At 41.3% G+C, this 144179-nt stretch overlaps 1 long non-coding RNA gene across 1 annotated transcript; it reads right to left on the bottom strand.

Moving 5' to 3' along the window:
• Positions 1 to 62927: 62927 nt before the first annotated feature.
• LOC115832414 lies at positions 62928 to 117636 on the bottom strand. Its single transcript, XR_004027908.1, has 4 exons — positions 117338 to 117636; positions 104589 to 104696; positions 77413 to 77622; positions 62928 to 63955 (listed from the first exon to the last, which is right to left on the bottom strand). It is a non-coding gene; the product is annotated as an uncharacterized LOC115832414 (long non-coding RNA).
• Positions 117637 to 144179: the final 26543 nt, after the last annotated feature.

Here is a 144179-nt window from a genome sequence, read left to right as displayed (position 1 = left end):
TAACAGCTTTTAATGTCCTAATCACTCTTAGGTCTTTTTCTGACCTCCACCTTGTGGGCTTTATCAAGCTTATTAGGGCCTTTGGAAATGTCTTTTTCTCCCCCTTCAACTTAAAACCTCAAGATTAGCCTCCAGATCTTCTGCTTTTTGAAATTCCGTTCAATACAGAAAATATTTAGAGAATACCATGCCAGACTCTTATTAAGATACAGATCTTGTCACAAGAGCAATCATGTTCTAACTGAGAATGGGCAAAATCTCTGAAACCATGAGCTAGATTAGAAGAATAAGCAAAGCATTGCAGGAAAACAGATGAGGCATTTATTTTATTAAGAGAGGGTTCTTAGTGAGTTGTGATCCCAGTTGCATGAGACATCATTTTAGATAGCATTTAATGTTAGCTTTGTGTCATATTGCCACTTCCCTTACTGCACGCATTTTCCAGAAACCTAGAATGCTCCCTTTAGGTTGTAAAATTAACAGAATGAAGATAATACAGCCAGACTGTGGACTACTTGAAGGCAGTTACTGTGCCTTACTCCTTGTCCTATTCCTGGACTAAATTCAGAGCTTCAAGGTATCAGACAAGGGAATGAAGAAGTGAGGATGGAATGCTTCCTATGATCATAAATGACCCTTAATATTTGCAGTATATTTTCCAAGTTTCAGAATCTTATCACATACTCTAGCATGTTTTATTCTTGTACATATTCTGTGAATAAGAAAGTGAGGTATCATTTTTATAATCAAATTCAACAGTCAAGAAGTCTGATATTTACTGGGGCTTTCACCAGCCTAAGTGCAGAGACCTGGAAGAGGCCAGGTTGGGACTTGATCTCTGATCTGCCTGGCTTTTGATTCTACACAGATTCCCCTATATCACCCGAGGAATTAGAGCTGAGTACTATTATTACTATAACTGAATATTTTTCATGGATTATTAATCTTTTTTCCTGAGTTGCAATTCATGGATTATTAGTCTTTTTACTATTTGTGATAATTAGCATATGGTAAAAGCAAAAGAAAGTTCAGACAAAATGAGTTCACTTGATTCTAATGTTTGATTTAAGAATTTATGTTTGGTAGGTGATGATGGTTCATTTTGTTGGACTTTTCAGAGCCAATAGGCATGGCTGATCATATTAACACCCTCCCCTCCTGACTTCCTGCTTATCACAGGCTACTGTCATACTCATTTGTCACTGTGGTTTCTGCACTTCAGGATTCTTCTCTGAGTCCTTCTCTTTTTTATCTAAAAGGTGGTTCTGCTCAGGTCTTGATCTTCAGCCCCTTCTCTATGCCCTTTCCCTATTCCATTTCATCCAACTCTCTTGGCTTATTTACACTGATAAGCCCATGGAGTCTCAATTTTTATCTCCAGTATGAACTTTAGTCTGTCATATCCAAATGCTTACTTGGAATCTCACAGACCTTCTTATTTCATTCAATAAGTATGCACTCGTTACTTACTACATATTTGGTACTCTTCCAGGCATTGAGAATACAGCAAGGAAAAGACTTAAGGTAACCTATCCATCCATAACTTATTAAAGTGGAACTTCATTCTTCATCTGTGAAACCTGTTCTCTGGTTTGTCTTAACTTAATAAATGAAGCGCCATTCATCCAGTGTTCTAGATGAAAGCCTGGGAGTTGCCACAATTCTTTCATTTCCTTGACTTCTCAAATCCAGTCCATCAACAAGTTCTGTCAGTCCTAATCTCAACATTACTCTCAAGTTCTTCCCCTTCTCTCCATGTCTGTTGCAACCACAACTAGTCCACAAAGATCACCATTGTCTCTTATCCAGATGACTGCAATTGTCTCCTGACTTCCTGTCTTGGTGCTTCTGTCGCTTTTGCACACCATAGGAAGAGTGACCTTGAAGTATATCACTGGACCACACCATTCCCTGATGAAAACCACTGATGCCTTTTCTTCTTATTTGGGAAACAATTCAAACTGTTAGCATGGCCTACCCATATGTCTTCTGGGCAATCTGACTGCTGGGTGCATCTCCAAACTCATCTAACATAATTCCTTCATCATCTACCACCTCCCAGTCACATTAGTCTGCATACTGGTCCTTGAATACACCAAAGCTCTTTCACATTTCAGAGTCTTCCCATACACCATTCCCTCTGCCTGGAATATCCTTTTTTCTTCTGTTTGTTGCTTGGTTCTTTTTCAACCTTTGAGCTGAGCTTAATGATCTCCTCAGAGAGGGCTTCTTTGATTGTTCTTTTTCTTCTGTTCCAATACTTTATTCTTTATAGAATTTAGCACAACTCATGATCATTTTACTGATATTTGTGGTTTAGATTTTTAAAAATATCTTTTTCTACTCAAATATAAGCCCATTACAGGTAGACTTTGTGTTATCTTGTTCACCGGTTTTATGCCTAGTGATTAATCCAATGCCTGATATGTAGCAGGCCCACAATAAACACTTCTTGATTGAATAAATGATTATTTTGCCACATGAAAGACTAACAACTGATACTTTTGCTTAAATTTCATGAAATATTTTAAGGCAACTTATTAATTTTTTTGAGGAAAACATAAATAATAACTGGGCTCAGTGATATTTTTAATAGTCATGAAATAATCACAGAAAAGTCTTCATCTAAGGATACAGTCAATAAGTGTTAATATTGTCTCTCTTCCAGACCAGGGTGTCACATGAAGAGATGTTTAGGGAGCTACTTTATATGGTTTCTGAGATTGCATATAATGACATTTATCATTTACCCATCAGATGTGATTTAATCTTAGTCAGTGATCCTTTGTCAGTCCCTCCTCTGTGCAAAATTCCACTGGCAAAAGTTGGGTATATGAGTCTTGGAGGAGCATCCAACCTGAAGAAAGGGACCACGACGATTTCAGACCTAACTCAAGGGAGACGATGAGAATGTGGCTGTCTTTTGTACAGATATGGAAACATATATATGTTTTGAAAACACAGAAAAAAGAGATTGAGTTTTCCCCTAGGAAAAGAGGGATGGTAGTGGCATTTTTGTTGTGTCATGGGGATGAAATAATATCAGGATGAGAAAAGGGGAGGAGGGAAACCAAAAGAAGCCGGCCGCACTGGCATCCACGTCACAGATTGAGAAGCGTGTTCCGAATCTTTTCCAACTCCATAATCCTGTGAGCCAATAGTACAGGGATTTCTAATGTTTTGTGATTTTTGTTGTTGTCTGTTTACTTGCTTTTACCAAGGGAATTAAAAATCAGAGTATCAGTGAGTTTTCCTAAGGACACTTGACTCCTAGCAGTGAGAGGTCTTCAATCACGGCTTGTGGATCTAGGCTTCTGAACCTGGCTTTGTGCTAGCCTGTCCCATGCAGATGTTGAATGAAACGGGTGGCCTCAGATCCCCCTTCACTTTTCTACTCCCTCCCACCAGTCCGAGAAACACCCTGTGATGATTCATTTCCTCACAGAAGATGGGTCCCAAATAGCCAATAGTGTCACCTGTCAACAAATTTCCCAAACTTTAAGGTGCAAGGTTTTAACTTTTTAAACATTCTCAAAATCAGGGAAAATGTCTACAACTCCCACATGCTGGGCCTGCTCGGATTACAGAATGTAGTGTGGACTCTGCAGTAACTGGTTATTTCACAAAGCCATGGGCTTCTGGTCACCTTCCCTTCCGGAGTGCTGTGTACGCTGCCAGAATCCTTTCTCTGGAATGGAATCATTTAAGGCTGTTGAAGGCTTCTCTCTCCTAACTGGCTGGTAACCAAATGTTGGCAAGATGACAGCCGTCTAATGCAGTGCCCAGGGTCTCAGAGAGGAGAGGTGGGAGCAAGGATAACATCTAAGGCTGCTCATTATTGCAAGCACCTAGTATTGAAGGAGGCCATCACTTGGATCTGCAACTAATACTTTTTGTTGCAACATATTGTGCTGGCGCTAGGAGGAGGCTGGCACTAGGCGAGACAGCATAACGATAAGGTGGATGCCAAGCGCTTCTGTGAAGATGAGACAGATCCCTGTTTCATAGCACTGTCTTAATAAAAGAACCTCAAGAGCCCGCCCCTCCTCAATATACACATTCTGTTCCATGTATTATTCTAATCCTCACTGAAACCACCCAACCACCTCGTACATATGTACACACACCCACTTCCCACTAAACTTCCTGATGGCAAGAGCAAGGACTAGGGAGGGCAAGGGCATTCAGGGCCTGCTAATATAAATGTAACTATCTAATAGATCAATTCCAGAAAGATAACGGGGCACAGGCTTTGAGAGGCTGAGAAGAATTAAATTTCCTTGTCTAACAGAAGATCTGGCACTTTCTTTCTCTTGTCTGCTAAAAAAGTCTGGGCATTAGCACCCCAGGTTCTCAGAGAATTCGCCAGCAGAGAGACATCAGGTGGACACTGGAGAAGGTCAGACCTGTGACCAGTGAGTTATGGGCACCCAAGAGATGGCTGGGATTTGACTTTACATCACTGCCTCCTCTGCTAGTGTGACTGCATCCTTCCATCATCAAAACTCTCATTTAACCTTGGCCTTGAATTCAGGTCAGCTACATGCAATGGTGTGTGTTAGTGGTGCTCTGCGGAAGTAGATCCCTGCAGTGGTGCTGAGGAAAGACTAATGTACATGATTCTGAGGCAAGCTGGGAGATGGAGAAACCAGCAAGATCAAAAATAAAGAGGAAGAAGAGGCCATGAGAGCCTGGGCATCCAATGCTCTTGACTCAGAAAACCATAAAAGTCTTGGAGAAGATTCCAGTGCTCCACAGAGCTCTGGGGTCCCAAGGTTGAGATGTAGGCTGAAGGGAGGGGGCTGAGGAAGCTGTGCAATCCATGTGCAAGAAACTGGACACAACGCCCAGCCCAGCTCATTAGGGCTACACACTCCACAAAGGCCTTGGGAGCCAAGCAGGGGGCAGGTGCTTGTGGTATACCCTGGGCCGCCCTCAAGCTTCCAAGGCTCCCAGGAGGCCAGTGCTGGCCACCTCCCAGCCTCTCTCTAGCCCATCAGTACCCCAACCATCCAATGTCTTCTGCTTGGTCTCCTGCCTCATTTACTTAACGCTTCAAGCCGAATTGGTTTTCCTGGGCTCTGAACCCAGGCAACCAACAGAGCAGAGCATTAGCTTTCATGTTAATGGCAAATGGGGGAAGAAGTATCCAGAGGAAGATCTGAATAGTTTCTATGAACTTAGGAAGATAACCAAACCTAACAAAAGACTGAGCTCTGTGCATTCTACAACGCAATCACGCATTCATTCATTTATCCCAACTCACTCACCTCTTCAGCCTCACCCCCCTCTCATACACCTGCTCCCTTACTGAGCATTGCAGGCCAGCCTGACATCTCAATGGAGTTGTTTTTCTGGGACTCTTTCCTCTTTCACCCCAACCCCTATTTGTTCCTTTCCTCCTCTCCTTTCCCTCCCAATGGCAGTTTTTTTTTTAATTTCAGAAGAAAACTTACAAAAATTGTTGAAACATTCACTACAAAGCAAAACCTTATTTTTTTTAACATTCAGCAGAGAGCTCCTCGTCCCCCACCCCCCAAAAAAACGGCAGCCATGTCAAAGACACTGCCTCCCCCTTTGACATTCATGCAGTGCTCAGAGTCAGCTGGGGTCTCTGCTCTGACAAATTTGCATCTCTTTGAATGTGACGCTTGAAAAAAGCCGGAGCCGCTAGATTAAATTTTTTTTTCCATCGAGAAAATGAGAAAAGCCTCTATCTCTCGGCAGAGTCTACTGGGAAGATCTTTATTCTGATTCTTGTTAGAATTGTTTATCACCCTGACAGGCCAGACTCGGACGAGATAAAGGCTCCGCTGCATCACGGGGCCTGACAGTGGTAGGACATGCAGAAAAATGAAAGAAGCTGGAGAAAATATTATTAATAGATGCCGACTTGCTTTGCCTGCACGGCACGTCAGGGAAGGGAGAGGGGAGCCATGGCTTGATTGCAGGCCTATGAAGTTCTGTCCAAAAAAGAAGCTATTTTTCATTAAGTGATAGAAGGGCCTTTTTCATGTTCTTTCCTGAGGAGCTGATAACTTATGCAGTTTATTCTAACCCTGCTGATTTCTGTCAGGGGAAGAAAACTCCTGAAAGATGGCTTCGACGTGTCCTTTTCAGGGAAAGAAGGCTGGTTTGACAGACACACAAGCAGACTGGAGGCCTGGCCTGGATAGGCTCAAGGTCCCCAGATTCTGGTCGGGTGTGTGTTGTTGTGTCTAGGATAGATGGGAAAGGGGAAAGAAAGACTAAGCCAAGAGCCCCTCAGCCTCAAGGGGGGCTCTCTGCCTTATGAATGTAAGGCTTCCTCAAGTGGGTCTGTGTGTATGACTCCCTTCCTAGAAATACACCCTTGGTGCTTCCATACGTGGATGCCTTCCCAGCCACACCGCAGTTTACTGCTGTATCAGTCTACTTGGAATGCCAAAGCAAAATACCACACACTGGATGGCTGCAACAAGAGAAATGTATATTCTCGCAATTATGGAGGCTGAAGGTCCAAGATCAAGATTCTGGTAGGGTTGGTTTCTCCGGAGGCCTCACTCCTTGGCTTACAAATGGCTTTCTCCTTGCTGTGTCCTCACGGTCCCTTCCTCTGTGCATGCACACCCTTCTCTTCTCTTTCTTTTCTTATAAGGACACCAGTCCAATTGGGTTACAGCTTCAGCCTCATGACCACATTTAACTTTACTTGCCTTCTTACAGTTCATTTCTCCAAATAAAGTTACACTCTGTGCAACTAGGGCTTAGGACTTCAAAGTATTAATTTTGGGGAGACACAAATGAGTCCATAAGAACAATGCAGCAATTTCTTCCATCTTTGTTTTTCTGGATTCAGGCAGCAGAATCAGAGAGTGGGACCTGATGTCAAGGCAGTCCTGCAGTGTCCCTAAGGAAAAGCTTATTCTTAGGATTGGAAGCTATGCAGATTTGTTTCAGTCAGCTGGCCCCTGGCACCAAGGAGAAGGCCCTTGTGAGGAAGGTGGGGAAGGTGGCCTCTGACAATACTTTTTCCCTAATGGGACAGCTGTAGTGGGAGAAGAGCCATGGCATGCCTCAGCGCTTGGACTGGTAGCTGAGTGACCCAAGGCAAGTTGCTTAACCCTCTGTGCATTGGTTTCCTCTCCTGTAGAGGTGGTAGCATTTCTATTGATGCCCAAACTGAATGGGGACTGAATGAGATGAGGGGTACAGGATAGCTCCTCATCTAAGCTGAAGGGTCATGTAGATTATAAAGGATAATTACAATTGCTGAGGGGTGGGCACATGGTGGGTGTTTCCACCTGGCAGGCTGCGCTGCCGTGGGTAACCCAGTGAGTTTGGGCATGTAAACTTTGTCCAACTATGGGCTCAGCCATGAATCTGTAAGGGATTTATCTCCAGAGTTTTGTGGGAACTGGTGAATTTTCTCTGTAATCTGAGTCCTGATACTGAATCTCCTTCCCCAACCCAGAAGCCAGAAGGCTGGCCGAGGGCTCTGTGACAACTCAGTTGGACACCCACCAACACCAGGGGTAGTCATCCATTTCACACTGCTATAACGAACTGGCCAAGACTGTGTAATTTATAAAGGAAAGAGGTTTAATTGACCCACAGTTCATCATGGCTTGGGAGGCCTTAGGAAACTTACAATCATAGTGGAAGGTGAAGGGGAAGCAAGGCAGCAGGAAGGAGAATGATCACAGGATGAACAACCAAACACTTATAAAACCATCAGATCTCATGAGAACTCACTCAATATCAGGAGAACAGCATGGCGGAAACTGCCCCCATGATTCAGTTACCTCCACCTGGTCTCTCCCTTAACACATGGAGATTATGGAGATTATAATTCAAGATAAAATTTTGGTGGGGACACAAAGCCTAACCACGTTACCAGGAAATGGCAAAATTCACTCAATTTATCAGTTTGGGGTCTGTGGGAAAAACCTCAGCGAAACTGGAGGTGAGCAATGTGGTTCAGGCATTTCCATTTCAGTGGGATTCATGGAGCATCTGGGATGACCAAAGACCTTATGCATAAGGGACTAGACTTATGTAGACACAGGTGACACATTTGCCTTTTCTGTGTCATTTACTACTTTAGAACATGACTTAACTTTTTCAAGCTTCAGCGTCCTTGTTGCACAAATGGGTAATACTGGAGAGAGCTGTATTAATAAAGTGTATACATTGCTTGGCATGACCCCTGAAGTATAATAAGTGCTCAGTTTGCAGTTGTCATGATGCTGTTGTTGTTGTTGACGATGATGATGATAGTATTTGATGACGATGGTGATGGTGATGACAGCAATGATGGTGATGATGACAATGATGATAATGATGATGATGGCAGTGATGATGGTGATGGTGATGATGACCATGATGATGAAGAAGATGATGATGAGAATGATGATGATGATGACAATGATGATGATAGTGACATGAGGATGTTGACAATAATGATGATAACAATGATGGTGGTGATGATGACAATGATGATGATAATGACTGATGATGATAATGATAACAATGATGATGATGAGGATGGTGATGGTGAGGATGGACACAGTTATTTGCCTGATAACTAACACATGCACAACACTGAAGATTTGCTGGACAGTACCCTGGATCTTTCTGTGTTTTGTGTCATTTAATGCTCAACCTTAATGAGTAGGCATCCTTCTTATCCCCACTTTAACAATGAAAACCTTGATGTTCAAGAAAGGTCAATGAATTGTCCTGGGTCATACAACCAGTAAGAGACTCTGCAATTGGCTGGGATGGTGCTGGGCCTTGGTTGGAGAGTTGGGGAGGGTCTTTCATTTTACCACATGAAAGACAGGAAATTACCAAACATCCATGATGGGAGTAAAATCCCAGTAGAGTATCTTCACTTTATAATCTAGGGGGTAACTGGAATTATTGGCCAATTGTGTACAAAGTCACCTAGTAAGTCATGTAGACTGGGGGAAATTATTTCAGCCTTCGTAGACCCTAGTGACTAATAAAATGAGCAACATTCAAAAACGAACTAAAAGGTCCCAACTATTTTTTGTCGTGGATTGACTAAATAGTTCCTGCAAGGATTAACCTTTCACAGAAATCTTTTGCTCATCCTTCAGCAAACAGATTCAAAGTCACTTCCTCAATGAAGCCTTCCTTAAGTTCTCCAACATAGGATACTGCCTATCTTCTACCGTAATGAAAATCATGTAACATATTTGCAAGTTTTCTGGCAGAAAATTATCACAGCACAATGGAATCATTTAAGGACTGGTGTGTCTTCCCTCCTTGACTCTCCCAGCGGAATGATGGAGGAGGCCCTGCAGGACCCAGGACTTTGCCTGACACCAAGATGGTATTCAGTGAACATCTGTAAGCAGAACCATGGAAATTAAACAGCCTATGAATCATAAATATATTGAATATGAATCTTAAATCTGTAACGAGAAAAAAGTCATGATGTTAAGAGAGAGCAAAAGTTTAATTTTGAAATACTCAATTTAGAAATAATAATGAAATTGAGTTATATTTTATTTTATTCAACACAATAATAGCTCAGGCCAAGTACCAGGGTGGTGGGAGGGTTTGGGGTGTGGTGCAGAGATATCTGGGGTGTGAGTTCTGCCCTGAGGGAGCTTCCCTCTAGCGACAAAGCGGCCTCTGAGAGTTACTTTTTCCGTTGTCACTGAGCAACCTGAAGGAAGGGGTGAATCTTGGAAATAGGAGAGAAGACACGGGACTGAGCCTTTGGGCCACAGAAGTGGACATTTAAAGATTGGAGACCACAGCTGTATTTATTTACTCTCACATTTATTTGCTGAATTATTTACTTATCTTCTCCAAGCCTCAGTTTCTGCATCTCTATGTTGGGCCTAATACTGGCATTACCCTTGTAGGATTTCCCTTGACGTTAATAGATACTTCTAAGGATAATATACACACAATCTTTGCACAGGGGCTGGTACTGAATGAACATGCATTTGTTCACTGCCTGGAACAGTATTTGACATAAATAAATATTTATTGAATGAATGAGTAAACGTTGACTACTGTTATTGTTGCAATTGTTGTCCGTCATGGGTCCCAAGGTGATTTTATAATATAGTTTAATAAATATTATGGTATAAACAAGCATAAGACCATCCATGGAGAAAAAAAATAGAGCACTGAAATCACCTAAAGAGGAAATAAACGACTTCTGGAAAAGAAGATACTTGAACTAGGGGTTAAACCATGAATAGCAAAAAACCAGAAGTTGGAGTGCGGAAGGCTGAGAGGAGGGTGAGTGTGCTCCAGGCAGAGATGACAGCACAGAAAAAGGCACAGGGCTGGGACACAGCAGAGTATGTTTAGCAAACTACAAGTGTTGCTGGATCTTAAATGCAGGATGTGGGAAGCAGCTGTAAGAGCAAGGAGAGAGGGTGGCAGTCACGACTTATTGTAGGCCATGCTAGGGTTAGACTTAACCCTAAACAGGATGGGGATCCATGGCAGGAGTTTGAGCAGAGTAGTAACATGGCTGGACTTATGTCTTAAGTCACCATCAATGTTCTCTTTTTTCTTTTGTTACCAACATTCTGTCTGGCATTTGCAGAAAATGCCATTCCTCCAGTAGATCTGATCTGGTGGGTCTGTCCTTGAGAGTAGCTAGACCTTCTCTAGCCAAGGTGTGGGTCTTAGCTAGAGCTAAGCCAGTCAGGTTTGTCCATGGATTTTGCATCTTAACTACAGTGATGCCTTTATAAAGAAAATGGCAGGAGGTGGTTCATCCTGGCAGAAGTGCTTGGAGACAGTCTGTGAGTTCCTGCTGCCCAGATCCCCAAGAGGGCCCAGGAATTTCCATCAAAGCTACAGTATCCCAGGTGCCTGCTGTCACATAGACCTGCTAGACTTACTGACAGTATTGCTGAGATCTGCTGTCAGCCTCAGTCTCCCATCCTGCCTTCTAACCTTATGCTAGTGCTTCTAATTGGCAGAGCAGGGCTAAAGTCAAGTGACTAGAGACTGAGAAATGTAGTTTATAGGTTCAACCCCCTCTAACAAAGAAGAGAATATAGAAAGAAAAACACGAAGCTGAGAGCCAGGATGCAAATCTATGGCACACTATTTTTTATGACCCTCCTTCCCACAGAGGTATTTTAATGCAGGTTTGCACTAGAGGACCTGTAATGTTAATCATATACAAAGGCAGATGAGGCCAAAGTCAATGAGGGCCGGAATGGAACGATCAAAACTGGTCAGGCAATTATCACTACAATGTAAATCCCCAGAGTGCAATGATTCTCTTTCTTATTCATTCCTCTAACCTGACTCCTGATCTCCTAAAATAAATGTTCAATCAATATTTGTTGACTGTCTGACTGACTAATGGGAAACTTTTGTCCAATGATAGTTATAACTGAAAGTTGAAAAATCTTCTCACTGGCAGTTTCATATGTGATCCAAAGACCTTTGCAAACTGCAAATGTTCTTCAATGGGTGGTCACAATGTTCTGTAGGGGACCCCAAGTCTCATAAACCATGTGCTGTGTGGATCCCATAAGCATTCATTAAGACTAGTTAAACTACTGAAACAAAAACATCCCAAGATATTTAAAGGCTCACCTATAATAATAATATCCAAGATAGTTATATATGGTCATCAGGCAGTTGTCTCCATGTTATGATGCAGGAACCCAATAACGTTCTATTTTACGGCTCTGAACTCCCCTAATGTCTTGCTTTCCTCAACTGCATTGAACTATGAGAAGGGGAACAAGAGTATGAAGTAGACCCACTGCTTCTTAGAAGACTTGGCACAAGTGACACTTATCACCTGGGTCCAACCCATTGGCAAGAAGTAGCCCTGTGGCCAAGGAGACTTAAAAACATGGAAAGGCTAGGCTGGGCACGGTGGCTCACGCTTGTAATCCCAGCACTTTGGGAGGCCAAGTCGGGCGGATCACGAGGTCAGGAGATCGAGACCATGGTGAAACCCCGTCTCTACTAAAAATACAAAAAATTAGCCAGGCGTGGTGGCGGGCGCCTGTAGTCCCAGCTACTCGGAGAGGCTGAGGCAGGAGAATGGCGTGAACCCGGGAGGCGGAGCTTGCAGTGAGCCGAGATTGTGCCACTGCACTCCAGCCTGGGTGACAGAGTGAGACTCCGTCTCAAAAAAAAAAAAAAAAAAAAAACATGGAAAGGCTGTGTGCAGTATATGCAGAGGAAGAAAAGGAAGCTGACTTCTGGGGAAGACCTGTCTCTGCCCCCACAGTGTGCATGTGCATATGTATGCATGTCTCTGTGTGGTATAAATTTTTTTCAACATAGATTTAATTCAATATTGCAAAAAGGGCAAATACAGTTTAAAAATTACTTTGATGATAATTATTTAATTTACTTAAGTTTCACAAGATCTCATGGTTGCTGCTGCTTTAGTCTTTTTCTCTATTTATTTGTTTATTCCTGGAAGGGGAAGGAAAATACATATTTGAGGATTTACTGTGTTCCTAAATTTTGCTTAGTAAGCCATACATATCATTTCATTGACTCTTCATAATAACTTTGTGAGTTAGATTCTGTCACTCATCTTTCATAGATAAAAACATTGAGGCTTACAAAAGTTAAGTAACTTTCCTCAAGCCCCAGAGCTGGGAAATTGCAAGCACATAATTTGGACTGAAGTTTGCCCCCTATTCACTGGGGCCACCTGCCTGCCAATGGGAGTAGGAAAGGCATTCACCATCAGAAGACCACAAAGAGCTCTGAGGAACAAGTACACAGGGAGGTATTCCCACACATGGGTGGCACTGGTTTTCATATTAAATACTTAGGAACATCTCCACTCTCACAAAGAAATGTCTTCATTCGCAGTTTCATAAAATACGGTATTTCTAGTTTATCTTTTATGTTTTCTACCATAGATAGTGACACAGCAGACAAAGGAAAATTGTATTCTATTATAAGAAAACAAAAGAGTAAACAAGGCCCCACTGAAGGGAGATGACAGGTGTTTAGGGTCATGCCTGATGGGGAGTGAGTGCCCGTGAGGTGTGAAGGATTCTGCCCCTGACAGCTCCAGCCACTGTGGCTACAAGCAGAAATGGAGCCCATTGTTGCCTCATTTTCCAGCTTTTCAAGAGAAGCTGAGGCTGTAGATGTAAAATTCCCATTTTAAATATTAGATCAAATGAAAAAATAATAAGGTTGAACAAGTCACAGTCACAGGCTAAATTCAGCACCAGGGACAGCAGGGGTGTGACCTCTGCTTTACCTGATACTCTTAGACTGCAGGTCCACAAGGCAGGAATTACTCACCCATCACCCCAGGCTCTCCTCTTTGTGTTACCGACAAAGCTGCAGCACTGCCAAGGACATGGGTCTCTCAAGCTCCTGTTTGGCACATTGCAGGAAGTAAGGGGCATGTCTAACCACCATGCTCAGCCAAGCCAAAGAACAAAGGCAGTGACACTCTCTCTGGACCTTGGGGAAAAACACAGCCCTCCCAGGCAGAAGATGCAAGCATTCCTGTTGCAGTGCAATTAGGAGCAGCAAAGAAACTCAGACATGTGCCCCTTCTGTGTTGGCAACTGATATGACAGAATTACATGAGGTGCAAAATACAGGCTTCATGTGTGTGTGTGCGTGCGTGTGTGTGCGTGTGCACACTCGGTGCTATATGCTGCAGCCCAAGTTTCAGAGTGATTTTTAACTTGAAGCTGATGAGATGGGATATTGTGTCTTTTTAAAAAATGTAACCGACAACAAACTTTGCTTGGTGTAAATTTAGCAAGGACGCAAGTGTGCCAAGGTGCAGTATGTTATTGTTGAACTACTGTTTTGACAAAATCGTATGTATGTGTGGTTGTGTCTGCGAGTATAAAGGAGGCAAGCAAAAAGAAAAAAATGATATGCACTTTTTAGGGAAGTGAATGCAATAACAGAGAGACAAGAAATTTAGATTAGAAAGCTGTTAAGGTTCACTGTTGTCACAGGTCTTCTTGGAAGCTGTTTGTCTGTAAAGGGGCACCCAAATACTCAGTTAATTCTTAAAACATTTTTTCTAGCAAATGTCTCTGGAGCTTACCCTGTGCTAGGCACAGTAGTAGCCCGGGCCACTCCAAGATGCATAGGACATATTTCTGCTGCTGCATGGTCCACTGGGGACAATTATATAGATCTGCACAGAACTGCCCCAGAATTCCATGTCACCAGAGTGGACAATATTTTATTACTATAATTAGTGCAAAGCTGCTGGTAGTGACTGGCATGTAGCAGCATCCCCAATAAATTAATAGGCACAGGGTAAAGTGTTTTGCACTAGTATTTCTTATTCTCATAACAATATCAGATTAGATCATATTATAAAGGAGGCAAAACAGAGGAAGGCAATACTGCAGAGTGATTAATAGATCAAGGCCTGGTTCAGCCTCTTACTAGTTGAATGACCTTGGTCACTTTACTTAATTGTATTGTTCCCTACTGTGCTTGTCTATGATTTATGGATTATAATAATGCTATTATATTAGTTAGTTTTGGTGCATAACCAACCATCACAAAATCCAGCAGTTTAGACCACAGCCACTTATTATCATGCATGCATCTGTGATTCAGCTGGGGCATGTCTGATCTAGGCTGGACTCTGCTGAGGGTTCTGATTTCAGGGGCAGCAGCTGCGGGTCTTATTCTCACTGCAGGTCTCTGAATCGGGTCGGTGGCTCTGCTCCGCGTGTTCTGCGTTTTTGTTGGGCAAGTGGGCTTGCTAAGGCATATTCTACTCATGGCAATGGCAGAAATGCAAGAGAGCAGGCTCCATCTCAAAAGTGTTTTTGAAGTCTCTGATGACATTACAATAGTGGTGGCCCATTGGTCAAACCGAGTCATATAACCAAGCTTACAGTCATTTAGTGGAGAAGTAGACTCTGCTTCCTAGACACAAAGTGGGGGAAAGAATATATATTTCTGAGCAATAATATAATCTACTAAGCTGTCTTTCCCCCAGAGTTGTTTTGAGAATTGTATCTAAAGAATGATACAACATGCTTAATAAAAGGTTAGGACACAGTGAGGGATCAATGAAGCAAGATAATTTGTTATTAGTAAGAATTCTCTTTACATGATGGATGATCCAATTGAGGCAGACGTTAGGTAACTTGTCTGGGATTACACAGTGTCAAGTGAAGAACCATGATTTGAAATCATATTGTCCAAAGCCCATTCATTTTGATAGAAACCTATGGACTGTTGGGCACTGGAGGATAGATTCTAAAGACCCAATAAAGGCAGGGTATGCATTCTAAATATACAAGTTGGCCCTATTTAGGAAGGCAGATTTACTGTCTTGAGAGTTAAGAGAGCAAACCTAGGTGAGCAAAGACCAACGCTAAGTCCTGGGAGCTACAGCAGGAAAATAAATCACTATGACAACTATGCATTGAGATACCTGTGTACCAAGCCCAGGGTAAGGAGACCAGGGGCCTGGGCCCTCAGGTGAGAGCTAATGATTGTTCCTTTGCTGTGTCTGCTTAAAGGCTCTACAGCCTGACCCCACACACTGGCCCTGGGGAGCGTGTGCCGGCGGCTGGAGCTCTCCCTTCTCTTTTCAGCCAGTCAGTGAGAAGAAAGAGATTTCCTCTAGAACCCTTCATTTGCTAACATTTATTTTCCTCCTCTGATCTTTCTTTTCCTCCCCTGAGGACCTTGAGTTTATAAGTATTAATTTTTTTAGAACTCTCTGAAAGTACTACATTAAATGCAGAAAAGTCTGACGGGTTCCCTGGGCACTTGGTGCTAATTTCTAGCATGCCCCTTGTATATTGGCTTAAATGACTTGCTTATATGTTGCAGTCTACTTCCTGCCCTCTCTTCACTCTGTGCCCTCAATCCCTAGATGGCAAACCCATTGTAACATTGTACCCAGCACATGCCTTAACCAGGTCACTCATTCAAAAATGGGTGAGTGAATGAATGATGGATGAAAAACTATGATAAATAAATAAATTTATTTATTTATTTACAGTTTTAAATCAGTATGCTGGACAGGGTCACTCAACCAATTATACATAAATGGATATATGGGTGAATGAAGGAGTAGATGGGTCAATGGATGGGTGCCAGAAGGTGAGGGGGAACATAAAAGAGTAGGTGACCCTGAAGCCCCAATTACAATTAGTCTTTGTCAACAACTGTATTCTTCTGTTCTTACACTACTAATAAAGATATATCTGAGACTGGGTAATTTATAAAGGAAAAAGGTTTAATGGACTCATAGTTCTACATGGCTGGGAAGGACTCACAGTCATGGAAGAAGGCAAAGGAGAAGCAAAGTCATGTCTTATGTGGTGGAGGCAAGAGGGCAAGTGCAGGGGAACTTCCCTTTATAAAATCATCAGATCTCGTGAGACTTATTTACTATCATGAGAACAGCATGGAAGAAACCTGCCCCCATGATTCTATTGCCTCCAACCAGGTCTCTCCCATGACACTTGGGAATTATGGGAGTTAAAATTTGAGATTCAGGTGGGGACACAGCCAAACCATATCAACTATCAAGCACATCTTGGTCAAAAAGATCTAGTTAATTACATTTATTGCATCAACTTTAACTCAGAACCTGCGGGAGGGAGGGGTCTTGCACTTGTGTCAGTAGGGCTGTCTTGGTAGTACAGTTTTGAAGGAGATTATAAAATTTGAGACAAACTCCTGGCCTCTGATAGACACTTGGGTAAATTACTAGTATAGCAGGGCAGAGAATTCAAGCATGGTATCTGAACTCATTCAGCTACAGCCTCTTGTTTATCTGTCAGGAAAGCAAATGGAACCTGTGATCTGTGTATTTAGGGGTGTTCTTGAGGGAGATGTTATTGAGGGGGCGGGGCATAAATTGCCATGCAATCCTAATAGAACCTTTCAGACCACTCTGCACTTCTGAGTTGACAGTGACCTCCTATGGCAGGGCAGGGCATGGCACTGACACACAGGGAACCCTGGATGGTGACTCCTGGGAGGCACTCAACATGAACTTACCCACTCTCTAGATTGGCTGCCACCTGAATGATCTCTTTCTCCTCTTACGTCCAGTGGAACTCTTGCTTGTAGCTCTCTCTTGATTCTAAGCTGCCTTGGACTCTCACTGACCTTAGACTGTCGTTGAACTTGTTGTAGGCTACAGACAACTGGAGGGTAATCTCTGTGTTAACTCATTTGCAGCTGACCAGAAGGTGATATTTCAGCTGACTGTGGGGATAATGGCTCAGCTTCTGGTGAGGCCTCAAGAAGCTTTTAGTAATGGCAGAAGGTGAAGGGGGAGACTGCGCATCATATGGTGAGACAGGAAGCAGTAGAAAGGGGAACGGGAGGTTCCAGACTTTTACACAACCAGACTTCACATGAACTGAGTAAGAAGTCACTCATCGCCAAGGAGATGGCACCAAGTCATTCATGAAGGATCTGCTCCTATGACCCAAACACCTCCCACCAGGCTCCACCTCTAACATTGGGGATTATAATTCAACATGAAATTTAGAGGAGAAAGCATCCAAACTATATCATTCAAACCCTGGCACCACCCCAAATCTCATGTTCTTCTCATACTGCAAAATACAATCAAAATCTTCTCACATTGCAAAACACCCTCCCAACAGTCCCACGACGTTTTAATTCATTCCAGTGTCTAGCCCAAAGTCCTGATTCTCATCTGAGACTCATCTTGTTCCACTATGAGCCTATAAAATCAAAACAAGTTATTTACTCCCAAGATAAAATGGTAGTACAAGTATTGGGTAAAAATTCCTGTTGAAAAATGTAGAAATTGGCCAAAAGAAAGAAATAACAAGCCCCACACAAGTCCTAAGCCCAGCAAGGCAGTCATTGAATCTTAAAGCTACAAAGTATTCTCCTTTGATTCTATGTCTGGCATGCAGGGAACATGCATGCAAGGGAAACTCTGCCTCTGTGGCTTTTCAGGTTGCAGCCCCTCTGGCTTCTCTTACGGGTTGGAGTTGAGTGCCTGTAGCTTTTTCAGGCAGAAGATTCAAGCTTTCAGTGAATCTAACATTCTGGGGTCTGGAGGGCAGCAGTCCCCTTCTTACAACTCTGCTCCTGCAACAGACTTCCGTCTGGGCACCTACAGGCTTACCACAGCATGGAAACCAACAGAGCTTATGGCTTGTGCCCTCCAGAATGGTGGCCCAAGCTGTACCTGGAGCCCTTTGAGCTGAGGCTATAGCTGAAGTACGTGACATGCAGGAACAAGTATTCTGAGGTTAAGCAGGGCAGCAGGTCTGGCCCCTGAAACTATTATTTCCTCCTAGGCTTCTAGGTCTGTGATAGGAGGTGCCACCTAGAAGATCTCTGAAATGCCTTTGAGACCTTTTCTCATTGTCTTGATATTAGCATTGGCTCTCTTTTAGTTATGTGAATCTCTTTAGCAAGTGGTTGTTTCACCACCTACTTGCATTTTTTCTCTACCACAAGGCTGGGCTGCAAACTTTCCAAACTTTTACACTCTGCTTCCCTTTTAAATATAAGTTCCAATTTCAAGTCATTTCTCTGTTTCTGTATCTAACTGCCGGCTGTTAGAAGCAGCTAGTTTACATCTTGAAGGCTTTGCTGCTTAGAAATTTCTTCTCCCAGATACCCTGTTATCATTCTTAAGTTCAAACTTTCACAGACCCTGAGACCATGGATACAATTCAGCCAAGCTCTTTGCTATGGTGAAACACGGGTGACTTGTACTCCAATTCCCAATAATTTTCTCATTTTCATTTGAAAGCCCGTCAACCTGGCCTTCACTGTCGGTATCTCTATCAGCATTTTGGTCATAACCACTTAACAAGTCTCTAAGAAGTTCTGAATGTCCTCTCATCTTCTTTTGAGCCCCTCAAACTCTTCCAAACTCTGTCCATTACTCAGTTTCAAAGCTGCTATTATATCTTCAGGTATCTTTATAGCAATACCCCCTCCTCAGTACCAATTTTCTGTGTTAGGCCACTCTTGCATTGCTATAAAAAATACCTGACTGGGTGATTTATAAAGAATAGAGGTTTAATTGGCTCACTTTTCTACAGGCTGTACAAGCATGGCACCAACATCTGCTCAGCTTCTGGTGAGAGTCTTAGGAAGCTTACAATCATGGCAGAAGCAAAAGGGGACAACTGCATATCAAATGGTAAGAGAGCGAGCAAGAGAGAGGAGTAGGGGAGGTTCCTGACTTCTAAACATCAAAATCTCACATGAACCAACTGAACCAGAACACATTTATCACCAAGGGGATGGTGCTAAACCATTCATGAAGGATTTGCTCCCATGAACAAATTACCTCCCACCAGACCCCACTTCCAACATTAGGAATCACACTTCAATATACGATTTGGAGGGGAAAACATTCAAACTATATCACCAGCCTTTCCTCTTAAGGTCACCTACTAACACCATTTGCATGTTCTCAATAGACCGAAGTGAGGATCTAATTGCTTTAAACTACCTGGAATTGCTAGAGAGTGACATCTTTAATTTAAGTAAGGCTGACTTTATAGATGGTTTGGAAGGGTGGCCCTAACAACAGAGTGGGGGTAGAAACAGATGGGAGGGATAGAGTGCAGATTGAGGGTGATGGCAGTGATCACAGGTGGGATGATGAGGAGCTGGGTGAAAGCCGTCATAGAAGGCTGCATCAGTGCTTATGCATGGGCAGGAATTGGATAGGACTTACTGACCAGTTGGATCTAGGAAGAGTGGGAAGGAGGAAGGGAAAGTTTAGCAGATGATGACATTACTATTCACCACCCCTCCTACCCAGGCTTGTGTAGGAAGGAGAATAACATCTACATCCATAGGAAATATGAGTCTTCTCTCAATTTCACTAACTCAATGTTTTTGAGTTTTCCAATATTAGACTGTCCTAAGTCAGCCTGTATTTCTCCTTCTAAGTCTTCTAAAGAAAGAGCCAAATGTTTCCTAATCTTTATATGTTTAATTATCTCATATTCACTTAGAAGCTCTTGATTATCTGTGATAGATAGTAAAATGGAAATACGTGAAATTGTAGCTGAAACTGGAGAACTCTTGGAGGAGTGATTTATTAAGAATACAGGCTATGTTTTAAACTTAGGGTACACAAGTAGTAGAAAAATGTCTTTCATTAATGTTTTACATTGTTTTTTATAATTGTCATCTCTATATCATATAAAAAGGTTTATGGATTCCCACATAATAGTAATTATATGTTAGTACTTCTTTGGTAATGTAGTTAAATTTGTCTGAATTTACTGGGAATCCTTAGTGTTTGGGAATTGAAGCAAGCTGGCTTTGGTTGTCAGCTTTGTCTCTTTCTAAGTGGGTGACATGTGCCAGCTGCTTAAGCTTTCACAGTTTTAGTTTTCTCATCTATAAAATGAGAATAATATAATCAGCTACCCCTCTGGGCCACTGTGAACATTGAATGAGGTCATGGATATAAATACATATCCTAGGGCCTGATACATGGGACGTAATGAAGGTGCCTAGTTGTAGAAGTTCCCAAACAAGGATCTTTTGTGCATAGTTTTCTTATAACTAAATAAAAATAGAAATGACAAGTTTTGTGTATATGGATTTGAGGACCTCATTGTAAAGATTTATTTCTCACTCATTTTTGGGCGTTAAATCTATCACCAGTTGAGAAACCTGGCCATAATATTTTTTGTTAACATTAATCTTACACCATCAATTAAAAAATAAAGACAGATCTGTCTATATTCTGAAGACAGACTATGGATATATGAAGCCGGAATCACCGAACCTTGCCTCTAATGCAAAATTCAATTTTGATTTGGATTTTAAAGGTCTGCAATTATCCAGTCAATATTATAAGCATATTCAAAGTTTGGTTTTCATCTCCTCTGGAGGCACACTTTCCAGGCCCACGCTATCTACTTACTTACAGGAATACAAGTAACATAAATTCCCCACGCCAGAATGAAATCACTGTCCTGTGTGTTTCCGTCATCCAAACAGCTTTTTTTTTTCTCTGTTCAGAGATAGACACAACCTAAGCTTCTCCATTTTTCAGCATCTCCACCATGAATTTTGTTATAAAAAACAGAGTTTACATTTAGAAATGGCCAAAACTTCCCACTTGTATGTAAGCCCAGAGGAAGACAACTTTAGAAAAATATTTAATAATACACATATTTGAAGGGAAAAATCCAGCTGAAAATCTTTGTTAAGCCCTGCAATATTTATTAATATTTAAATTCTTAGGTTGCATGGCACTGTTTTACCCCTAAGTCACACAGCTATGGGTACTCAGCATTAATCTTCCTTTCTCACAGATGTTTTCTTTCTGAAACAGTACTTCGCAGGGATAAATGGGGCACTCATTTTGCCTTTCATTCATTTTTATTGTCTTATGAGTGTGAAAGATAACATGGAGCATGTTCTGTGGGCCAGGCACTGTGCTAAGTAATTTACATTAATTACTGTAGTTAGTTCTGTAATCTGACAACATCCCTGGGATGTAGGAACTATTATTACCTGTTTGAGAGGAGGAAACTGAAGTTCAGAAAAGTGAAGAAATGTCTTGAGAGGTACTCAAGTGAGAAGCAGAGCTATGTCGTGGTTGTAGTCACGTGCAGATAATGGAAGCCATTTTAAAATCCAGATTAAATTTGAATTTTGCATTAGAGACAAAGTTAGACAGTGACTCAGTTCTTCTGGTTACAAACAAACTAACCATGGCAGTGACTGGCTGTGAAAGACCAACAACTGACAGGGGCATAGATAAGAAGAAGGCAGGGTAAATAGAAAAGGAGGTCTGTGGCAAATAGATTGTAAGGTAGGCTCCATCATTCCCACTGCTTGATGTTCACATTCTTCAGTTATTTCCTCCCCTGGAGTGTGGATGGGAGGAGATCCACACTTAAAGGGAGTCATTTGGTTAGAAGCCAGTCATAGAATTTGACCTGCTTTTAACCAAAAGAAAACAACAATGGGGGTGGGGTGTCAATTCTGTGGTTATATTATAAGACCATGGTATCTGTTTTGCTGAGAGACACTCCCGCCCTTGCTGGCTTTGAAGAAGCAAGTTGCCATGTTGCAAGCTGCCTTGCAGAGGAGGCCACATGGCAATGAGCTGGGGGCAGCCTCCAGCAAATATCCAATAAGAAACTGAGGCCCATAGTCTGACAATCTTCAAGGAACTGAATGCCATCAACAACCATGTGAGCTTGCAAGCAGATCTTTCTCTACTCAAGCCCCAGATGAGACCACAGCTCTGCAGACCCTTGTGAGACCCTAAAGCAGCTAAGCTATGCTTGGGCTTCTGACCTACAGAAACTGAGATAATAAATATGTTGTTTTAGGCTGGTAAACATGTGGCAATTTGTTATGGAGTGATAAATAACTAATACAAGATCTTTCAAAAGCACATCATTGAATGTATACCTCATTGGATATCACAATGATCTTATGAGGAGGGTTGTAGACTTGGAGTGAAATTGCTTTCATCAAAGTCGCCAAAGTCCACTGGACACACTTCAGTAGTCAGCGAATGTCCTCTGGGAGCATTTTGTGCCATTTAACAACCTTCTGTTGGAATACCTTCTCCCTTCTCTTCCATGACACTCATCACTGGTTTTATTACTACTTCTCTGACTATTCCTCATCATCTTTGGGGACATGCTTCCTCTGCCAATCTCTGGCATATGTGCAGTCCCTGAGGATGTGCCACAAGCTCTGCTTCTCTTTCCTCAGATGCGCTCAAGGCATTCAGTGCAACATGAATGCTGATCAGCCTCAGATCCACGTCTGTGCCTTGAGCTCTCCCCTGAGCTCCTGACTCAAAGGACCAACTGGGCTTCTTGTTTTGGATGTCCTTGGGAAAGCTCAAACTCAATCTTACTCTTCGATTCACTACCACAAAGAGTGATGCCTGCAGCCACCATTTCTCAACCCTCTGACCAGCCACATAAGTCAGAATGTGGCAGATGCCCTTGACATTCCTTCTTCTTGAAACACTAATTGACTAATCCTGTTAGTGTTTATCTCTGAAATAATTATCAAGCCCACACTCCTCCCCTATTCCAGCCCATGATGACTGCCACTATCTCAATTAGGTTTACATTCATTCCAAGGGAATATTAAAACATTTTTCTAGACAATTTTCCCATCTTGTCCTCCTTAGTCACTCCACACATTGCTGCTAAAATGACAAAATAACAGAAAGATAGAAAAATTCTACACGAGCCCCTGAAGCCTCTCTGCTTCTCTCATGTTAGGACCGTTGACCATGAAACTAATGTGAAACTGAGGGTGTTCAAGTTTATAGCTGTTCACTTGTGGAGCTCTTTCCAGCATGTCTTTCTCATTTAAAATAAATATTTACTTTTGTATTCAATTGCATGTTCATGATTCTGTGTCATTTTTCTTAAAAAGTGAAGCCACACATGCTGCTTACAATCTTTCTTTGGTTCTGGGTTACGTCTGAGAGGAAGGCCAAGCCCCTTGGTGGGACCTGGTCCTTGCTTGGCTTATCAATCTCATCTTCACTCTCTGCCTCACATCTTATCCCTGAAAATGTAGAATAATTTGCACTTTTCACCACATATCATGCTATTTAATGTCTCTGCACTTTGCTCATGTGGTTCCTTTATTCTGCAACCCCCTCCCAAACCTCATCACCTACTACCAGTGCACATCCAGCCACAGCTTCTATTGAGTAACTTCCCCTCTTTCTACAAGACTCCACTCTGGAGTCCAAGGAGACTTCTTGGATGCTCTTTCTCTTCCCCAACAGATCTCTGCCTTTTTCTTTGTGCTTTTACAGCACCTTGAGCTTTTCTTTATCATGATATTGATTGACTAAGTGTCCTCAGTGCCTGACAGAGGGGAGACCCGCAGTGAAAGTTGGTAGAGCTGTTACCAAATTACAGTTCTGAAACTTGAACAAGTTACTGGACCTCTTCAAATATCAGTCTTTTTCTTTGTAAATAGAAAGAGTTGTTACATTATCTTGATGACGGTAGCAAGGTTTCAATTAGATTATGTAAAATAAAAATGTTTGGCAAATATCAAGCGTTGTAGTTGATACAAGTAGAACTGCCGATATTAAGGTGTTTTCAGAACCGCAGAAGTGGTCTGCTCACATAAAGCTGAACATTTAAATAAAAATCAGACTCCAGAAACCAGATAGAAAAATATGGTAAAAATTGTAGGGCAGTTAAAATCATAGGTATTAAGGCTAGATGGCCTAGGTGTAAATTCTGGATCTGCCGTTTACTAGATTTTATAAATTTAAGTAAATATTCTCTCTGTGCCTCAGTTTTATCATCTGTAATTGAAGATAATGATAGGGTTGCTCTGGTGATTTAATGTATTGTGCATTTTTACCTCTTAGAGTAGTGCTTGGCCCTTAGAATAAACCTTCAAACTTGAACCACCTTTATTGTTATTATGATTAACAGAATTTGAGAGAAAGAGCCCTTCTGATGTCACAATAAAATCAAGCTGGATTTTAGCATAGATATCTAAGCTGCATAATCCCATTGCCAATAAAAATTTTGATCATACTTTTGTACTCATAGATAAAAATGATAGAGTATAGAAGGCACTAAGATATCACTAGCAGGTTCAGTCCCAAGAATGGGGATGCACAGGGTGCTACCCAAAGCAGAATGCTGATTTTCTTATTTTTAAATATTTGAACACTTGATATATATACATATATGCACACACACATATACATACGCAAATTTAACAGTAAGATTAAAATCCAAACAAAGCAAACTTGGATGAAATTTTAGCACATGGATTAGTGAAAAGAAAGTAAAGAACAGAAGTGCTGAGGCAAAGATTTTTAGACATAAATAGAATTAGTGTCTCCTTACGTTAAAGCTCTTTTGGATTTTACAATTTCAGGAAGTTCATTGATAGGAACATATTATGGAGAGCTGTATGTAAGAGGTACCCCATTATCTACTTTAGTGAGTGGATGAAAAAAGACTGGCAAGATGAACAGGGCGGAGCCAGTTTCCACTTCTAGTTGCCTGGGGAGGAAATATATACTGGTACAAACAAAAATGCTGCTAGGTTGTTTAGCAAACTGACTACAATGTCAAGACTATCAAGATGCTGAAACTTAAGTGAAAGTGGGAACTCAGAGAGAGCAAAGAACACCAGAGCCTCATTTTGTCTTGAGTGCTCTTTCCAACCCACAAGGTAAGTTCTCAAGGCCCGTAGGATCCCAGCACACTAGAGGCCAAGGCCAAGGCTTTCAGTAAGTCCACATGTGCATAGAGCAAGCTGGGATCCAAAACATCCTCAGCGTCAGAATGAACTAGACACAAGACACAAGTGTGCTTTTCTAGGGACTTCCATAAAAATTGCCTGTCTTAAACCCTGATGGAAATTGGGAGTAAAACTAAAAAATCTCATGGAATATAATTTAAAATGGCTCCAGGCTGGTTATATACTCAGGCACCTGGCAATAGAAAACACACATCCTTTTTGGAGGAAACCATTTTTAACAGCAACTTGAAGGAACACCTACAGATAACATTTTCTTTAAAGATAAACTCATAATTTTAAAATATTACAAAATGCAAACAGACAAAACACAATTAATAAGACTTGGCAAAAACAGTAAAGAGAAGAATCAAAAGCAAAAAATAGATATTGAAATTATCTGACCCAGAGAATAAGTATTTTTTGCAAATTAATCTGTAGTGACAAAACAAAACAAAACAGATTAATGATTGCCTGGAAAAGCAGATTCAGGAGGGGACAGGAGGGAAAGCTTAAATGAGAAAACTTCAGCATTTGATAGATATGTCCTCTCTTGATTGTCATGATGGTTTTGTGAGTGTTAGCATATATTAAAACATCAAATCATACCCTTTAAATATGTGTAATTTATTGTATATTAGTTATAACTCAATAAAGTTGGTTAAAATAAATATTTTAATGTGTTTTAAATTAAAAAAACATTATTTACAATATAATAATAAAAAACTTAATTTTAATGCTTTAGTTATATAGGAAATTAACTATAATTTTAATCACAAACATGAAAGATTTCTATCAACACTAAAAAAGAGAAAACATGGGAAAGTATGAGATAAAATTAAAGAATGGTAAAAATGAGTGATCAGTTGTATTAGGAAAAGAACCAAGTAGAAAAATAAGACATTTAAAAATAATAATAGTTAGAATTAAAGATTCAATGGCTGTTTAACAGTTGATAAGGCACAGGCAATTAAAAGTTTAATGAACTAGAAAATAGATTAGAAGAAATAGTTCTAAATGTATCTTAGAAAGACAAAAAGGATGTAAGAGTGGTCAGTAAATATTAAACACAGAGTAAGAAGGTCTAACATGTCTCATCAGTGTTCCAAAAGAACACTGTGAGAGAATGTGCAGAGGTGATATTTAGGAGATGAAGGCTGAAATTTCCCCACAACTGATACAAGACATGCATATGCAAATTCAGCAAGGAAAATAAATCCCAAACAGTTTGAATTAAATAAATCCATAGTTAGACATGTCATAGTTAAAGGTGCAACACCAAAGACAAAGAGAAAACCTTAAAAGCAGCAGGAAGGGAAAAAAAGAGAGTTTACCTTTGACATTTGAAGGCAAGTTTTATTATTAGGAACAACAATAAAAGCTAGAAAACAGCAAATAATATATATACCACAATACTGGAAAAAAATAACAGTCAACTAAGAATTGTGTACATCAGTGACAATATATTTCAAGAATGATGGTGAAAGTAAGACAGTTTAGAAAACAAACACAGAGATTGTTTAACCACCAAAAAAACCTCTAAAAAAATTCTAAAAGTTATTATTTAGGCAAATAAGTCCAGAAGAAAGTCTTGAAATTCAAAGCAGGTAAAATAACCAAATGAAGTGGTATTATGTGAAGATTTCTAATCAACTATTGGCTTTATATATAAAAAAACTGAAGATTTGCAAAGATTAAAAATATATCAAAATACTCAATAACAATACACAAAAGTCAGGAAGAAATATCTTGAATTACTGTTTCAAACTCTTTGTATTATTTAGGAAAGAGGAAAAGATATCAATTAGCTCTAGTCTATGACAAATTAAATATGACTCAGCATTTTTGAAGGTTAATGAAAAGAAAACATTGTTTAAAACAATGTTTAAGCTAGGAGACAGAAAGGATAAAAGTGGCACAATTAATTAAAAAGTAGACAAGAATTAGACAAAGCACATTTAAAAATGCAGGTTACTAGAACCTACAAAATAAATTCATACAAAATAAATCCAAATATAGAAATGATTACAATAAATGTGTGTTATCAAATGCTTCAGTTAAAAGACATAAAATTTCAAACTCAGTAAAAAATAAAGCTCAGTACAAACTATATAAAAGAGAAACATCTGAAACACAGAGGTACAGATACCTTGGAAGCAAATGGATGGGAAAAAGATATAACATGCAATTCTAGTTAGAAGGAAGCAGGCATAGCTATATTTTTGATAATTATTGTTTTCCGAACATATATAGATCACGTAGAAAAACTGACCACATATCAAGAAAATCTACATTTTTGGACACTTAGAGACACAACTCTAAACAATTCATATATTAAACAAGTAATCATAATGAAAATTATAAATATTTAGTGCTGAACGATAAGAAAAATAAACCATTTAAAATGGATGTGATACAGCTAAAGCAATATTTAGAGAAAAAAAATCATGTCCTTGAAAGATTATTCTATAAAAGAAGAAAGGTTAAAAAATGATTAGCTTATTCTCCAACTTATGAGGTTAAAAAACAGCATAAACACAAGAAATTACACAAGTGGGAAATGGTTATTTTAAATAAGTAAAATTAATGAAATTAATAAAAAACATGGAACATAGAAAAGAAGGTACAAGGAAGACATAAAAGAGAAAGGAAATATAACTACCAAGTAGAAGATATGAAAATGATAACAAGATATTATGAACAACTTTATAATGATAAGTTTTACATATTAGGTAGAATGAAAACATACTTAGGAAAAATATAATGTACCCAACTGACTCAATAAGAATAAAACAAACTATAATAGCCCTACCACAAGTAAGAAAACTTTAAAAAATCTTTTTAAAAGACTTCCACAAAACATTCCAGTCCCAATGACCTCACTAGTAGGCTTTACCTGAGAATCAAGTAATAAATAACTTAATTTTACACAGATTTTACAGATTACAGAATAGAATACAGCTCAACAAATTTGGTGGCCAGAGTAAACTTGATATCCAAATCTCACAAGAACTTCATGATTACGGGACAATTTTCCTGTGCATATAGATGCAAAAATCTTTAAAAACTATTAGCATACAGAAAGCCCTGTATAAAAAGGATCATCCATCATGCACAAATTGGATCACTTATAGAAATAAATGTTTGGCTTAACATTGGGAAAATGATAAATATTTTATACCCTATTCATATAATATAGGAAAATTATATGATCATCTCAGTAGTTGGCAGAAAAAAACACTTGAAAACGCTTGATGACAATTGTATGTACTTAGGAGAAAAATCTCTTAATAAACCAGGAAGAGATGAAAACTCAATCACAAAGCCTTTAATACACCTTATCCTTATGGCTAATACATGGACACATTCTCTGGAGGTCAGAGACAAGAGTACCTATGCTATTACCAGTGCAGTCATCATGGTATCAGCAGTCCTATCTCAGACAGTCCAATTGAGAAAGAAAAGTTACAAGGTTTCAAAAGGAAGTAACACCTCTAGCATCTTTTGTGAATAAAATGATTGCCTATATAGAAATTCTAAACGAAACTAGAGATAAATCATTTGGATTAGGAGAGTTTAAGTTTTCTAGACCTAAAATCAATCTACAAAAATTGATCATCATTGTATATACAAACAATGAACAGATAGATAATGTAATTTAAATAAATAAATAATTGGTAATAACATCAAAAATGTAAGAAACTTAGAAATATATCTAACAAAACATCTTCAAGGCTCTTATAAAGAAAATAAGAAAAGAAAAACAGCTTCGAGAATTTAAAGACCTATAGAAATTGAGATATCATGGATGTATGGATTGGAAGAGTCAGTGTCATACATACGGCAATTCTCTCCAAATTGATTTATAGATTCATTGTAATTCAAATATTACCCCAACAGGCTTTGTGAGCATGTGGGTATGTGTGTGGAAACTGATCAGTTTATGGGCTTGCAAATGACAGAAAAATAGAGATTCTTCTGAATGAGAAGAATAAGGTTGGTTGTCTGACTTTGACAGATATGAATATTTATTTGAATGATAGTAATTAAGACAGTTTTATATTGTTCCTGGGCTAGGAAAATTGATTGAGTCACAAATTGTGTGTGTGTGTCTGTGTGTGTGTTTAATGTATGAGCAGATGTGGCTTTATAGATCAGTGGCAAAATAATGGATTTTTAAATACATGATACAGAATAATTTGTTATTCATATAAAAAAATAGAGTTCTACCTCACAGTATATACAAAAATGAATTTCAGATTAAAAAGACTTACATGTGAAAAACAAAATGGTAAAGGAATAAAATATAATATAGTGTAATATATTAATGAATTTCTGTGAACAAAGATTTCTTAAGGCATGAAAAGCAAAATCCATTTTAAATGACTGATGCATTCAAAAGACAGCAAAATAAAGGAAAACATAGACTAAAAGATGGAAAAAGTATTCGTAATATATATATAACTGAAGTTATGTATATTTGTTAGTATACAAGATAAATAAAGGACTCCTATAAACCTATCAGAGAATTTCAAGTGACCTAATAGAAAAATGGGCAAAAGACTTGAACAGGAACTTCACAAAACAGGGAACTCAAATGGCCAGTGACAGAAGAAGAGGTGTGTGATCCCACTGACAAACAGGAAAATGCAAATTAAATCCATGATGAGTTACTATATTACACTCACCAGATGGCCAAAATTATATCTAACAGTAAGAACTTTTGGCAGTAATAGAGAGCAAGTGAGACTGTGACATTTCTCAAGAGAGTGTAAATTGGTGCAATCACTTTGGATAACAATATGCCATTATCTAATAACACTGAAAATGCACAGATCTTTTGTCTCAGCATTTCCTTGCTTAGGTGTACACCCCTAGAGAATCTCCTCTACATGTACATCTGGAGACAGGGAGAAGAATGAGCCCAGAGAAGTTTGCTGTAGTAAAACACTGGAAACAGCCCAAATGTACACCTGTAATAGAATATCTAGGTACATTCTGACATAGTCACGCAAAAGAATATTGTTCAGCTGTGAAAATAAATGAAGCACAGGTACATATAACAACACAGGTAAATCTCAGAAACATAATATGGAGCCCCAAATCCAAAACAAACAAGCAACAACAATAACTGCAAAATAGCGCTCATTGTCAAGAGAATTCGTTCAGTATGATTCTATTTATATAAGGTTTAGAAACATGTAACACTGAAAGCAATAATATTTAGGAATACAAACAAAAGGAGAAGCTATAAAGAAAATGAGGGTGTGGGAAACACGGGGAGGGAAGGAGGCAGGATGGGGGAGGGAGGAGCATAAGTTTCTAATTCTTAAATTGGGTTACACAGGTGTTTTCTTGTATTTTTCATTTTTGTGCCTTATATATATTTTAGAAGAATTTGTGTATGAATTCAATCATTTATAAAAAAGAATTTTATGTATATTTATAATATAGCTAAAAAGCAGACATATGTGTAGCTGATGATGGGAATTATTCCAATGTTGATGAATATGCTGCCAACGTGCGTAAGAGAGATCACTTGGATCTCAGGCATTTTGAAAGACTTCATGGAGAAATGAAGGTTTAAAGGAGGTCCAAGTTTTGTTGAGGTGAATTTCATCCATGGTGAGGATGAAATTCCAGCTTTGGCAAGGGAGCAAAAAGTGCAGCTTTTAAAGTAGGGAGGGTGGACTTTGAATACATTAGTACCTTAAAAATGGCATTTCAGAGTAATTGGAGTTTGGCCAGTCTAAGAAAAGGTAAGCATTAGATGGTACACCATGTCATGTAAGTCTCCCTGTGATACTGTGGTTAACAGTGACCTTGAGTTTGAGCCCTCTGCCAACTTTGTAGCTATTTGACCTTGGAGGAGTCATTTTATTACCTTGAGCCTCAGTGTCTTCTTCCACATGATGGAGATAAGAACTATGCATACCCCACAGTGTTGCTTTGAGGGTTAAATAAAGGAATGCATGTAACGTACCTGGAATAGACTGATCGACACGGAGTGTTGACCACTGCTTTCTGATGTGGTTGAGGTTCCTGCTAGGAATGACAGACAGAAATGACAAGAAGTGCCAGGATACACAGGTGTGAGGATCCAAGTGAGACAGGAGGGACATCTTGTTTTGGGAACCAGAGCCTCAGCGGGTTGGAGCACTGTGGCCCTGAAAAGGACGGGGGATGAGAAGAGGATGAGAAGGGTGAGTAGGAGTCAGATCGCGCATGGCTTTCTGTGCCACGCCAGAAATCTTGAACATGACTTGCAAATGATGAAGGCAATACCTGAAGGGTATTCGGCAGGGGAGTAGCACTCTCATGCGGGGGATGAGTATGATCTGAAATCTAAGCCGTGAGCCTTTGGGGCTGCATCCGCCCAAGTGACCATTTTATTGTTAGAAAGATCCTTCTGGCTGCCTCCTTGTGGAGAGTGGCTTGGAGGGGGCCAGATGGGGACTGATTGGACAGTCATGTGGAAGGCTGCCACTGCTATCCCTGCACAAGTTATGAGAAGGTCCTACACTAGGGTGGGGCCAGGAAGGAATATGAGCCACACAAAAGCAGCATCTCTGACAGGATTTCCCGGGGGTGGCTTAGTCTCAGAGCTTTTTTTTTTTTTTTTTTTTTAATGGCTCAAATTAAAGTATATAAGGATTTATTGAAGTTGTACCAAGGCATTGTTTGGTAGGATGGGTGTTAACATCAGTCTTTTTGTAGAACCAGAAATTAATACGTCATCTTTTTTTAAAATTTTTTTAAATTTTATTATTACTATACTTTAAGTTTTAGGGTACATGTGCACAATGTGCAGGTTTGTTACATATGTATACATGTGCCATGTTGTCTCAGAGCTTATTTTAAATGCCAAAAGGGAAATGGGAGCGGCATAGGGAGTGGGGTGGTGGGGAGGAGGGAGAGCTCAGATCTTATCTGGACTCTTGGGCTGTCATCGGAGCTGCTCAGAGCAGGTGCTTCAAAGCCTTTGGCGTTCCCCTGCATTCGGGCCCATGTCGGGTACACACACAAAGTGGGCATGCATTATTCAAGTGGCATCACATCCTCTGTGCAGCTCATCAGAGCTTGCTGCTTCGGGCCCTCCTTCCCCAAAAGCCCATTGTTAAGAATTATAAACAAACAGGATGGACGCCTGTACAGTCACTACACTAGTGCTGCCGGCGGGATCTGCAGTCATAACAGGAAATCGTGCACTTGCTGCAGAAAGTTTTTGTTCTAAGAGGCAGCATGAATGTCATTGACCTAAATTCCAGTGCCCTAGCCTATACCTGCAGAACTTCTCAGCAAAGAAATGCCAGTGAGAGGCAGATTAAAAGGGCCTCTAACTATTTTTTTCTTTTTGCTTTATGAGAATCCATTGCCATGAATATCTAGTGACCCTGAAACCTACTTCCAACTTCGCAATCAGCTCCCCAGATTTGGCTTAAAGATACAGATAAAAATGATGAGGAGGTATGGATAGAGCAGAAGGTGCTGGCTTTCTACTAGCGGAGGCTGATGTGATCTGGGCTGCAACCGAGAGTAGTGATAGTGGCACCCAGTCCCACCCCACAGGGACCTGCCCGACTACAGAGCTGAAAGGACAGTGCAGAGGACTTCAGTCTTTCAGATCAATTACTAGTTGTTCTAAAGGACTGTGGCAATGCAAATTAGGTCAGCATCATTTTCTCCTTTACAGATAAGCTCATCTAGATGCAGTAGCCAAATGACTTGCCCAAGATTTGGAGCTCAGAGAGTTTGCTCAGCTGGCCCCTTTTCCACTCACTCCAAGAATGCCTCATCTCAACATCTCACTCATTCGTTTATTAATTCACTGATTCACTAAGTATTTATAGAGTGCCTACTTCATTCAGGCATGGCGCTGGATGCTCAAGATGCAGCACTTAATACACTGTAATCCCTGTCTGTAAAATGGTCATAGTCAAGTAAGAGCAGATAAGTTAGCTACTAGATGGGACACAATGTAATAAGTGCTGCAATGGAGTTGTTAAGGGATTCCAGAGTAGACGCCCTTAGCCCAGGCTGGGGTATTCAGAAAAGTCTTCCTGGAAGAGGGGGCATGGATGTTGGTCCATAAAGGGAATAATCTGGATTTAGCAACAGGAAAAGGGAAGAAGGATGTTCTGCCAGAGGCATTTGTAATGTCAGCTGGATTGGAAATAGCAGAGCTCTGGCCAGCAATCATTAATTTCAGTTGGGTTAGGGGAAGTGCATACCACTGGGTGTGGCAAGAGCTATTAACAATGGTGGGTAACATGCTAAATGGATATAAGAGGTGTTGTAACCACTCCATCTTAAATAGTTAAATCGAAAGAGCAATTCTATAAAGTAGTCACTAGGAATCTCTTTTAAGATTTAGGAAACTGAGGCTTGTAGAGCTGAAGTGACTTGCAGGGTCACATGGCGAGGCAAGTGAGAAAAAGACTTTAAAATTTGGGCCCTAAAGTCTGGCCAGAGCCTCTTTTGGTGCAGAAGTTCTGATTCCTCTTCTTTTATCTCATCATCCAGAGAATAACCAACCTGGAATATGTGTAAGTTTCCGTCTGAGCACTGGTATCACTGCACTGGCCTCCTCCCTTTGCTCCTGGGAAGGGGTTGCCACTGGACAAAGCATGGGACGTTGGCACAGTGGATACTAACACTGCATCAGGAGTGAGAATTCTGAGCACACAGGTCCCTCTACAGCCCAGAGTCCCTATACTCATTTCCCTACCATAGCTATAGGGTCTCCCCAGAACTTGAAACTCCTAGGCTGTGCCACCCTCTTGTGATGAAGTGAGGAGAACGAATGTCATTGGCTTGTTTCCAAGAAGCACCTCACATACATGCAGAAGGAAAAAGTTGGCCAAAGTAAGGCCAAGGGGAGTCTCTGCTTTTCACCCTAGTACAGTGAGTCTTGGGGAAAAACTGGTCTTGCTGCAGCAGTGAGTTGGGCCCTTAGTGTGGTTTCACTGAGAAACAGGAGGTAGCAGGGCTCTGCTCATCTTCAACACCACTCTGTGTAGAGACACTGTTGAGGCCAAAGTTGAGGTCGAGGGCCCTGTGTTGGCCAATGCTGCGTAAGGGGTCGTGGTCACCACGGCAGGTTGCAGGGCTTCTCAGGTTTGACTTGGAGTTCTAGTCAAGCTAACACCAGCTGCGCGATTTCAGATGTGCTGATTGCCTCTCATTATCCCCCTCCTAGAGTTGAGAAGCGGGGCTGAGAGGGCAGGTAGGTGACTTGCCAAGGTCATGCAGTCAGCAGGAGGCACAGCTAAGTTCCAACCGTGGTACTGTGAGGATCATTCTGTGGATCTTGAAAAAAAAAAAAAAAACTCTCTGTGTCTCAGTTTCCTCACCTGTAATGAGAAAATTAAGTTATCTTCCTACTCAGAGAGTAGTGAGAACCGCCTGAGTGGAGAACATGGAGTTTTCCCAGGTTTCACCGACTCTGAACATCCTGTCCCCTGTGCCTGGAGTATTTGTTCCTCAGCCTTGCTTTCCACTTTCCCACCTCTCCTGCACCTAATTCATTCCTATCTATTCTTTATTTCATATTTCTATCTATTCTTGAACCCAGATTCAAACATCACTTTTGGAACAAAGCTATCTCTCATCTCCAACTGCCCACATTCAGAGCACATTCCTTTGTGATATTTGTTGGAGCTTGTGTTAGAATGCACACCTGTGTGCCTGTTTGATTACCATTAACCCAGCGAGGCTTTATGCCCCGTGAAGGCGGTCACCATGGCTAACATGTGCTCCCCATTACACTCTTGGGCCAAACGTATATAGAAAACTCTCAATAAATAGGGTACATCGCCAGTTGCACAGACAACCCTGACTTTTGGAAAGGCTGCAGAAATGCAACAGTAGCTGACTTGTTGAATGAATGCATGTTTACTTCTCTCTGTGACTGCCAGTCTCCCTGACTAGGGTTTACCAAATCCCTGGCAGTTTCACCTTATCTACTTGATGGTGTTGTCCCACATGCCTATTAAAATAAAATATTGCACTCCTAACAAAATGATTGTATTCCGCATAATGCACCAGTAATTAACCTTGCAAAGTTACTTTTCAAATCACTCATGAGTGTTCATCGCTAAGTGTGTGCAGTTACCCCCCCTTCTGTTTATATCTGCATAACTGTATGTGTTGGTTGTGCTATTTTAATTCTCCCTGTATATTTTGACTTTATTAATTGATTCCATCTGATTACATTAATCATGAGTAATTGAGATGTAAAATAGTTTTCAGCTGAAGTTTTTCAACAATCCTTACAGTAAAGAGAAGGGGACCAGTCTCTAATGGCCAATTGGTGCTAGAAGCATTCCTTGTTTACCTCCTGTTCAATGTAAGTGCGATTCATGGAATTCCAAATTTCTAATGCTTCATTGATTTACCAAAAACATTTTTTATTATAATGGACTGCAAGTGTGAAGCGAATGTTTAGGACTAGTTATTTGATCTCTAATTTTGAAAAATGTGAATGAGTAAATGTTTAAATACACAATAACACTTGGAAAGGCTGGTTGTGAAATAAAAGGCAAATGATGCACAAGCATAAAGAGAAAAAGCTTCTCTGTGCTATAGGAATCTTCCCTGTGGAGGTAACCAGCAACCAATCTTGTGTCTTCAGGCTTTTTCTTATGTTTTTGTCTCCACATGTATTTTATTTTTTTACATAATAGGAATTCAACTATCCATTTTGTATCACAACTAACTTTAACCAATAGACTTTGGAAAACTTTTCATGTGAGAGCTATGTTTTCTAAGCTGTCTGGTATTCTATATTATATGTATACTGTAATAAATTTAATGAAGTTTATTTAGCTTCATAGCAATTGTTGGCCTGTTCGCTGTTACACCTATACCCACAAATATGCCACAAAACAACTTTGCACATATATCATAATATATACGATAGAGTCCTAAAAGTAGAATTCCTAGGTACTTGGTCCTGCCTATAAAATGCACATTTTTATTTATTTTGCCCCACGAACAAATAGAAAGTTTGCTACAATTATTCAGTTTACTTGGGCCAGTAGTCCCTGAACACTCCACGGCAATGCTGTGAAAAATTCTCGCATGATGCTAGGGGAGGTGGTTCATGCCTGTAATTCCAGCACTTCGGGAGGCTGAGGTGGGTGGATTGCTTGAGGCCAGGAGTTAGAGACCAGTCTGGGCAACACGGAGAAACCCATCTCCACAAAAACTACGAAAATTAGTGGAGTATGGTTGTGCATGCCTGTAGTTCCAGCTAGTCAGGAGGCTGAGAAGGGAGGTTCACTTGAGCCCAGGAAGTGGAGGCTGCAGTGAGCTGAGATTGCACCACTGCACTCTAGCCTAGATGAGAGAGCAAGACACTGTCTCAAAAAAAGAAAAAATTCTTAGATGAGCCCCCCATGGTGATATATAATTTATTTACAAAGCCTGTTTTCACCTGCATGCCTCCATTGCTATAAACAAACCTTCTTTCTAAACTCTAGTTACCTCTGCTGGCCGTACACATCTTCTTCAAGGAAAAAAATTGACAATTTCCATTTCACTTTGTTCTGGGTTAAATTGGTAGGAATGCTAATTCCTATTCGTTTAGAGGGATTTTCCTTCTTTAAAAAAATTGTGAAAGTGAACAGAAGTCAATGTTTCTGCCACATTTTCATGGAAGAATTACCCTCTAGGCTGTGTAGTGCAGTAGTTATGATCAGGAATTTAGGAGTCCAATGGGCAGGGCCTCCCTTCCTTAGGAGACCCTAGATGAGCCACTCAGTCCTTGCGGCTCAGCTTTGCCATCTGTAAGGCTGTTGTTTTCTAGGGAGTACATTGGTCACATATGTTGAGCATGGAGGACAGCAAATATTGTGATTGTTGATATGTTTGTAGCTGAGAAGTAAAAGAGCTTGAAAGCTCAGTTACGGATTTAGACAGACCTGGAGTCAAAATTCCGTCTGGCAGCTTTTAAGGTAGATGATCGTAGGCACCTTAGTAATCTTCAGCTTCCTGGTCCGTAAGTAGACAATATAGCAGTACCTATCTTGCAAGGTAGTCATGAAGGCTGAAAAACAGGTGCTACATAGAGTGCCTGGCAGGTAAGCAGTCAGTGAATGGTAGCTGTTTTTATTCCTGTCATTGAAATATTTAGACAAAAAAGTCCTGTTACTCACTTAAGATGGGAAATCTTTCTTGAGGCTCAATGCTCAAATACATGAACACTCCACAAATGAAAATACATCTCGTTCTCCACCCTACAAAGGGCCAACTAGGCTGGGTTCTGAACGCTCATTATTTTCCAGGAGATTTTTATACAAAAATCTAGAGGATGTGTTTTCTATGGAAAAAGAAAGAACTTCCCATTCCTTCTAATTGATGGCAAAATTCCTTGAGAGAATAACAAAGCAGAAGATGGCACTGTGGAAGATGACCCTCTCACCTCTGGGGCTGGTGACTCAGATTGGCTTTGCCACCTCCACTACAAAGACCACAGCTTTGCTGAATTAAAAATAAAGACGTAAGCCGGTAAACCCAAAGTGAATGGAGCAGATTGTTTAACGTGACTTTCCCTTATCTGCACAACACATGCATAAGATAATGCCGTTGACATTTTTGTCAAGGAAATGAGATGCGGACCCTTAGCATCACTTTAGATGGAAGTCAGGAGGAGGAGGCATGGCAGTTGGTGTGCCAGAACCCAAGCATTTGATGATAAGACAGACACAGGGATGTCTCACATGCTCTCCATACCAAGTGGGTAATTGCACTCATGGCTCTCTTGTTTAACTACTTGGGAGACAGAATGATCCATCCGGCCCTGGAAAAAAATGAAACGGAGTCACACATAAGCCACCGAATGTTAGCAGTGCAAAGGAGCGTGAAGATTACCTTTGTGTGTGTGTGTGTGTGTGTTTGTGTATGTCTTTCCCATTATAGGTGGTAAAACTAAGGAAAGGGATTAACTCATGATCAAAGAAAGAGGTAGCATCAGGGCAAAAGGCTACTTCAAGTGTCGTCCAGTAAAGGAAGATGCTCCTATTGAAATATCAGGGTATATTTTGCCTAGGAACTCTCTCTTCTTCTGTAAGATGAGAATATATTTTACTTCTACTTATAAGTCCTCCCTATAGTTATTGTTGCATCTTTAGTTCCAAGTTGCTTGGTTTGAGCTGCAAGTGTGCTTCATTTAGGCAAATTCAAAGGGAGTCCTTCACACTGTTAATTTGCTGAAGCATCAAACTAACGGTACGGAGAGAAGAAGATTAAGTTCTAGTAGTTCCCAATCTTGGGCCACAGCATATTGAGTCTGGGGAGGAAAATAAAAATAAAAATAAATTCACACCCAGACACACATGGTGGAACTTGAAAATACTAAGGACTGAGACAATTTCAAAAGCAATCAGTGAGAAAAGTCAGATTACTTGCAAAGGATTGACAATTAGGTTGACAACAGACTTCTTGTCTTCAATCCCAATGTCTGAAAGGCAGCAGAATAATATCCTCAAAGCACTGAGTGAATATAAGTCTCAACCTAGTTCTATACCCAGTTAAATGCTGATTCAAGACTGAAGTAAGGCGTTTCAGGAGAAAAGGACATCTAAGACCGGTTATCACTCAGGGACTTCTGCTGAAAGAACTGTCAGAGGACATTCATGTGGAAGGACACTCAAACACAAGAAGGGGAGGAATGCAAAAATACAATGCTAGGCAAATAAACTGTCTGACCATACATAGAGATTTATAACAAACAGAGTAATTATCATAAGTATGCATTTGAATATGTTTAAAAACAAGAGAATACTAAAATATTAGACAACAATACTGTGAAAGAGAGAAGAGGGAATTAAATTCTCTGTAGTCCTTATAATATTCAAGAGAACAATCATGTTGACTAGACTTTGCTAAGTCAAATATGTATATTTTCCTTTTATTTTCAGTTGACACACAATCACTTTACATATTTACTGGATACAGAGTAATATTTTGATGCATGTGTACACTGTGTAATGCTCAATTCAGGGTAATTAGCATATTCACTACCTCAAACATTTATCATTTCTTTGTGTTGGGAACATTCAAAATCTTCTCTTCTAGCTTTTTAAATTATTATTAACTATATTTATCCTATAGTGCTATAGAACACTAGAAATTATTCCTCAAATCTAGCTATAATTTTGTATCCATTAACCAACATCTCCCTATCCTTTCCTCCCCACTACTCTTCCCATTCTCTGGTAATGAAAATTACACTTGCTACTTCTGTGAGCACAATATATTTAGCTTTCACATATGAGTGGGAACATGCTGTATTTACCTTTCTGTGCCTGACTTGTTTCACTTAACACAATGTCCTCCAGGCTCATCCACCTTGTAGCAAATGACAGGATGTCGTTCTATTTTTGTGGCTGAGTAGTATTCAGCTGTGTATACATACCATATTTTCTTTATCTGTTTATATGTTGATGGTCATTTAGGTTGACACCATGTCATGGCTATTGTTAATAGTGCTGTGATAAACATGGGAGGGCATGTGTTTCTTTGATATACTGATTTCATTTTCTTCAGATAAACACTTAGTAGTGGGATTGCTGGATCATATGGTAGTTCTATTGTTTGATTTTTGAGAAATCTCTATACTGTTTTCAATAATGGCTATACTGATTTACATTCCCATCAACAGTTTATGAGTTACGTTTTCTGTGCATCTTTGCCAGCATTTGTTAATTTTTGTCTTTTTGATAATAGCCATTCTAACTGGAGTGAGACGATATCTCATTATGGTTTTAATTTGCCTTTCCCTAATTAGTGATTGATGTTGAGCATTTTTTTTCACGTACACGTTGACCATTTGTATGCCTTTCTTTTTGAGAAATGTCTATTTAGATCCTTTGCCCATTTTAAAGATGTATTATTATTATTATTTTGCTGTCGAGTTGTTTTGTTCTTCGTATATTCTGGATATTAGCTTCTAGTCAGGTGAATAGTTTGCAAAATTTTCTCTCATTCTACAGGTTGTCTCTTGACTCTGTTAATATTTTTTTGTCTGTGCAGGAACATTTTAGTTCAATATAGTCTCATTTATCTGTTTTTGTTTTTGTTGCCTGTGCTTTTGAAGTCCTAACTATAAAATCTTTGTCCAGATCAATGTTGTGGAGCATTTCCTCTATGTTTTCTTATAGTAGTTTTACAGTTTGGGTCTTACATTTAAATATGTAATCCATTTTGAGTTACTTTTTGTATATGGTGAGAGACAGGGGTCTAGTTTTATTCTTCTGCATGTGGATATTCAGTTTCTTGAGCTATTTATTGAAAATTGTGTCCTTCCCTTTCCCCAATATACGCTCTTGGAGTCTTTGTCAAAACTTAATTGGGACCAGGCACAGTCACTCATGTCTGTAATCCTATCACTTTGGGAGTCCAAGAAAGGAGGAGCACTTAAGCTTCAGAGTTCAAGATGGGCTTGAGAAAGATAGTGAGACCTTGTCTCTCCAAAAAAGCAAAAAGCAGAAAAGAAAAAGAAAATTAGTCTGGTGTGTTGGAACATGCCCAAGGGCCTAGCCACTCAGGAACCTGTTGTGGGAGAATTGCTTGAGCCAAGAAGGTTGAGGCTGCAGTGAGCCATGTTCACACCACCTCACTCTAGCCTGGGTGACAGAGTGAGAGTGTGCCTCAAAAAACAAAATTAATTGGCTATGAATATGTAGATTTATTTCTGGTTTCTCTATTATGTCCCTTTAGTGCATGTGCCCGTTATCATATCAATACCATACTGTTTTGGTTATTATAGTTTTGTACTATATTTTGAAGTCAGTAGTATGCTGCCTCTAGCTTTGTTATTTTTGTCCAGTATTGCTTTGACTATTTGGAGTCTTTCTTGATTCCACATGTATTTTAGAATTTTTTAAAATATTTATTTGAAGAAGGCCGTGAGTATTTTATAGAAATTGCTTTGAAGCTGTAGATTGCTTTGGGCAGTATGGTCATTTTACCAACGTTAATTCTTCCAATCCATGAACAATTTTTGTGTCCTCTTCAATTTCTTTCATTGATGACTAATAATTTTCCTTGTAGAGATATTTCAACTCCTTGGTTCAATATATTTTAAAATATTTTATTATTTTTTGTTGCTATGGAAAGTGGAATTTCTATCTTTATTTCTTTTTCAGCATGTTTGTTGATGGTGTATAAAGACATCACTGATTTTTTATGTTGATTTTGTATTCTGCCACTTTATTGAATTTGTTTATCAGTCCTAAGAGTTTTCTTGTGAAGTCTTTAGATTTTCTATATGTAAGATTTCTTTCATATAAAAAGAGGGACAGTTTGACACCTTCTTTTCCAATTTGGATTTTTTTTTTAATGTTCTATTGCCAATTACTTAAGCTAGGATTTCGAGTAGTATGTTGAACAAGAACAGTAACAGTGGACATCCCTTTTTGTTTTAGTTTTTGGAGGAAAATATTTTAGCTTTTCTCCATTTAGTGTGATATTAGCTGTGGGTTTTTCATATCTCACTTTTATTGTGTTGGGGTATATTCCTTCTATAACTAAGGTATTGAGAGTTTTACTATGAAAGGGTGTCAAATTTTATCAAATGCTTTTTCTGTATCTGTTGAGATGATCATATGTTTTTTTCTTCATCCTGTTGGTGTGATGTATCATATTTATTGATTTGAGTATGTTGAACCCTCTTAGCATCTCTTAGATAAATTTCATTTGATTAAAGCGTATTATATTTTTGATGCGCTGTTAAATTTAGTTTGCTAGTGTTTTGTTGAGGATTTCTGCATCTCTGGGCATAAGGGGTATTTGCCTAGAATTTGTAGTATCCTTGTCTGGTTTTGGGATTAGGGTAAAGATGGCTTCTTAGAATGAATAAGGAAGAATGACCTCCTCTTTAACTTTTTTGAATAGTTTACAGATAATTGATGTTAATTCTTTAAAAGTTTAGTAGAATTCAGCAGTAAAGCCATCTGCTCCTGGGCTTTTCTTCATTGGGATACTTTTTATTACTGATTTAATCTTGTTATTCATTATTAGTCTTTTTAGGTTTTCTATTCATTCTTGGTTTAATCTTAGTATGTTATGTTTGCCCAGCAATTTATTCATTTTCTCTAGAATTTCCAATTAGTTGGCATATGGTTGTTTATAATTGTCTCTAATGATTATTTATATTTATGTGTTATCAGTTAAATGTCTCCTTTTTCCTTTCTGATTTTATTCATTTGGGTCTTCTCTATTTTTTTCTTAGTCAAGCTAAGCATTTATTTTATTTTTTCAGAAAACAACCTTTTGTTTTGTTGATTTTTTGTATTTTTTTCCTCCACTTCATTTAGTTCTGTTATCATCTTTACTATTTCTATCCCTCTACTGATTTAGGGTTTGGTTTGTTCTTGATTTTCTACTTCTTTGAAATGCATTGTTAGGTTGTTAATTTGGAATCTTTCTACTTTTTAGATGTAGGCATTTTTTTGCTATAAACTTCTTTAGTACTACTTTTGTTGTAGCCCATAGATTTTGATATGTGTGTGTCTATTTTCATTTGTTTCAAGATAAATTTTAATTCCTTCTTAATTTTTCAAAAAGCCATTGGTCATTCAAGAGCACATCATTTAATTTACATGTATTTGTATAGTTTTCAAAGTTTCTCTTGATATTGATTTCTAATTCTGTTCCATTGTGGTCTGAAAAGATACTTAATAAGATTTCAATTTTTTGAAAATTTGTTGAGACTTGTTTTGTGGCCCAACATATGGCTTATCCCTGAGAATGTTCCATATGCTCATGAGAAAAATGTGTATTTTGCAGCTGTTGGATAAAATTTTCTGTAAATATCCGATAGGTCCATTGAGCCCATAGTGCAGTTTAAATCTGACATCTATTTGTTTATTTTCTCTTTAGATGATATTTTCAATGCTGAAAGTAGGTTTTTGAAGTCCAAAACTATTATGTTGAGATATATCTCTTTAGCTCTAATAATATTTGGTTTATATATCTGAGTACTCTGGTGTTGGGTGCATATCTGTTTATAATTATTATATTCTCTTGCTGAATTGATCCCTTTATCATTTCATAATGACCTTCTTTGTCTCTTTTTATGTTTTTCTAATTTAAAGTCTATTTTGTTTGATGTAAGTTTAGCTACTTCTGCATTCTTTTGGTTTTTGTTTGCCTGGACTATCTTTTTTGATCCCCTCATTTTCAGTCTATAGTGTCTTTACAGATGAAGGTGAAATGAGTTTCTTGTAGGCAGCATACTGTTGATTCTTCTTGTTTGTTGTCGTTGTTGTTTGTTTTTGTTTTTTAATCCATTCCCCCAGCCTGTATCTTTTAATAAGATAATTTGAACCTTTTACGTTGAAGGCTGTTATTGATAGATGGGCACATACTTCTGTGATTTTATTTTTATTGTTTTATGATTGTGTTGTATACACTTTGCTCCATTCTTCCTCTCTTATTGTTTATCTTTGAGGTCTTGGTGGCCTTCTGTAGTGGTAATGTTTTATTCCTTTCTCATTTATGTTTTTGCTCTACCAGTGAGTTTTATACTTTGGTGTGTTTTCGTGATGGCAGATATTATTCTTTCATTCCTAGATTGAAGAATTCCTTAAGCATTTCTTGTAGGGTAGGTCTAGAGGTCATAAACTGCCTTAGTTTTTAATTGTCTGGGAAATACTTTCTTTCTTCTTTTTTTTTTTTTTTTTTTTTTGATGGAGTCTCTCTCTGTCACCCAGGCAGGAGTGCAGTGGTGCCATCTTGGCTCACTGAAAGCTCCACCTCCTGGATTCATGCCATTTTCCTGCCTCAGCCTCCTGAGTAGCTGGGACTACAGGCTCCTGCCACCATGCCTGGCTAATTTTTTGTATTTTTTAGTAGAGACAGGGTTTCACTGTGTTAGCCCAGATGGTCTTGATCTCCTGACCTCATGATCCACCCACCTCAGCCTCCCAATCTTCTTTATTTTTTAAGGATAGTTTTGCTGGGTATAATATTCTTGGCTGGTAGTTTTTTTTTCTTCTTCTCTCTCTTTTTTTTTCTTTCAGTACTTTGAATATATTATCCCATTCTTTCCAGGCCTGTACAGTTTCTGCTGGGAAATCAGCTTTTAGTCTAATGAGGACTCTCTTACATGTGACTTGACACTCTTGCTGGTTTTAGAATTCTCTCTTTGTCTTTGACTTTTGACAGTTTAATCAAAATGTGCCTTAGAGAGGACCAGTTTGAGTCGAATCTATTTGAGAATATTTAAGTTTCTTGTATTTGAATGTCTATATCTCTCCTACAATTTGGGAAGTTTTCAGCTATTATTTTATTAAATTTCTTTTCTGTGACTTTCCCCCTCTTTTCTCCTTCTTGAACTCCCAAAATGTAAATATTTTTCACTTACTCGTGTCACATATGTCACACGGGCTTTTTAAAAAATTCTTTTATTTTTTTTTTTTGTCTGACTGAATTATTTCAAAAGACCTGTCTTCTAGTGCAGAAATTCTTTCCTCTGCTTGATTTAATCAATTGTTAAATATTTTATTGTATTTTTTATTCATTGAATTATTCAGTTCTAAGATTTCTATTTTTTTAATTATCTCTATCTCTGTTTAATTTCTCATTCAGATCATGAATTGTTCTTTTTTTATTTCTTCATATTTTCTATCTTTGTTCTCTTGTATGTTGCTGAGTTTCCTTAAAAATAATTATTTTTATTTTTTTAGGCATTTTATATATTTTTTTCTTTAGGAGCTGTTACAGGAGAATTATTGTTTTCTTTTGGAGTTACTGTGTTTCTTTTTTTTTTTCATGTTTCTTGTGTCCCCACATTGATATCTTCATATGTGGTACAACAGTCACTTCTTCCAATTTTATAGAGTAATTTTCATAGGGAAAGACTTTTTCCTGTAGATGTATTGATAGCGTTGGTTGGGTAGCATCCTTTAACTTTGGTTCTTGGTGGGCACAGTAGTGTAGTCTCTTTATGCTTTCTTTGGATGAAAGAAAAGCAGCACTGTCTGCAAATTCCTCAGTGGCTTAGACTGTGGTTGTTTGTAAAGGTTGTGAGGTGGTTTTACTGGGGGCAGGGCAGGTCCTTAGGCCCCTAAGGAGCACACGTGGCCATGTAGTGGCCCCACCACTGGAGGAGACAAGTTTTCTGGCAGTAGCAGCAGTGGGTTCAGGGTAGGCCAATTCTCAAGCCCCTAAATGGTGTACACTGGTGCCAGTGGTGATGGTGGTGGGCTCTGAGTGGGCTAGTTCATGAGCCCCTATTTTGTGGGCCCCTGGGTGGTATATACAAGTGCCAGCAATGTGACATATGTCATTTACATACAATATAAAGGAAAACACAGATAAAAGAGGAGATAAAACAAAATAATAAAAACAATTAACTCAAAAGAAGGGAGATTCTAAAGTAAAAAAAATCAAAGAAAACATGAAAAATAGAAAAATAAAATTATTGAAATAAATTTAAATTTATTATTAGTCACAATTAATGTAAATAAGTGAAACTTCTAGTTATAAGGAAGATATTTACGTTGAAGTAAAAGCAAAATGGTTTCCAACTATGTTCTATTTGCAAGAGGTATACATAAAACAATGAAACAGAAACGTTGAGACTAAGGAGTTCTATTCATTTTATTTCATTTTTATTGAGACAGGTACTTGCTCTGTCACCCAGGCTGGAGTGTAGTGGTGTGATGGTGGCTCACTGCAACCTTGACTTCCTGGACTCATGCGAGGACTCCCACCTTAGCCTCCAAGTAGCCGGGACTATATGAGTGTACCACCACACTTAGCTGATTTTTTTTTTTGTATTGTTTTTGTAGAGACAGGGTTTTGCCATGTTGCCCAGGCTGTTCTTGAACTCCCAGGCTCAAGCAATTCACCCCCACTTGGCATCCCAAAGGGTTGAGATTACAGGTGTGAGCCACTGTGCCTGGCCTAAAGATGTTTTATAAAAGGACAGAAAAAGTAAACAGTTTAAGTAGAAAATCCCAAGAAATTTACAAAATAATCCTGGAAATAATAATTGAGTTCAACAAAATCATAGGATATAAGACAAATATAAAAAAATTAATTACATTTCTATATGCTAGCAATGAACATATGGGCACTAATATTTAAACATACAATACCACTTATAACGATTTCAAAGAATACAAGTACTTAAGTATAAAACAGACAAACATGTGCACAATGTATATAAATAAATGAATAAAAAGAATTCTTAAAAAATTGAAAAACATATCGTGTTTATAAATTGGAAGCATTAACATAGTAGAGATGTCAGCAATCCACAGATTGGTAGACAGGTTTAATGTGATTTTTATAAAAATCCCAGCAAGGGCCAGGCACAGTGGCTCACGCTTGTAATCCCAGCACTTTGGGAGGCCGAGGAGGGTGAATCACGAGGTCAGGAGATCGAGACCACGGTGAAACCCCGTCTCTACTAAAAATACAAAAATAATTAGCCAGGCGTGGTGGCGGGCGCCTGTAGTCCCAGCTACTCAGAGAGGCTGAGACAGGAGAATGGCGTGAACCCGGGAGGCGGAGCTTGCAGTGAGCCGAGATTGCGCCACTGCACTCCAGCCTGGGCGACAGAGCGAGACTCCGTCTCAAAAAAAAAAAAAAAAAAAAAAATCCCAGCAAGTTTTTTTTTGTACATATAGACCAGATTATTATAAAATTTGTATAAAAAAGCAGAAGGAATAGAAAAACTAAAACAATGTTTAAAAGGAAGAATAAAGTGGGGAGACCCTGTCTACCCAGTTTTAAGATGTTTTTATATAGCTACAGTAATCAAAACTGTGTGGTGTTGGAATAGAAATAGACACATAGATCAATGGAAAAGAATTGAGAACCCAGACACAGAACCACACACATATACCAAATGATTTTTGACAAAAATGCAAAAACACTTCAGTGGAGGAGGATAACCTTTTCAACAAATGGTGCCGGAGCAACTGGACATCCAGGGGAAAAAGAAAAAAAAAACTTAAATGACCTACATCTCACCCGTTACACAAAAACTAAATCTAAAAGAGATGAGGGACTTAAATGTAAAACCATAAATGTTTTAGAGAAAAACATAAGAGAATATTTTTAGTATCTAGAAATAGGCAAAGACTTGACATCAACACAATCCATCAAAGGAAAAATGGATAAGTTAGATTTCATCAAAATTAAAAGCTTTTGCGACATTAAAGCCACTGTCAACAAGATGAAAATACAAGCATCAGAATAAAAGAAAATATTTACAAGCCACATATCTGGTAAAGAACCATTATCCTGACTATATAAAGAATTCTCAAAACTCAATAATAAACAAACAAAAAGCTCAAACAATCCAATTGGAAAATGGTCAAAAAAATAACAAAACATTTTACTAAAGAGGATAGGATATAGCAAACAGGCACATGAAAAGATAGATGTTCAATGTCTTAGCCACGAGGGAAATGCAAATTAAAACCACAAGACATGACTACATATCTATCAGGATGGCTAAAATAAAAGATAGTGACAATATCAAATGCTGGTGAGAATACAGAGAAATCAGATCACTCATACATTGTTGGTGGGAATGGAAGATGGTATAGCAACCGTGGAAAGCAGTTTGTCAGTTTCTTAAAAATTAAATATGTAATTACCAGATGATCCAGCAATTGCAATATTTAGTGAGCAATTTATATCAGAGACATGAGCAATTTATACCACAGAAATGGAGACTTAAGTTTACACGAAAATCTGTACACAAATATAGCAGTTTTATTTATAGTAGCAAAAAAATTGAAATAGCCTAGATATCATTTTATGAGTAAATTGTTAAACTGCGATGCATCCATACGATGGAATACTACTCAGCAATAAAAGGGAACTAACTTGATTTATACAATGATCTGCATGGATTTCAAAAGAATTATGTTGAGTGAGAAGAGTCAATCTCAAAATGTTAGACAGCATTCCATTTATATGCCATTCTTGAAATATGAAAATTGTAGAAAGGGAGAAGAGAGCAGTGGTTACCATGGGTTTAGGACGGGTAAGGGCAGAGGGAGGTGGATGCGGCTATTAAAGGGTAACCAGGCCGGGCGCGGTGGCTCACGCTTGTAATCCCAGCACTTTGGGAGGCCGAGGCGGGCGGATCACGAGGTCAGGAGATCGAGACCACAGTGAAACCCTGTCTCTACTAAAAATACAAAAAAAAATTAGCCGGGCGTGGTGGCGGGCGCCTGTAGTCCCAGCTACTCAGAGAGGCTGAGGCAGGAGAATGGCGTGAACCCGGGAGGCGGAGCTTGCAGTGAGCCGAGATCGGGCCACTGCACTCCAGCCTGGGTGATAGAGCAAGACTCCGTCTCAAAAAAAAAATAAAAAATAAAAAATAAAGGGTAACCATTGGGAACCTCGTGTTAATGGAAGTGTTCAGTGTCTTGACTACACCACTGTCAATATCCTGGCTGTGATGTCACATGAGAATTATGCAAGATGTTAACATTGGGTAAAAACAGATCTCATCTGCAGATCAAAACGCCATAATATACATACACCTAAACAAGGGTACTTCTGTCTCAATTTTCTGTCAACCCTTAACTCTCCTTTTCCACACATGTCATTGGATCAAGCTTGCTACTTTTACTGCTTGAATCATCCTTAATAAATTTTGGTTTGATTAAAGCTTTTTGGTTTCAAAGTCTATTTTGTTGGATATTGATATTGTATTCCAGCTTTCTTTTGGATTGTACTTTTACTGTCTTTTTCAATTTTACTCTTTACAGTTTCTTACAACTTCCTGTGAATCTAGAATTATCTTAAAATAAAAAGTTAATTAAACAAACAAGCAAACAATTCTCATCTATAGTCTGTTTATAAGGGGGACACATACAAATGACACAGAAATGTTTAGGATAAAAAGTTTTTTTGAAAAAGACAGTAAAAGTACAATCCAAAAGAAAGCTGGAATACAATATCAATATCCGACAAAATAGACTTTGAAACCAAAAAGCTTTAATCAAACCAAAATTTATTAAGGATGATTCAAGCAGTAAAAGTAGCAAGTTTGATCCAATGACATGTGTGGAAAAGGAGAGTTAAGGGTTGACAGAAAATTGAGACAGAAGTACCCTTGTTTAGGTGTATGTATATTATGGCGTTTTGATCTGCAGATGAGAAAGTAAGGAAAAGCTCAACTGCCTTCTTCTTGCTTAATCATCACTTTCTCTGTGAGCTACTGAACTTATTTGTGGCTGTCCTGATGGTCAATTCCAGAGGCTTCTAAATGCCTACCTGTAGAACAGAGGTGGTTTGAGAGGTTGTTTTCACCAGTCTACAGTGAAATGAGAAAAATAAGAGATGCGGCATGATATTCATGATAATAACTTTCTTTGTTTCAAAGAAATGCTTTTGTCCCTGTGCCTTTAAAATGTCCTTTCTTGTGTAAAATTATGCTGCGGATGTTACTATGTTTATTATTGTTGTTGTTCTCATTTCCTTAATTGACAAGATTCAGAGTCTGCAATACTTAGAAAAATTGCAAATAGATGTTGACTCTTTTGTTCTTCTTGAATCACCTCAGTGCAAAGATGGGAGTCTAGTGTTAGGTGACTGGTGCACCTTGTACAAGCTCACATCACTCTTCATGGTCTTTGTAATGATCTTGAGGCTGGTGTTTTTATTCTCCCCATTTAACAGAAGAGTAAACTGAGTCCAGATAATTTTGTTAAGCACTGATGTTTTAGATTTTTATTTATCATTTGACTCTAAGTTCAGATCACTTTTTTTTTTTTTTTTTTTTTCAGAAAAATTACCCTCTCCTTCCATTACCCAAGTCATGTTTGAGTGGAGTTTCTCTATGGATTGATGCTCTCCCAATCTTTGGGTCAGAGGTCCCAGCTGATTCATAAAAGTACACCTAGTTTAGAAAAAGTGACAGTATTTATTTGGGGGAAAAAGTTTTGAGCTCTCTGCATTAGGATCCTGCCAATATGCCCTCTCAAATTATATGCTTCTTAAGAAAAGAAGTTTGCTTTCATAAAAATAGATTCTATGTGACATGTTATTCTTCATAATTGGACCAAAGATCACAAGGAGCGCACACTTACAAGATAATCTGAAAATGAACGGACAAATAATACAGTAATCACCAAATCCTTATTACTTGAAGCCTATCCACGCCGGGAGGCCCTTTCTCCCTTGATGATCAGGCCTGACCCCTATTAATTTTAATAGGAGTTAAATAGTCACATCAAGGGAAGTATCAGGGAGTGCATTTGCAGCAAACCAACCCCGGAGATTAAGACCTCCACTTTTGGCTTTCTGCTGAAAATGTGACACATTGCCTGATGCTTATCTGCTTTTAATTGTGTGTTGTGTGTGTATGTTTTTCTCCCTTCTTTTTGCAGAGGAGGCAATTTGCAAATTGTTGCTATCTGCCTGCCTATGAGGAAGAGACAAATTATATGAGAGACTGTGGCATTTGGCCTGTTTGATATCCTTTGCTGATAAATTGAAGTGTACCTTCATAATTAATACCCAATCTTTTCTGATAGGCTCTGTCACGCTAAACCTTGGAGGTATCTAACTGTAATGAAAAACCATCGTTGTGATCACCTTGCTCTTTTTTCCCTTTTTACCCCTTTTGTCAAAAATATGCACAGAGGTTTTGTTGGACAGAAAGATCTCTCGGTTTTATTAAGCAGCATCTTCAAAGATTCAGCAGAGACAGACTTGCTTCTGTGAGCTTTGTAACATGTAAGTGACATTTCCCTGCGTTTAAATATGGCTTTGTTAGGCAGTGCTTGCAATCAGAATGCAAAAAAAAAAAAAAAAAAAAAAAAAAAAAAGCCCCACTGTTAGAACCTGAAAGCAAAGAGAAATAGATCCTCCTTTAGTTTCACTTTTGAAATAGGAAGTCGAGGGAAAGTCAAAATCAGAGAAATCAAATTAGATTTAAAATTCCTGTGAACTCTCAGAATGCAAGATCAGGATAAACATTTCTTTCTGAACCAAACAAAGCAAAACACCATTTAATAAGATTTTATGATGGATAAGTGAGACTGCTCATTTGTGTACGACTTCACAACTAAGCAAAGTAATTAGAAAATTAGCTCATCAGCTCCCCAGCCTTCTGACTCAGATGGGGCAAGGATTTTAGAAATAAGGCCATTTTACAGATAAGGAAACTGAGGCACAGAAAGTAGGTATGACTTCTCAAGGCAGACGTGGGATCAGAATATAGGTCTTCTGATATCTGCTGCAGTTATTTTTCCACAAAGGGAGACTCCCCAACATTTTATGGTGATTTACATGTCAATATGTAGATATGAGGATTTTAGCCAAAACAGAGAAGAGATGAAGTCTGTGCCATCTCATTGGCTAGCCATCCCCTGTTGTCTTTCATTCTCTCTTTCCACAAAAACAGCCACACCACGGGCTTTTTGAGGATCATTCCTCTCACCTCATGCTCACTATTCTTGTTCCAGAGTCTTACTAGGAATTTTATTCCTGGCTCCAGATCACATTCACTAGCGCTTGCTATTACCAGCCAGTCATATTCCCCTGCCCATACACAGATGCCAGTGCGAATCCTAAAGGCCTGGAAGGGGCAGCATCTTGGAGAGACTTGGCAAGATACATGGCTGGAGACCTCAAGCTACCCTCCTAGACACAGATAATTATTTTGAAGTTTCTAATTTGCAAAATTTTTATGAGGAAACAAAAGTACATCAAACAAAACTAAATAAAAGACTGTATTTTTAAGGGCCTTTCATAAGTCGAATTGACTCCTGCAATTCTTGTGACTCCACAACATGAAGCCATCTACCCACCCATCCAAACCTTCAACCTGCATTGGTCAAATATTAATTGAATCCCTGCTTTATATAAAGATCCTGCCTGCAGTGGAGCTTACATTCCAGTAGGAGATGGAGGCAATGAGTAACAAACAAGTTTAAAGCAACAAGTAACAAACAAGTTGAAAGGTGTTTTAGAGAAATGTAAAACAGGGAGAAAAAGTGAGGAGAAGATCTACTACAGAAAATATGATCAGTGAAGATGTCTCTAAAGAGGTGACATTTTAGCAATGACCAAAGAGAACAAAGCATGTAAAAAAAAAAAACAAACAAAAGAAAGGTCATTCTATGAAGACGGAATGACAAGGTACTAGCATTTTAAAGGACATCACAGTGGCCCATTGGAAGACAGCATGACACCCAGTGAGGGAGTGTTGTCTGGGGACCTCTGAGCTCGAGCAAATGCATGCATAAATGGACACCCCCAGCTGCCACTGACCAGCCTCATCATTTTGGGCAAGTCCCTTGTCCCTGCAATTGCTTCCCAATCTTGAAAAATAAGAGGATAAATAAACTGAAAAAGATATTTTAGGGTTACATTGACTTAAAATCCTGATTCCATGTAAAGCTTGACCAGAGACTTCATCATCTTTCTTCTTTCTCATTACCACAATCCTATTTTCCACCCAGATTAGAAAGCTATCATGATTCCTCTTCGGACCCCAATCAGGAACTCCCATGGAAGTTCAAGAAAATCCAAGCATGAGAAATAGTGAGATCCATCATGCATTCTTGGTGAAGTATTCTTAGCACAGTTCTAAAGTCTTTCTTCAGAATGAAATCCAAAATTTGATCAACAATGGGGGAAAATGATAAAGTTACCCTTAATGTAGTAAGTGGACAGTAATTACTCTGAAGAAGACAATTAATGTGGGTAGATAACTCTGCCAGCAACTTCATATCCACATTCAGTTGAAGCGTCATCTTGGAAAGAAGATACTCACTTTTTAAGCCAGAAGACACGTGATTTCAGAGAGTATGCCTGTATTTCCCCACTGCCCTGATAAATACATGGAAGGCATAGACAGAAAGACAGAAATGCAATAATTGTTCCAGAATAAAAGAGCTTTGACTCCTTCCTTTGAAAATAAAAGCAAAATAAATTCATGAGTTGTTCATTAATACATTATTTTATCTGTTGTATCTATTATGTAAAAGATTGCTTTATTTTCTTTCAATGTTTTGGAGTTTCATTCTAAACCTGTCAGTTGCAAGAATGCTTAAAATTTGGAATACTTGTTAATAGTTGAGTGCATGATGATAAAAGCTCTACTGCTTTTAAAGACAAACCACAAATCTTAGGTTTATAAGAAAAAAGTTCAGGTCATAGCTTTCCATTTACTAGCTGTGTGACCTCAGGCAAGTTACTAGTTCTGTGTGAACTTTGATTGCATAGTCTGTACACAGGGAGCATCACATTCGTCCAACCTACTTCATGAATGAAAAACAAATATGAATGTATTTTCTCTGTCAATAGCAACACATTGACAATTATGAAGAAGGAGAAAGAAGAGAGGAGAAAGACAAGAAAAAGAGGAGCAGGAGAAGAAGCAGGGGAGAAATAACTTACGTTTTACTGATTTTAATCCCATTTAGAGCAGAGATCTAACTAGAAGGATTTGATTGCAATTGGCAGTTCTCAGACCAAAATTCTCTTTAGTAAGTCCAATACAACTTCCAGAGCTGCACATGTTCTTTGAATTTATTCCTTCTTTTTTTTTGTCTTCAGTGTTAAGGGATTAAATATTCCTCAGAAAGTAGCATATTATATTGATATTGGCCATCATTTGAGTTTTATGGAGTCTCCGCTGTCTATAGAATAAAGAACCGATTTCTCTAGAATTTTAGGGCTTTCATTATTTGTGTTAATTTGCCCAACATGATTTTGCTTTCTCTAAAACTCTTTAAAGATCTGGAATCTACCCCAATTTGCCTAAATGCAGAGGAGATGGTGAGAAGAATTAATGATTAGAGTGGACTCTAAAATTTTCCTACAGCCAGGGAGATAGGCAATTGATCCCAGGGTGACATAGAGATGAAGAGCAAGTTGGAAGGCAAATGTTGGAAGTATGAGTAAAGGTGTTCAGAGGCATGGATATTCTACAGAAGATTATTCTTGAGATCTTTTCCGCTACTGTAGTAGACAAGTATTGTGTTTTCCTAGGTAAAAAATACCCCTAAGATTCAGAGTATTGAAATGGTTTTATTAAGCTTATAACCAGTAGAAGTGGATCTAGAGTCCAGGTCTTCAGAAGCTGAAAGATGTACTTTGTTGACTATATGTAGCTAGTGGTTACATTGTGGAGAGTCTCAGAATCCAAGCTAAGGAGTATGGAATCTTGGCTATAGGGTAAAGAGTCCAGCGAAGAGTTTTGTGCTGGGCAGTGATTTGATGAATGTGAAAGCTTGGTTTAGAGGCAATAAAATGTTCACGGTAGGTCACTTTGGAAGTAGCCAGGATCTGATTCACAATAACAGCAATGAAAATAATCAGAAAGAGGCAGATGTAAGAAATATTTGAAAGAAGGTACATGCAAAGAAGTTATCAAAGGCAAAAGGGAAGCCTGGGAGATGTGAATGGCTTGGAATTACATGCAGAAGATGAAGAACCAGACCAAATGGGACATAGGAAAGACATAGGTCCCAAATGGGACCCAGACCAAAATGGGACCTTATGTACAAAGGCACACGCTTGTGAGTTGTGCATGGTGGACGAAGTTTGCATTGCACACAATTTGATTCCTCCTGGAGGTGACAATAGGTGGTTGCTAACCCTGGAATCAATATTGTTCTCTGAGACTTAAAATAATCAAATCCACACGTAATGGGTGGGTTAGCCCTCTGTGGGCTCCAACCTAGCAAACGATTTCTAACTGCACATTGAAGTGTGGGTACAGCTTAAATCCCAATCCGGGGGCTCAACAATAATGTCTGAGAATTAGAATCGGAATGAGGATATCATTTAAGAAGTGGATACCTTTGTTACGCTTATCAGGAGAAAACCCTTTGTGAGCAGCCAAGGCCACAAAAACTGGACATCCAGCCATCTAGACCTGACAGTGCCCAAAAAGTGTCCAAGCAAAATTAGTCCCTCACACAGAGTCTTTCTGGTGGTGATGCAGGTGTGGAGCTATCCTAGCCAGCTGTCAGAACCACGTCTCCACTTTCTGGGCCCTGATGCTGTGCTCACTAAGCAACTTTAAGCCTCACTGGCTTTCTTGGTGTATCTACCTAGAGTAAATATTTTCTTCCACATTAGTATTTTGAGCATTTTGTCAAACTGAGTCAAATAACATTTTGGAAGCTATACATCTGACTTTAATGAGCTTGGTTCCTGTCAGTCTAGACGTGAGACCATTCTGCCAACCTGATTGAGTTCCTGAATGTGCAAAGATGAACAGAAAGTTCTGGTTTGGACCATGGTGTATTTATGACTTGCTGTTTCTAGAAATATTCTTCTGTGATTATATGCTTCCCTTTCAGATGATAACACTCTGTGAACACTTGATTGATTAGTAATAGGTCACCTCTGTGTGAGTTCCTGGATGGACCCATCTAGGTCATGTATACTTACTTTATGTCTTTTACACAGGAGGCACTTGGTAGAGAATAAATGAATGAAAGTTTGTTCACCTTTAGCTTATAAAGGTTCTATTTTGATGCCATCTATTTTTCTTTTTGTGAAATATCTTCTCTAAATCTTTTCTCCCACCAAAATTAGTATTGGTAGAAGCGAGAGTTCTTATAAACATTTCACTGTGCTCAAACCACAAGGCCCTTTATTAATGACACTTCCAAGCTCTGTGATTGTGCTCAAATTGGCAAAGGGGAGTTCTGTGCTCACAGAATGTAATTCCAGAACCAATAAAAGTTGATTACATACATATGAAACTTACGGACTGGGGGTAGGAGTCTTGGATGACTTACAAAGCGGGTGTCATGTTTCATCTTCTGCATGGGGTTTTATGGGAGGCCCGCACGAAGCCACAAACATCTACATTGTCCCTTTCACTAAGCATCATGTAAACAGAATCATGTTCTCATTCAAAAATACATCTGCAAGATTATAGTTCAGAAAGAGGTCTAGGTTTTCTATCAATTTTAGCTCTAACTGTAGAGTCTTGCAAGAAACTCAGTAATTAATTAGGAGGTGCACAAGGTCATCTTTCACTATGAACAATTAAAATAAAGTAGACTGTTAGTTCACCAATTAGAGTTGTGGCAGCTGGAGGTACATGATCTTATGTAACGGATGAGATTTTTCTATTTAAAAATACATGCAAAAATAAAGCTATATCCCCCTCCCCAATTATAGCGTCTACTGATGTGTGTGATTGGGAAGACTTTGCTGTTTTTCACAGCTAAAGAAATGTCTGGATACTCATTGGTGTTCTCTGAAGCCTTGGTCATAGGATTACCCAAGACTTGTTTGAACCCGTGTTGAAACACAGCTACCTCAGGGTAGTGATGTGGCAGCTGTTTCCAGCCCCACAGCACAGCTGGTTTTGAGCAGGAAATGAAGGAGACCTTCTCCAGGGAAAACTACAGGGAATTTTTGGTGAACAGAATGCAATTACCCCAGCTGGAAATATGCCAGCTTATGATGGTACACACCCGACTGTTGCAAAGGCATCAGGGCTGTCTCCCACATGGACTGTGTTTTAAACAGAAGACAGAATGAACGTATAATTATGATCCACTTAATCACTATAAGGTAATTATGATGATGTTAATAACTATGATATTTTTCAATGAAGCTTCTTTAACTTTCCAGGATTAAGAGTGAAAAGTGGTGGACTCAACAATTGAAAACAATAGACTCAATAATAAACAAATGGTCTATCAGTCATAGCACCACCTTGATTTACTGCTTCAACATAATTGGCTGGTATGGATTCATTCTTGAGTAAATGCTGGTGACTGCTCTGCTGGTGAAAATTGAGCCTGCTCTTGTCAACATAGAAAGCAAGACTGGCCTGTAGCACCGCAAACTCTTTCTAGAAATTGCGTTTGTTTTAGAGTTTTACAAACTCTGTTTACAGACATTTCCTCTGTGCTCTCATGGCAGTTTGAAAAGTAATTTGAAAAGATGTGTGTTTTTATGATTCCCAGTTTGCAGATGAGAAAACCAAGCCTTAAAGAGATGAACTGACTTGTTTACAGTAATATACTGGTAAGGGTTAGAGTGATTACACTGCATTAGTCCTTCCCCTTCACTACTTTTCCAGAGAAAATTTGAATAATGCACATTCATTCTTCCCCTCTAGAAATGCTAATTTATGTTTCTCAACATATTTTTTAGTGCTGGATTTTAAAATTATGTAAGAAGTAGTTTTGAAGTTGAAGCCATCAAAAAGTTCAATCGTGACTAGTTGACTAGAAAATATATTTGATAATAAAAATTCAGTTCAAAAAAATGGATTACATAATCCATTTTGCTAAACATAGCCTGCAAGAATCTAACGAGAGTCAACTCTGAAATCAATCACTCGAGAAACTAAATTGTTAAAGTTCTTGTGAAGTAGTTTCCTGATAAATGGCATTCTTTGACAGAGCGTCTGGGTAAATATGGTGCACTCGTGATTGATCCTCAAGAATCTTGAGTTATTTTTAAAAGAATATTTCATTTTTATATTTATATTCGGTTGCCATGAATGACACACATGGATTCAAATTTCAGTTCCACCACTATTTGAATGACCTTGGATGTGGTCCTTCATTCTGGAGTGAGTCGTCAGAAGGTGGAATAAGATTGACATCATATGCATGGTTGTGGATGATTAAATGATATGTATGAAAATGCTCAGGATGACATCTGACACAAAGTATGTGCTCCGAAGCTTTAAAAAATCATTTCCAGAAGTTATTTATAGTTACCTACCTTCGATCAAAATAAAATACTAAAGGAATTTAGAGGACATACTTCTTAACAAATATATTAATTTTCATGATTGTCTCTTGATATTTAATTTGGATATTTAAATTGAAACGTTGAATGAACTCAACCACATTTAGAATTGCAGATACAAAAATCACAGAAACAGGAACATAGCAGAGAACTGTTTCAGATTATCAGAAGCCCAAGGCCCTTGAGTGCCATAAAAACTAGTATTTTTCTATTTGGTTGATTTTTGGCTATATTTATTTATTTACCTAATATTTGTTAAATGCCTATTAAATAACAGGCAATGTGCTAACTGATGAAAATGTAAAACTTCAAAAGAGAAATAAAGATAAAAAGTGTATTTTTTTTTAATCTCAAGAGAGTCACAGAATAGCTGCTAATCAGATGTGAAGACAAGTTATTTTCATATAGTAATTGTATTTATTTAGCAGTGATGGTAACTTAAGATCAAATTCACTTGGAGACTCCTTTATGGTTTCTCAATCATCTCTAGTGTTTGGAATTATCGCGAATCTTCGGTTATGAATCATTTGCTGTAAAGGGGAAAGATGGTACTCAGTGGTGAATCTGGTCTACTCAGATGTCATAGGTCTTCCTTCCTGCCTCCGTCTGGGGCCCTTTTATGTTGGCTAGCAGGATTCTGGTATATAAAACGGCAATGCTGAGATCACGCCACTGCACTCCAGCCTGGGCGACAGAGCGAGACTCTGTCTCAAAAAATTAAAAATAAAAAAACTAATAAAAAAAAGGGCAATGCTGTTTTCTAATATATAAATATTTTGATTCCAGGTCTCGTTTCACAAGATGTCTCTGAGAAACAAATGGGACATCTGGCATCAAGTCATCAATACCATGTGAGGCCAGAGTAGCAGATGCAAACGAACTTGTTCCCCATCTTTTATAAGACCCAACTTTTATTAATTCAATCAGAAACTTCCATTAATTTTTTTTTTTTTTTTTTTTTTTTTTTGAGATGGAGTCTTGCTCTGTAGCCCAGGCTGGAGTGCAATGACGTGATCTCGGCTCACTGCAACCTCCGCCTCCTGGGTTCAAGTGATTCTCCTGCCTCAGCCTCCCATATAGCTGGGACTACAGGAACATGCCACCATTCCTGGCTAATTTTTTTTGTATTTGTAGTAGAGACGAAGTTTCACCATGTTGGCCAGGCTAGTCTTGAACTCCTGACCTCAGGTGATCCACCTGCCTCGGCCCCCCAAAGTGTTAGGATTACAGGCATGAGCCACCGCTCCTGGCCAATTTTTTAAATTCATTATTATACTTTGCAATATAGACAGTGCTCTGTATTAAGACTAGAGGAAAAAAAAATCATCAGGGCACTGCCAATTCAGAGCTATCACCTCCAGCATCTTGTCTCTTTCTCATGGTAGCCAATAAAAAGAAATGAGAGGGAACAATAGAAAAGGAAAGGGAAGAGGAACAAGAGAATAACAATTGCAAATCTGGAAGGCTCCCTCACACCTACTAAAACATTTGTCTACAATTAGATATCACTATTTTTAGCATTCCTAGCCCAGTCCTCCCACCCAATTTAATTGGTCTGCATGTGTCAGTGAATTTCTACAGAAACGTGGTTCTGCCACCTTGCAAGACCTACCTTGATATGTAGTATCTAAATTTCTTCCTTTTCATTGTCCAACTTGTGACCTTTAGGAAAATTCACAATGTTCATTATCCATTTATTTTCAAACCAGTCTTATCTCATCCTTGAAACATTTTTGGGCACTGGAGAAATATAGTCTGGCTAAACTTTCAAAATGATTTTGTTTAATTTTCAGTTGATGACCTGCGCTGAGAAGAACACAGGGCAAGGAGTTAGCAGGGATGTAGGCTGTATCCTAAATGACTCTTGCTGTGTGATCCGAGGAAGTTACCAGACATTTTTAGTTTCCTTGTCCATAGAATGAGTGGATTGAACCCTAGATATCTTTCGGCAATTTATTCAGCAATTACAGACAACATTTTGACCTTGATGTCTCATAAAGTAAGTCATTATTGACCCAGTATAATTTTTGTATCATTTCTTCATTTTATGAGAGCATTTAAGGCTACAGAAATGATTGGCATTCACTCTTCCTTTCCAACTTATCGAATACTGGTGTCTCTAAGTATTTCCTTGAAGAGGGGAGCTGTCTTTTTTCTTTGTGACGTTTTTATACATGAAGTTAGTCTCCTCATCACAGTAAACTGAAGCAATATTAAAATAAGTAGCAGGAAGGCACAAACACATGCGTGTGAGTACACACACACACACACTCCGCTGGAAATTTGGCAGCTATGGAGTTAGGGAGATATGGTGGCGTATTTGGTGGGGGCATTTTTCCTATCTTTTTCTTCTTCAGTATCTTTGGGATCAAAATTTGGCATGTTACTGTGGCATTTCTATTAGGATGTGGTGAATTGGGGAAATAAAATATGAATTGAAAATAGGACTTAGGTAACACGATAATTTCCATAGCCTCTTTTGTGCCAGTAAGAGATTGTGTTTAGGTGTAAGTGGGCTCTTGGAAAAGACATCTAGCTTCTTTACATTTCACTACCCCTTTTTTCACTATCATCCTCTCTAGAAGCCCCAAGCGTGGAGAGTTTGGAGGCTGCCTTTAACATCAGGTGGCAAGCCACACCCCTGTGCCCTTGCACCCTTGCCGTGAGAGTGCACCATATTTTTCATTTCTTCAACTTGCATTGGCAATCTGTTTCAGCATAATTTACACATTTACACATTTTAGAGAGCAAGGCACAGTCATGCAACTTAATTCCAAAAAACATAAGCACTGAAGGCTGCCTCCGTACATTAGCTTTGCAAAGCATATGAATGCCTTTGCAGAAATCCAATCCAAGGCACACGGCTGTTTGGAATACGTGTCAGGAGGTACCTGCTGCTTGTCATTTTCCAACCAGTGTTCTCTGGAGTGTCCTTACTTGGTTGACTTTTCAACGCTGGTTTGGGGTCAGCAACTGGTTTATTAGCAGAGGTACCCTTGTACTTGCACAGAATAGAGCGCAAGTGTCACCTCTCCTCTCTCCAGCCCTGTGGCCGCATCCCTTAAGGGTGAACTTACCCCACTGGGACTTCATTTTTATTTCCATAGAAAGAAAAAAAAATAGTTCTTTAATAATTTGTGGTAAGGAATTAGTGAAAGAGCCTTAGCATAGTACGTCCTCAGTTGATACCAGTTTTCTTCTCTTCTTTTCACCAGTGGGACATGGTTCTCTGCTTTTTTTAAAAAAAGGGAAAAGGACAAATCATTAGTAGAAAAAGTGTGTCTTGCATCTCTCTGGAGGAAGGCTCCTCTGAAAGGCACTGTTTGTGACCCCCTGTAACAGTTGTCTTGGTATACAAGGTAATTGAGTTTCTCTCCTATTCAATTGGGCTGCTTCCTTAAAAATAGTGATTAAAACAGATTTACTGGAGGGCAGGATGACATTTATATGGACTGGAGGCATTTTCCTGTTCATTTTGTTTGGGGAGTAACCTTTCAGAAAGGGTAGATTTAATTTAGGGAACACTTCATTAAGCAAGAATTGATTACTAGAAGGAATATTCTTACAATAAAAAATGCCATCATCTCCGAAGACTGGCTCAGTTAAAAAAAAAAAAAAAATCTGACAGTTAAGGGAATTGAGGATTTGGGGAGGTAGAGCATGCTTCTTTAAGTTGGTGGATTTTTAATTTCTTTCCTTTTCTTTGCTGGGTTCTTTTTTCTTTTTTGGTTTTGAATAATCAGTGGTGTTAGAGTGTCTACTCACTATTGCTGGCAACTTCTGATGAAGAATACATGATTAGGGTCGTATAAATAGAGATACTTTTGGTGCTAATTCATATATTGAGTATATTCAAAGAGTAATTGATCTTTCCTTTTACCCTCAAAATCCACCCCTAGTTATTAGGGCTGTTTTGAGATCTTCTAGGGTTTGCTGTAGGTTGAGCCTTAGAGGGAAACTCGAATGTCTAGCGGGAAACTCTAATGTCTAGCAGAAAACTTCAAGGAATAGGATTGACTTTATTAACTTGGAAAGCACAATAGCCTGGGGGAATACAGATTTAGACAAACACAGCAATTATTGGCTGAATCTTCCCTTTTTGAACTTTGTACTGTTAGAGCACAAAGGTGCTTTTCAGTGACCTCTGGGTTTTCTATGGTAAGTTCATTTGCATGACAAGGTTCTTCCTATGTCTTTTCATTTTGTTGTTGAGTTTTTCTGCACCTTTTAACAGTCTTCGCTCTGCCTCTCTTGGTCGTTTAGTTGAGTGTTCTCTAGGGCTAAATCTCAAAAAGACTGTCTTAAACCAGGTTTTCAAACAATTTCAGCTTTCCTCCTTGAGATCGGCATGGCTGCCCAAATAACAATGGCACCATCCACCTTCTCCACTGGCATAGTACCAAGCCTGGCAAGATAAGTCACGGATATTCCACTCTCAAAGATGCCCATTCAATCGTGTTTAGAATCTAGTGTGAGCTGCCTGCAATCGTATGCAGTAAACTGATATTGTTGCTGTTTTAGTGAAGTGTTTTCTGGACTAGAAAGACTGCTATAGCAGCATGCAAAATGTAATAGGTTTTCGAACAAAATAATCTACTATGTATGATGAAACATTATGGCTTTTTAGCATTTATTGGTCAGAAAACATCCTGTGTATAAGCTTTTATATTTCTTTGTGAATTAAAAAATTTAAAAACTAAATGTATGCTCTGTGCATCTTTTAACAATTTGTTCCAGGCAATAGTTATCATTTTTTTCATTTTTCAAATTTGCAGAGATTTTAAAAGATCTTGGAGCAGGGGAGATACTGTGAAACAGGCACTTTTATATACTAGTTATGGGGGGAAAATGGTATAATTTGTATGGAAGGCAATTTGCCAATATGCCTTTGGGGACATTAAATATGTTGGTACCCTTTGACCCAGTAATTCTATTTCCAGGAATTCATTCTAAGCAAGTAATCCAACATAGGTAGCTCTTTTCCATAAATTGGCTTATTTAAACATTACCCGAAATTGTAAAGGAAAAAATATTGGAAATTACAAAATGCCCTTAAACAGGTGAATGATTAGGTAACATTTTGTGCATATGTATTAGGTTATGTTAATAAAGAAATTTTAAGGATATAAAGAAAATGCTTATTGATAAAGGTAAAGGCAAAATAGAGAAAGCAAAATTGTGTGAACAGTGTGAACTCAATTCCATAAAATGTATATGCATAGAATATTAAAAGAAATCATAGCAAAATATTTATTATTGGTTATCTCCTGGTCTTAAGGTTATACACCATTTTTTCTTTTCTTCTTACTTTTTTCTGTGTTATAAATATGTAAAATAACTAAAGACATCCTAAGTAGTAAAAATAATTTGACCTAAATTGTGTATGTGTGTGTCTGTGTGCATCAATGAAGAAAATTTTTTTTGTTTTTATTTATGTTTTCTTTAGGAAAATATGTCTAGTAAGAAAGATGAAACAAAGAAAGAGTTGGGATAAGTTCACATTTTTCAAACCAACTTGTGCTTCTAAAATAAAATTCTGCCTCTCCACACACTGGGTTCCTGGAAGCTGACCAAAATCTGCTCAGTAATATTAACTCCACTTAAAAAAAGGAAGAGAACATATTGAAGTGCATTCACTTATGGTCTGGGTGCTTGGAAGAAATCAGTTGGTGAGTACCAAAGTGATGACTGCATGTTTCTATTTGCATTTTGAAAATTGACAGATAATTGAAAGGAATCAGCATATGAAATTTCTCCAAGGAAGCCAGCTGAGAAGCCCGAGGAACCCTGCCTACGGAGGCCTCCTGGTGCCTAAAGTCTGGTTGCAGAATGTTCTAGAACTGTATACCTTTTTAGTTATTGTTGAATAGATTTTCTATCTGTGTGCTGGGGACTGGGAATAGCCCCATCTGGTTGTCCAGCCAGTGCAATAACAACACCCCATATTCAAAGCTTCCTTTCCATCATTTTCTTCAATTATGATTTCTGCAAAATCGCTGAGACCCTACACGAGAAATAATCAGAAACAGTAATCCATCTTGGTGCCATTTAAATATCCACAGAGATACTTTGTCAGAGAACAGTCTTGGCAGACATTCTTTTAAAATATATTTGTTAGTTTTTTAATTGGAAATGGCAGCAATGGCTTTACCTTAAGCAAATACTCAATATACATATTTTTAAATAATCATGAAGATCGAATAATATTTTAAAGGTTTCAGACATGCACAAAATATACATGCTGATAGATTTTTTAAAAGTGAAATCCATATAGAAGTGTAAAGAAACAGTGAATACTCCCCAATTAAAAAAATGCAATAAAGATATTTGTGGAGGGAGGGAGGAAGGTAGTGAGGGAGAGGGGAAAATTGGGTTAGGGAGCAGAAAGAGAGAGAGAATTACAAGAAACGCGAGTAACAAAAGCATGTACTTTTTGTTGTAGCTGTGTACGTTTGAAAATAAAATACCAATGTGAAAACATAAACCTGAATTTACCACTTCGCTCTCCCCCTGGGGTAGGGGTATAGGCACAGAGAAGCAAACAGGATTCATCTGAGAACATCGGTTGCATGTCTCTGTGCTTCACTGTTCAAGTCTCCCACAAAATGTATTTATTTAGCAAATGTCACCCAAAACAGCTTGGTAGCAGATGAGGTTTATTTAATGGCAGTAAAACAGGTGAAACATTCCCTACATTTTTCGTCTCTGTTTATGTTTCTATAAAAAAAATAAAAAAGTGAGCTAGTTACAGCTCCTTACACACTCACACAGAACCATGGCATATATTTGAGAAATAACACAAATTTTGCTTAGTAACTGGCTTGGAAAATAGAAATCCCTGTATTTTCTCAAAGCAATTTATGATTTTTCTGCCCAGAGGACAGGATCATCAAATCCAGACTCAACTTCACTTTATTTTTATTTTATTTTATTTTAAATGCTTTCCCTTCAAGATTTGCAGTCTCAATTTGGCATCGGTTTTAAGTTCCTTTAAGTCTTATGTTCTCTTCCTATTTTAGCTTTACTATGCTTTGGAGTGTCCTCTCAGTAAGGAAAAAAATCCACCCGATCTCTTCCCCAGCCCTTTCATCTGTAACCTTTCTACAAGTAAATGCTAATTGAAAAAGAAAGAACACCACTAATCTTGGAATTTAAATGCATTTAACAAAACCAATCTCACTCTAAATTGTTGTTTCGCCATTCCCTTTTCCCTAACAGATGTCGAGAAACTGCGATTCCTATTAAGAACACTTGACTGTTTACTCAGCACGAGAACTTCAGCCCCAGCCTGCATCAATCTAAATGCGTTTCGAGACGTCAGGCCCCCGAAAAGTGCAGACGGTTAGTCGGTTATTTTTAAATGTAATCTTCACATAAAAGAATCACTGCACTTTCTCTTTCACTTTGTCATCCCTTCTCTTTTTTAACGATGGCATCAAGCAGAGGCGTAGAAGGGAATTTTATGACCGTTCCATTTAAGTTGCTTTCGGCATGAGCTAGTGGATTTGTCATGCGGCGAATTAAATTATTAGTTAAGTTTGTAAATTGATTGGGAAAATAATGTGCTGTCCGATATTCTACAGCCTACAGGCTTAACACAGGGGATGGAGTTGTGATTGCTTGATGGTGTGTGCATGTGTGTGGTGCCGCACATACAGAGGTTGAGGCAAAAGGAGTTATGTTGGGGTCTCGGGCTTGGCAAGGGCTGGTGGGCGGGAACGAGAGGAACCTCGTGTCCACATCTGAATCTTGAAAACCCTTGCGTTCACTTGGCCTGATCCTCAGAGCATCGTATCATATTTGTCATTTGTTTAAAAGCACTTGTTCAGCAGTTGGCATGTAACATACATATATTGCACACGCAAGCTGCGTGATTTTGCCGTGCTGTGTTTGCACCCGGTTTCCGGGGCCCTTGTCATCTTGCCAACACAAAGCTGCACAATTTGGAAAGACGTATTTTCAGAATTCTCAGCATTTTCACATGTTTTCCCTTTCCAGTTCACTGCCCCTCTTACTCAACTTATTAAGAATGGAAGAGAAAAAAAATGCAGATGAGGAAATAGCATCAACTTAAAACTGGAAAAAACATACTCTGTTTGGAATGAAAGGGAAACTTGTGCATGTGTGGGACCCCTGATGATATGCCAGGCATATCGAGTATGCCGTAGGATCACCTGGAGTCTGCACAGCATCTGAGTGTCATGACTCTTGCTTGCTCCATTTTAGAGATGAGAAAACTGAGGATCTACAAGGTTGATTTGACTTCAAAGCTAATCTGTTAAAGATGCCAGGCCAGCACTGAAGCTTATGCTTCATTAACCAAACCACACAGACTTTCCTTTCTCATTCCTTTTTAAAAATCTTTTTAAAGAGATATTTGAACCAGCTGGGAGCAGTGGCTCATGCCTGTAATTCCAGCACTTTGGGAGGCCAAGGCAGGTGGATCATTTGAAGTCAGGAAGCAAACATGGTGAAACCCCTTCTCTACTAAAAATATAAAAAATTGCCAGGAGTGGTGGCGCGTGCCTGTAATCCCAGCTACTCAGGAGGCTGAGGCAGGAGATTCGCTTGAGCCTGGGAAGCTGAGGTTGTGGTGAGCCAAGATCGCGTCACTACAGTCCAGTCTGGGTGAGAGAGTGAGACCATGTCTCAGAAAAAAAAAAGATACTTGAACACATACATTAAGTCTTTTACCATGTGGTAAGCTTCTGAAGGATGGACGCTTGTTCTGATTTAACTGTATCTAGTCCCCAGCACTTGTTCCCTCTTGCTAGTCATATATTTGTGGTCAAATGACATATTACAGAATTGCTAAGTGCATTCATTGTCAGAGTTGCAGTCATACCAACCTCCTCTGTGATTTTCAGGCAGACGCTAATTTTGCTGGCCTGTAATATACAAAAGAAATATCGGGGGGGGCATTTGGGACCTGGCCTCCAAGACCATTCATTGGTGTGTCTGGTTCAGACTGAGAACCATCTTCTCTCACGCGTTCTAATTGATTTTCATGCCTTCGAGTTTGGCTATGTGCCTGAGCTGGGTGAGAACAGGCCTGAATTTGGAGGTCGGAAGTCCAGGCCAGCTGGTGGTTCTGGGGTCTAGAATCCAGGGCCCTAGGTCTGCATTTCACTCTCAAGTAGCTTCAGGAGGATTATCTTGTCCAAGAGTCCGTGTCCTCCTCATGATGGCAAAAAGTAACAGTCCCTCGGCCCACCTCCATCTCTCAAGGATACTGCAAAGTACAGTGGCTTGTCTGGTAAATGTACAGTAAGTTCCAGTTCCATTTAGTAGAAATGATAAATTTTGGAATTCAAACAAGGTGCAGTGCCTCAAACTAGCACCACCGGCTTTTTCCCTTTTGCTCCTGCCTCGGGCTTATTGTCTGCCTGTCCCTCTGCTGGGTTCCCTGCCTCCCTTCTCTTTCTTCCTGCTTGCTGCTCAGTCCTCAGTTCCTATCCTCCAGCCCCTGCATCTTCCATCTTCCTTTCTTAACTCTCTTTCCACTTGCCCTAGGCCTCCATTCCCCCTCCCTTATTTGCAAATCACGTTCTCAGGCTTTGCTCCTTCTTGGTAAGGTGGAGCAACGGACATGGCATTCCTGAGAGGCACAGGAGGAAGCACTTTCTGTTGTCTTGAGGGAGGACAGGCTCCCAGGAATCACAGCTCATGCCAGGGGTGTTTCGATGAGGCCGAACTGGCTTGGAACAGAATGCTAGTTAAGTTTTATGTACTCGAGATGCTTAGACACTTAGAATCCTTCTGCCCTGGCTGAAAGGCTTGGCCCTAAATATCTCTGGAGAGTCAGAAGGAGGAATCCAAGCTTTGGTGATCTCTGTGGCACAGCATTTGCATATGCTAAGTGTATCAGGCTTGTTTTCTGCTTGTAATCTTCGAGTTTCCGGAGACCAGATCACAACAGGAGGAGGTGAATGTGGCAAGGGAGAGGAAGGGAGACGTTAAGATTTAAAATCTTAAAATAGTTTAGACCAATTCCTTCCTTTTATGTAGGAAGAAATCAATCTCAGAGAGTTCAAGAGACTTTCACAGACTCACAGAGCAAAAAAGAGGAGAAAAATCCAAGCCTATGTTTCTTGACATTTGTTTGTTTGTTTTCTCCGTTCTATACTGATAGAAATGGAAAGGGAAAGAAGAAGAAATTAAATCAGGAGATGAGACAGAAGAAGAGAAATCAGAGGATCTAGTCCAATTGTTCTTTCCAAGCAATCCATTGGCCAAACCCCACATGCTGGATTTAGAATTAAAGGACCAAGTAATGAGCCATATGAAATTGAGCAAGCCATTTGAATTCTCCCACTTCCGTGTCCCTTATCCACTCAGCAACACATTAGAGCATTCCTTCCATTCTTCCTTTAAAAGATCCAGATTGAAATTTGATATTGTTTGGATTTGTGCCCCCACCAAATCGGGTGTTGAATTGTAATCCCCAGTGTTGGAGGAGGGGCCTGGTGGTAGGGGTTTGGATCATGGGGGTGGACTTCCCCCTTGCTGTTGTTGTGATAGTGAGTGAGTTCTCAGGAGATCTGGTTGTTTAAAAATGTGTAGCACCTTCCCCTTCTCTCTCTTTCTCCTGCTTCAGCCATGTAAAATATGCCTGCTTCTCCTTCACCTTCCACCATCATTGTAAGTTTCCTGAGGCTTCCTCAGCCATACTTCCTGTACAGCCTGGGGAACCATGAGCCAATTAAACCTCTTTTCTTTATAAATTACCCAGTCTCAGGTATTTCTTTATAGCAGTACAAGAATAGCTTAACACAAAATTCAACTAGCACTGAATTTACCTACCTTATCCCCTACAATGTATAAGCCAGGAATAATTCAATACTTCCAAGCAGTTTTTGAGTAATCTTCACTATCTCATTTTACAGATAGTGAGACTGAACTTGAAACTTCCTACATGTGTACCTTTTTTTTTTTCATTTAGGGGAAGCAAACTGAGTGTGGTGGAAAGAACACAAAGTTTAGATTCAGGTGCATTTTTGTTTATTTTTTTAAACCACTTTCTATGTTTCTCAGCACTATGTAATGACTCTAAACTTCAACTTTCTCAACTGTCAAAGGAAATAAGGAAGCTGACCCTGAAGAAATAATGGAGGCCAAGTGGGAGCGTGTACATGGAGGCCCTCGCTAGAGGATTTGACTCTCCAGGAGGTGAAGGTGAAAGAAAGACACACATCACCTGCTGTACTTCAGTTTGGAGCTTGGTTCTTAAGGTGGGTTAACAGAGTAGATAAAGAAAGATTAAACAATCTTCCTACATATGTAATTTCATTCTGTTCATTCAGAGAATTAAACTGAGCCCCCACTAGGATTGAGTCATGCTTCCTGGTTTTGAAACTGTCAGAATGCTTGAGAAAACAACAACAAACCACTATTACTGGTGGGTGAAGGAACAAGAAAGTTTTTAATAAGGCAAAAACAATGGCTGCTAGAGCAAGCTCTGGTCCCACAGAGCACTAATGGTTCCCACGCATTCCCGGGCTTCTCCTGTGCAGTGGGCCCCCTGGGCCTCATGTGTAAAAGCAAAAAGGAAAGAAATAGAACCATGAAATGCATAGTGTATCTATGTAAGCATCTTATCCGTAGCCTCAGAAAAAAAAATGAGAAGAATGAATAGGAGGTCGGTTAATTGTAGTAACTTCAAGTCTATGTTCTTAGATAAGGATCCAGGTGGTCTCTGTGTAGAAGATAATAAAGAAATGCATGGTCTACCGTTGTATAGGCTTTTGGGTGGATTTGGGAAGTGTGAGAATTACAGGCTCTGCTGCAACCTTGCCAGGCATCTACAAGGTTGCCCAAGAACCCTTGTGCAAAAACTCAACCAGACTTTCCAAAGCCCCTGCAAATATTTCACTGGCATTCAGCTTTGTTAAAAACAAAACAACACAAAAAAAATAGTTCAAGTTTGCTATTACAGCCTTCTTGCCTCACTTCCCTCACACAAAATAGCCCTGAGCCCAGCCCCATTGTTGTGGGAGCCTGCCCACCTCTCACTTTGCACTTCTCTGTCCTGTGTATCCACCTGGCTTGCCTTTCCCATTTCCGTGTCCGATCCATCCTTCACATTGTGAATGCGTCTTTCACTGGGAGCCTCTTGGCTCCTTTAGCCCTAGGCTGCCTCCCCGCTGTCTGGGATCCACAGGGCCTCCTCTGCTGTACTGACTTCTTCTTCTTCTAAATTGCAGTTCTTTCTTCCCCAGGACAGTCTCCCCCGGACCAACCCTGAGTTGGTTCTGATGACACTAGCACACTTCCGCAAGTCTCAGTTCTGCGTGTGCCAAGCAGAGTGTCGGGTACATTCATGAGTGTTCACGCACACATGAGTGGACATACAGGAGCCGCTGCTCTGGAGTGTCTACCAGAGGGGCATTCACTGCAGCTCTGTGCCTTTGAGGCTGGGCTCTGTGCTAGGTTTTCTGCTTTGTGCTTTTGAAACCACGTGGCTTAGGCTGGAATTCTGGCTCGGCCACTTCCTAGATGTGACCTTGGGTGAATTCCTTAAATTATTGGTACCCACCTGTTCCTCATCTGTCAAGTGGAGAGATTCCTCACCAAATGAAGAGACTAATGCTACATACCTCCCTGGGTATTGTGAGGGTTAAATGAGTTGACACGTATAAAACACAGAACCAGGCCCAGGCATTGTTAGTGTTCATTACAGGTCAGCACTTTGGATGTAGAGGACATGCGCAGAGAGGCTTGGAGAGATTCATCACTCCAATCGCTGCCCATGCAGGTCCGGGAACTCACGTTCAGAGAGGCCCAGAGCCTGTGTCAAGCCAATTTGGTGACAGGCTCAGACAAGACTCTGACTCTTTGTGGACAGTGGACATTATTATGAGTGTGTGTGTGTGTGTGTGTGTGTGTGCGAGAGAGAGAGAGAGAGAGAGAGACATACAGAGAGGTGGGAGGATGGAGGGTTAGGGAGGGAAGACAACGCCAGCCTGTTTCCAAATCTGAGCAGATTTCTAATTAGGATAACATTCAGCCATGCTTACAAGAAAATATAAGAAAGGAGGAACTCATCTCTGGGCCTGCTTAGAAGTACGCGGTGGCAGAAGGTAATCAAGCTTCCTTGAACCTCTGCAACTGCTCGGCTCAGAATCTGGCACGAGCTATCTTTGTTTCCCTATCTTTTCCTGAAGCCTTTAGCAATTGCTAACAATCCTATTTACCCTGTGTACCAGACAAACACTGTTACCGTCGCCATCTCACTATTTTTATCTAATATTGAAATTTCTCTTCCTAAGAGCAGCCCTGAATATATTATGATATCTGCTGAATAAATGATGTGCGTAATATACTGTGCAGAGATGGTATTTATGAAACCCAGGTCTAGCTAAAAAGAAGGAATCATTCAGTTCTCGTTTGAAAGGAAATTCAATTGGATAAATTTTCAAGAAAGCAAAGTCATGTATTTTTTTTAAACATCCATACAAACTTTTGGTTTCAAGGCCAATTTCTTCCCATCCGTCCATGAGAGAGATTGCCCTGCCATTTTTAACATATATATATTTTCTTCCTACAGAAATCGAGGTTGTCTCCCTGTTCCTATGTGAGGCATGTCCCATTAGTACCATCATCATCTTAGTAGAATAAATATAATGATATCTCAAACACATTTAACAGTGTCTGAGACATTACAAATCACTCTCTCTAAATGTCTCAGAGTTGAAGGGGCTTTAAAGCCCTCCCATTTTGCAAGGGAGGAGGCTCTACAACAATAGGCAGTGCTAGGAAGTGGATCGCTGATTTCTCAATGGCCCTTCCAGCTCTATGAAGTGTTTTAATATTCACCACACAATTTTCTTTCACCTCTTATACTTGGTGTGGAGTAGCCACAGTGATGGTAGCAGTTAAGATATTAATAAAACTATTCTTTGCTTATTACAACAGTTTATAAAGTACCACTCTCTAGTGATACATTGGGGGACTGAGGCCAGAAGAAAAAAAGTGGGTAATTTGTGCAAGTTCCCATGAGGAATGAATGAGGAAACCTGGTTCAGCTCAGGACTTGTGCTCCTGATGGCAAGTCCACTGTCTGTCTTTGTGAGTGTGTGCTGCTGCTGCTGCTGCTGCTGCTGCTGTATTTGTCTTTCCCTTGGGGCTTTGACCCTCATGATTCTGACTTGGGAAGCCAAAATCTGGTCAGCTTTGTTTACACAAAATTGAAAGTCAGAAAGTCAAGTGCACGGTTAAAGAAGTGCTAATCCGGCCTGGTGCAGTGGCTGATGCCTGCAATCTCTGCACTTTGTGAGACTGAGGTGGGTGGATCACTTGAGGTCTGGCCAACATGGTGAAACCCCATCTGTACTAAAAATAGAAAAATTAGCGGGGCGTGGTGGCATGGGCTTGTAATCCTCCCAGCTACTTGGGAGGCTGGGGTGGGAGAATCGCTTGAATCCAGGAGGTGGAGGTTGCATTGAGCCTAGATCACGCCACTGCACTACAGCCTGGATGACAGACTGAGATTTTGTCTCAAAAAAAAAAAAAAAAAAGAAAAGAAAGAAAGAAAAGAAGTGCTAATCCTCCTTTCTGAGTTTCCTCATCCTGGGATTTTACCTCTACATTCATTCAATTTACCCTTAAAGACAAGAAAAAAAAGAAGGCTTGAAACCATAACAACAACACTGCAAAACTTTCAGGAATTTTCTAAATAAACATCTTTCTTTTTCAAATGGGGAAAATGATTTTGCAGGTGAAACTCAGAAAGATGAAGCAGCTTTCCAGAACCACAAAGCGAACCGAGGGCAACATGAAGACGAAGACTCAGGTCTCTCTATTCTTCTGAAAGTGATCTTTCCATTGTGTCCCAAGGCTGCTGCTTGGCAATCTTCAGACCATTAGGACAAAGTAACTCACCAATCAGGGGTTTACTGCCTTACCTGCCAGATCTGTTAGCCTCCCCAGACCTCAGTCCTACCCCCATAAGATGGATCACAGAAGGTTAGCAAAATGGCTTAAAGAGTCTTTCTTTTTTTAGCATCTCAGGGCCCCGATGACAAAAACATGCTCAGAGCTGCATTCCCCAAAGCAAGAGTCCTTTGGGCAGGCACCGGGGCTGGGTGCAAAGGAAGGTCAAAGAAGTTTGGAAAAATTCTGTTTTCAATCGTTTCTTTGCAGCAGATTTAGAAGGATCATGTGCACTATGTGAATACCCTGGAGAGACAAGCTATGAAATATTTCCCAACTTATTTGTGTAGAGACTTTTTTTTGCAAAGAATATCTTGCAGTACTAACGATCTGTGGATAATACTTCAAGTAAGGATGCTTTAGACCACTGGTCAACAAATTATGGTCCACAGATCAAATATGTCTTGCAAATAAAGTTTTATTGCTGCACAGACACACTTGGAATGTAGAGAATAAGTGGCCCACAGAGTCAACATTTACTGTCTGGTTCTTTAGAAAAGAAGTGTGTATCCCCTTTAGAGAACAGTACAATGGGCTCTTTTTACTTTTTATTGTAACTTAGAGCCTCAGCATTAGTTACCATAAATGTTGGAGACAGAATATTTTCCCTCCTTCCTAACAGTACAATGGAGTCTATCCACTGAGATGGTTGTTATGGACACATGCTTAGAGTTTTCACTTACAGTCCATCTAAGTGTCCATTCACAGATGATATGGTTTGGCTATGTCCCCATCTAAATCTCATCCTGAATTGTAGCCCCCATAATTCCCATGTTTCATGGGAGAGACCCAGTGGGAGGTAATTGAATCATGGGGACAGGTCCTTCCCATGCTGTTCTTGTGATATTGAATTAGTCTCACAAGATCTGATGGTTTCATAAAGGAGAGTTCCCCTACACACTCTCTTTCTCTTTGGCTGCTGCCATCCATGTAAGATGTGACTTGCTCCTCCTTGCTTTCCACCATGATTGTGAGGCCTCCGCAGACATGTGGAAGTGTGAGTCCATTAAGCCTCTTTTATTCATAAACTAGTCTCAGGTATGTCTTTATTAGCAGTGTGAGAACAGACTAATACAACAGATAAGTTAACTAAGACTTGCTTGTAAATGTGACAACCTTGAGATCATATAGATGGCCCAATTCCTGGGCTGGGGTGGTTACATCCACTGCATAATGGCCTTGTCCACTTTGTGCTAAGTGGGAGAAACTAGGATGGAAAGGCCAGTTCTCTATTGGAAACTGCATCCAGATTGGAGGCCCATTCTAAGTTTCCCAGTGAAGAGGAATTGCAATTGAGTTTCTGCCTGTGTCATTCCAGGGCATGCTAACATTTGCTATAGGTTTACATTTAACCTTAAATTTGTATTTTTTTTTCTTTTGTTGCAGATTGGTTTTCAGTGAACTGAATACTAAAAAGATATTATAGAGAGAAACAACCCGCCTAGCTGTTTCTTCCCAAAATGGATGTGATGATGAGCGAACGCTTTCATTTACATAAACAATCAGTTGAAAGGCCCTCACTGAATGTGAGCATTCATATTTGATGACATCCTGATTATAACCATAAATAACAATATTTTCATTGTTGGGTAATAAACATCATTACCCAGTGTGTTTTAGGTGAGTGGGCACTTAACGGGGTAAGAAGGAGATGATCAGGAAGATTAAGGTGAGAGCTCAGTAAGATGAGAAGAGATAACCTTGGAAATGTAAGGTGTGCAATAAACATCTTTGCCAAGGGCCCGTTTGTCAATACAATTAGGTTTTTTGACTCATACCAGATAACGTGTGCAAATAAAATGTATCACCGCAAAAAATCTTTTAATCACCCTGCAAGCATGTGTCAAAGGACAAAATGTGCCAGGTTCTGCCCATGGTGAGCTCATGGTCTGGCGAGATGACCAGAGCACTCATAGACAAGCCATGACAGTGCAGTGTGAAAAAAGTGTCAGATCAAAGAAAACAAGTTTCTGTGGGTCTCTTTCTGTGCAGATTTTCTACGATCCTATGATTCTGATTTCATTGTTTTGTTCTTTTGCTTTGTTTTGTCTTTGATTGCTTATTTTTAAATTTCCATTTCTGTAGTTTTAAATTATTGTATTCATGTAGGATATACCTCCATAAAGCTCATTAACCTTCAGCGCACAGGTTGATGAATTTTTATATATAAGCACACTTATGTGACCACTACCTAGATCAAGACACAGGATATTCAGTACCCCAAATGTGGACACTTTATTTTATTTATTTATTTTTGTGAGACAGAATCTCACTCTGTCATCCAGGCTGGCGTGCAGTGGCGCCATCTCAGCTCACTGCAAGCTCCGCCTCCCAGGTTCACGCTGTTCTCCTGCCTCAGCCTCCCGAGTAGCTGGGAGTACAGGCACCTGCCACCACACCTGGCTAATTTTTTTGTACTTTTAGTAGAGATGGCGGTTTCACAGTGTTAGCCAGGATGGTCTCCAACTCCTGACCTTGTGATCCGCCTGCCTTGGCTTCCCAAAGTGCTGGGATTACAGGTGTGAGCCACCATGCCAGTGAATTGTTTTAAACCTCAAAGCAGTGTACTTTATAAATAAACAAAGGAAAATAAAATTACAGAGACCAAACGAAAAATGAATTCTAAAAAGATTATGAGCCAGGCGTGGTGGCACACACCTATAGTTCCAGCTACTCGGGAGGCTGAGGCAGGAAAATCCTTGATCCCAGGAGTTTGAGGCTGCAGGGAGCTATGATCACTCTGCTGCATTCCAGCCTGGGTGACAGGGTGACACTCTGTGTCAAAATAAAATAAAATAAAATAATAAGATTATGAAAGAGGCAGTGGTCATGAGCACAGGCATTAGCACAGAGACAAATCCAAAACCTGGAGCTGGCATCCACAACCTGTGAGTCCATAGGAAAAGCATCTCATCTCTTTGAGATTCGGTTTCCCCAACTGCAAATCACCAATGACAATACCAAATTGGGAGGATAAGAACTGTGAGATCGATAGGGAGAGTTGTGCAGGTAACTGTAGTAGGACAGGTAGAAGCCCCCCATGATGTGGCCCACAATGAGAGGTCAGGAAATATTTGCTAGTCCTATGATGAGAAGACAGCAACAATGCAGAGATTCCACTTTGCAGCAGGTCAGTAGTTTGTATGGCCTCTAAGTTATGGATTTACTTGTTCAAAGGAAATGCCATTCATAAGGGAAGAAGAACATGTCATTGATGAGTGATCATTCATTGTGGAGTTCAGGGTAACTGTTTTCCAAATTTTAAAAAAAAGTGATTACGTTGAGACTAAGAAATCTGGGGTTCATCTGTCTTTACATTTTTTGTTCCATGATTTTCTCAGTGTTCCTTGTCACCTGGTCTTTGTTATTTTCTGGGAAGAATGGACCTTGACCTCAATCGTTGGACAAGAGCTATGAGATTTCAATCAGTTTTAATGCAAGGATAAGTGCTTCTGGACTCTGGGGATTTTCTCTTTGCCACTTTGGATCCCATAATGAATAATCCCCATGTGATGGTTAATCTTATGTGTCAACTTAGCTGGCTCAAGGTGCCCAGATATTTGGTCGAATATTATTCTGATGTTTCTGTGAGGGTGTTTTTGGAGGAGATTAACATTTAAGTTGGTGGACTTTGATTAAGACTGCCTTCTCTAGTGTAGGTTGGCCTCATCCAATCAGTTGAGGGCCTGAATGAGTAAGAAGGAATTCTATGTAATACCCGAAATCAGCCTTTAGTCTGGAACTATGCATCTGCTCATCTCTGGGTCCCCAGCCTAACAGCCCACCGTGCAAATTTTGGACTGATCAAGACTTCACAATCACACCAGCCAATTCCTTCAAACAAATCTCTCTCTATGTGTGCACACACAACCTAATTGTTCAGTTTCTCTGGAGAATCCTGACCCATATATCCCGCAGAAAGAAAGAGAGTCCAATTTCAGTGGCGTTCATGATACCAGGTACTCAGCAATCTCTTTAAGAGAAAATAACAGTTTCCAAAGTCCTGGAAGCCTGCAGTGGAACTCTGGTATGTGCACTTCCTAATGTTTTGAGAATGGTATGGTTTGGCTCTGTGTCCCCACCCAAATCGCATCTCAAATTGTAATCCCCACGTGTCAAAGGAGGGTGAGGGTGATTGGATCATGGGGGCAGTTTTCCCCAAGCTGTTCTTGTGATACTGAGTGAATTCTCATGAGATCTGATGGTTTTATAAGTGTTGGCAGTTTCTCCTTACTCTCTCTTTTTCCTGCTGCCTTGTGAAGAAGAAAGTACTTGCTTCTCCTTCACTTCTGCCATGATTGTAAGTTTTCTGAGGCCTCCCCGGCCATGTAAAACTGTGAGTCAATTAAATCTCCTTTCTTTATAAAATACCCAATCTCGGGTATTTCTTTATAGCGGTGTGAAAATCGACTAATACAGACAGCATAAGTGTCTAAGCCTCTCTGAGCCTTGCTTTTCTCATTGTTATGGGGAGGTAGTGGAATATGTGCTCCAGGTTACTTGGGAGAGTTAAATGATGTGTTATATTACCTCCTGGTCCATGGTAAACACTTCTCAAATGTTGACTTCTCCTTCTTCATTCTGAAAGCAGACCACTGGGAGAAAAGCTCTGTGGTGTTTTTTCTCCTTTGCAAACTCCAGTACATTCTCTCTGATAAATCAGGACCACAAAGAGAGAGTTGATGGGAGAGATGAATGAAGCGCCAGTTCTTGCCTCTTCTTTTAATTCAAGTTTTATCTCTATGGATAAGCATCATCAGACATTGGTCAAACATTTTATGGTTTAGAAAGGAATTATAATTCAGAGAAAGAAAATTAAATTACATAAAAGGAAAGAAGTAGTTACAAAATAAGTTCTCTGGTTCTATGTATCTTTTTATTTTGTACACTAATTTTTGGATATGTCTGTTAATCAGCATTTAGCTGTTTTACAACTGGTGCAATTATTTTGTCAAAGATCATAGGGGTTTTTTTGTAGTTTTTTTAATTAATCTTTGAAAATAAAGTTAATTTACAGTTTATTAACTTAGATTACTAGAAATCACTCCCATGGGCTTTTCAACTGCAACAAGACCTCAGAAAAGTGAGTTTTTAAGACTAATCTGTAAGACTTAAAAACATTAATAGCTATCATTGAACCAGCAGGAGAAAAAATAGACTGTCTATTCTCTCCCTTTGCATTCAGAACCAAGGTTTTGTATTTTCCCCATAAACAGCCAGAATCTGATTTTCCTGTTCTTTTTTCCAGCAAAACAAATGGCTATTTTCCATGATGACGATAATCATATAGCACCTAAGGGCTTAAAAACACATTCACTCTCAGGCTGTCTAGGAACGTGCTCTTAGCTCACTCCTGAGAAGAAAGGAGTTTTATTGACAAACTTTTTTCAGTTGAATGAATTGAAGCTCATGGAGGTGGGCTGGCTTAATCAAGCTCAGGTGGCTACAAGTGGTTGAGGCAGGTCTGAAAACTGAGGAAGGAACCAAGCCTGTGCACTTTCCTGTGATTAAAAAGAAGGTGTCTAAATTATACACATTGAACAACCAAATTGAACACTAGCCCTGTCCCAATACCTAGGTCCCCTCTCTTCGCAGTCCTCCCCATCTTTAAAGTCCCAGGAAGGTATGCCCAGATCTTGAGAATTGACTAGGTCATTCCAAGCCTCAGTCCAAAGTGACCAGTTGAGTGTTTCCAAAGGGCCACGGTGCAAGAAAGCAGAGTGGGCATCTCCTATTTGAAATTCAGGTCCTTCCCCTGACATGCATTAACCGCGTGATCTTGTCCAAATTGCTACTTCTTTTTGACCCTAATTTTCTCCTCTGTAGACAGGAAGAACAATATCCACCTAGTAGCGTAAGTATTAAGTAAAACAATGTGTGCAAATGTGTGAGGATCAGAGTTAAGCATATAATAGATGCTTAATAAGTGCTATCCCAATTTCTCCCTTCTCTGGAAAGAGTTCACTTTGCTTGAATACCTTGACATTGATAGGCATGTATGGAAAATGTGAGGTCTGGTAAAGCAGAGATTGCAGGAGATCAGCAAACCTGACTCTCCTTCTTCCTGAGAACACAGGAGACCACATTAACTGGCCTCCTTTGCAGTTAGGCGTTGCTGTGTGTCTCTGAACATGATGAAGAAAATGATGGTGAATTTAAAAGAACAGTTCTTTTCCTTCAGGAACACACATTCAGAATGAACTTCAGCAAGCAATAAACTTCAGATCTGGCCAATCATTGATAGTTGGGAGTTTATCTGTTATAGTGGCTAGTGTTACCTTATCCAGTACTTCCCCATGCAACGTGGTTCATTCACTTAGAAATAGCTCACACATTTAGATGCACAGTAACGTGTGCACATACACAGACACACACACACACACACACACACCAGAAATTTAACATTTTTGTGGATACAGTGAATGTTTTATGGAATTTTAAAAATTCTTGATAGTATCAAGAATTAAAAAATGTATGCTTGGAGAGACCTTCAGAGGCCAATTGAGAATTTCCCTTTTATAGCCGTCTTGCAGTTGACCACCCACTGCTTGAACCTCTCCTCTGATATGGTGCCCACTGTCTCCCATGAAAATTCCTGGCCAAGACAGCTCTAAGTGTTACAGTGTGGGCTTCATGTCAAGATTAGAGCTGCCTTCTCTAATGCCTAGCCATTCACCAGGGCTCCACCCTCTGAGAACCAACAGCCTGCTTATTTTCCTATAGAAAATCCCCTTAAATAATTGAAAATATAGCCAGTTCCTCCATAACCTTTGGTTTGAAAGTGCACATTTGTTTAATGTGATCGATGTCATAAGGAACAATGTGACATTACAAAACTACACCTAGCTAGATGAAGCCACATAGAAATGTGAGACAACTTACCCTCCCATCTCAGGTCACCCTTCCTCCATTGCTTCACAATAACTCACAAGCCTCCCCACTTCCCAGGCCCCCTTCCACAAGCAAGCTTCAGGCCTTTCTCAAAGTTAGTGTTGCATTTATTGTAGCATGCATATATTTATTAACTACTTAACTGGTGCAAAACGGCAGTATCTGTTCTATTAGGTCATATATTTTTAAAAATGTATCCCTGATGAAGTTTTTGAATGTTGTGTCCTAGCCTAATTTCCTCTCTAATCCCTGGGATTGCGAGTGATTTTTAGGAACACAGATGTCACAGTGTGGCAGAACTGACTGTAGAACTTGCCTCTTCCTTTGGCTTGTTGATGAGATAGGGGAGTATTTGTCATTAAGGTACGTCTTCACATTCTCTCAATAGAAAAGAACCTTGCACCAGGCTTGGCCTGGTGCTGGAAACTCAAGGATGACTAAACACAAGTAGTTCTTGTGTTTCCAGAGCTTACAGATTATAGTCCTCCCGACCTTTCAATTCTCCTAGGAAGAAGAACAAATAGACAAACAAAGGAGGATGACAATGAAATGGTGTAATTTCTGGCTCAGCTAATCCAACCACTGAAAACAGAGAAAAAGGAGTGAATTCATGTTGGTGGGTCACTTGTACCAGGGCCTATGCCAGGTGTTTATATAACCATTAAGTCCATTCAGCCCAGCTACAAGCCCTGGGGTGAGCTTTACATCTTCCATTTTGGAAGTGAGGGACTGGGGAGTTTTAGCATCTTCTGAAGACCTAGGGCTCAAATCCCATTGAGCTCTGACACTAATTCTTATGTATTTTCCAATATGTCATGATTTTCCCCAGTGTGCTTTCTGCCTTATCCAATGTCTACTCTGCTGAATTAAGGACCAGATATGTTTTTGATGCTGATGATTCTTTGCATGGTGTTCACATATTAGCCAGGAAAGTGGGAGTTGGAACTACCAAATAAAAGTAGGCAGGATTTGCCTGACCAGGGAGGGCAAAAGACAAATACAAGTATGTAGATTATTAACAGATATTATTTGACTTCAAGCCCAATTCAGAACTAATAAAGTTTGCATAATTCATGCAATCATAAAATGAAACATTTTGTAAAATTGCATCACATATAGAAGAGATGACCTATCATCTAGTATCTATGAAGTGCAAGGGTGATATCAAAGCTATATTTCAAGGGGCCTTTGGGAGATCATTTGGGGCCAGAAATGGCCAATATAGTGGAGTTGTGGCCCTTTGGTGCCAGCATGGAAACTAAAAGCTGGAACTGCAGCCAGGAATGCAGTAAAAAGAGACTATGCATCCTGTTTCTACGACTTATATTCATCACGGCAGACAACCAGGTAATTCAATTATCTTTGGCCTTGGAAGTCTGTGTCATGTGGTTTATGTGCCTTTCTCTATCAGTCCCTGTTGTTCCTTCAGACCTGAGGGTGGTGGCCTTTGGCTGGATGGAGGAGGGAGGGCACTGGTGTGTACATGGACAGGAGGCTAAGAAGAAGAATCTGTGTTATTTACTCTGAAAGTGATGACAATGATCTCGTGGTCCAGAATGCATTGTCCCTTGGAGCCCCCAGTAAGAATAACATAATTCACTTTTATAGCATCACATTTTATACAAGCTCTTTTGCTGGTGAAGAAAAATGTCTCATCTGACATGATTTCAGGGGAAATCTCCTTGTGTTCTTTCTCTCCCTTGCCCCTAATATTCTTGTGCCCATCTATAAGAGCACATAAAATGTGTGGCATGCAGGATGGTAATGAGATGGCAGACTTTTTCTAACATCAGAATTTCAATAAGGATGAAATTTGCCTCCAAAAGAGGACAGTGATCTTTTCACAAACACTGTCCTTTGTCCTGAGGCACACAAAATCCCCAAATCCCTAAAATATTTCATCTGAAGATAAGATAATTTTGCTCTAGCTTAGGCTGAAAAAGAAAGAAGGGGGAAAAGCCATCTATCAGATGCAGCCAGAAAAGTCCTGTTGCTTAGGGAGAAGGTAAATTAAAGGCTCCTATCTTATCTGTATTTCAATTAAAATCTTATTTTTGGTCCCCGGCAGTGCAACCCGTTGAAGTCTTTCCAAGTAAAAAAAAAAAATGCCATTTCAGTATGTGGACGTTAAAGAAATCTTTAATGGGTATGTTCTACATGTGATATGGGCTACTTTTCATGTGGGGGAGAAATGACATGAACAATATTTTGAAAGAGATATGAAATTTACAAAAGTCAGAAGGGCAATGGATGCATTACCCTGGTGAATTCTTTCTCACAGGGTCTTTTTACTCACTGAACCCCATTTGAGTATCTGCTAACTCACCCCCAATACTTAAGAAATTATAGCTAAGAGGTTGGGGGAGGAGATCCAGGAAAGGGGAGTTAGGAACTGTCTGAATATCTCGTTATCAAAATCCTTTGAGGCACTGAGTTCAGGACTGGGTTTATCACAACAAAGCAGGCAAAAAGAAAGAAGCCAGTATTCAGATTAGAGACTGCTACCCATGCGAGTAACTCTTATTGAAACAGCTTAGTAGAACCCAATGAATAAGACCTAGTGCTTCATGCCAAATTATAGACTAAATCAGGAATCAAGTAATAAATAGACCAATCAACCAATCAATCAATACAATTAAATGCAAAAAAATACATAAACTAGGTTCCAAAGTAAAAATAAGGCAATTGTAAAAAGTGAGTTTTATGTCAGCCATCAAGGAAACACTAATGAGGAATTTGTATGTCCACAGCATTGTGCTGTATAATCCTTGGGGGGTAAGGATGGAGATGTGATAAAGGAGTGATATAGCTTGGCTCTGTGTTCCCACCCAAATCGCATCTTGAATTGTAATTCCCACATGTCTAGGGAGGGACCTGGTGGGAGGTGATTGGATCATGGGGGCAGATTTCCCCCTTGCTGTTCTTGTGATAGCGAGCGAGTTCTCATGAGATCTGGTGGTTGATAAATGTCTTGTGCATCCCCTGCCCTCATTCTCTCCCCTGCCGCCATGTAAGAAGTGCCTTGCTACCCCTTCACCTTCTGCCATGATTGTAAGTTTCCTGAGGCCTCCCAAACCATGTGGAACTGTCAGTCAATTAAGCCTCTTTTCTTTATAAATTACCCAGTCTCAGGTATTTATTTATAGCAGTATGAAAACAAACTAATATAAAGAGTATGTTCCAGAGTGAAGGGAGGAGGTGTAGGTTCTATTGCTAGCTTTGCTACAAATGACCAAGACAAAGGTCAGTAAACTTTTTCTGTGAAGGACTAGATAGTAAATATTTCAGGCTTTGCAGACCATGTGGTGCCTGTTGCAACTACTCGAGTCTGCTGCTGTAGTACGAAAGCCACCGTGGACAATATGTAAATGAATGGACATGACTACATTCCAATAAAATTTTCTTTGTGGACATTGAGATTTGAATTTTTTACATGTCAGAAAATATTATTCGTTTTTTTCAATCATTAAAACATATAAAAACCACTCAACTCACAGATGATACAAAGAGAGACAGTGGCCAGATTTAGCCTCTTGGTGATAGATCAGCCAAGCACTGATCAAGACGATACCTCAACACCACCATAAGGTGGTCAGGTTCACTACTGAAGAAGTGATGTAGATAGTGCAAGGTGTGAATTGTGAGAGCACCTTCAGTATTGGCGTTCCAAGAGAAAGCATCTGCAGGACTACTGTTGGGACAATTAGGCTGCATGAGGGAGGAGAGAGGCTGTGGCTCATTTGTTAGGTAGAAACGTTATCAGAGGGAGTGATGGGCTAACAATAATAACGTAGTATGTTATCTTACTGAGCCAACATTTACTGAGCACTTACCTAAAGCCAGGCACCGTTCTATACATCCTTCCAATTCTTTAAGCTTTACATCAATGGAAAGAGATAGGTGTTTTTTCTACCACCACAATGCAAATGGGGAAACTGAGGCCAGAAGAGTAAACCAACTTGTCAGAGGGCACAGAGCTGATAAGCGATAGATACAGAAAACACTAGAGCTGGGAATTTGGAAAGTGCCATGTAGAAGTACAGACCCGGAACTCAGGGGTCAAATTATCTGAGCTCCTATCGGGCCTTCATCCCTTGCCAGCTCCAGGAACCAGCTTCCTAAACTCTGAGCCTCACGTTCCTCCTCTGTGAGACAGAACAATCATTGAATCTACTTTCTAATGTGACATTGAGAAATAATTAAACTTATGGCTCATAACTAGTGACCAATAAATATTGGCTAATACTACCATTAGCTATAGATTGTCCTAAGCCTTTTCAAACACATTTGAATGTGGAGCTATTGGTACAGTATATTCTTTGCTTCAAAATTCCCTCAGTCTGACTTTGATTCCTCTGAATCTGTTCTTTGTATCAGGATTTGGCAAATGAGGCCATAGTCCCTCCATTTATAAATTCATAAATATTATGATATTGTAAACAGCAGGGAAAAGTCCTGAGGACGTTTTTAGACAGCCCCGGGAAAAGCCCCAGGAGCGCGCATGTTGTCCCAGACTCTGTTGGGTCTGGAAACATAAGCAACAACAGCACTGCTTATTGAATGCAGACTCGATGGGCTCCTAGGGACCTGGAGGCGAATCTCACCTGACCCCTGCCTTCGAGGAGGGCGACATGCAAATCACTTCCACCAGCATTCTGGGTGCGTGCGCAGCCAGTCCCTCGGGTGTCTCATCCTGAGGAAGACCCATATGATCAGCTCAGAAGACTCCGTGTTGCTTTATGAACATCCCTAATTATTTTAGACAATGGGATTCTCAAGTTTTGAGGATTTTGTTTTCTTTCCTATAGTTCTTGATTTTAAAATCAAGATCAGATCCTACCATCGCATATTCCAAGTGCTCCCATCCTAATAATTTCTGGAGATTTCATGATCTTGAGAACAAGTTCAAATCTCAAAGTGTTTTTTTTCCCCTGACATTCAGGATCTTTCAAACACTCATTCTTCTATTTATACAACAGAAATTTATCAGTTTTTATTTCTATCTTTCAATAATTTTACAAAGCACAGAATCTAGCATCTCTGAAATTGGGATGTACCTTAAAATCAATGGCATACTTCCAGGACACATTCTAGACACTGTATGCAAGGAGCACTGAGGACACAGTGGACACAGCGGACACAGCCTGCATGCATGTGTACATCAGAGGACCTACACTGCAACTTGCAGATTCTCAGAGATAATGGTAACCTGGACATAATGGTAACCAAGATTTAAGGGCACAGCATGTTTTTTTTTAACCCCCCAGACTCAAACAGTTGTGGGAAGTGGTGAACTAGTTGGGTTTATCAACATTCCCAAATAGGAGTCAAAAATAGGCCTGCTGTCCATAATTGCAAAGCCAACTTAATTGTCTGGCTTCAATAACCTTTGTTCTTTTGTGCATTCTTTTAAGCAACACTGCATCATCATCATTCTTGATGGCAGGAAAATCAAACACTCTGTGGAACAAACACAGACACCAACTGCAAAAGTGACTCAAGAAAGTTGCAATCTGTGAACAAGTTTTAAGACTATTAAGACAGTACCTTCCTTTTTATCACAAGAATTATATATAATGAAACTCTACTTCTACTTCTACTCAAATCTAAGGGATTTCCTTTGTAAGTGTAAAATACAATTTCTAAATAATAAGGAAGAATTGTGCTGTGGTTTTATTATCAATGTTCTTTTTTTCTTACTTTTTTATTGGTAGCACTGAAGATATTGTTTCATCTTGCAATTGATGATATCTTAGATTCAATAAAATATGGTTGTGTGCTAATCACAGACCATACTGGGATCAGAGACACTGAAGAACAGAGATAGTTCTTGCTGTAAGGACTCAGAATCTGCTAAAATGATATCAGCCGCCAGGTCCTCTAGGTATGATTTCCTTGGACTATCCCTTCCGTATTGATGCACATTTACTTATCCTTCAAGACCCAGGTTAAATAACATCTCCAAAGAGATATTTTCCCAGATAGTGCATCATCTCTCATTCTCTGCAGAAATAACAACTTCTTCCTTGGCACCTCTATGTTTTTATTATAGTCAGGGGCACTGGAGCCAGGCACCTTGGTTTAAATCCTGGCACATCCTTTTGCTACTTTTGTGGCCTTAGGCAAGATAATTAGGTACACTGAACCTCAGTATCTTCATCTATATTGTGGATCTATATCTCATTCTCATCTCAGATAGCTATTTTGAGGATTAAATACATTAATATGGGTAAGGCACTTAGAAGAGTATCTAGCATAAAGTAAGCAGATTTGGCCATTATCATGCCATAGTGTCAGCCTTGATCCCACTGAAATTTGGTTCGTTGTGATGTGGGTCTGCATGTAAGCTCCTGGAGGCTGAAATGATGCCTGCTGTCAGTTTCATTTCTTTCTCTGCAAGAGAGTACAGCATTTGGCTCAGAGGACAGAGTCGTTCGTTAAGCCCATCCACAAATATTTGCTAAACACCTAGTATGCATTAGCCATTGTTCTAAGCTCTAATAATAAAGCTCTTAAAAGTATCTGTGGAATGAATGAGCTAATAGTTATTCGCTTTACAAATAGTGGTGTGATAGCCAGAAAACAGACCAAGCACTTGGGATGCATGAACTCTGCATGTGATCTCTGTCATGTTTTGTGTATTTTGCATAATGTTTATTTGTTTAAACTAATAAATACTTTCCTAAAATTACAACCACCGCACCTGATAGCATGGTCTTCTAGACTGCTGTCTGGTTCAACTTAACTCCCCTAAGGGGCTGTCTCTGACTCATCAGGGATCATGCCTCTTCGTAATGTTAAAAGTCTCCACATGCAGTCTGCGGGAGTTAGATTCCAAATGTTTCAACCTCAGCTGTTCACTACTCTCCCTCTGCTCTCCAAGTTGTCTCAGCTATGAACCTTGTCTCCAGCCTATACTCTTTCTCAATACTTCCAAGCTGACATAGGCTCAATTTCTTTTTTGGTTGTGTTTTTATTTCTCTATCTCAGCCCTTCTTCCTTGCTATAAACCAAATGTTTGTGTTCCTGCAAGTTCATATATTGAAATCCTAACCCCCAATGAGAGAATATTTGGAGATAAGGGGACCTTTGGGAGGAGATTAAGTCATGAGGGCAGATCCTTCAAGAATGAGGTTATCAAAGGGGCCTCAGAGAACTTGTATGCCCAATTTGCCATGTGAGGATACAGTGAGAAGACGGCCATCTATGAACCAGGAAACAGGCCCCCATCGGACATTGAAAGTGCCAGTACTTTGACCTTGAACTTCTCAGGCTGCAGAACTGTGAGGAATAGATTGCTGTCCATTATAGACCTCCGGTTATAGACCTCCCAGTCTATGGTATTCTGTTATAGCAGCCTGAATGGACTAAGACAATCCCGAGCATAACTTTCTAGATAACATTTGCCTTCCCTCACAGGCAACCTCCCCAGTTTCTCCTCACCTGACAGCAGCTACAGAAAGGTGATGTGTAGCTGCAGGTGCTGCTCACCTAATGTTTCCTGGTCTCCAACTTCTGGACACAGGGTAAGTCTGTTTCAGGAGCTCTGTAACAGCTTTGGCCAATGTGCTGTGAACTAAGGAAATATGGCTCACTTCCAGGTAAAGCACTTGTTTGCATGTGAAGACCCTTCGGTTCTCTGTAGCCTTCTGACCTGGCAATAAGAATAGTCATCAGGCTTGAGTTTTGGAGTGAGAAGTCAAGGAATAGAACCCCGTTGGCCTCATGATGGACTTGGGGCATGAGAAAGGAATAATGATCAGATACTATTAGTGATTAATATCTGGGAGTTTCCTAATACCGCTGCAGAATGGATACAATTATCCAGACTGCTAAAGGGCCAACAACATTTTCTACATCCTTAAGCTCTATTTCCTTTTGGTTCATTATAATGACACATTAACTGTTCATGTACTGTGGATGAAATCCATGTGACATTTTTGGTAAAACCTCAGCCAAACGTTTTCAGGTCTCTCTATGTGTATCCTATGGAAGATGGCCTGTGTTGCCAAGTTGTATGCTGATGAACCAGTACTGGCATTTATTACAATTGAAAAGTAGCAGATGGCTGTCTAATAAAACTTCTATTGTTTAGTGAACAGGGCTGGAATTAGGTAATGGTGGCAGGCACATTATAAGCAATTGTGCTTGATGCAGGGTTCCCTTAGATTCATTCATGGTGTGGAGTCATTTCCAAATGCCAGTCTCCACTCTGTGTGCAGTACCAGCATCTAATATTTCTAAACATATTTTGGCTCAGTGACACTTTAATGGTATACAATAACACTTGGCTTCCCTCTTAGAAAAATGGGTACTCTCATTTATCTAAACATTGGGGCTTTACCTTTAACCATTTCCATTTAAATGCAAATTTCAATCATGTCCACCTTTCTGTGTTCCAACATGAGCATACAGAAATGATAGCAGCTTGAATCCAAATTTCTAGAGGCTGGGAGCTGCTTCCTACGGGAGTCCTAGACAAGTTTAAATGGTTATTTTTTGTGTGGCTTCATGTTGCTGAGATTAGTCTCTAAGAGAATATTTTGCCTTTATTGGCAGGAGCGGCTAAGTCAGAAGAAGGAAGGACGGCTTTCAGAGCAGGGGACAGAACAGGGATGGATGTCCCAGAAGTGAGTAACACCTTAATGGACCCTGGCTTATATTCTTAGACATGGACCCACAAAGACAGAATTCAGGGCCCAGGGGATCCTAAAGGGCTTTGATGTACAATGACTGCACTGAGTTTTCCTTCCTGAGGGCCGTCTTAGTTTCTCGGCATATAACCTCTGTCATCGTCATCAAGTCCTGAGTTAACGAGTTCATGCTCCCTGGCCTGATCCATCCTACCTTATCTATAGACAGGATTTTGGGGTCCAGGTCAGGCTAGACCAGGATAACAGCCTTGATAACAGTAGGGGAAGGAGGGGCCTGCACAACCTTGGAAGGCACTGGATGGGAAGCGGTTTACTGGGCTAAGTCCTTAGGAGGGCAAAGATGGGGAGTGACAGGCCTTCAGGGTACCACCCAGTGAGACTGCCAGGACTCAGTGATGAGGGCTTCTGGACTTCAGAAGCTTCTAGAAGTTTGTCTTTTCAAAGAAAGAACACTGGTTCAGGATCTAGACTGCATGGGTTCAAATCAGGCAATTTCATTTCCCAGATGTGGGACCATGAACAAGGCTGTTTACTTGGGTCTGAGTTTTTGCAAACACAGAGCCAAAAAACAGTAGTTACACTCATGGAGCCGTACCAAGGACAAGTATGCTAATGACGCAGGCACATAGCTTAAAACAGTGCTTGCTCCCCTGCAAGTGTGCAGGGAAAGTTGGGTAGGATCCAGTGCAGAGGATGAGGGGGCAAGAGGTCATGGTATTTGCCCTTCTCCTTTATCACCTGGTGGCCTGAAAGATTTCCTCATGTTCAGCAGTGAAATCCTTCAAGCTGAAAGGCCTTCCCTTGGGATGGAAAATGGATCAAAGAGAAGCTGTTGTTACAAAGGCCCGAGTTGTCCTGAGATCACAGAAAGGCCCTTGAGGAAGCATACCTAACAGGAGAAGGACACAGGCTTACTGTTGAAAGCAAAGAAGAAAAGGGAGGTTGTGGAGCAAGCAAGCCCTAGATTGAGGCTTGGTCCTGACGGTTGCTATTTAGAAACTGCATGATGTTGTTATTGTGAGTTGATATAATATGATTTAACATTCTCTTCCCAATTGGGAAGGTGAGATGTGACTCACTAAAAACTCCAGAGTGGCTGTAGGTTGCGTTAATAAAAAAACGAGGTCAAAGCCAAGACAGGTGCATCCCTGAGCAGTGCTGGTTAAACAGCTCTGAGGTTTATCTTTGCTTCAGGGCTATGTCCTTGAACAGGAGTAGAAGCAAAATATGAGAAGACCTCAGAGGAGTCTGTCTACAATCAGAGAGGATGCACCAGGCCATGTCCTGTGAGTTGGAAGGGAAGGGAGGATGCCTTAGCATGGAGGGCAAAGCCTCCTAAACAGCCTCTTTCTGGAAGATTCGCCTTATGGTATGCAGCCAAGAGTGGCAGAACTGAGCACACTGGGAGGATTAAAGGGCAGGGAAGACAAGATTTTCCCATAATCTGGATTTTGTATCGAGATCAAAGAGGCTGTCTACCAGGTGATGACCACCCTTTCAACAGAGAGATGCAAGGTGCTTCCTGCTTTACATGGGACATTACTGAGGTGGACTTTGGGTTGCTAATGGGATCAAGATTCTCAGATTGCCTCCCCGAGAGAAGTTTCCTGCTTCTGTATATCTCAGGGGCTAAGGAATTGCCATGAAAATGTTATTCCCTTAACAGCCAGCAAAGGGAGCTTCTTATTCTAAAGGCAGGCAGATGTATTCTTCCCTTCTAAAGAAACACTTGAATGTTGGAGTCAGAGATGCAGGGAGATGGTGGCAAAGGAAAGAGGGGCTCGCTGCTCTGGCACCAGACAGTTCAGCAATACTTGTCATGTATCCGGGACCTCCCTGGAGGAGGAGAAATGACTTCCGCAGCCTCCACTGGAACTGGGCCGAGGCTGTGTGAGGAAGTGAGCATGAAACCTGTGATCTGTCACTCCCACAGCCAGTTCGTTTTTTATCAAGTCAAGGCATTGTGGAAGCTTTCTGAAGAGTGGGTTTGTGGCTGAGTGCAGTGGCTCACATCTGTAATCCCAGCATTTTGTGAGGTAGAGGCAGGTGGATCATTCGAGCACAGGAGTCTGAGACCAGGCTGGGCAACATGGAGAAACCTAGTCTCTTAGAAAAAAATACAAAAAATAGCTGGGTGTGGTGGCACGTGCCTGTAGTCACAGCTACGGAGGAGGCTGAGGTGTGAGGATGACTTGAGCCTGGGAGGCAGAGGTTTTCAATGAGCCTAGATCACACCACTGCACTCCAACCTGGGCAATGGAACCAGACTCTATCTAAAAGAAAAAGTCTTGGACCAGGCGCGGTGGCTCACGCCTGTAATCCCTGAACTTTGGGAGGCCGAGGCGGGCATATCAGGAGGTCAGGAGATCGAGACCATCCTGGCTAACACAGTGAAATGCCATCTCTACTAAAAATACAAAAAATTAGCTGGGTGTGGTGGCAGTCTCCTGTAGTCCCAGCTACTTGGGAGGCTGAGGCAGGAAAATGGCATGAACCTGGGAGGTGGAGCTTGCAGTGAGCCGAGATCGTGCCACTGCACTCCAGCCTGGGTGACAGAGTGAGACTCCATCTCAAAAAAAAAAGAAAAGAAAAGGAAAAAAAAAGACTTGCTTGGAAACACTTGCATCAGATATGGGAAGATGGAGTGAGTTGTAGGGAGACTAAACAGGTGGGAAGAGGTAAAAGATCAGGCAAGATACAGACTCACATGTGACTTGCAGTTGAGGGTAGTTTGACCATCTTACAAAATCAGTCTTCTATTTCAGTTTCTTTGCTCAGTCATTTATTAGCTTGGAATGGGAGAAATTAGCCTATGGGCATATTGATTTCTTTGTCTGTAAAATGAGGATATCAACACTTGGCCCAGTTGATAATCCTGAGAATTAAAGGAGAAAAGGGATAGGAAAAAGTCTAACAGAACCTGGAACCTGATGAGTCTTCACCGAGTGCTATTTTCTGGAACTACAGTTAGCCTGGGCTCCCTAAGATCTGCGGCATGCATTTTTCTCTGCATCTCCATCAAATGATTCCCATGAGAACTAAAGCTCAGAGAGGGTAAGTGATTTGCTCAAAGGCACACAGTTGAAAAGAAGCTGCTTTAAGTGAAAGCTGCTGGCCTGGAGGCCTGTCCACCTGAACTTTGTATTCTCTGCTCCACTGGCCCCAAGCTCTGTTTAAAGAGCTCTCCTGATAAAGAGCTCAAGACTCAAAGGCAGCAGCCCATTTCATACTTGGAGGGATGGCCTAGGACTGTCTTCCTGAAGCTCCTAGCCATTTATCTTGGGAAATAGGGATGAGAATCAGTGAAGCTGCTATTTACTGTTGGGCACAGGTGCTGATGACAATGAGGAACACCATGCAATGCTGAGAGTCAAGAATCCTGGATTCCAGATAAATTAATCTATTGCAGCATTTTCCAAAATTTGTTCTATTAAGCTTGTTCTTTAAATGAAAAGTAACTTGCATTTAAGTGGGCAAGGCCACAGACCTGCTCCTCTCCGATATTCTCATACCTGTTTGCAAAATAGTGGCTGTGAGAAGTTCTCAAAGAAAGGAGCCTGGGTTTCATCTGAACTTTTCCAAAGATCTTGGAATATGGAGCCACCTTTGTCACTTGACACCTTCTAACAAGTGGCAAATGCTGCTTTATTTAAACACTCATTTCATGGTGTTTCAGCCTCTGTTGAATCTGCTTGATGCCAGGCACTGAGTTGGGCTCCAAAGATATTCACATACATTCTGTTTCAGAAGAGTTTCAGGTCTAATGGAAGAGACCAACATATAAGCAATTTTTAAAAATGCAATGTGATAATGTTTTGAAGTTATCCAGCAGAGGACATTTGACTCATATGTGGCAGGGTTTCACAGAGGAGGTTATGGGTAAGCTGAGTCCTAAGAGATGAGTTGGAGATAGCCAGGTGATGGAAGGGACTTGGGAAGAACCTTCTTGAGTTGATTTCTGTGTACTACTCTTGGTAAAGTGCTTGAGATCATTTGATTTGTAAGTTTCCTTAGTTCTGACATGTGCGGCAAAGGTACGTCTTCCTGGAATCTTCATGAAGCATTTATGCTTTTGGTCTGAATTTGATTTATGATTCTAAAATAAACTGAGGGCCTTCCTCTCTTTAGTACATCTGCAAGAGTGTCCGTGAGTGCCTGGGCCACAGAAGGGAAGCTGCTTTGGTGTGGTTGATATTCCACTGAGGGGTGGGGAAACATTCCTCACCGCCCCCTGCTGGCCTCCCATCCACCACCACATCTGGAATGGCCCATAAGACTTACCTTAGAATGACACAAGCCACATCTTGTAGCAGAAAATGCCCTCGACTAAAGCCTAAAGTCCTTGTTTAATGTCTTGACTCTACTCCTTGAAATCTTGGACAATTAATAAATACTTGAAAAATGGGCTTCATGATCACTGTTTTAGAAAGTCTCTGGATGAAATCCTGTGGCACCTAGCCAGATCAGCACAGGTACTCAAGTTATCTCAAGTGTTTTAGATCTCTGTCCACTTCCCACTCCGGCTTCTGCCTCCTGGAAATTTAGTGGTCTTCGGAATAAAATGGGGATGCATTGATCTATCTTCAAGAATGCAGTGAGGGTCAGATGACATGCTGTATGAGAGAGAACTTTATAAAAAAGGGATAATTTGAGATGTGATTCCATCTTTCCCATGACCCAGGAAGAATTTGAGGACCTTACCAACAAGATTTGATATATGGTTCTAAGCCCTGGGAAGACCTAGAAGATGTTTGGCTTGGTGAAGTGTGCAAAAGGGACTTGCACCTACTAAGTCAGAAAGATGTAACAAGGTCACTGCCTAAATGTTCCTAAGGACAAAGCCCACCATCTACCTCAGCCCTCTTCACACCCAGTGCCTGCGTGTGGGGTAAATAAAGAAGGGACTTGAGCCCAGATGAAACGTGCAGCTGAACCAGGTACTTGGAACCACATAATTATGACCTGGAATGGAAGTGGATGTAGAGGTTTTACTTAGAGGCTGTTACGTACAAGTGTCTTTGTCAGCGGTCCCTGCATAGGGATTGAAGATTGATTGAGGAGGGTTTTGGGTTTTGCTACTTAGCATGCTATCGAAGTGAGAGGAATATACATGTGAAAGACAGCAGCAGCTGGAGGTAAAAGAGTGTCACTTAAGGCCAAAATCAGACCAATGATCACAGGAAAGCAAAATGGAACAAAATAGAAGAATATTTACCTGGATGTGGTTTCTTCATGAGGTTATAAAGTTTTTAAGAGCAAGAAATGGGTCTGACTCAGAAAGCCTGGGACAGAGGACATACAGGATTGGTGTGAGCTCATTCAAGGAATGATTGGGTTGACAGATAGATGAATGGATGAATTTGTGTATGTGCTCATAAACAGGCTTCCTCCCTCTCATTGTCACCATCATCACAGTCCTTCCAGCTCTTCCCTCTTCTCTAGCTGCTCCTTTCTGATGTCTGCAATTGGATGGCCCCCTCTCATCATTTAGCTTCAGCTCAGATGCTTAGCTGCCCTTAGGAAGCTGCCTCCTACACCTGTGACCTCACCACTTGTCACTCTCTACCACCACAACTTGGCTCACGTTCCACAGCACTCACCTCTCTTAAGGAATTCACGTAAGTGGGATGTGCTTGATATTTACTGTCTGTTTCCCCACCCCTCGATGGTATATTAACCACACCAAAGCAGCAAGTATGGTGATCCTATTGACTTCTGTTTGTCCAGAAATGAGGACAGTGCCTAACACATGGCAGGTACTCAAGAACTATTGATAGGATTTATAAACTATTGACAGAATTTAGAATCACAAGTGAAGTTCAGACCCAAAGTAACTTTATCAACCTAATATAATTACTACCTGCAGAGAAGAGAGATCATCCTGGCCTTGGTTCTTTATAAACTGTATTGCAAATTCTTGTGTTGCTTCTGTAAGATAGATGAAATTAGCCACAGTTTATGGATTAGCCAACTCAAAACACACACGCATGCACACACGCATGCACACATACTTGTTTTTCTGCTAGGCAAAACTCCTGCAGATTTCAGAAAGTCCCCGGAAATGTCACAGCCGAGGTCCTAACTTTGTGGGCTATAGGCCCAGCTGGTCAAGAATCCAGGGCACAGGGGACAAGTGGACCAATGTTTAAGAACATCCCCCTTCCAGGGCCAGCTCCAGCTTCCCAGGGCCAGGAAAGTGCACCGCATGATGGGGCTCACTCCCAGCGGACAGCGTCCTAACCAGAGTCAGATGTTTCAGCTACAGGAGACAGGCCAGTCCCTATATATTTGGGAAAACTTGAAAGAATTCTGGAAGAGCCATAAATCTTGAACTGGAGCCTTTTATCAACCTCTAATTTATCATGGTCTCTGAATTACTTTGACTGGAAAAGTCGTAATCCATATGTATTGGAAATTTGGTCGACACAGGCCTGCTTTTCATGACAAGAGCGGTTCTTGACACATGTGATTTAATTTAAAGAGATTACACGTGGTGGCGACTTGTCTCTACATCCCTCACCCCTGTGCTGGTCATGCTCATTCATTCAGCAGACATTCTCAGACCATCTCCACATTGCCATGTCTTATGTTTGCTTATAGAGAGACAGGGAGGGAAGACAGTTCTATTCCCAAGACACCTGACATGGAATGAAAAAAAATAGAGAAGCAGACAATTACATTTTAGTGTGATAAATGCCAGAGAAGCCAAGGGTGGCATCTTGTGAGGCCACCAAGTAAGGGCATGTGACTAAACCTAGGGCATCAGAGAAGGCTGCCTGGAAAAGGGAATGCCTCCTCTGAGACTTAAAAAGCCTTCAGAAAGCAAGGACTGTATAAAGGCCTGAAGATGATAATGTGAAATGGTGGGGAACTAAAATTAGCTAGGTGTGGCTTAAACTAGAGCAGATGACATTGTAGGCATGTTGCTAGGGCCTGGCATATAGGAAGATCTCTTCTCTGAGCTCCAGACACATCCCATGGGCATGCCTTGCATCTGCATTTGGTTGGCTGATGGACAATCTCCAACTTAATGTGGCCAAAACACAACTTTTGATTCCCTCCCATGACCATACTTCTTTTCCCATGCCTGTCTCGTGTCAGTTCTTCCCCATCTTGGCCCATGACTCCACCGTGTGCCTATTTGACCAGGCCCCAAATCTGGAAGTTAAACTTGTCTCTTCTCTTCCCGTAAACTCCCTCATCTGGTCCATCAGTGAGTCCTGCTGGTTTTACCTTCAAAGCACACCCCAATCTGTTTATGTCACCACCCTACACTACCACCCTACCCCAGGCTTCCATCTGCTCTTGTCAACTTCCTGTAGGTATTTCCCGTATAGGACTCTGGATTCCTTACCAGCAGGAATGGTGACACAGTCATCATAGTGTCCCCAGCACTGATCACAACTGCTTGGATACATGCCTACCTGTGCACATTTGAGACTATTTGAAAGTCATAAAAAATGTTCAATTTGCCTTCAGTCCTTTCTCATACTCTTTGGTAAAGGCAGAGTAAAGAGCATAAATGACAAATCCTCCCATTTTGGGGATATCCCTGTGTACCAGTTCCTAAACCCTGTGCTAGGGACAAGAGTGTTCAGAAACACAACAAGTGACCTTATGGAGCTTAGATCCTAGTGGGCAAGGCAGAGGAACGGCCGGTCATAACAGATTGGGAAAGGACTCTGATGAAGGTCATTGTGGGTGCTGGCAGGCTTGGCTCAGGGGTACCTAATGTGGCTTTGAGGAGGTGAATCAGCTGCCATAGAGAAGGTTCTTGGGGCAGGAGATGGAGTGGCAGTGTGAATTTGGGGGAAGACTCTGCAGTGATCATTTTACATCTCTTTAGTGAGGATGACCATACAAGCCATTTGCTTTTTGTGTCAGTGCGATCATTAGTAACCTGTCCTCCTCCTCACTTTTATTATCTAAAGCATCCCTGTATGAACAATACATTTAATGGCCACCTTATCTGTAGGAGAATATTGTCACTGCCAAGGCACCCACCAGTATGACAGAAGGAGGTTTTTCCTAATGCACAGTGGACTAAAGTGGAACCTTTCAGTTAGAAAAAACTGCCTAAGTAATCCTAAGGCCACTTCCACTCTCCTGCACACCAGCACTCACTGAACTGGGGAATACACATGCACACTGACCGGCTACTGTGCATGAAGCATCCACAAAACACTTCCAGGTGCAACAGCCCAGGGACAGGAGAGCTCTTTACCTTGCAGATGAAGAAACAGGACTTAAGTGATTTTTTTCACAGGGCCACATACTCAGTCCATGCTAGAACCAGCATTATCTGGATTCCAGAGTTTATTCACTTTTCTTACACTCTGTCGATGCTCACTTTGGCCCTGTCTGAGACAGCTAGAAACCAAGATCAAGTGGGTTTGTTCATATGATGCTGGTTTATTTCTTTAGTCTTTCTTACTATTTTTGCTTTGGTTGTTGTTAACACTCTTCGTCCTCCATAAGTGCCACTAAAGGAAATTTGAAGCCTATGGACATCAGCCTGATTCTGGTTACTAAGTACCTCCTGACTCATGGTAAAACCTACACCTACATTTCCAGTTTTGAGGAAAGTAGTTTATTTCGGCTCTATTTGCTTATTTCAGTTCAGGAGATGTGATGGTTAATACGCAGTGGCAACTTAATTGGATTGAAGGATGCAAACTATTGTTCCTAGGTGTGTCTGTGAGGGTGTTACCAAAAGAGATTAACATTTGAGTCAATGGACTGGGAAAGGCAGACCCACACTCCATCGGGGTGGGCACAATCTAATCAGCTGCCAGCGTGGCTAGGATGAAGCACGCAGAAGAAAGTGGAGTGAGCAGACTTGTTGAGTTTTCTGGCCTTCATGTTTCTCCCATGCTGGATGCTTCCTGCCCTCGAACACTGGACTCCAAGTTCTTCAGCTTTTGGACTCTTGTACTTACACCAGTGATTTGTCAGAGGCTCTCAGGCCTTTGGCCACAGACTGAAGGCTGCACTGTCAGCTTCTTTACTTTTGAGGTTTTGGAACTTGGGCTGACTTCCTTCCTCTTCAGCTTGCAAATGGTCTATTGTAGAATTTCACCTTGTGATCATATGAGTCAATACTCCCTAATAAACTCCCTTTCATATGTATTATACATCTATCTTAGTAGGTCTGTCCCTCTAGAGAACCCTGACTAATACAGGAGAGAGAAAATTTAGGTTTTGTTCTGCATTGCTGACTCCCCATTCAAGCCAGCAAGAAAGCTAGTCTTAAAGGAAGTTGTACAAGATATGTAAGTTCCCTTTAGTTGCTTACCTTAAAGCTGTCTCTTCATCCTGCTTCTAAGGTTTCAGAATCTGTTAAACACCACTGTGTCATGCATCTACCAGTACAAAACATGCACCTGCTAAGCCAATGTGTAGCAAGCACCCTATGCTTTATTTCATGTCCACTAAGCGTCAGGTACTTAGCAAATAACCTTGCAGGGCAGGCCATGATTTTCCATTTTATGTATGAGGACAATGAGGCTTATACATTGAGGACATTTAGAGGATGCAGTGACTTGTTTTAGAAGGTCATAGTAAGGTCATAATTGGGTGTGGAATTTAGACATACACCACGCGTTGCCTAATTCCAATCCTGTGTCCTTTGCTTCATGTCAGGCTACTTCCATCTCTCCATGACAGAAAAGAACTCTGCATAATGAATCAGAAAAGAGCCTTGGTTTCAAAGTATTTGAACCCAAGGGACAGACAGACAGATTTGAACCCAAAAGGGACAGATAGAATGGCCTTCCTGGCAGAGGTGGCCAAACAGACCAAGGTATGGGGGTAGAGCTCTCCTGGTCTATTTTGGAGATGAGCACATTACCTATTTAGCTAGAGTGCTGCATGTATGCAAGGTGTTAGGATGTCTCTGCATGCGTGTAGGTATGCTTGTCCATGTACATGTGTGTACATGTTTGTATGGTATGATTAAGTTTTAGAAAATTAAGTTGCAACCTAGTCCTGGAACAATTAAGCACCATGTTAAGCAGCATGTGTTTTCCTGCATTTTTAATAAAGAGCCAATGACGATTTTTTTTAACCTGGAAATGTGATTAGGATGTGAAACTACCAGTAAGGTGACTGCTTTCCCAGCTGAATCCACAATCCAGCCTTAAGCTTGGGTCTTATTTAATTTGTCCTTGTATAAGCAATTCTAAGCAGTCAATAGCATTCATATATTCATTCAACAAGCATTTAGTGAATATCTACTTGATGCTGGGTACTGTTTCATTTCAGTGTTAACAATTGCATTCTGATAGGGAAGATATATATATGTGAATAGAGCATTGCAAAACAGTGTTTTGGAGTTGATAGAGCCAAACATGGGCTATTATGGGCACCTAAAGAGCTTCCCAGCAAATCTGGAGTTTCATTGAAAACTTCTTTGAAGAGTTGTTGCATAGGCTAAATCTCGCAGGATGACTAGGAGTTAGCCCAGGAATGTAGGGAATACGCCAGAGAGAGGAAACTGAAGAGAGAAGGCAGTGGGGCAAAGCAGAGGTTGGGGTGATGGCAGAAGCATTTACTGGTCACTGAAAAGTCAGGTGCTTCCCTTTGTAGGTAGGCAGGGCCATGGGACTACTTCTAGCCAATAGGCTGCAAGTAGAAGTGTTGTGTGTCACTTCCAGGCTCCAGCATTTACAAGCTGATGTGAAAATCTCAACCCTCTACCCCCTGCTACTCCACTCATGGAGGCCACATATGGAGATCACAGCATCCTGGATCACTGAGTCACTGCATGGAGGACATTTTCCTTGGAGAGTCTCCCAATGTGCATAAGAGTTGGGTTAAGCCATTAAGATGCTGAGGTTTACGTTGTGACTGGAGCTTAGTATAGTCTATTCTACCTAGTACAGCAGGTATTGGGATTCTAACGAGTTTGACATTGCCAAAGATAAAAAGGAATGCAGAAGAAGAAGTACCTGAAAGCCCCTTACCTAAATTCCAGCTTCTTGAACCCATTACTTCCCAACTGATGCTAAAATTCCCTTTTCATCCTCTCCATTGAGAAGAAATGATGTTTGAAGCATCTGATGAAGAAATTTTAGCAAAACTGAAAAAGTGCACCACTTATTTTCAGTTTCTTTTTCCCCCTCATCTTAGCCTACAAATCTTAGTCAGACCCACAGTTCGGCCCGAGCCTTAGCCAGAAAAACGTTCCTTCCAGGCCACAGGGAATTTTCTTTGTTCACTGCAGAATCATAGGAGCCTAAAACTACGCATCGCATGAAGAAGGTACTCAATAAATATTTATTGATTAAGCATCCCAAGGAAAAGATGAACATAGGTGTCCCTGGAAAGAGAGGAGGGTCGCACGGCAAGGTCTGAAGACTCATGTTGATTTCCCAGATAACTGACTTCGAGTCAGCGCCCCCATCTTTCTGAGCCTCAGTGTTCATGTCCAGCAAATGAGAATAACATGCCTATATCCCAAGTTGAAAACTTGACTATCTTACGAAGGTGAAAGCTTTCCCAACCCTGCCAATACCTTAATCTTGGACTTCTAGCCTCCAGAAATAAATTTCTGTTTTTTAAGCTGCCTAGTGTGTAGTATTTTGTTTATGGGAGCCCTAACAAACTAATCTACCCACCAACATTAACTAACACAAACTGTGCAGTCATTCAGTCATTCAACAAACATATACTGACCACCTTCCAAATACACCTATGACCTTGGTAGGCTAGGCTCTGGGCAGAAAAGATAAATTCTGTAAGATTTTTTTTCCCTAAAGGAAAATTATTGTCCATGTTTGTGCATGGTCCTGTCCTGATAAAACTGATGTGAGATGATATGAGATGATATATTGTGACAATTGCATTCACTCATTCAATGAGTATGTACCCATACTTCTTAAAAGATAGGCATTAGAGATATGAGTGATGCAGTGACTCTGATCCCCAGGCTGCTGACAGTCCCATAAAGGTAATAATTAGAGCCAGGGCCCTGGACTCAGACTTCGTAGGTTCAAATCCCAGCTCTGCCACCTGTTACCTCTGTGCGTATGGAGAGAGTCTTTGGACTATTTCTGTCTCTGTTTTTTAAACTGTCAAAAGGATATTGAAGAGCCTCGACTGCCAAAGTTTGCTGTGAGGATGTTGTAGAACTGGTCCTATAGGAAGCTCAAGCTGGTGGATTTTGTGTTCTTATTTGCAGAGTAATGATGGGCTGTAATTTAGCACACAACAGCAGCGCCAGAGGCAATGGTTTTAGAATTAATTTTGAATGTTCATACAAAAGACATTTGTAGACACGAGGCCATTCCAGTCAAGGGATGAGGAAAATGGTCCTGTGAGATGAATCAGTCCTCAGAAGGCCAGTGGCCCACCTCTCCAACCTCTTTGGGTTTCAGTTTTCAAGACTGAAAAATAGAAATTACAGTATTTTGGTTGTTCTGAAATATGTTATCATCAGAATTTGGGCATAAACTATCATTATTCTCGTACTTTACACATGAGAAAACTGAGGCAAGAGTATGAGTGAGTAGGCCCAGGTCACTTAGCTGCTAAATGTCAGAGCACCTGTGCTGTGTGCTTTTTTTTATTTTTTCGTTTTTTGAGACAAGTTCTCGTTGTCACCCAGGCAGGAGTGTAGTGGTGCCAACATGGCTCACCACAGCCTTTACTTCCAGGGTTCAAGTGATCCTCTTGCCTCAGCCTCTCGAGTAGCTGGGACAACAGGCATGTTGTCACCATGCCCAGCTAATTTTTTTTTTTTTTTTTTAGTTTTATATTTTATAGAGATGGAGTCTTGCTATGAGTCATCCAGGCTTGCCTCGAGGGCTCAAGTGATTCTCAAACCTTGGCCTTTCAAAGTGCTGGGGTTACAGAGTAAGCCACAGTGCCCGGCCTGTGCTGTGTCTTGATTCCAGAATCCACACTCTTGACTGCTAATGGGCCGGGAGAAATGACCTGCAGTTCCTTAAGTAGTAGCAGGAAGGAACTGGACATGCAGGATCTCAGGGGAGGTCAGGGAAAAGGATGGGGATTGCCCTCAATGATGGGAGAATGTTTATGAATGCACCGGGGATGAGCTCTGAGGACCCTCTAGAACACTGATTCTGTCAGTCCTCCCATTTCTGCAGACACGTGGCCCCACCCTCCTCCACTTCTCTTGTCAAGCAGGACGTGCAGTCAATGCACAGGGATTGGCTCTGCGCATGTGCTGTGTGCTGCAGGGAGAGGAGAGAGAAGTCTCTAGAATCTGTCAGCATCCCTCCAGGAAAGCCTGGTGTCACACTCACCATTCCTGATTCCTTTTGTTAGTCTCAGAATAGTGACTTAGAACAATTATATTCATTTCACAATTAACATTCTTTTTTGGACACTAGCTGAGAAGTAATGGAACCCGGACACTCCACTTTTGAGGCAGGGCTGACAGCTGAGCGTGGACGTGGATGCTGGCCTCTTGGGGAAAACACAGCTATGACAGCCTTCACCATGGTTTAGGGTAACACTTTCCCACCTGCCATTCAGTTTTGCTTGTGTGCTTGTTTGGTTTTGGTTAGAGAACAAAACATTGAAACATTGGCAAATGTATTTTTTTTTTATATTCTCATTAAAATAACCCCTGACTCCTGTCTCATTAAAGTCATCATGTTGGCAAAGATTCCCTCAGGACCTGAAATGTTGATTCCGACTTCATTGCATATGGAGGTAAATTAGTGTGATCTGTATAACTTATTGAGGAATTTGCAATTTTAGATTCACGCGTGTCCCATCTGTTCGGCCTGGCCTGTTCTTCTGCCCCAGGGCTTGAGACAACACCCTCTTTCATCCTCTCTGTTGGCTATGGGATTTGATGCTGTGTCTTTTCATTGATGTTCCTTTAGAAACTGAAGATGTCCTGGCCGGGCGAGGTGGCTCACGCCTGTAATCCCAGCACTTTGGGAGGCCGAGGCGGGCAGATCAATAGGTTACGAGATTGAGACCATCCTGGCTAACACAGTGAAACCGTGTCTCTATTAAAATACAGAAATAATTAGCCAGCCATGGTGGCGGGCACCTGTAGTCCCAGCTACTCGGGAGGCTGAGGCAGGAGAATGGCAGGAACCCAGGAGGAGGACCTTGCAGTGAGCCGAGATCAGGCCACTGCACTTCAGCCTGGGTGACAGAGCCAGACTTCGTCTAAAAAAAAAAGGAAACTAAAGATGTCCTTAAGACTCCACTCAAACTTGGCCCTCTTCTGTACTGAATTGAAGTGTTTTCTCAAATGTTTATGTCCAACCAGAACTGCAGAATGTGAGTTGATTTGGAAATAGGATCTTTGAGGTGTAAACGAATGAAGATAAGACTTATTGGAGGTAGGCTCTAATCCACTGGCTGGTGTTCTCATAAGGAGAGGGACATTGGGACACAGAGACATGCTTGTTCAGAGGGCAGGTGATATAAAGACAGACGCAAGGAATGCTTTGTGAAGATGGGAGATGAGTCCACAGGGTGGAAATGTTACGGACAGCCAGAAAACCAGCAGCTACTAGCAGAGAGGGGTGGGGCAGATCCCTCGGCCCCCAATAGGACCAATCCTGTGGACATCTTGATTTCAGACTTCTCTCCACAACTGCCAGACAATGAATTCCGATTGTTTTCAGGCACCCAGTTTGTGGCTGTTGGTTACAGCAATCCTAGGAAATGAATGTGCCTTCTTACCACCTAACAGTGATGGCTTTTGGTCTCTGACTGGCATTCTTACTACTTTCCAGGTTCACCTCTTCCCTGGAGGTCAGCACTGCTCAATGACTTGCTTCTAAACTCCTGAAGACACTGAGGCAACATTCCCTCCCTCTTAGCCACAGCCTGGACAACCCATCTCACTCTGCCTTTCTTTGTGTGTCTCTCTCTGAATATATTTACCCAGCCTCCTGTTACTTGAAACCCATTTCAGCCAACACCCAAAAGCCCTTATGATGTGTCAAGCACAGGACCAGGCACGGTGGAAGTAAATCTGGTGTCTGGAAACGTTTATCATAGTGCAGGCCCCTTCTGACACCACAGAGGAAACACGACGACCGTTCTTCTCCATACCTGACATGGCAGTCTAAAATCAAAGGTCTAATGATCATGCATTAGACATTGATGTGGTTTCACCATTCTGTTTTAATCATGAGTGTATTTGCAAGATGCCATAAAGAACCTCTAATGTGGTGATGATGGTCAGAGGTGGAATAGGGAAATACAGCACTCTGTTGTCTTGTAGTCCTGGGGTAACTCCCTTTTCCTAAAGTCTGTTAGCAGTCAGGGCTTCCAGATCAGATGTAATGATGGGGCAGTTTCCAAATAGTGTACATTCCCTCCAATTCAGATATAGGAGGGGTCTTTCTTTTAGGACTTCAGAGCACACAAAGAGAGCTTTTGTGCCCTTCAGGGTTTCAAAGGGTATCCTTCCCAAACAGCTGTCAGAATAGGAGCTGGGAAGGCTGTGAGAGAGGCAGGACAGAGAGGGGCTGAAGATAGACAACCACCAGAGGTAGGCTGGTGTTTGGAGGCAGAGCCAGCTGGAGATCAGGAAGAGTCTTCTACCAGGTGGGCAGTTGTGTGTCTGGAAGTGGTGACGGGTGGCACAGGCCAGTGACAAGCAGTTAACCATGACTAGGGGTTGGGTCTTGAGTAGGACTTGGTTGTCAGGAAGACCCTGAGGATGGGAGCTCTGTGGGTAGTCCATGAACAAGACCCAGGCAAATGGACAGGCATTCAGGAGGGGAGAGCTGCTTCTGGGTGGGTGGCCTCCAGTTAGATGATAGAATGTGGGGCAGGAAGGAGATGGGCAATAAGTAGAAAGACTCTCAGGTGACATGGCTCTCCCTCTGGCAGCCCCAGGCCCTGCCTAGATGCCAAGACCCAAGAGACCACCCCCTGCTTACAACGGGACCCCGCTACGGTAAAAGAAGTTCAAGGGCTACCGTACAGGGCATGAGGGAAGTTATAAGATTGCAGTGTAGGATTTGGGAAAAGGGCGACAACCTGGGAAGATGCAAAAGGAAGCACATGAGGCAGCCATCATCAGGGTTGGCCTTGGGCTTGATCACCGGAGACTCTGCCCAGAATTTTAAATCATTCTAGATCAGCAGCAGGATCTAATGGGGGCAGATGAAAGTCAAATGGGCAGAGTTTAGGACACAGCAGAGCAGAGGCACTCACCCAGTTAGGCCAGTCCAGCTTCTGAGATATCTTATTGAGAGTCCATCTCTGAGGGAGAGCAGGAAGAGGAACGAGAAGGTGGCTGCCCCACCATTGTCTCAGTGGTTTCTGAAAGACATTGTGAAGAGTCATGATTGACCCATTGTAAAAGGCAACCATATGGCGCATTAAACCATATGGTATAATAATAAAAAAAAACCCAGACATAAGTAACAGAGAAAATAAATCGCATTAACTCCTTTGCATTTCAAAAGTGATAAGACTATTAAATGTATACATTTCTATAAGCCTCTGAGAGTTAAAGATCAGCCCCAAAGGGGAGGCCATGGCAGGATATTAAAAGTTTAATGAGGTGCAGTTTCAGAGGTGTTAACATTTGGCAACCAGAAACAGCAGTAGCCCCAAACTTTTAATCTGAAACAGACAATAAATGATGGACAAAGGTTGCTTGCTTAGAGCAAGGCTCTTGACTACAGGGATGTCTGAGAAAAGGAGAAATTAGATCTGGATTCTAGGCTGGGATATGAGCTAATGAAATGCTTGGCTTAGGCTTCTTAGCCTTAAAATGTAGTTTTGTGGCCAGATGGAAATAATTAATAGAAACAATGAGCTCAGTGCTGGGCCATGGTGGGCACTGATGGTAGCTGCATAGACTGGGCATCAGAGTGGGTGTTATCACGTTTTTGCTAGCATTAAGTAGTTTCTGAAACCAGGAAGGCTCAGAGGGGCTGTGTTCTGTACTGTGCCAAGTGATTCTTGCTATCGCATTCATTAAACTTTCTGTAATAATTTGATTTCACTAAACTTCAACATTTGGTGGAACAACTCACGGCAAAATAGGCCTGACTCAGATTGTTCTAATGAAATCACCCCTATATTAAAGAGATTTCAGTATCATTTCTGGAATGCATCCAGGTGGCTGATTTCTAAGGAAGAAGGAAAAGGGGTTTTGATGTGTCAGAAATTCAAAAGAAGGAGTGGATGGCAAGATGGCCGAAAAGGAACAGCTCTGGTCTGTAGCTCCCAGCAAGATGAATGCAGAAGGTGGCTGACTTCTGCATTTCCAACTGAGGTACCCGGCTCATTGGGACTGGTTAGACAATGGGTGCAGCCCACAGAGGGTGAGCCAAAGGTGGGTGGGGCATCACCTCACCAGAGAAGCACAAGGGGTAGGGGAACTCCCTCCCCTAGCCAAGGGAAGCCATGAGGGACTGTGCCATGAGGAATGGTGCACTCCAGCCCAGATACTATGCTTTTCCCATGGTCTTCACAACCTGCAGACCAGGAGATTCCCTCAGGTGCCTACATCACCAGGGCCTGGGTTTCAAGCACAAAACAGGACAGCCATTTAAGCAGACACCGAGCTAGCTGCAGGAGTTTATTTTTTCATAATCTAGTGGTCCCTGGAACGTCAGTGAGACAGAACCATTCACTCCCTTGGAAAGGGGTCTGAAGCCATGGAACCAAGCAGTCTTGCTCTATGGATCCCACCCCCGCAGAGCCCAGCAAGCTAAGATACACTGGCTTGAAATTCTCTCTGCCAGCACAGCAGTCTGAAGTCAACCTGGGATGTTCGAGCTTGGTGGGGTCGGTGGGTGGAGGGGGATCCACCATTACTGAGGCTTGAGTAGGCAGTTTTCCCCACACAGTGTAAACAAAGCCACAGGGAAGTTTGAACTGGGCAGAGCCTGTCATATCTCTACAAAGCTGCTGAGGCCAGACTTCCTCTCTAGATTCCTCCTCTCTGGGCAGAGCATCTCTGAAAGAAAGGCAGCAGCCCCAGTCAGGAGCTTATAGATAAAACTCCCATCTCCCTGGGGCAGAGCACCTCAGGGAAGGGGCAGCTGTGGACACAGGTTCAGCAGACTTAAACATTCCTGCTTGCCGGCTCTGAAGACAGCAGAGGATCTCACAGCACAGTGCTCGAACTCTGCTAAGGGACAGACTGCCTCCTCAAGTGGGTCCCTGACCCTCATGCCTCCTGACTGGGAGACACCTCCCAGCAGGGGTCAACAGACACCTTATACAGGAGAGCTCTGGGTGGCATCTTGGGAAGCCCCCTCTGGGACGAAGCTCCCAGAGAATGGAACAGGCAGCAATCTTAGCTGTTTTGCAGCCTCCGCTGGTGATACCCAGGCAAACAGGTTTCTAGCAAACTCCAACAGATGTGCAGCAGAGGGGCCTGACTGTTAGAAGGAAATCTAACAAACAGAAAGGAATAGCATCAACATCAACAGAAAGGACATCCACTCAAGATGAGAAAAAAAAACAGTGCCAAAAGGCTGAAAATTCCAAAATCCAGAGTGCCTCTTCTCCAATGGATCACAACTCCTTGCCAGCAAGGGAACAAAAATGGACAGAGAATGAGTTTGATGAATTGACAAAAGTAGGCTTCAGAGGTGGGTAATAGCAAACTCCTCTGAGCTAAAGGAGCATGTTCTAACCCAATGCAAGGAAGCTAAGAACCTTGAAAAAAGGTTAGATGAATTGATATCTAGAATAACCAGTTTAGAGAAGGGCATAAATGACCTGATGGAGCTGAAAAACACAGCACGAGAACTTCATGAAGCATACACAAGTACAAATAACCAAATCAATCAAGCGGAAGAAAGGACATCAGAGACTGAAGATCAACTTAATGAAATAAGGCATGAAGACAAGATTACAGAAAAAAGAACGAAAAGGAATGAACAAAGCCTCCAAGAAATATGGGACAGACCAAACCTACCTACGATTGGTGTACCTGAAAGTGATGGAGAGAACAGAACCAAGTTGGAAAACACTCTTCAGGATATTATCCAGGAGAACTTTCCCAGCCTAGCAAGACAGGCCAACATTCAAATTCAGGAAATACAGAGAACACCACAAAGATATTCCTCAAGAAGAGCAACCCAATACACGTAATCATCAGATTCACCAAGATTGAAATGAAGGAAAAAATGTTAAGGGCAGCCAGAGAGAAAGGTCAGGTTACCCACAAAGGGAAGCCCATCAGACTAACAGCAGATCTCTCTGCAGAAACCCTATAAGCCAGAAGAGAGTGGGGGCCAATATTCAACGTTCTTAAAGAAAAGAATTTTCAACCCAGAATTTCATATCCAGTCAAACTAAGCTTCGTAAGTGAAGGAGAAATAAAATCATTTACAGACAAGCAAAATGCTGAGAGATTTTGTCACCACCAGGCCTCTCTTATAAGCTTTTGAAGGAAGCACTTAATATAGAAAGGAAAAACTGGTACCAGCCACTGCAAAAATATACTAAATTCTAAAGACTATCAATACTATGAAGAAACTGCATCAACGAATGGGCTAAATAACCAGCTGGCATCATAATGACAGGATCAAATTCACACATAACAATATTAACCTTAAATCTAAATGGGCTAAATGCCCCAATTAAAAGACACAGACTGGCAAATTCAATAAAGAATCAAGACCCATCGGTGTGCTTTATTCAGGAGACCCATCTCACATGCAAAGACACACATAGACTCAAAATAAAGAGACGGAGGAAATTTTACCAAGCAAATGGAAAGCAAACAAACAAACAAAAAAGAAATAAAAAGAAAAGAAATCAGGAGTTGCAATCCTAGTCTCTGACAAAACAGACTTTAAACTAACAAAGATCAAAAAAGACAAACAAGGGCATTATATAATGGTACAGGAATCAATGCAACAAGAAGAGCTAACTATCCTAAATATATGTGCACCCAATATAGGAGAACCCAGATTCATAAAGCAAGTTCTTAGAGACCTACAAAGAGACTTAGACTCCCACACAATAATAATGGGAGAATTTAACACCTCACTGTCAATATTAGACAGATCAATGAGACAGAAAATTAATGAGGATATTCAGGACTTGAACTCAGCTCTGGATCAAATGGAACTAATAGACATCTGCAGAACTCTCCACCCCAAATCAGCAGAATATACATTCTTCTCAGTGCCACATTGCACTTATTCTAAAATTGACCACATAATTGGAAGTAAAACAGACCTCAGCAAATGCAAAAGAATGCAAATAATAAAAAACAGTCTCTCAGACCACAGTGCAATCAAATTAGAACTCAGGGTTAAGAAACTCACTCAAAACCACACAACTACATGGAAACTGAACAATCTGCTCCTGAATGACTACTGCGTAAATAACGAAATTATGGCAGAAATAAGTAAGTTCTTTGAAACCAATGAGAACAAAGACACAACGTATCAGAATCTCTGGGACACAGCTAAAGAAAGCAGTATTTAGAGGGAAATTTATAGCACTAAATGCCCACAGGAGAAAGCAGGAAAGATCTAAAATCGACATTCTAACATCACAATTAAAAAACTAGACAAGCAAGGGAAAACAAATTCAAAAGCTAGCAGAAGACAAGAAATAACTAAGATCAGAGCAGAACTGAAGGAGATAGAGACACGAAAAACCCTCCAAAAAATCAATGAATCCAGGAGCTTGTTTTTTGAAAAGATAAACAAGATAGATAGACTGGTAACCAGAATAATGAAGAAGAAAACAGAGAAGAATCAAATAGACACAATAAAAAGTGATAAAGGGGATGTCATCACTGATCCCACAGAAATACAAACTACCATCAGAGAATACTATAAACACCTATATGCAAATAAGCTAGAAAATCTAGAAGAAATAGATAAACTCCTGGACACATACACCCTCCCAAGACTAAACCTGGAAGAAGTTGAATCCCTGAATAGACCAATAACAAGTTCTGAGATTGAGGCAGTAATTAATAGCCTACCAACCAACAAAAGCCCAGGACCAGACAGATTCACAGCAGAGACACAACAAAAAAAGATAATTTCAGGCCAATATCCCTGATGAACGTCAATGCGAAAATCCTCAATAAAATACTGGCAAACCGAATCCAGCAGCACATCAAAAAGCTTATCCACCATGATCAAGTCAGCTTCATCCCTGGGATGCAAGGCTGGCTCAACATACACAAATCAATAAACATAATTCAGCACATAAACAGAACCAATGACAAAAACCAAATGATTATCTTAATAGATGCAGAAAGGGTCTTCGATAAAAGTCAACACCACTTCATGATAAAAATTCTCAATAAATTAGGTATTGATAAAATGTATCTCAAAATAATAAGAGCTATTTATGACAAACCCACAGGCAATATCATACTGAATGGTCAAAAGCTGAGAAGAATTCCCTTTGAAAACTAGCACAAGACAAGGATGCCTTCTCTCACCATTCCTATTCAACATAGTATTGGCCAGGGCAATCAGGGAAGAGAAAGAAATAAAGGGTATTCAAATTGGAAGAGAGCAAGTCAAATTGTCTCTGTTTGCAGATGACATGATTGTATATTTAGAAAACCCCATTGTCTCAGCCTAAAATCTCCTTAAGCTGATAAGCAACTTCACCAGTCTCAGGTTACAAAATCAATGTGCAAAAATCACAAGCATTCCTATATACCAATAATAGAGATCCAAATTGTGAGTGAACTCCCATTCACAATTGCTGCAAAGAGAATAAAATACCAAGGAATACAACTTAAAAGGGATGTGAAGAACCTCTTGAAGGAGAACTACAAACCACTGCTCAAGGAAATAAGAGAGGACACAAACAAATAGACAAACATTCCATCCTCGTGGATAGGAAGAAGGAATATTGTGAAAATTGTCATACTGCCCAAAGTAATTTATAGATTTAATGCTATCCCCATCAAGCTACCATTGTCTTTCTTCACAGAATTGGAAAAAACTGCTTTAAATTTCGGATGGAAACAAAAAAGAGCCTGCATAGCTAAGACAATCCTAAGCAAAAAGAACAAAGATGGAGGCATCATTCTACCTGTCTTCAAACTATACTACGAGGCTACAGTAACCAAAGAAGCATGGTACCGGTACCAAAAAAGATGTATAGACCAAAGGAACAGAACAGAGGCCTCAGAAATAATGCCACACATCTACAACCATCTGATCTTTGACAAATCTGATAAAAACAAGCAATGCGGAAAGGATTCCCTATTTAATATATAGTGTTGAGAAAACTGGTTAGCCATATGCAGAAAACTGAAACTGGACCCCTTCCTTACACCTTACACAAAAATTAACTCAAGATGGGTTAAAGACTTAAATGTAAAACCTAAAACCATAAAAACCCTAGAAGAAAACCTAGGCAATACCATTCAGGACATAGGCATGGGCAAAGACTTCCTGACTAAAACACCAAAAGCAATGGCAATAAAAGCCAAAATTGACAAATGGGATCTAATTAAATTAAAGAGCTTCTGCAAAGCAAAATAAACTATCATCAGAGTGAATAGGCAACATACAGAATGGGAGAAAATTTTTGCAATCTATCCATTTGACAAAGGGCTAATATCCAGAATCTACAAGGAACTTAAACGAATTGACAAGAAAAAAAAACAACCCCATCCAAAAGGGGGCAAAGCATATGAACAGAAATTCTCAAAAGAAGATATTTATGCAGCTAACAAACATATGAAAAAAAGCTCATCATCGCTGGTCATTAGAGAAATGCAAATCAAAACCACAATGAGATACCAACTCATGCCAGTTATAATGGTGATCATTAAAACGTCAGGGAACAACAGGTGCTGGAGAGGATGTGGAGAAATAGGGACACTTTTACACTGTTGGTGAGAGGGTAAATTAGTTCAACCATTATTGAAGACAGTGTGGCAAATCCTCAAGGATCTAGAACCAGAAATACCATTTGACCCGGCAATCCCATTACTGGGTATATACCCAAAGATTTATAAATCATTCTACCATAAAGACACATGCACACATATGTGTATTGCAGCACTATTCACAATAGCAAAGACTAGGAACCAACCCAAATGCCCATCAATGATAGATGAGGTAAAGAAAATGTGGCACATATACACTATGGAATACTATGCAGCCATAAAGAAGGATGAGCTTGTGTCCTTTGCAGGGACATGGGTGAAACTGGAAACCATCATTCTCAGCAAACTAACACAGGAACAAAAGACCAAACACCACATGTTCTCACTTGTAAGTGGGAGTTGAAAAATGAGAACACATGGACACAGGGAGGGGAACATCACACACTGGGGCCTGTCAGGGGGTGGGGGGCTAGGGGAGGGATAGCATTAGGAGAAATACCTAATGTAGATGACAGGTTGATGGGTGCAGCAAACCACCATGGCACGTGTATACCTATGTAACAAACCTGCATGTTCTGCACATGTATCCCAGAACTTTAAAAAAAAAAAAAAAAAAAAAAAATATATATATATATATATAGAAAGAAATTCAAATGAGGCCCAAGAAAACTGTGAGAGGATCCAAGGAGCCCACTTTCCCAGCTAGCTTTCTGAGTGTTGATTTCCGTGCATATATAAACATTATCCATTGCTACAATATGTTAGATAATTGTCCTGCCACTCACTCATTCACTCATACTTTCATTCCTCCATTCACTTGTTCATCCATGCTTCTATTCCTTCTTTTTAGTGTGAGAAGACCAGACTGTGGTGTGGTACAAAGCCTGCATGGACTCCATCTCTGCTCCATCTCTTACTGTGTAATTTAGGAATTTCATGTCACTTCTCTGTACCTGCTTCTTCATCAGTAAAATAAGACACATGGTAATACCTAACTCAAATGATTTTGTGATGATTAAGAAGGGTAAAGCAGCTAACATAATCCCTTATGCAAAGTAAGCATTAGTAAATATTAACTGTCACTATCATTGTTGCCCTTTCAATCAGAGATATCTCTGGGTGTCAAACAGTGTTTTGTGCTGAAATATAAAGCATAGATAAGGTGGCTTTGATCCTCAAGGAACGTACATTCTAGTGCATTCTAGTGAGAGAAACTGATTTACAGAGAAGCAATGACACATTATGTAAAAGTCATTAACATGTCTCAAACATTTTCTATTGCCAGATACTTTTCTATACATGTCATGTGAAATATATGTCATTATTTCATGTATATATGTGAAATGTCATGTCGTATATTTCTTGTATACATATGTGTGTATGATATACTATATATATTTCACAGGTATCAACAAATTTAATTCTCACTCCAGAGGAAAACTCCAGAGGACTAAAAAAATCTCACTTTGACAGGTAAATCAATGAAGTCAATGCATCTATAGAACTTTTTTTTATTAGTTTTGGTTTGTTTGAACCCATGACTGTTGTTTGCAAAACACTTTACAATTTTCAATTATAATTTTCAATTTTTTCCCATCTTTAGTCATCTATTCCTCACAAGAACCCTGTAGCATGGAGGTGGTTGTTATTTTTATATGCACTTTGCAGGCAAAGACACTGAGGCATGAGGGGTGCAGGTAGCAAGTTCAAGGTTACTGGAGCTAACACAGGTCCTATGTGTTAGTACCTCTTCTTATCCACAACCATCACCTCCATCTTTCTCTGAGATGCAACCAGCTAGAAAGGCAGAGCCACACCTTCCTGGGTTCATAACAGTTATACTTGGCAGCAGAATACTCATTACTTTAATCTTTTCCAGCTCATGCAGCCCATTCTGTTCTTCCTATATTTAATCTGTTACTGTCTTACCATTTCCATTGCTTTTCTTGCTGGAGACCCCTACTGCATTCTTGGTTGTTTCTGATCATTTTTCTCCAGATACTTTTGTTTGCATTATTTCCAAGCTGCATCTCATTTTTAACTCATAATTCTAGTTTTGATGAGTTCCCTGTATTATGCTTTTCACTTTGATCGTGCTCCCAGGCCATTATGATTTAGGATATTCTTGGCAAACCTCATTAACCTGCTCTCAATTAATTAATGGTGCTGCAGAATCAGACCACACCCTTCCCACTTTGTACCCTGTGGACTAAACCCCTGGACAATTAGGCACCATCAGTTTTATTACATTTAGGCTGTTTCTCAATCCACGTTATATTGGGTAACTGTGCTCATCTGCATTCCTTTGGTGAGTGCCAGTTCCAAGAGATGGAAGTTCACGTGTTCCTCTGCTTCCTTCATCTGGTTTTACAAACCTATCAAAAAGGAACCATTTCTCCCCCACAGCACACGTTATTATTTATAGGTCCAGACACACTGCTATTTTATGTTATGGTTCTGGATCTTTCAAATGTTTCCTGTATTCTTTGTTCTGTTGTTTCTCTTATTAGAAACTATCCTTTGATTTGCTGCCTGGGATTGTTTTTCTTTTCTTGAACATTTACTAGCTGTCAGGCATCTGGTGCAAAGCCCTGTGTCTTCAAGGGCACAGAAAAGGGCAAGACCCATGAGAAAGCAATTCTATGACAAAGAACACGGACAAACTGGCTTTTCCCATCTGACCACATGAATTTACTGAACACCAGTACCAGTCAGTATGGTGCAGTCTCCATGTGCAGATTTACACTTTGTTTGTGTAACAGCCCAGCAGTCAAGATCCACCAGTCCTCCCATTTAACCAAGAACGAGGCGGGCGGATCACCTGAGGTCAGGAGTTTGAGACCAGCCTGGCCAACAATACAAAAATTAGCCGGGCGTGGTGGCAGGTGCCTGTAACCCCAGGTACTCAGGAGGCTGAGGCAGGAGAATTGCTTGAACCCGGAAGGCGGAGGTGCAGTGAGCAGAGATGGTGTCATTGCCCTCTAGCCTGGCAACAAGAGCAAAACTCCATCTCAAAAATAAATTAAAAATAAATAAATAAATAAAAAAGTGCTGAAGCCAGGACTTGAACTCAAGTCTAGTTCTAATGCACATGCGTTCAGCTTTCAGATGCCTCTAGTCCCTGCTTCACCCTATTCAGAGGCACAGAAATCTTGTGTTGCCCATGAAGATACTCTTGCTCAGCCTTCCCTCTGCAGAGATGGCTTTGACAGCCCCACACCTACAATCTCCAGCTTCTCTTCCGAGCTGTGCTCAGGCCACGTATCCAATGCCTTTTGCATTAGGGACTCCACCAACACATGTCATGGGAGTTTTAAAGCTTAGCATATAGTAGATTCAATGGTCAAAACACTAGGATGGGAAGAGATTGAAATTGGACTTGAGACCATCAGTCCAAGAGGCACTGCTTTTAGTTACATGATCCTAGAACAACCTGCCTACTTTGGTCATTCTCAGATTGGCTAAATCATATTTCTAATCTTGGTCGTCTATGCCATAAGCAGGGATGGTGGTGGTGGTAGGGATGTTAATGAGGGGAGGGTTGTGAATGTGTGTTGTGAACTCCAAAGTGTGGAAAATTGATTTTCACATGGTAAGCTCCAGTGCACAACTTCAGCATCCCTTTATTCAAAGCAATGTTGAAATATAGTCATGGTTCCGTGATGACCTGCAGATCTTCTTTACAGGTATTGTTGAATCCCAAAGCTCTAACTGTATAATTTAAAGCCCTTGAGTAGGACATTCTCACTGAGATGTCCCCCAGGTGACTTGAACTTGACAAATCCAGACTGAACCCTCAGCTTCCCTCTCTGCTCTGTCATCTTTAGTACCACCTGTCTCAAAAATGAGCATCATTATCCGCCCAGACTCTGAGGTTAAAAACCTTTTCCTCACTTCCCATGTGAGTCAAAAATTGTGTCTGGAAAATGCCTTTTAGACCCCTTCCCCTTTCTGTCCAAAGTTCACCCTCTTGGGTCAAGACTTTTGCATTTTTCACCTGGTCTCTTGATTTCCTGGCCTGCTCTCTTCCATCTATTGGTAACCCACTTGTGGTTTTTCTAGACCTCAAATCAGTTACTGTCATCCTGTTCCCCAGATCCATCCTTCATGCTCAGCCTCCCTCCAGAGAGACCCCAAGTTCTCCAACAGGGAGGCCCTCTCATTCCTGGTCTAGGCAGATCTAATATCCAGGCTTGTCTCAGGCAAATCCATGCCTGCCCCTTACTCCTCAGGAGCCTGAACTTCTCACCCTTCCTCAGCAGAGCGAGGAGCAGCCCTGCATACAATGCTTTTCCGTCTCCAAGGCTGCCCTACCTCCCTTGCTCAGGGAACTCTTCAGCATCCTCAGGATCCACTCTTGTGTCACCCTATGAATGACATCTTCTATGCCCCAAACTAGTCTTTCTTCTCTAGGTATTTTTTCCCCCACCACTTACATATTCTTTCAAATTCTGTGTGTTCATTTATGAATATTCATTGAGCCAGACCTGCAGAAAGTGCTGGATATAGAGGTGAGAGGCCATCCTTTAAAGGGCTCAGAGTATCACTGGGGAGATGGGTGAGGTCACAAAGCCTGAGAGCCCAACGTGAGAGGGGCATGTCCTACCTCCCCAGGTTCTAGGTCTCTTCAGGTGCAGCTCAGTCCCCAGCCAAACCCTCTGAACTGTGTGCTATGTGATATTTATATACTCTGTGCAAGCAACTCTGAAAAATCATGGTGTAGTATATAGACAAGAAAGATGGCAGATTCTAGGGCCAACTGGAAGGTGGGAGGGTTGGATGCCATGGGGAAAGTGGAATCCCTGAACCTGGACCTTTCTTGAGGAATTTGGTGAGACCTGTACCTAGGGGCAACAGGACACAATGGGCACACACTAAAGTGGGCATCGGAGCCCTGGTTCTGGGCCCTGTGGGGTCCCATCATCAGGTGGTGACCCTTTGGCTTGAGGATATAATTAGATTTTGTCTTAGGCGTTGTCTAGTGGCTTCTGCACTGTAAATATTTTATGACTCACTCAAAACCTGTGTGATCAAAGAGTCATGTATGCAAACCCTTGATCTTGGCTGAACAGCTTCTCCACTCCCTAATTCTTTCTGACAATGCTTTTAAATAATAATGCTTTCCAATTAAAAAATACTGTCCTTATCTCTTTTTTCACTTTTGATTTGAAAAATATCTTAATTTTAGGTTCTTATTGTCTATTTCTATTCTGTTTTCATCACAGAACAGTCAGATTCACAGCTCAGGAGTTGGGCTGCCCCCCTTCTTGATAGGTGGCCAATTGATGTTCTCATCCTAAGTCAGCTCTCTGGTTTGCCTTTTCCATACTTGGGGAGGTAGGATTGTTATTAGTAGCAGAAGCAGAGACTGTGTTCATCTATTAACTTCTGAATAGCAGCAATGGTGTCCTTTTCTTCCAGAACACACCCCTAGTACTAAGGACTAAGAAAGGGTGAATTACTGAACATATTAATAGAAGCCGTTTAAATCTACAATATATATTAAGCATTTACATCTTTAAAATATTGTTTCCATTTATTTAATGTGAGACTGCTTATTTATTTTCTTGCCTGGTGCTTAGCACTTAACAGGCAATCACTCATTTATTTTCCTTAACCACAAACCTATGTGCTGTTGTTATCTCCATGCTAGGGATGAGAAAACTGAGACTTAGAGAAATTAAATATTTTTCCTAAGGACCTTAAAACAAGAGTCTACTCTGCAGCCACTTCCTCCTCAGCTACCCCTTTGTTACCTTCCAGTTTGGATCCTGCCCCTATTGTTCTTATAAAACTGCTATATGCAGGTTTCCCAGTGGCCTTTTGTTAGGAATTTGGTTTACCTGCTAGTCAAAGGAGACAGAAGTTTGAGAGTGCATTAGCTTCCTAGGGCAGCCATAACAAAGTAGGTCATAAACTGGGTGGTTCGAAACAACAGAAATTTCTTCTCCCATAGTTCTAGAGGGTGGACGTCTGAAGACCAGGTCTTGGCAGGGCCGTGCTTTCTCTCTTTACTTCCAGTTGTTACCAGATACCTTAGTCATTTTTCTGTTGCTTTCAACAGGATACCTGAAACTGGGTAATTTAAAAAGAAAAAGCATGTATTTCTTACAGTCACGGAGGCTGAGAAGTCCAAGGTCAGAGGGCCATATCTTCTCAGGGCCTTCTTGCTGCTGGGAACTCTGTACAGTCTCATGGTAGCACAGGACATCACATGATGTGGAAGTGGAGCATGTTAGCCCAGGTATCTCTTCCTCCTAATATAAAGCCACCCGTTCCCCTCCTATGATAATCCATTAACCCATTGATCCATCAATGGATTAATCCATTCGTGAGGGCAGACCAATCACCTCTTCAAAGCTCTACCTCTCCATACTGCTACCTTGGGGATTAAATTTCAACATGAGTTTTCGAGGAGACAAATCTTCACACCATAGCGTCATCAACCGTTGGTATTTCTTGGCTTGCCGTTGCACAAATCTAATCTCTACCTCTATCTTCTAAATGTGTTCCCCTTCCTGTGTGTATCTGCCTTCAAATTCCCCTCTTTCTATAAGAATACAGTCATACTGAATTAAGGACCATTCTCATAACCCCATCTCAGTTAGATTGTATTGGTAAACGCCCTAATTTCAAATAAAGTCATATTCATGGAGACCAGACTTTAGGACTTGAACATCTGTGTTTTTTTTTTTTTTTTTTTTTGTGGGGACACACATTGAAGCCTCTCATGAACATTAATACACATAGAGATCTCTTCACATACATAAATAAGTCAGGAGGTGGCCATCTGGGGCCCCATGATATCAGAAGGAGCCTGGGCTTCTTCCCCTTCCTGCTCCGCTGTTGCCTTCATGTGCCTTTCATCCTGGAGGCCCCCTCAGGGGACAGGATGGCTGCTGCACACCAGCCTTTGTGACCGCTTATTAGACCACAGGAAAGCAAAAGAAAGAAAGGATAGAAGGGAGAGAGGGAAGGAGGAAAAAGTAAAGGAACAAAGAAAAGGTGGTTTTATGATTTGAATGTCCCCTCCCAAAACTCATGTTGAAACTTGGTCCCCAGTGTGGTGTTATTGAGAAGTGGGTCTTTTAAGAGGTGATGGATCATGAGGGCTCTGTCTTCAAGAATGGATGAATTCGTTTATGGATTAATGAATTGATGGATTAATGAATAGATTATCATGGGAGGGGACCTGCTGGATTTATAAGACATGGAAGAGAGACCTGAGCTGGCACACCCAGCCCCCTGGCCATGTGATGCCCTGCATCACCTCAGGACTCTGCAGAGTCCCCACCAGCAAGAATGGCCTCACCAGAAGCAGCTGCTTGACCTGGGACTTCTCAGCCTCCAGAACTATAAAAAAAAAAAGCATTTTCTTTATAAATTACCCAGATTCTGGTATTATGTTATATGCAACAGAAAACAGGCTCACACATGGGGAAAGAAGGAAGGGAGGACAGGTCATGAGTATCCTCTCAGCTGGGCCAGTCCCCTTCAAGCATTTGGATTCTCTCCTAAGGGATGCTGTAATATAGCATGGCAAATCCCAGTGGCTTAGACAACAGAAATTCATTGCTCCACAGTCTTGGAGGCTAGAGATCAAAGATCAAGGTGTAGGTAGGGTTGGTTTCTTCCGAGGTGTCTCTCCTGGGCTTGTAATGGCTACTTTTTTTGCTGTGTTTTCCTCTATGTGTGTCTGTGATCAAATGTTCCTATTATAAGGTTGCCAGTCATATTGAATTAGAACCCACTGTAACGCCTCCTTACTTTAACTTAATTACCTTTTTAAAGATTCTTATTTTTAAAAAGCCTTTGTGACTGCTTATTAGACCACGGGAATATTGCGCATGTTCACAGGTGTCATTCCTGGCACTAGGGATGCTGAGATGATACTGCATGTTTATATAGGAAAGGTTTGTGTTGACATGGATGCCTGGAGTCAAGCTGCCAATCTCTGATTTACAAAATCACCACATTGAAGATTCCTGAGCCACCCAGAACATAGCAGGAGGCCAGATATGCTATTTGGCTTTGGGGATTGAGTGAGACAGGAAGGTTCTAGCTCCTGAGCATGGTGTCTCATACCTGTAATCCCAGCACTTTGGGAGGCTGAGGCAGGTGGATCACCGAGGTCAGGAGTTCAAGACCAGCCTGACCAACATGGTGAAACCCTGTCTCTACTAAAAATAGAAAAATTAGCTATTAGCTAGGCATGGTGGTGGGTGTCTGTAATCCCAGCTACTTGGGAGGCTGAGGAATGAGAATTGCTTGAACTCAGGAGGCAGAGGTTGCAGTAAGCCAAGATTTCGCCACTGCACTCTAGCCTAGGTCACAACGCAAGACTCCATCTCAAAAAAAAAAAAAAAAAAAGAAGAAAAAGGTAAATAAATAAAAACCACATTCTGAGGTATTGGGAGTTAGGACTTCAACATATGAATTTGGTGGGGAGTGAGAATATGCACAGTTCAGCCCATAGCAACATCCATCTAAGGAGTCCCACATAACACTTTCTCTTACATCTCTTTGGTCAGAACTTAAATAACCACACCTATGTGCTGAAAAGGCTAGAGAATAGGCTTTTTTGCTGGGCTGTGGATTCTTTCTTCTCACCAGGACAAAGAGGAGAATAGATATAGTCACCAAACTTTCACATGAGAAATCATGTGGTTCCCCCTCATGTGTTCATCCTCTTAACTTCTCTGCAACATTGGGCTGTTAGTCATTACCTTCTAAAACTCCCACTGTGACAGTCCCTTCGCTTGGCCCTCCATGGTCTGTCCACTCCCATGATCCTATGCAGGGAGGCACTGAATTCTGGCATTAGCCCAACCTGCCCATGAGGCCTAGGGCACCATTAGGCACAGTGAGCTGGCAAACCACCCCTTGGCTTTAGCTCTGACCCATGCCAGGTGGGAGCGGAGGCCCTATGGTGTGGCTGAGCCTTGGAGCTAGAACCTTCCTGTCTCACTCAATCCCCAAAGCCAAATAGCATATCTGGCCTCCTGCTGTGTTCTGGGTGGCTCAGGAATCTTCAATGTGGTGATTTTGTAAATCAGAGATTGGCAGCTTGACTCCAGGCATCCATGTCAACATAAACCTTTCCTACATAAACATGCGGTATCATCTCAGCATCCCTAGTGCCAGGAATGACACCTGTGAACATGTGCAATACTCCTGGGAGATGGAGTGAGCAGTGGTGACCCCTGGACCCCTCCTCTCCTCCGCCAAGTGACCATGCGGTGTGTCTGGTACATTCTCCAAAGCCCTCCTCATCCCTCCCTAGTCACAGAAAAATGTTTTTTAGGCCTGGGTCTTGCCTTCTGAGGCCTCATGCTCCCACTCAGTGAGATGGATTCCCCCAGGGCTCTCTCCTTACCTCTCTTCTGTCTCTCAAGGATCTCATCCACCAACAAATCTTTAATGTTCAAGACCATGGAGAAGGTGTGTGTATGGACCACACTCTGCCCTGGGTTCTTTCCCAAGTTCCCATTTGCCTTCCCAGGTTCCTCATGGACACCTGCCTGGGAAGCTCTGTCTGCCCTGAGGCCAGCGAGTCCATCCCGACTCTCTATCTTCCATGGAGCAGCTTCTCCGGAATCCTGGGAGCTCCTTCAGTAACAGAACATGGTGCCCAGCAGTGTGGATCTGAGAGCCAGGCTGTCTGGGTGAGCTTGAGCAAGATGGTTGAGCATTCTGTGAACATTATTTTCATCTATAATTGCTTATTCAGAGTCTCTGCTGAAAGCACCACCTTCTCCTAAGAATATTGTGCTTCTTATTTTGAAAGCTAAGAATTTAATTTCAAACGCCTCATCTGGGCATTCACAGCCCTCTATATTGTCCTAACTGGATCTATCTTGATGAATCTCTGCCATGAATACTCTATACACTAAGCAGCTCTTCTACCAGGCACACCCTCTTCTCTTCTTACCGTAGCCACACATTTAAATCCCATGAGCTCTTCAATATTTCAAATGACCTGTTTCCAGAAGTGTCAGTGTTCTTCCCATGCAGTCATTGTCTCTCCCTCTTCTGAACCATCTCCAACCCCTCTCCCACCATACCTGCAACACCTCTTACCTCTACTATATCTTGGCCCAGACACATTCGTATAGCTGCCTGATCCCCTTGCCCTGACCAGCAGGCTTCCACCACAGTGTGGTGATAGATATGTGTTTAGTCACTAATAGCAAAGAACTGAGGTTTATGATCAATTTATTCTTTTAGAAATCCAAGCCATCTCATGTCAGGATGCAATGTCTTCACTCTCATCACTAAACTGCATGCCCCTTGCCTTGCTTGGAAGGATGGAGTTCCAGAAGCCCAGTGGGAAGGGAACCGCGTAGAGCCCGGCCACAGGAGTCGGTCCTGTGTGAAAGCCACCCAGCTTTAGTCTCAGCAGAAAGCAATTAGCAGGTACAGGAGCCCCTGCAGGACCAGTGTGCATGGTGGGTGGCACAGGTGAGGTCCTCTGGGCCTCAATTCCTCTACTCCCTGCCACCTGCCACTCACAGCCACTTGTACCACAAGGCCTGTCCCGGAAGTCATCACTCACCACCACCTTCTGCACATCTTATGCCCCAGAAAAACTAAACCACTTGTACTTATCTCCCCTGAAAAATTTTAATGAAGCAGTTGCTTTATTAAAAAAACTTTATAAAAGAGCTCTGGAATATCTTTCATCTACCGAACTAATAATTAAAAGAACAGTATCAAAAGAAGTTACCATTGACTTATTAGCACCTGAATGTCAGGCAGCCCACTAAGTTTATGTCTATTTCCCTTTATTTTCACAACAGCACAACAATTTATGGGGTCAGAGTACTACTATATGCATTTTTGGGGATAAGGACATTGTCAGTGAAGAGGTCACCTGTGTAGAAAGAGTTAGCAGCGCCCACAGTACTCACATGTTTTGTTTGGTTTTTGTTTTTAAGAGACGGAGTCTCATTCTGTGGCTCAGACTGGAGTGCAGTGGCACGATCATAGCTCAATGCAGCCTCAAACTTCTGGGCTTAAGTAGTCCTCCCACCTAGATCTCCTGAGTAGCTGGGACACAGGCATGCACCACCATGACCAGCTAATTATTGTTGTATAATTTTTGTAGAGACAGACGTCTGCTTTGTTGCCTAGGTTGCCTAGGTTGGTCTTGAACTCCTGGCTTCAAGCAATCCTCCCACCTCAGCCTCCCCACATGCTAGGATTACAGACATGAGCCACCATGCCCAAGATTGCACCACTGCCGCAAGACTGTCACTCCTCAAGTTGATCAGCACACCACACTCCCTTATGTACACACGAGCCCGTGTCATAATATCACATGTGGTCCAAAGGATTCTGCAATGAGGCTACGTGTCCCAAACTGAATCACTGTGAGATTAAAACGTCTGAGTTTCAAAAAGTTGTTTTGGATTTGTGTAAGCTACTCGGAGAGGCTGAGGCAGGAGAATGGCGTGAACCCGGGAGGCGGAGCTTGCAGTGAGCCGAGATTGCGCCACTGCACTCCAGCCTGGGCCACAGAGCGAAACTCCGTCTCAAAAAAAAAACAAAAAAAAAACTTGAATTATGTCTCTTAACAACAGTAATGCTGAGATTGGCCCTTTGTGTTTCCTTGGTGCTGGGGTTCTGCTGCTCTTGGGACCCAGCCTGGTAGCATGACCCCCACTTTCCCAGCTCCCGAAGTCCTCCCAGCCTGTGAGTCACCCTCGATTCTTCCAGAGAGGAGTCACTCTCATCAAATCCAAAACCTCGTGACACTCTATACCCAGCATCTGGCTCACCAATCATTTCCGGCTAGTGGGAAAGGTCCTGATGGCTCAAGGTTGAAATGTGATTTTAATAAAAACAATGCTAAAATGAGATTCGTGAGGAGTGCATTCTTTAGCTTATGGGAGTTGAGCAAATATTTGTGGCATCTAAATATTCGCAGCCTGACATCTGGAGACATGAACACTTCCAAATCTCATGGAGCAACTGATCCTGTTTTATTGCGCTGGCTCCCCTCATTGCCATAGCCTTGACCTTGCCCGGTGGGGCAAGGGTGCAGAGAAAAGTCCACACCAAGGCCTGGCATGCGTCAGCAATGCGCTAGGTACACCACGGGCTTTGCCTCATTAAATTTCCAGGCATTTTTTTCCCAAGAAAGCAGTAGTTCCTTTTTGCATGTGAGGAAATTGAGACTCAAAGACCTGGATCACAGGTCAAAGTTCATACTGTTATTTGGTATCCAAGAAGGAATTCAAATCCCTGTCCCAGGCTAAACTCTTTAATTTTTCCTATGAAACCGCATGTCTCTCTTTACATGCTTGCCTGTGCTTTTGATTACTTTGGGATATATTCTAGAAATGCTGAGCAGAACCACGAGGGAGGGGTTTAGGGTCAAGAAGCAGCTCACCAGCCACAAGCATCACTTTTCTCTGGGCTAGGACTAGATTCTGTAAGTAAATACCCAAGTGAAAGAGAACGCTTTTCTTGGAAAACGTTGGTAACTTGATGCATGTAAACAAACTCTTTTCTAAGAGCCCCTGTCACATGGGGGCCTGCGGGCAAATTCTACCAAGCAGAGAACAGTTTTCACTGCAAAATCTCAAAGGAAGACAAGCTTGGTAACGAGAGCTAGCATTTATTGACCACTTACTAGTGCCAGGCAATGTGCCGGTACTTCTCAGACATAATTTACTCTTCACTGCAACCCTTTTGACGTTAGCATGTCCCTCATTGAATAGATCAGGAAACGGAGGCACCAGACACATAGAAAGAAAGAGGCAGAGAAGGAAGACAAAGCAGGCAGTCTGGTGTCAGAAGCTCAGCTCCTGATCAACAAGCTCTACTCTCCCCTCGTCCTTTTAAAGAGGGAGCTTTTACTACCTGTCATGTTCGTGTTGGGGATTCCCAACCCAGTGAAGGCCTTCCCTGTTAGCAGTAAATCATTCAGTATATGCCTATATCCCTTTGCTAGGGATGTCACACAGAGTTTCACAAACTGGGTGGCTTAAAGAAACAGAAATGGCCGGGTGTGGTGGCTCATGCCTGTAATCCCAGCACTTTGGGAGGCCAAGGTGGGCGGATCACGAGGTCAGAAGATAGAGGCCATCCTGGCCAACATGGTGAAACCCCATCTCCACTAAAAATACAAAAATTCGCTGGATGTGGTGTTGCAGGCCTGTAATCCTAGCTACTCAGGAGGCTGAGACAGGAGAATTGCTTGAACCTGGGAGGCAGAGATTGCAGCGAGCCGAGATTGTGCCATTGCACTCCAGCCTGGCGACAGAGTGAGACTCCATCTCAAAACAAAACAAAACAAAACCCAGACATTCGTTGTCTTACAGTTGTGGAGGCTAGAGTCCAAGATCGAGGTGTTGTCAGCAGGGTGTTGCTTCCTTTGACGTTTTTAGAAAAGGGCCTGTTCCAGGCCTTTCTCCTAGCTTCTCATAGCCTCAGACATGTCTTGGCTTGTAGTTGCGTCACTCCTATCCTGTGCCTTTTCATTGTGCTCTCTCAGTGTGTCTGTTCCTGTGCCCACATTCTCCCTTTTTATAAGGATACCCAACATACTGGATTAGGGTCCATCCTAATAACCTCATTTTAACTTGATTACCTCTTTTAGGACCCTGTTTACAAGTAAGGTCACATTTTGAGGCACTAGGGATTATAATTCGTGGATATCTTTTTTGGGAGGACACGCTTCAACCCATAGCAATATCTAATAAATTGGAAGCTTATAAAGACCATTGCAATAGGCCGAAGTGAATTTTCCAGCTTCATTTCCTATTGCTTGCCTCCCACCCTCAACCATGAGCCTGGCACACCAGCTGCACAGCCTTGCTCCATTTTGAACACATTGTCACCCTCTTTGCCCCTTTGCCCTGCTTCCCCTGTCCAGAGTATCCTTAATCACTCTATCTATCTACCTTGCAAGTCTCTGCTCATTCTTCAAGGATAAGGGCTCAGACCATATCCTCCTAGAAGTCACTCCAGATCCCAGAACCCCACAACTTTAGTATGTTAACCATGGTTACATAAAGCATGCGTACATTCCAGCATGATAGAAAAACCTGTGTGCCTCTGTTTAAATTTAAATTTAAAAATTGGCCAGTCATGGTGGCTCACGCCTGTAATCCCAGCACTTTGGGAGGCCAAGACAAGTGGATCACTTGAGGCCAGGAGTTCAAGACCAGCCTGGCCAACATGGTGAAACCCTATCTTTATTAGAAATACAAAAATTAGCCCAATGTGGTGGTGCTCACTTGCAATCTCAGCTACTCAGGAGACTGAGACATGAGAATCAATTGAACCTGGCAGGCGGAGGTTGCAGTGAGCCAAGATTGTGCCACTGCACTCCAGCCTGGGTGACAGAGCGAGACACTGTCTCAAAATGAAAATAAAAGTAAAAATGAAAATAAATAAATTTAAAAAGTATCAGAAAGAGATGATTGCTTTGATTAGATGATTAGAGTTAGATAACAAAAACAAGAGCAGTTGGTCAGTTAGAGGCACAGTGAAGGAGAATGTCCTGGGACCATCTCAGAGACGGATTCAGGACCCACACACAGATGATGTGCCTCTGCCTGGGACCATTTGTGGCACCTTCCTGTACCCTGGGATAAACTTTTAGTAAAATCCTTAAAGTGAGAAAGTCTTTAGGTTTATCTGTGGGGAGACCAAAACAGGAGTAAGAAAGGAATTCTGCATCCTGTTTTTCACATACCACGGGGGATGAAAGGAAGCCCAGGGAACCCCAGGTGGCTTACTGGGGAGAGGAGAAGCAAGTAGGCTGGATCCTTAGGCTGATGGGGATAAAGGAAAGACCATGGGGAAGGGATTGTGTGGACCGAGCAAGGAAAACTATCATGATAACTGCAACTGCTTCGAATACCAGAGATTACACACCTATCCTAGGTCATGTGCTGGGCTAGTTGTTTGATACATTTATCTCAGCTATTTATGATATTCAGAACACAGATAAGAAAGTGAGGGTACAAGATTGGTAACTAACTTTCCCAGGGTCACACAGTCAATGTTATAAATGGTAGTCGGACTTGGTGTTCTGAAGAACAATATCGAATATTATTGTGTGTGTTAGGCACCCAGCACATTTCCTGGCACATGGCAGGTCTGCAGTAAACACTTGTTGAATTTTGCCAGAGAAAAGAGGATAACCAACTATTCAAAAACATCTACAGGGTTTCTAAGGCCCTGAATAAAGTCTCTGTTGAATGGGGGTCCTTTAGTCTTTATGACTCTAACTCACTGTTGTTGCTTTCTGTGTTCTGCAAATGATCATATCAAACTGGATGTCAGCCTGGCTGAATGGGCGGAGTCTAGGCTCCTAAGTCAGACACACCTGGCTAGAATCCCAGCGCTGCCACCTAGTAGCTGTGGAGGATGCGGGCAAGTTCCTTCACCCTGCTGACCCTCGCTCCTTCATCTGTAACACACAGCCTGTAAGGCCTCCCTCAGGGTTTGCTGTGAAGACTAATGATACAGTGCATGTGAAATGCCTGGTGACCAGCAGGCATCCTGTGACAGATGGCAGTTATTCCTATTAGTGGTGTGGCTTTCTTGCTTGCTGGTGTCACTTCCTGGTGCCTGGGAGCCGACGGGAGTGCATGCCTTCCCACGTAGATCAAATGACCACTTCAGTTGATTATAGGGTTTGGTGTGTGTGAGAGGTTGTTTTAAACAACCTCTCCACACTTGCCCTCTTGGCTACAACAGAAGTGAGTCAGAGGGGAGCATATGGAAGGTGGAAAGGAATCAGGGAGGGTCAGGCACCCCCAGGGACAAAGAACCACCTGGACAGGCCTCTTTACCCAGGTTCCCAGGTACAAGTGATAGATCTTGAGTGTGAGTAAGGGAATGGGAAGCTTGCTAGAAGAGTGTTCTCTAACCAGTAATCCATGGAAATTGGGGAGACACACTTTGAAACACTTTGTTAACACTTCAAAATCTAGGCACTGACATTCTTTAAGGACAAATAAGAAAGTTTAAATGACAGTGAAGGTCAACACTGAGTTCCTGAAGACATAGCCTGCTGGCTCCCAAGTGCCGTCTCTCTTCTCCACTTTCCACTGGAACATTCTTCTATCCCTCTCTACTCTTCCACGATGAAAGAAAGCTGATAATCAATCATGGAGCACCCACATTACGAGAGGAGCTGGACTGGGAACTTACGTAATACCGGCGTCATTTCAACCACTGCTAAATAATATCTCACACTTATTGAGCTCTTACCATGCACCTATGACCTGTGTATATCTACATAATTTTTATTTAATACTCACGATAAGCTTTTCAGTTAGGGACGTTCATTGTAGTCTTCATTTCAAAGGTGAGGAAATTGAGGCTTAGTGATTTCTTAAGGTCAAAAGGTTAGAACTTAAAGAAGGCAGGATTTAAACCCAGGTCTGACCTGAGATGCTGAACCACTGTGACCATTACAAGAAACCAATGGGAAAGAGCAGGGTTATTCTCACTTGGGCGAGGTAGAGCAGCGCAACCAAGAGCAAGTGCTTTTGGGTTGGAGACACCTGAATCCTCATCCAGGTGCAAGCAACTCCTTCTCAACTCTGTCATGGTAGCCAAGTACCTTCATTGCTCTGCAAGATGAGGGGAGAAGAGGGCTGGTGATGCTGGAGTGTCACTACGTGCACCAACATCCTGCAGGTCTGGCGCATAGTAGACTCTGGCTGTGACAGAGGACAGCAGTCATTCTGATGTCTGAGTTCCAGCAGCTAGGAGGTGGGTTCCTGGGAGTGAAGCTGGAGCTCACTGATCCTGAAGCCTGTGCTCTTTCTACAGTGCAGCTTTGCCTCAAAGACCCATAAATGCACGTCATGGGGATAAATTCAGTTTAACCCTGGCGGGGCCGGGGGGTGGCCTCCTGCTTTTGTATTTCTCTCTCTCTCTCTCCCAGGATTGTGTACACTGGAGATATCAAACGGCATTGGGAGGAAATGTGGAGATCCTTTTTCCTGTCTAGGGAACCCAGTAGCACATGTAGAACTTTTGATAATTACAGAAAGACTGCTCCTTCCTCTGGGCAGGCTCGGTTCCACATGAGGATGCCCAGCATTGCAAGCGGAAAGTGGGCTAGATTCTGTCCACCACTTTCCCTTTGGCCAGGGGTTCATGTGTACAACTGAACACAGCAGTCATTCGTCTCCCCAAGCCCAATTTAAAGAGAAGGAAAGTGAGGCCCAGCTAGGAACTGACTTAGCCACCAAGTGGATAGCACCGAGTAGACAGCACGATGAACCTTGGCTCTCAGCTTCTGCACTACCATCTCTGCTCAGCTCACTGGGCGATGAGGGGATTTGGCCGGAGCATGTGTGAGTAGCTGCTGCTGCTTGGTGCTCTGCCCAGGACTCATGGGGTATCAAGGAAAGAGCGCTCAATGGGAAGCCAGAGACCTACTCTACTGCCAACTAGCATGGGCCTTGTTCAAGCTACTCCACAGCTTTGATTAGTGGGCTTAATTAAATTGAATTAATAATACTTCCCTCGAAGCCTTGTCCTGAAATATACATGAGAAAACAGGCTGAAGCCCCCGGCCCTAGACTGGCACAATATGTGTGAGTTGCACCAAGCCTCTGGAGAAAAGTCCAAGCCTCTTGGGCAGGAGATTGAATAGGAAAGGGTCTGTGACTTGAGTGAGACCTTAGGACACACACTGAACTTCATGAGCCCAGGACACCTGTATCTCCAGTGCTGGCATCAAAATTGGCTCATTGAAAGGAATCAAATAATGTGATGAAGGCTGGCTAGGCCAGGTGGCTCACCCCTGTAATCCCAGCACTTTGAGAGGCCGAGGTAGGCAGATCACCTGTGGTCAGGAGTTCGAGACCAGCCTGGCCAACATGGTGAAACCCCATCTCTACTAAAAATACAAAAACTAACCAGGCATGGTGGCAGGTGCCTGTAATCCTGGGTACCTGGGAGGCTGAGGCAGGAGAATCGCTTGAACCCAGGAGGCGGAGGTTGCTGTGAGCGGAGACCGCGCCATTGCCTTTCAGCCTAGGCAACAAGAGGGAAACTCCATCTCAAACAACAACAACAACAACAACAACAAGCTATATCACATGCTCATGGTCACAGAGCATATGAGTAGCAGAAACAGAAGTCAAGTCCAGTTTTCTGTGGACTGCAAAACTTGAAGTCTTTCTTCTGCTCCCCTTGCCTCCTCTGGGAAGAGTAACAGACAGCAACACTTGGGGCCGTCCCCATAGCCTGTACTCGGGGTGTGTGGGGTCCATTTCTGGGTTTTCACTTACATGTTGTTGTTCTTTTAGGGGACTTCCCTTTTCCTCATAATACCGAGTTTTACAACTTTTCACCTCTTCCCGAAATTATTCTGCTACTGGTTTGGACAGGACCAGTTGCTGCCTTCTGAGTAAGGGGAATGGGCTGTTGAATCATCACCTTCGCTGCTGATTTTCCCAGAAGCACAGAATGGTCTTGTAGCCTTGAGTCCCACATCAGAAGGACCACCCATCTCTCCTTGAAGAAAGCAAATCGTATTTTCTTAACAAACCCAAATGACAGCCTCTTTGGTTCCACAACTAGCATTTCCTGAGAGTTCATGAATTCCAAAGTTATTTGAGCAATTTAGCCTTTGAAGCTCAGCTTCCACCTTGGACTCTCAGAATTATTTCTTGGAAAAACGATTAGCACTGAAAAGCTCTATGAAAATTGGCATCCATGGATGGTCGTCTCATTATGCGAAGTGCCCATAGATTCACCTCCAAACACCTCATGATTTCACAAGAGCTATTATCTTCCAGCTACATCTCTTCTTTGGAGCTTATTACTTAAATAAAAAATGTTAATTGTTTCTGAGAAGTGTGCAGTGAGGAATGGGGGCTGCCGTCACTGAGGAGCCGGGTCTTCAAATTCCCAGGCTGCTACTCACTTTCTTGCCAAATGCTGGAAGCTCTTCACCAGCCAACTATCAATTTATGTGGACTGAGTCACAATTTACATCAAGCACCATTTCCATACGGGGTGTTATTTATTGAGCCCGGTACCACAGCGAGGAGGGGTGAACTCTTGAGTAATTAGAATCCTGTCCTAGCTGGGGAGTGAACAATGCCTTCCTCCTATCTCTGCTTTCTAATGGGTTTGCAATGGCACTATCTCTGCTTCCATAAATAATGTGCTCTATGTAAATAAGGAGTCATTAAAAATGGGGCAGCACCCACACATCATTTCATAAACATGAGGGAAGTACTTAGGAAGCGGATCATCAATAAACAGGCTGTGCTCTGCGTTACAAAACTGAAGCTGCTCTGCTGCGTACACACTGCCTTTTGTAGCTTCAACCCTTCCATTCTTGCTAACTCCACATTAACTGCCGTAGGTATACATCTGGGCATTACCAGCATGGTCCCTGGAGGCAGATAGATCTGCATACGGAGCTGCAGCTCTGACCTGTGCAATCTTGGGCAAATCAGCTGACCTGTCCAAGTCTTGGCTTTCTTCTCTGGACCATGGTGCTAGCACAGCCTGCTTGATTTGTATACCAAAATTCATGAATGGGTTCTATTAGGTCGGGTGCAGGCAGGAAGCAACTTTATTCTTTTCTGTAATTTTCTTGCCTTTATGTTATGTCAGGTCCCTCTTCTCTATTCCTGTCTTGGAATTGTTAAGATGTGTAGTCCAGTTGAATAAAATCCTCATCCTGTTTAAAATTTGGGTTGGATGAACGGAAATGACAGCAATGGAGAAGGCATGAGTTCTCCTCTCTCTAACCCCTTCTGCTCCATGTCTTCCTCCCTCTCCCCGGGCTGTGTGGCCCTTTAAGAAAGGGGCCACATTGAAGGGTGGGTGCAGAAGAAATGGTAGTACCCATAGAGCCTGGTATACCTGGTACAGTTGCAGCCAAACATTGGCATTTGTATTCAAAAGTAATTCTTTCTTCTTGAGATGCTTTTGTGGGTTCCTCAGAGATCTTACTGGGGACCCCCTTGGTAGTCCCATGGTGGGATGATGGCCTCTCTAATGGGCCTTTTATGAGTCTAGTCAGCCCTTAATTTCTAGGAGGTCTCTCCATACTCACCATGCTGAAATCCTCTCACCATTGTAGAACATTCCCTTGGGCATCCCAAAGCCAGAATCTTCCCATTGGCTATTCTGGCTGATACTAAGAGTTTCTAGAAGAAGAGGTGGCTCTGATGGCAGCTACCTGGCTTTGCTGTGCCACACTACACTATTTCAGCCAGTCTACCACCTTTAGACTTCTATAGGTAAAAGTCATATGATGGTCCCTATCACCCCCAAGGGTGGGGAACACACATCAATTCCCCCTAATTACTCTCTTGAGGCTTCTTCAGTTGCTAAGGGTCACCAGAAAGCTGCATGCCAGTGACTGTTTCCAAAGAGGCTTTCATTCTTCAGCCTTCTTTCCAAAAAATTCCTAGGCTGCCAAGAGTATTTGATGGGCTGATGAGGGCAGAACCAGGTTGTGGCTACTTTATAATATGAAGGCACAGGTCACTGTTTTTCTTGGCCTTGGCACTCAGCTGACAAATAGACAAAAGGAAATGTCTCAAATTTCATTGGCTGTAATAGAGGTTGAATGAGAATATGTTTTAAGTGCTTGGCAATAATGCAAAGTAAGATATAAGTGAAGTTTAGTTCTCAGAATTATACTCTGTCGAGTGTCAGATGATCAGCACACACATCACTCATGCTTGGGGTGGGTCCTATTCTACCTGCTTTAGCTACAACAATGGCCCTATGAGAAAGGTCCTGCCATCATCTACCTGATGTGAATTAGGACTCTAAGGTATGGAGAGGCTCCATGACCTGGGAAGTGTGCCCAGCAGTAGGTCCAGATGGGCTCCTACTCACCTTCTTATAGGCCTCAAGAGGTGCGGGGGCGTGGAGCCCTCCTCTTCCAAAGAGGTATCTATGCAAACAAAAGTCATTCCTGGGAATCCATCAGGGCTGCATCTGCATCCACTCCTCTCTTCCTTGCTTGCTCCTTATTTGTGCTGGTGGTGTCTTCTGTCCCCCAAAGGTCCTCTTCAGTCTTAACTAATTGTCCTGGTGCCGTTGGACCTTGGCTCTTGTAAAAGTGGTCTGAGGGCTGAGTCCCCTGAGTCAGTTCAAAACCTCTCCTAATCTTAAACTCACACCATCCTAGTATTGATGCTGAATTCATCTTTGGGGCTTTCCCAGCTGAGATGTCTGGTCCGTCTGGTCTACCAGCTCGTTGTACTTCTGAGCAGCCATTTCCTCCTGGTTTCTCTTCTTGTTTTGGCTCCAACCCCCCCTCCCCAGAGCTTAACACTGGCTCCTCTGATGTGGTATTAGGGTTCTCCTTTCCTGCTGGAAAGACCTAAGAATTCCCTGAGCTCCCGTTCACCCTTTAAGCTTGACCCTACCCTGTCCTTCCCATTCTAAACACCACACAGTGTGCTTCCCTGCCCAGTCACCTTCACAGTGCTCTCACTCGTTTCATTTACAACCCTTGTCATTTGCCACTTTGTTGGACTGTATTTCCATCTACACCACTAGTGTGTGAGGCATGGTGATATGAAGCTAGTCCAGAAATCAGGTCCCTGCCCTCAGCCGTCTTACAGTCTAGTTAAGGAAAGCAAAGGGCATCTGTTCACTGTGCAAACTGCCCCAAGTCACTGCCCCTCTCTGGGCCTTACATTTTCTGCCTCTCTCAGGAGAGGCTAAGCCACTTGATTAAAGGGGTTGTTCCTGCTTTAAAGACCCATGACTCTGGAGTTGCGGCTTCCCTTAATGTTCCTGGAAGAGCAGACAAGACCAATTTGTGATACTTGAATCTGATTAATGCGGGAACAGTTAACATTGAGAGGAAGGTATCCCCCCACCTCTTCTTCCCTTTCCCCTCCAGGCAGCTTTTATGTTTCTGGGCTTTTATCCCATTATCCCAGCCTCATTTTATTAGTACCACCTGGAGAGGAGCCCGCGCCCCACCACACACCGGAGCAAATGCAGAGAGTCAGCTCCCCAGGTTTTGTTAGCCTTAGTGCTCTATTTACACACTTCTGGGCAACGCCTCTCCTCTCCCTCCTGTTAATCTGGGAAGAAAATCTTTGCCATTGGCCTGGATACCAGGAAAAGAAGAGCTTGCTGAAGCCACTTGAAAACTGAATCGACTTTTTAGTTTGTCCTAGCCTAGTGGAATCAGACTAAGGTTTTCAAAATGACTGTATTCTGTCCAAAGAACGAGCACAAAGAAGACAGAGAGAACTGAAAGGAAGGAGAGGTTTGGCTGACTTAATCCAGGTAGCTGATCCTAGTCTGCCAGTGACTCCTGACCATTCCTGGCCTTTACCTGTGCTCTACCCCATCAGACAAAAACCTGAATGCCTTCCAGTCCTCAAATATGGCATTCTCTCTCTCCTTCCTGAAGGTCTTCGCATGGGCCTTTTTACCTGGAAAACACTTGGTTGTACCAACTTCAACATTTCTCCAGAGGTCATATCCTCTGGGCTGTTTATCCTGACATCTCAAGCTTGGGTGATATGTCTACATCTACCTTCCTATGATATTCAAGTATGAATCTCGACACTTGGCCTGCAGTAATGAAGTTCAGCTATGCATGCTGGTACATTCTGCTGTCTGCAGGGGAGGAGATATGACAAATAAATGAGAAGGTCAAACACAGGGTAAAAAGGCAGTGCTAGAAGGAACCTAGGGAGATTTCGGGGCTCAAGGAAAGGGTGACTTACCCGGGTATGGGCACCAGGAAAGGCTCCTCAGAGAAGAGGCTTAAAGGATGAGTAGAAAGATAAAGAGATTGGAAAAGGTCTTCTAAGAAAAGAAGACACTATGTGCAAAAGCTTCACAGTGAGGAAAAAAAATGGTGTGCGGTTAAGAGGATTATATCAGTTAGCTTTTGCTGAGTAACAAGTCACCCTGACATTTAATGATGTAAAAAATAAAAACCACTTACTTGGCTCACAGTTTTGCAGGTCCACAACCTGAGATGAGCTCAGATTTGGAATGGGTAGTTCTGCTAATTTGAGCCAGACTTAGCTGATCTTGGCTGGGCCTCACTCATGCATCAGAAGACAGGTGCCAGGTTTTCTGGAAGTTAGATGCTGTCAGCTGCGGTGCCTCTTATCTTCTCAGCATGGCAACCAATCATCCAGCAGTTTATCCCGGGCTTTTTTATTCTGACTTGTCAGGGTTGTAAAAGAGAAATCAGAGCCTATATGGTTTTTTTGAGGTCTGAACTCAGGATCTGTCCAGCACCAAGTTTTGCTACATTGTACTGGGCAAAGCAAGTATCCCAGATTCCAAGTAGAAAATATTGACCGTGTGCCCGTATTTTCTGTGTGTCTTCTTCAGAGAATTCCATTCCATGCAGAACAGCCATCTTTTTGCAATCTTCTTTGGAGTGTAAGCCTGGAGAAGCAATCCACAACCATATTATGAGAGGATTTATGAAGTCTACTAAAGTTTGGATTTTCCTTCAGGATAAAGGGAAAAATTGTAAGTGTTTTTAACGAGGAATGACAGACATCAAGATGTACACGATTTGGAAGTTGCTCCCTGGGTACTCTTCTGTTGGTGTGAAAAAGACAACCACTTGCCTAAGTAGACCCAGAGAACTCATCTGCCTCTGGATTCCCAGGGCTGCAATTCACCAACCCTTGGTCTAAACAGAGCTAGTAGGCATGTGAAGAATTTATTAAGCACCAGCATGAAGGTAGGCACAGAGATCCATAGAACTGAGATGAAAATCCAGAAATGGACCCTTGCATTTGTGGTCAATTGATTATTGGCATCAAGACCAGCCAATGGGGAAAGAATATTCTTTTTAACAAATAATGCTGAGACAATGGGCCATCTGCATGCAGAAGAATGAAGTTGGACTCAGTCACATGCTTTACACAAATATTAACTCAAAATGGAAATAAACATAAATGCAAGAGTAACACTATAAAATGCTTAGAAGAAAACATAAGCATAGTTCCTCATGACCATATATTGGGCAACAGTGCCTTCAATATGGCATGGAAAGCACAAGTGAGCAAAGAAAAAAAAAGATAAACTGGTCTCATTCAAATGGAAAACTTTTGTGCCACTAATTGAAGATGAAAATAGTGAAAGATTAACCCACAGAATGAGAGAAACTATTTGCTAAGAGATACTTGAAAATATTGACAAGGGTCTTACATCCACAATGTATAAAGAACTCTTACAACTCAACAATAGAAAGACAAATACCCCAGTTTAAAAAAAATGGGCAGAATATTTAAATAGAAATTTCTCTTAAGGAGATCGATCAATAGCCAATAAGCACAGAAAAGTTGTTCAACACCACTAGTCTTTAGGAAAATGCAAATTAAAACCATAAGTACCACTTCGCACCCATTAGGATGGCTAGAATAAAAAAGACAGTAACCTGTGTTGGTAAGGGTATGCAGACATTGCTGGTGTCAATGCAAAATGTCACGGCTACTTTAGGACATAGTTTGGCAGTCCCTCAAAAAGGTAAACATAGTTACCATGAGTCTGCAACTCTACTCCTAGGTATTCCCAAGAAAAGTAAAAACAAATGTCCACAGAAAATCTTATATGAGAATGTTCGTAGCAGCATTACCCATAATAGCCCCCAAATGGAAACAACACAAATATCCATTAACTAATAACTGTATATATTAAATGTTATATAGTCAACCAAGTGGAATATTATTTGGCAATAAAAAGGAATGAAATATGATATGATATGGATGAACTTTGAAAACATCATGCTAAGTAAAAGAAGCTACATATCTCATGATTCTGTTTATAAGAAATGATCAGAATTGGCAAATTTATAGAGATAGAAGGTAGATCAGTGGTGTGTAGGGCTGGGGTGAGGGTGGAGAAATGGGAGAAATGAGAATTGACTGCTAATACATTTGGGAGTACCTCTTTTAGTGGGGGAAAGCATTCTAAAATTAGATTGTGGCAACAATTACACAAATTTGTGAACATACTAAAAAACACTGAATTGCATACTTTAAATAAGGTGAGTTATGTGGTAAATAAATTATATGTTATTAAATCTTTTAAAAAATTACTCATCACTAAATTAAGACATATTAGAGAAATTGTAACAGAAGCAATGGCAGTGCCTACCTAAATATAAAACGGGTGTTGAGAAAAAGGAAAAGGAAATATTTGCAGAGGTGCCCAGGTCTCAGTTAAGGACATCTGAAGGTTGATGGTGCCAGGTACATAGACCAGAAGGCTTGTCATAGATTATTTGCTTCCCTGCTTCTGGGATGACTCACAGTGGCCAGAGTCCTCATATGATCCATCCTGTGTGACCAGGTCTCCTGAGTAACTTTGCTTCTTAATCACGTTACAGAGAGATTCCTGGCAGATCTCGGACAGGCTGCTGTGAATCTGCATGCAGGTTGCACACTGTGCAACTTGAGTGGCTCGGTTTCATCACAGTCCTGCAAAGTCAGGCCCCTGAAGATGAAGAGCGTCCAGCCTGCCCGGCCATTTGCTGTGGCCCTGGCTACGCATCTATCTGTAGACCAGTAACTTTGTTGATGTCTACCTGATTTTCAGAGGTTGCTCATAAGAGGGATTTCTCTCAGGTCTCAAAAAGAGAAAAAAAGTATCTGCTTTTCCTGATTTAGTCTGTTCTTAGCTGGTAAACTCTTAGAGTATTTAACTGATTATGCTTGTTTGGGCCGCTGAGAAGGCCACCAGTTAAATTTGCAGTTTTCTTTCAGTAATTTTCTGAAACTTTGGACGATGGTTCTCAAACCATAGTGTAAATTGTCTGGCAACTGAAACATTAAAATATGCTGTTTGCATATCTGCCCTCAACTATGGCCATTTAACAGGTCTAGAAAGGGGCTAAGAATCTATGTTTTGGCCACACAGCAGGTGATTCAGATACAGGGGGTAAATAGACAATAAATTTAGAGACCTCCCCTCATGGTAAGCCCTTTTATCATTTAATTCTTCCTTGTTCTATCTTATCTATTTTTTTTATCATTATTCCTTTCTACAGATGTGTGTGTGTGTGCTTCCTTATAATTTGTTATTTTCATTTTAAATCAAGTTGTTTTTGTAAATAATGCAGGCTATGAACTTATCAATTAATTAATTAGTATATAAAATTTGCACAGCAGTTTTTTAAATATTGCAGTTTCAAGGTGCTTGTGCACGCATAATTTTCTTTCCTGTGACCCTCATAGCAGCCTCCTCAATTCTGTGTTGTTATTGTAGTCTAACATATTAAAAAAAAAAAAAAAACCCGAGGTTTGGTGAAGTAACTTACAGGAACAAGCAAGTACTAACTTAAAAAATGAAAACAACTAAAAGGACTACCTGTGCGGCATGCCCAGTATGGGCACCAGTTCATGATGCTGCAAAGATAGAGTTACAGGCATTTGCAGAAATGGGTCGAGTTTCCATCTCAGAAGGGAAGTGATCTTTCTAAAAATTTACCCACGAGAAAAAGCAGCCGATCTCAGCTCTGGTTTCAGACCGGAGATCAACAACCCTTGATCGGGTTGTTCAGGTGACCTCTCTTGGTCCAGCCTTGTTTCAACACATCTCCGGCATCTGAAACCACACATCAGTTATCCCCTCCCCTACCACCTGGGCTCTGACCACAGTGGGAGCCTTACCGAATATCAGGGTGTTGAATGCTCACAGCCAACCATGCGCATGCTCCTGTGGGGAGAGGGCCTCCCCATGCCCAGGCCTCCTGGAACTGCAGGGCTTAGAGTTCAGACGGTGGATAGAAAGGGAAGGCACAGGGGAGCAGTGATTAGATCTGGTGCCTGGGAGACCTGCTAGGAAGCAGCAAAGTCCAGTGGGAAAAGCTAGGCAGCTCTTGGTCTAGATTCCAGCTTGGTTTCTCAGACTGTAAAAATCCACTTATGCAACTGATTTAACGTCTATAGAGCTTTAGATTCCTCACCTATAAAATAGAGTTTCTGATACCCACATCTAAGGTTCAAGTGATAAGCACATAAAGCAAAGTGTGTAGTCTGCCCCAGGTGTATCAGGCCTCACAATAAGTTAGATCATCTTTCTTTCCCTCCCTGTGTTTATTTAATTGGCTCCAGGATTTGTTTCCCATTGCTGCCATAACAAGTTAACACGAACTTAGAAGCTTAAAATAACACAAATTTATGATCTTGCAGTCTGGAAGTTAGAAGCCCCAAATCAGGGTGCCAACAGGCTGGCGTTCCTTCTGGAAGCTCTAGAGGAGAGATTGTTTCCTTCTCTTTTCTATCTTCTAGAGGCTGCTTGCATTCCTTGGCTCATGACCACTTCCTTTATCTTCAAAGTACATCATTCATCCTCTGCTTCTGTGGTCACGTCTTCTTCTCTGACTCTGACCCTCCTGCTTTCCTCTTATAAGGACCCTTGTGATTACACTGGGCTCATTCAGATAATCCAGGATAATCTCCCATCCCAAGATCCTTAATCTAATAACATATGCAAAATTATCTTTTGCCAAATAAGGTGACGTGAGCATCTTTGGGGGTCATTATTGAGTCTATTAAGAAGGAAGGTCCAGAAGATGCCACCATAAAAACATGTCCTAAAGCCATGGCTAAGAAGATGATGGTGGAACATGAAACATGTTTGCTACAATAATTTAAGCCACATCTAAGAGAGATGTGGAGCCACAGGGCACTATAAGAGCTTCCTGCATCCTCATAGGGTGTCCTAAATTAGAACACACTCAGATCTTTTCCTTCAAGCACTAACCCATGAAAATCCCTCTGAAAACTCCACCACCATTTGTTCTTCAGTCTCTGTCAAGCTTCTCCAGTGATGACAATCCCCAGGTTTCCTAAGGCCAGCTTTACCTGTAAGAAATTCTTTCTAGATATGGAAAAGATCTCTCTGAAACCTGCTTAGGCTCTTTCATTCTGTCTCTGGAACCACAAAGAAGAAAAACCCAGCCCCTTCACCTTCAGAGATCTTTTGCTTTTGCAGACAGTGAGTGATTGCGAATGCCTCTTCCTGTTTACACTCTGGTAAGAGTTTACATCTCCAGAATAAATATTCTAATTTTCTTAAATAGTTCTTGTATAAAACAGTTTGGAATTCCCCTTTCATCCTGGTTACTCTTCTCTGATGCATTCTATTTTTTAATGACTTATTGAAAAATTAAAAAAATCAGACTGTAAAAATAATTTACAGTCCCTTTTGAAACTTGAAAAAACAAAGAAGAAAATCAGTTACCCATAAATCCATCACCAGTGAGAACCACTGAGTGTGTATTTTTTCCGGTCTTGGGATAGACCTGGATTCTAATCTAACTGCTCTCCCAGAGCCATTGTGTGACCGTGGGCAGGTCCCTCTCTCCTCCCACCCTCACTTTTTTCATCTCCAAGATAAGATGCTAGCTTTGAATTCTTTTTTCCCTTTATATATCTGTGAAAGTCATTTGTTTCAAATATTCACACTGGATTCTGGCTGGAATAGAAGAGCCTCGCTTATTATTAACTTTTTGAAAAGAATATTACTTCTGAAGGCCCAACTTATAAGAGAATGTATGATTTGTCCATGGAGTGTCAGCCTGCATTCTGCTGAGTCATCTTATCACAGTTCCACAGTCCTGGGTCTCAGTATCACCTCATTGAGTGGATCTCACTCCAGTCCTTGGCACTGGGGTCTCCAACAGCCTCGAAATTTGTTTTCTGCCTTGTATCCATTTCCTCACAATTGCATCTCCCCAGAGCAGCTCCATGTTTATTAAACAGTCATGAGGAGATGGAGGGCTTCTCTGAGGAACAGAGAAGTAGGGGTTCAAATCTGGAACTCTGAGTGGCATGCGATGCCAATGTTTTCTTGGTAGTAAACAGCCTGTTTGTGAGAAATCAGACTTTACAAAGTCCTTTAATATACATCTCATTTGAACCTCACAACAACCCATTAGGTTATATCTTTATATAAACTTTTTTATAGAAAGAAAAGAAAGAAACCTAAACTTTCAGAGAGATTCAGAGAAGTGAATTTAAACTTTTTCAACCTTAATGCATAGTAAGATATGCATTTAACTACAATCCAGTCCACATATGTGCATGGAACGATAGACAGACAGACAAACTAGATACAGACACATAAACAGATAGAGAAATAGCCAGATACATATATAGGCAAAGTGAGAAACAGAAGTTTTACAAAACATATTTACAGCTAGCTAGCTATGTGACAGATAAACTAAACAAAAGTTGCCCAAAACAACATTTCTTCCAAATGTGGGTGTTTAAATCTGATATTTTCTATTTTGTAATATTCTGCTTTGTTGTTTTAAAATGCCAGTTGTACTCAGTTGATTTCATGAACCTCCAGCAGGTCATGACCATAGTGTGAAAACACTGGTGTTGAAACCCTAACCAAGAGTGCACAGCCAGCGTGCAGCAGAATGAGCCTCCTGTCACCAGCCCAGAGCTCTCAGACAGAATCGAGTTCCTGTACAGTAGGACTTTCCACTCATGTCTGTGGTCTAGGAGGAGATTGGATTGGGCAGCCACCAGGCACGATGGAGCAACCAGTAACCCTGGAGTTGTGGAGGCAGGTGAGTCATCTGGGAAAAAGCAGGGAGGTGTCTGGGAAAAAGCAGGGAGGCTGGAATGCCACAGAAGTGGGTTCTAACCCTCAGAGGCTGGCTTCACTGTTCAGGTCCTCACTTCCTGCTCAGTCTCAGTCCCTAATAAATGAAATGTCTGCTCAGCAGCATTGTTGGAATAATTAAATAAATGGAGTGGTTTATATGAAGTTTATGACCAGTGCTGTGAGCTCGACTGATCCTAGCCTCCTTTTTCTAAGGACATTCTACATGCAGCATATTGCTGTAGTGGGGTGCTCTGAGGCAGGACCCCAATATTTCTGAATTTCAGGGATCTGAAACATGGAAGCATATATTTCTTTTGGATGGAGCGTGTTTGTTCCAGGTGAAATCACATTGGATATCCAGTTAAACATGCATTACGTAAGGTCAATATCTGCCAAAGTTGTGTATGGGGGAAGAGATGTAACGTTGGGAAAAATCCAGAATCTATGAAATTGTTCGAGTGCTTAATGTTCCCACTAGGATGTTTGCCATCTACTGAGTGAAGTGAAAGTCTGCCTTTCTAGGTCTCTAAGGACCACGTGGGGTCTGGCTGAGGCTTGGCATCAGGGCATAGCTGGCTCTTCATAGGGAGATAACCACAGCTCCCCAGGCCATGGTAGGCTGAGAATGAAGAAGGAGGAGCACAGGGACCTTTGTGAGGGCACGAAGTTTCCGGGTATAAAGAGCAGCGCTAAGTCACTATTGAGGTTGAGGTGCTTCCTCTTTGGGTTGTAAATTCACTCTGCCCTTCCCACTCCCTCAGTGGGATCTGCAACCACAGCAGACCCATGAGGGAAGGAGCAGAGCCCAGTGTGTGCATGTGTACATGTGTGTGAACATTGAAGTGAGTGGGAGATGGCCATGGTAGTACAGAGAAGACACAAAAGAACCAGAGAAGAAGGATGGAGAAGGTCAAGCCTCTCCATCCTTCAGGTCAAGGTATGAGAGAGGCAAACAACCAGAATGTCTGAGAAGGCAGAAGGATGGGTTTCAGTGAATCCTGCAGCATGAAGATTTAGGTTATTAACATGGGGATATGACTGAAGATGGTGCAAGGACAGCTCGGGAGTGAGTTTATGACTCCATGCTTCTGAGACCTGGATATCCTGCTATGTTCCAGGCACCATGTCAACCCTCTCAGTCATTCGTTTATGCTCTAGAAGGAGCCTGTACGCATGGTACTATTGTTATGCCTATTTTACAGTAAACAGAGACAGAGAGATGAAGAAACTGGACCAAGTTAATAAGTGAAAAAAGGCAGAAATGAACCCTGCCAGATTGGCTCTGCAGCTTGTCGTTGTAACTGCGATGCCCTGGTGCTTGCCTGTGCTCTGTGTTTCTACACCACTGCAACTCAATGGGCAAACTGCAAAGACTCCAGTGGCTGTTAAAGTGCAGATACTCCTTTTAAAACTAACCACTTCCCTTTCGCTTTTGACTGAAACTCATTGCAGGACCACAAGCCGAGAGAGGGCAGCAATGGAAACCCAGCCAAACTATTAATGGAAGGCTGGGTCCCATTCTTTATTATCCTTCTGTGGTCTCATCACCAGCGGGGTGAGCCAAAGCTGAGGGCAAGAACACGCTGGGTGACCTTCTACACCCCAAATGCAAGATCAAGTGCTGTGGAGAAGAAGGTAAGCCATGGCTCTTCATTAAAGCAAATATCATTAGACATATGTTCAAGATAACAGAGTGTTTTGACCCCAGCAAGCATTTGAACTGCAGTGAAAATTCATTTTCCTTCTCTGAAGGTAGAGGAAGCAGAGAATTTTTCCAGGACTAAAGCCACCATTATGAATATGTATTCCTCAATAATAAAACCTGCATTAATAAATAGGCATATGTACATATACAATTACTAGTTCAACAAATATTTTGGCAGGCCTACCATGTTTTGGGTAGTGTGTGTGTGTGTGTGTGTGTGTGTGTGTGTGTGCATGTGTATGTGTGCATGTACACCTGCACAGTAGGTCTTTATAATTTGCTTCTCATCATGTTTTCTCTAGTAACTGCCCACCTTGACTGTCCATATCTTTACTATTATTTTAAAATCCACTTTAGTGGTAGAATGTTACTCTGTCCCCTGGCTGTTTTATTGGTCTCGTGTTGGGCATCTAACCCCAAATAAGCCAATCTAAGGCTTATCCAGGAAGTTTTGAGACAGAAACTGGGAAATGGGGTACAGTTTTGTTGAGGAAGTCTGGAAGAGAGAAGGGATATGTGAAGACTTTGGCTGAAGTGTTGGCTACTACATTTCTTATCAAGTGGATATGAAAAACAAAAGGAGAGAGGGAAGGGGGGATGAAAGGATGGCGGGAGGGAGGGAGACAGAGGCAGAGAGAGAGAGAGGAAATAAGGGACATGAACAAAAGCTGAGAGGGCCTGAAAGCGCCTGATATGAGGATCTTTTTTTCTATCCATTCCTGAAGACTACCAGTGTTCCTTTCTTAAGCTCTCTGTGACATCTCATTATCTTTAAGATAAACTTCCCTTTTTGCTTCATTTATCTAAGGGGAGTTATCAACGCTGCTTCATTGACCTGACCACCAAAGTTGTACCCTAACAAGTCTTCATTAATCCCCACCCATATGCCACTGGCATGCTGGGCACTGAGAATGCCCAGAACTCAGATCCTGCTCCCAAAGCTTCCTAGTCTAGAGAAGGTGATGCTGTTCAGGGATATTAGTTAGCACCTGGGGAAAGGATACTCTACTGGAAGACCTCTAGGAAGAGAAGAATGAATCTTGAGCTGGGCCGGGGTCTGGAGGACCCTCCCAGATGTCATGCTCCCACTGTGTCTTAGAGGATGCGTCCATTGCCAGCTCAAAGAATCTGTGCAGACCCAGAGGTGTGAAATGGGAAGGCACGAGTCAGTGAGCATGGCTTGGTTTGGCTGTATGGGGGAAATAATGGATTAAGAATGGGTTAGGGCAGGAAGAGAGGCTGGAAGGGAAGTTAGGGGCAGAGTAGGAAGGACCTTCTAGGCTAGTTTAAAGAGTGTGGGCTGGACCTCGGTAAAGGTTGCTAAGCGGGCCCTCCTGTAGAAGTTGCCAGTGATGGTCCCGTTCCATAGCAGACATTCCTGGAGAAAAGGGAAGTCCACTGTAGAACAGTATAGATATTTTCTATTGCTCTAACTGGAATGATTTTTTGATTTGTAGGTTTTCTAAAAGATTTATCTTGAAAAACTTATATAAATATGCTCTTCCTTCGTCTGCATTTGATAAACCAAAAATCTTCAAATTGAATGATTCCTTATATTTTTTCAAACAGGTATAAACAGGAGAAAAAGCACGGGGTGTAAGAATCCACAAAAGGTGATGTAAGAATAAATAAGAAGTGAATAGTAATAGTAGCAGAAACAACTATGGCTGAG

This window comes from Nomascus leucogenys, chromosome 22a (assembly GCF_006542625.1).
Source record: "Nomascus leucogenys isolate Asia chromosome 22a, Asia_NLE_v1, whole genome shotgun sequence".
In the NCBI taxonomy this organism is placed as follows: Eukaryota; Metazoa; Chordata; class Mammalia; order Primates; family Hylobatidae; genus Nomascus; species Nomascus leucogenys.
This window is presented reverse-complemented; position numbering and strand designations above follow the sequence as displayed.